General features: G+C 37.5%; 10 protein-coding genes, 1 long non-coding RNA gene and 1 pseudogene across 12 annotated transcripts; 10 read left to right on the top strand and 2 right to left on the bottom strand.

Annotated features, from left to right (window-relative positions):
- The first annotated feature begins 2319 nt into the window (after positions 1-2319).
- LOC145234481 (atlastin-3-like) lies at positions 2320-6450 on the top strand. Its single transcript, XM_080099207.1, has 11 exons — positions 2320-2437; positions 2812-3005; positions 3084-3218; positions 4073-4228; positions 4292-4351; positions 4738-4963; positions 5191-5303; positions 5365-5433; positions 5513-5707; positions 5975-6184; positions 6361-6450. The coding sequence occupies exons 1-11, from the start codon at positions 2320-2322 to the stop codon at positions 6448-6450; spliced, it is 1566 nt and encodes a 521-aa protein (XP_079955333.1).
- Positions 6451-33898: 27448 nt separating this feature from the next.
- LOC145234482 (fatty acyl-CoA hydrolase precursor, medium chain-like) lies at positions 33899-39424 on the top strand. Its single transcript, XM_080099208.1, has 9 exons — positions 33899-34056; positions 34800-34995; positions 35427-35623; positions 36156-36319; positions 36978-37138; positions 37488-37724; positions 38084-38240; positions 38451-38697; positions 39259-39424. The coding sequence occupies exons 1-9, from the start codon at positions 33899-33901 to the stop codon at positions 39422-39424; spliced, it is 1683 nt and encodes a 560-aa protein (XP_079955334.1).
- A 7382-nt stretch (positions 39425-46806) lies between these two features.
- Positions 46807-48494, top strand: LOC145232994 (uncharacterized; annotated as a pseudogene).
- A 3981-nt stretch (positions 48495-52475) lies between these two features.
- On the top strand, positions 52476-56518 carry LOC145234483 (liver carboxylesterase-like). The gene is made up of 9 exons (XM_080099209.1): positions 52476-52633; positions 52909-53104; positions 53220-53416; positions 53573-53736; positions 54121-54281; positions 54636-54875; positions 55315-55471; positions 55933-56179; positions 56356-56518. The coding sequence occupies exons 1-9, from the start codon at positions 52476-52478 to the stop codon at positions 56516-56518; spliced, it is 1683 nt and encodes a 560-aa protein (XP_079955335.1).
- A 2336-nt stretch (positions 56519-58854) lies between these two features.
- Positions 58855-61768, top strand: LOC145234484 (carboxylesterase 1D-like). The gene is made up of 7 exons (XM_080099210.1): positions 58855-59012; positions 59402-59600; positions 59705-59901; positions 60204-60358; positions 60653-60813; positions 61207-61446; positions 61623-61768. The coding sequence occupies exons 1-6, from the start codon at positions 58855-58857 to the stop codon at positions 61405-61407; spliced, it is 1071 nt and encodes a 356-aa protein (XP_079955336.1). The 3' UTR covers positions 61408-61446; positions 61623-61768.
- A 4150-nt stretch (positions 61769-65918) lies between these two features.
- Positions 65919-68303, top strand: LOC145234485 (beta,beta-carotene 15,15'-dioxygenase-like). The gene is made up of 6 exons (XM_080099212.1): positions 65919-65995; positions 66301-66401; positions 66809-66980; positions 67250-67346; positions 67650-67808; positions 68226-68303. The coding sequence occupies exons 1-6, from the start codon at positions 65919-65921 to the stop codon at positions 68301-68303; spliced, it is 684 nt and encodes a 227-aa protein (XP_079955338.1).
- Positions 68304-79485: 11182 nt separating this feature from the next.
- On the bottom strand, positions 79486-92864 carry LOC145232013 (uncharacterized). Its single transcript, XR_013860808.1, has 4 exons — positions 92799-92864; positions 90617-90802; positions 87857-87965; positions 79486-79545 (listed from the first exon to the last, which is right to left on the bottom strand). It is a non-coding gene; the product is annotated as an uncharacterized LOC145232013 (long non-coding RNA).
- On the top strand, positions 82349-86204 carry LOC145232010 (carboxylesterase 4A-like). Its single transcript, XM_080096494.1, has 9 exons — positions 82349-82633; positions 82918-83113; positions 83230-83426; positions 83724-83887; positions 84137-84297; positions 84727-84966; positions 85109-85265; positions 85558-85804; positions 85962-86204. The coding sequence occupies exons 1-9, from the start codon at positions 82473-82475 to the stop codon at positions 86119-86121; spliced, it is 1683 nt and encodes a 560-aa protein (XP_079952620.1). The 5' UTR covers positions 82349-82472; the 3' UTR covers positions 86122-86204.
- On the top strand, positions 87000-93345 carry LOC145232012 (carotenoid-cleaving dioxygenase, mitochondrial-like). 2 transcript variants are annotated; one of them, XM_080096497.1, is made up of 12 exons: positions 87000-87184; positions 87848-87959; positions 88215-88361; positions 88584-88780; positions 89108-89276; positions 89558-89693; positions 90058-90227; positions 90558-90658; positions 91072-91228; positions 91759-91855; positions 92148-92306; positions 92783-93345. In XM_080096497.1, the coding sequence occupies exons 1-12, from the start codon at positions 87094-87096 to the stop codon at positions 92837-92839; spliced, it is 1593 nt and encodes a 530-aa protein (XP_079952623.1). In that variant the 5' UTR covers positions 87000-87093; the 3' UTR covers positions 92840-93345. The 2 variants fall into 2 exon arrangements, with proteins under 2 accessions (XP_079952623.1, XP_079952625.1); XM_080096499.1 differs by lacking the exon at positions 87000-87184 and adding an exon at positions 87703-87768.
- A 3372-nt stretch (positions 93346-96717) lies between these two features.
- On the top strand, positions 96718-97188 carry LOC145234486 (uncharacterized). The gene has a single exon (XM_080099213.1). The coding sequence runs from the start codon at positions 96718-96720 to the stop codon at positions 97186-97188; it is 471 nt and encodes a 156-aa protein (XP_079955339.1).
- A 3810-nt stretch (positions 97189-100998) lies between these two features.
- Positions 100999-103054, top strand: LOC145234102 (caspase-3-like). The gene is made up of 4 exons (XM_080098879.1): positions 100999-101175; positions 101515-101701; positions 101969-102049; positions 102702-103054. The coding sequence occupies exons 1-4, from the start codon at positions 101083-101085 to the stop codon at positions 102860-102862; spliced, it is 522 nt and encodes a 173-aa protein (XP_079955005.1). The 5' UTR covers positions 100999-101082; the 3' UTR covers positions 102863-103054.
- A 3181-nt stretch (positions 103055-106235) lies between these two features.
- LOC145234487 (DBH-like monooxygenase protein 1 homolog) lies at positions 106236-112546 on the bottom strand. Its single transcript, XM_080099214.1, has 15 exons — positions 112316-112546; positions 112104-112214; positions 111827-111979; positions 111321-111414; positions 111075-111256; positions 110767-110835; positions 109882-109983; positions 109547-109649; positions 108915-109084; positions 108763-108857; positions 108360-108516; positions 107825-107955; positions 107510-107615; positions 106689-106781; positions 106236-106472 (listed from the first exon to the last, which is right to left on the bottom strand). Exons 1-15 carry the CDS (start codon positions 112472-112474, stop codon positions 106236-106238), a joined length of 1962 nt encoding a protein of 653 aa, XP_079955340.1. The 5' UTR covers positions 112475-112546.
- Between the last annotated feature and the right edge of the window lie 5128 nt (positions 112547-117674).

Raw genomic sequence — 117674 nt, forward strand, 5'->3', positions numbered from 1 at the left:
AAGGAGCGTGAAGCCTGGCGGTTTGAACGGAAATTTTTTTGCGTTTGTTTATCCGCCTTCTTGAGCGTCAAAAATATCGCGAAACGAATTTGTGGCAAATCGAAATCAAAAACTTTAAACTAGTTCCTCTTGGGGCCAGTAGGCAATACTGCCACGTTTTGCCAAAAAAAAAAAAACAGCATAGAAAAAGCAAATTTTAATTTTAATGCAAGATTGTAAATGTAAAAGGTGATAAAAGTGATTTGCAGCGATATCAGTCATGTAAATATCCGTATGTTGCATTGGGTGGTTACGCAAATATTGCTTATCTGAGGACTTAAATTAAAAAGCGACTGACATCTATACGTTTTCAAAATGTACGCTCAAAGCTAGCTTGGTTAGAAAGTTGTGGCAAAAAGGTGTGTCACAGCAACAATCAGTTACAGCAAGTCTTGCAACAATTCAACATCACAACGTCACATGGTCTCGTTCACCTTTCAAGGTTAAAAGCGTGAAGCTTGACATTCCGAGCGTTTTGGGTTTGTCTCTTCGCATAACTGAACCCCAAACGCCTCGCGGCATTGTTGTGCTCCAAGACCTCTTATTCCAGTTCGTTCTTAATGCTGGTCTGTAGGCATTGCTGCGCTGACTTGAACGGCAACGCAATTTCAACTGTTTTTTTAAAGGTCTTGATAGCAAAGCAAAGTCTAAATTTGCTGCACAATTTGAACATAACTGCACAAATATAGCGTAAATAGCATGAGTCGTGTACATATAGGATAAATATAATGCTTTGTCGTTTGAGTTTTAAAATTATTGGTTGGAATGCGAAAAAAATGGATGTACAATTTATGGCAGAACATGTGACCTACAAAACTTTGTGCAGTTGTAATAAGTTTAATTGGGCAGTTTCACAGATAGTGTTTGCAGTTCTAAACAGTAAGGGGATGTAGTCGATTAGCACCAAAATTCTTTGTATTATGGTGTGCACCATTAAACTACTTGTTTACAATTTCTGAAACAAAACGTTGGAGGGTGGGAGCTGTGAAATATGATATGTTTTTTTTTTATCGTTTATCACTGCTGTAAACAGATTGGCAACTAATGATTATTCGAAGCCAAACATCGGCTTTCCTACAGTGTACGTAATCGGGTTGTTATTGGAAAGGTGGCATGTTATCGCTAGCCTGCCAATCAAGTTTTTTATTTATTTAATGTGAAGTCTTTTAAATTGCTACAATATCTTTGATTCCATAAACGCATGTAATTAATTAGATACTGATCAAGCAGTATAGTCAGCCCGTTGTGCGGACCAGACAATCAAACCACTGTCGTTCGCTAAAGTTAATGACTGCATGATGGTGTGTTTACTGACGAGAAACGACTTGAGAAAAAACCTGACGCACAAAGATTCATGTAAGAGTGTGTGCACTAACTGGTTTAAATGAACGCTTCAGGTTTGTACCAGTAATGATTTTTGGGTTACCTCAGCTGAATACGAGGCTATAGGTTTGAGCGTCATCGAGAGAGTATATCCTTTCATTAAAACATTACATTGTTTAAAAACATTTGTTTCTTCTTTCTAAAAGCTCCAGCTAAGATTTTTTCTGGGTGTCTGTAGGCAATACTTCGTTGTTCAATTCCCCAACATTTACGTTTTACGAAAACCAGCATAGCATGGCAAAATTTTGACTGCAAAATTGTAAGCTTAATGGTGATAGAAGTGCACACAGTCGTGTAAAAATTCATAACATGAGTGTAAAAAACATAATTTGCCTTGGGTCGCTAAGCAATGTTTTTATCTGAAAAAATAGACTTGTGTTGTATCGGTTAACGGTTTTGTGTTGTATCAGTTAACAAAATGTTAATAATTGTGTAAATTGTATCGGCTATCAACAACGTATGTTTGTCGACATGGCGGGTCCCGTTAACCACAAGTCAAGAGCGTTTGGCACGCCCAGCGCACAAACAAAACATTAAACATCTTTTGATCCAGAACAGGTAGAACGTTAAAAATCACTCCTGTACTTATTTGGGCATGTAGAGATCAAAAAAGCAAAAATATTTTTTCGGGAACAAAACTCTAAAAATCGGGATTAAATTTGGGTTCGAAATGTCCCGATTTTGGCAAGCAATTGAGGTTTGTTTTGTGGCAGACACGTACTTTTCAAATTTGAATAGCGGATTTTCCAACAGTATTTTTAGTTGGTGGAAAATGTTTGCTGGTCGGCCAAATAGATATTTTGGACATTTTTTAGAAATGTAAAGTCGTTATAGAGGAACGTTTTTTGTTTTTCCCATAAATCGTTACTAATCGGACACTGATCGACAAGTTTAACGATGCTGATGGATGATTTGTCCCAACAATTAGAGGACCGATTGCTGCTACCAGAAAATGAGTTGCCACTACAAGATGTTCAGTTGGAAATACATGAAAATCAGTCACCAGAACCAGAAGGTCAGTAACATCATTAACATGGAGTTTTACAGCTGATGCCATATTTAGTTCTACACCGATACCTAAAACCAAATACTAAATGGAAGCCAAAACTCATACTTGGTATGTTTTAATTTTGTTTTACTCGATACGTTTTTGTCAAATCGCGGTATGCCCAGTAACCCCAAAAGTAGGTCTGACTTTTAAAAAGCACATACAGCCGTGGTGCAAGGCGTCTTGTCTGTCGCGGGGTTAGAACCCAGGGCAGCAACCTTTTTTATATATTTATCAAGTCATTCATGACATTGCATAATATATGCTGCAAAAGTCGGCTTTGAATTGTCGGCGGCTTTAAGTTAAGCCCTTGACGTAAAGAGTACATAAATCTTTTTCAGCTGTGCAGATTACTGAAGTGAATGCTGAAAACAAGATTGTGATCATTCGCACTGCGATCGACAGGTTGTTTGGAAAACCAGAAGTAAAAAATGCTCCGATTTGCGTTTACTCTATCGCTGGCCCATTAAGATTTGGAAAGTCTCTTTTCATGTCACTAATGATGCGGTATTTAGATCACAAAACACAAAATAAGGTTTGCAAACTACTCACACAAACAGCTCTGTCATTTTCCTTTACTGACATATACTTATGTCGTTTTTACGTGTTGTAGGAGGGTGATTGGAGAGACGACAAAGAATCAGTTCTTAACAAAGGATTCGAGTGGAAAGGTGGATCAGACGGGCATACCCAGGGTATTTACATTTGGAGCCAACCTTTCTGGTTGGAGACAAGATCACACGGAAAAGTAAGTTTATACTTTTGTTTAGAGCAAGGTTGTAAGCAGACATGAAATCAAAGACCGCGCCGAAAGTACAAGCCCGAAAGTCGGCCCGAAGCCAAAATTTTAAAAGCCGAAATTAGGCCCTGAAAAAAGTTTACTCAATGTAAAACAACGGCACACGTGTGGCCTGGTAAAGTTAAGACCTTTTTTATATTAATTTCATCAAAAATTCTGGCTAACGTACATATTTTACAGCGCGAAAAGCGTTGGTGTAACGTACCGCGGTTTGCCCCTCAAAGAATAAACAAGCTAAACAAGATGACCAAATGAATAAACTGACCGCCTTGTGTTCACGAAGTTTTAATATGTAATCATGTCTCGGCCAATTGTGTTTCCCTTAAGCAAGAAACTTGAAAGACATTGCTTGAATCCAAAGGACCATTGAGGAGCGATCTGAATTGACATCGCTAATTTTCAAAATTTACTACTAAAAGATAAATAGGCAGCATGGTGGCGAAATTATTGTCAGCATAACCCAGTTAGGTGTTGCCCACATACCGGGATAAAATAAAACAAAAAGTAACAGCAAACATATATTCCTGTAAAATCATGTTCGTATCAACTCGGCCGTTAAACAGGTTGTAAAAAGTAAATTGAAACCTATTGTTTCTACTCATACTCTTCTAACGGCAGATGAAAAGACACTAAAATTTTGTATTGGAGCATTTGCAATCACTACTACAAAATCCACATCCAAACAAAAAACGTGTCGATCGCGGCATCTCGGTCGGTTTAGTGCTAATATAAAACAAATCAAAGGAAAGAATTGTTCTACTAGGACTTAGCTGTGTTTATGCACGGAGTTTTTGTATTTCAAGGTGGCAATTTTTCTCATGGACACCCAGGGCTTGTTTGACAAACGAACTTCTGTGCTTTGTGATTTGCTGCTGTTCACTTTAAGCACTTACCTATGCTCCTATCAAATGTACAACCTGAAGCAACAGTTAAATACAAATGACCTGGAAAGGTTACAGGTATAACACCAATTTCGCACACTGTATTTCCTTTCATGGCTTTGTAACCTTTTTGTGTTTCAGTTGTTTACGCAGTTTTACAGGAAGCTCTGTGGTACAAACGATGGATGGAAATTACGCCAGGTAAAAGTAAAAAATCTGTTTGGTCGTGTTTTGTCTACCTTGCTCACTTTACCCACGTTTGTTCAAACCGGTCTCTCCGGGACTCGCGCTACACAGACTTAATGGTGATTCTCTACTATTTAGCTTACATGTACACCATACACGGCCGGGAACGGTGCTTGTGATTCGACTTTCAACAGGCTTACCACTGAGCCTGTATCGCGAGCCTCGAAAAGACTCCTGTCGTGGGTTCGAATCCAGCCACAGGCTAGATTTTTCTAGCCTTCGCTACGCCTTGCCATATGGGAGTACTTGGGATATCGAGTTGATATGCATGAATACTTGAGGAATGATCTTAGAATGAACACTTTTATGATGTATCATATATTTTTTGTTTTATTTTTTAGTCACTGTTGTTTCTCTTGCGAGACTGGCAGGACATGAATTTTACGTTTGGCCAAGAAGGAGGAAAAAACTTTTTACATCACAATAAAGAGAATTCGCGGGACGAGTACAAAGCAATATATGTTGAGATTAAAAACACATTTGAGACAGCTGGGTGTGCTCTTATACCTCATCCTGGATTTGAAATAGCAGAACGTGAACCAAATGCCGACCCAGCTAAACTTGGTGGTAAGTTGTAAGGTAGTTTTTGAAGGGACATCGTTACGAGCAAATAAACAGTGTAATCAAACTTAGCAGAAACAATCTATTGTTCTTTGTATACTGTACATTAAAATTATGTGATTTAAATATCAAAACTTCCGTAAAGCCTGATTTAGACAATATTTTCTAAGATTTTCGCCAAGAATTCTTGAAAGTATGTAATGAAACATTTCTGACCATGTTTGAAAATCCAGTTGTCAAAAAAATGAACGAGCAACCATTGACTGGAAGTGACATTGCCAATTTGGCTTACACCATTTCCAATTTAATTAAACGAAAAAAATTTGGGATCGACGTAATGTTGGCGGTACGTTACATTGCAAAGAAAAAAATAATTATATAAGTACTAACTTTATGATATTTCACAGGCTAGCGCATCAATCAATTTGCAAAAAATAATTAGTAAATGTGAAAAGATTTTCTTCGAATCCATTAAGGTAAAGTGTGAAATAATACTGTTATCTGAGGTATGAAATAATATAATTCAAGATGATATTTTGAACCAATGTCCAAAAGCAAGCAATAAAAAGATATCAAACGGAAGAAGAGTTGGCACAAACTCACCAAATAGCTGTGGAGAATGCGATGAAAGTTTTTGATGAAGAACGAAAGATTGGAAACCCGGTTGACATAAAACAATTCCGAAATGGTCTTCTTGGTTCCCTGACTGGGCGTCTATTTATGTTTCAGTGTTACAATGAACTGCGGGTGGTAAGTTTTATAACATTTCATTAAAACACACGCTAATATTATATCTTACAAAAAGTTTTTTTGCAAAGGTTGATTTGAAAGAAGAAAGCTATGAATTATTTCAGAAGTGCGTCAAATTCATCACTGGGGTAAAAAAGCTATTTCTTACAACAATAGTATTGAGATTGGTTTGCCTACTATAAAATCATGCTGTAACTCGCTATAATTTATTCTTTTACACTTGGCTAATATCTTTCTTCCACATATTTAAAAGATCGTGCTGTTTAGTTTTATGTAGCCGACAAAGAAGTTTTGAATGATGAGAAACTCACGCAAATCATCGATGAAAAGAAGATTGAAACTCTTGCAATGTTCAAACGACCAACATTACCTCCAGAGAGTTTAGAAGTTGAAATATGGAAAAAGTACAAAAAACAATTGAAAAAGACAATTGACGTGAAAATTCGAATGCAACGAGTAAACAACAATTTAAATGAGGTTGGTTATATAATATGCAAGTAGCTTTAGCGTAAAATTCGGTTAGATATTGCTTCAACAAGCTAACACGAGAAAGTTAGAAGCATTCAACCTACAAACATCTTCAGCTCCTTAGCATCGCGTAGCATAGAATTTTAGGCGTACAATACTAACCAGTCATGCACATTCTTCACTAGATAAAACTTGGCATTCTTCTTCGCAACAAAATGATCAAAGGCATTGACGATTTCATGATGGAAGTGGAAAAGGTGAACTTTAAGTTTTAACTAATTTCTAAGTTTGTCGAAAATAGACAAAGTCTGGACCCATGCTGGTATATAAGCTATTGCTGCCAGACATAATATCAAGTATGTAGAGCTCTTCTGGCCATGCTGGTTTATTATTATATAAAAACGAAGAACATGTAGACACTTGGCGGCGGTGGGTAAAATAAGAACAATAGTGATGCCGACGCTGCAGCTTTGCACCATTGAAGTAAATCTCGTTAACACGTCAAAAATTTTTTACCCAATTTGTTTCGAATAACGAAAAGGGACAACTTTGAAACCATAGGCCTATAGGCCTAATGGTCGTTATTGTGTATTGTGATTGGTACAAAAACTTATATTTTGGTTTCGAACAGAAAGGAATGAAGGCCAGAAACATGCAAATATTCATTGACAATGCAGCGAAAAGAGCTGAAAGGCAATTCCATGTGGAAGATTTTCAAGTTGAATCAACATCGCCAATAGTTGAAACAAATTTAATGAAATTCAAAACCTATATTGAGGAAGTGAAAAATATATACACCGAGAGATTTTCCATAACCAATGTATGTTATTCGATCCAACAACTATGTGCTTTACTTTCTTACATGTCAAGAAAAATTATTATGTTTAGGCCATTGCGTCAGGAGACGTTGCACCGTTAACTTTTGCAAAAGTACAGGAAATAATCGCTTCACATGTGAGTATTTCGTTTTTGTCGAAAAAAGTTTAGGATACTCAAACTTTGCTAGTAGTTAGTGATTACACGACTTTGCAGGTTGAAGTTGATGGGGAAGACATGCCACAAAACTTCATTGACCAAGTTTTGGATCAAATCCCTCAAATCATGCAAGGGAGTTTATATACTACTGTTCACGACATGTGCAAAAACGAATGGGATCTTCGTTATTTCAGAAAAAAACGTGATAGGGTAGGTTAATTGCAAAACTATTTCTTTGGTTAAGCCTAACAGTGTTAAACGCAACTATATGTTAAGAATTGTGTTTGCAGGATTACTGAGATATTTTGTTTGAAGGAAAATAAACGAAAAGACGTTATGGAGGCACAGGTTTTGGCAATTGATGGTATTCTCAAAAACAAAACTAGTCTTTCGAAAGGGAAAGAACTTGTGGAAAACGGAAGACGTTTGTTTATGGAAAAGATGCAGTTAAGTTCGGCAGACAACTCGTTCATTGTGCAAAGGGAAGAGTCGATGAAACAAATGTTAGAAGCTATCCTGGAAATCGTAGAAGTTGAACATGGCTTATACAAGGTAGTTTCCTAATTTAGCATGTATTTAACTATCTCCACAAACGTTGCTGTGCCAAGTTGTTTTATGCTTTCCATTGGTTTATTACGCAGCAAATTTGCGTTGTTAAGATCTATTTAATGTCATGTGTTTTCGTGGGACAACGTCACACTTTACTCTTACGTACCAATATCTACATTTTAGACTATAATTCGCGAAAACGGGGAACACTTTTTGAAGTGGTCGGCTTGGAAATATTGCAAGGAAATGGACGAGGTTTGAAAAAACGTTCTGAAAAAGAATTTAATTTTGTACCGCAACAACAAACAGGCAAAACCGCCTAAACCTTTTGAACATTATTACGACAGGCAACAGATGACCTCGAAGGCGGTTTTCTCAAGCACTTAGCACAATTGTATAGAACTACCAAATCTGATGTATTTTAAGTTTTTCACATTTTTTATCAGTGTCAATAATGATAATAAATAACGTTATTTAATCTTTAATTTTTTCCCTTTACATAAAAGTAACACCTAACATTCTTCTTATTTGTAGCACTTGCATGCCGTAGGAGCAAACAGGGATTTCATGACAAAAATAAGCTTGAAGGTAAAGTCAGAGTTTGCAGACAATTGCCCCAATATCGAGCGAAACGACGAAATACATGAAAAGTGTATTGATTCTTTCGGCATTGCCATTGATGCACAAATGGTCGATTGGGAGAAAATTAACCAGTTTCACCAGGAGGTTTTTCCGAGAATGACTGGATGGGGTGAATTTTTGTGCCATGTCTCACATTTTGTGAGTTACAATATCATAGATAGGATTCCCAAATGGGCACGAAAACCCGCACAAGTAATTTCGTTCTTTTTTCTGACGCAACAAAAATATGCATAGCCCTCTAATCCTTGACAACCGCCGTTTTTCGGCTGATGTAACTGTTCTAAGTAAGCTAAACTATACGGTTGCTAAAAACAAAGCTTGATGTGCAATTATGCATACGGTAGAATAAAGATGATTGCAAAGGGCACTTTGAAATTTACAAGGTAATTTTTTGACTTCTTTTGTTTACGTGCACGAATCAAAGTATGTTTTATAGCAGTGGTTCTTAACCTTTTTGGTGTGGTTTCCCACTAAAGTCAATCACCAACTTCGAATTTCCCCCTCTGTTATTTTTATAATGATGTTTCGTGCCCTACGTTACCAAAAAAAATATTCTTTAAATGAAATAATTTTGTGAAGCGATTTGGTCTGGAACCCAAAGATTTATACTGCAATCTTATTTAGTTCAAATAGTGCTTCTGTGAGAGATTAAAGTTTTTGGAATATTGAAGAGTTTCCTCTCCTTGCAATAGTCATTTATTGCATGACAATCAACAACGGAAAGGCCTTTATTCGCGCACAATAGCAAAGTCATTGATTCTTTCAGAAATGTCTGTGATGTAACAAACGGCCTTGGATTTTTATGCGTCTTGTAAATCTAGGTTAAAAATTAATCTAACATGTTGTTGCGGAAAATTTTTAGGAAAGTAACTTTCAACAAATAATTCAAAGCCGGGTTCGACCCTCGGGCCCGAGTTTGGTTACCTGACTTACATAATTTCCCTCTAAAAACATCAAATTTCCCACAGTGGGAAATTTCCCACCGGTTAAGAACCACTGTTTTATAGTGTAATTTTTTAGTTCACCCATCGACTGGTGCCAAGTTGTGTGTAATCTGTGTAATCACCGCTCCTTTTGTTGAGTAAATGCCTTTACTTTTAAAATATTGCTGACCGTTGGCTTTCCTCGTAGTAACAACATTTATTTTTCTTGTTTAAATTCCCCCGCCTCACTTTAGTGTATTCCGCGCTTGTGCTGTAGCTCGCTGTATATCGTATGTAGGTATTAATAAGTGTGCATAATTCTGTAACTTACTTTAAATATAATCTTTGTCATGAACATGTAGTGGCGTTATTTTTTTACATCAGGTTTTAAGTAAAGTCACGTCAGGAAATCCCTAAAAAACAGAACGCAACGTACGGTCTTATGTCGCATGTGGCTCTTTTGATTAATTTGTGAGGCTGGAAACACTATTTCGTTACCAGCATTAAAAAATGATCGGGTGTAATGACTAATATTCTGTCTGTTTCATTAGGATATTTTAGCACCAAATTTTGTCATGTGGTTCCGCGACAGTGCGACACTTTTAAGATTTTTCAAATATTTGGCTCTCATAGCATGAAAGGTTGCCGACCCCCTGTGATAGAAACATAAAATGTCTTGTGATTCCCTGCAATAAGAGGATCAATTGCAACAATCAAAGGGTTAGTTACAATATACAGATTTAGCAGCAAAAAGTAGACACATTGCGGCGCCTAAGGCGTGCTGCACATGACTATTAGTTTGGTAGAAAATTGAAATTATTTCGTTTGATGAAAAAAAAACGCAGGAATACAATAGTACTAAAACAGTCACTCTGTCGGAGATAGCTGCGCAGCGTTGGGAGGTTGGGACTGTATAAAGTGTAAAATAGTGAAGAGCTTAACTTGTGGATGGAAGTGCTGACACCGTGATTAGTAGGCGTTATGTGGTGGTGACCATCCGAAATGAGGGTGAAAATCGAGACAGGGATACGTTGGTGAAACAAACAGTGAACCCTAAACTAACCGCACCTGTTAGGGAAAAATAGGTAAGGTTTACCATATCCTTCATAATATTAGCTATTTACAACAAAAATATGTTTACAGCTGTGAAGATTACACGGTTAAACGACGAAAACAAAATTGTTATCGACTGTGAGGCCATATGATAGGATTGTTTGCGAATTCAGAATTAAAGCATGTCCCAATCTGCATTTATTCTATCGCGGGCCAACTGAGATTAGGAAAGTCTTTTTTCTGCTCCCTAATGGCACTGTTCCTAGAACACAAATCCAGAAATAAGGTTTGTAAATTGCCGTGATGCTAAAGGTTAAAATGAAATGTGCAAAATTCCAATCTCTCTTTTTGTTTTGTTTGTCGCACTTGTTGTAGGGTGGAAGTTGGCAAGACAACAAAGAATGGGTTCGTAACAACAGGTTTCAATGGAAAGGAGGAACAGCCGGAGTTACTCAGAAAATGTACATATGGAACGAACCTTTTAGTTCTAGTCAAATCATTACAAGTTAACTACAGTTTATATATTTTTGCCGTAACCCTTTACGAAGACTCACAATAAACTTTTGTGTAAAAAGTTCTGAGACTTGTATAACCAAGTTGTTTCCGAACCTTCGCCGTTTTGGCAGCGATGCCCAAAAGTGTCGTCAACCTTGCGCACAGGCACAACAGAGAAACGACGCCGGTCATTTTTAACAGCACACAATTTCATTGTTTCCTTTTCTCCTATTGACAGGTTGCAGTTTTCCTCATGGATACGCAAAGCTTGTTCGACTAACAAAATTTTCAGCTTGGCGATACGCACCTCTTTACGCTCAGCGCTTTTTTTGGGACCTACCAAATATACAACTTGGGAAAGATCATAAACACAAACGATTGCAGGTAGATAAGAAACGAAATAAAAGCAACATAACCGCAGCGCAAGGTCTACTCCAATTAGCAGCGGCTTGATGTCTATTTATACTGTACTTCTGACGTGATGTGTACAGTGTAAATCGTATAAAGCTAGTTGTACGAAATCTAAAAATACACTTTGGCATTTATCAACGTGTTAGCTTCGGGTCCTTTTAAAAAACAAAGATTTAAGTTTCAAAGGTCACATTTTTAGGAAATGTGACCCGTTTTACGTAATTTTATCATCGTGCTTTGAATTTGGATACATGTTTGAAATATGACGTGTGATAAGGAAAAAGTAACTTCAAGACGAATCTGAATTATCTTGGACCTGACAATTACGAGTGAACCAAAACAAGTTTTGGAGGCCACCTTGCCGTTGTCATATGATTTCAACACATTGTCGTAGTGCTAAAGTAGTACTAAAACAAGGATTGTCAAACATTTGAATACAAGGGCGTAAGTTTACAAATGTGGAAACGTGGCTTGCCCGAAAATGGTAGTGGCGTTACCCCTGTATTTTCGCTGCAAGAGCCCATCGTAGAAATTACATAAATTTTACAAGTTTTGTAGTGAAGCAGCTTGAATATACGCCAGTCGCTCAAGTACAAACTTATCCGAAACCCACTGATTTATTTTTTTAGGACACAGTACGCTTTTTGTACTAGTACCGTAAAATATTTTTTGTACTAGTACGAAAAATATACCGTACATGCAGTACGTTTCAGTTTTTGGCATTGTGTGCGGTATGGTGGCTCGGTAAGCTCTTTCCAACGCCGTATATGGTACAGTCAACATAATACGTACCGTTACATAATGTTCTCCTTGGACTCGGTGGTCAACTTGGGCAAAAAGATTTACTCAACGAAACAATGGGTCAATGCCACATGGAGGTGTTGATAATGCGTCACTCTGACGCTTAGATGAAGGTGAACATGTTTTTGTGTTGTCAAAGAGCAAGGTCCAAATATAATTAGGACGTATGTATTTCCACACTTGAAAGAATTATTTGAGACAAACTCTTCTGGAATCAAACTCTTTTCAAAAAAATTTCTTTTGCACATAATGCATGTTTTTTGTGAAACTATATGGCAGTCGTTGTGGAATCAGAGTTGTAAACGGGCCTGGAGCCCGAACTCGGCCCGAACCCTTAAATAAAAGCCCGAAATCGAATCGTTTTTGGAAAGCCCGTTTGGGTCCGAACGTTTAATTGACAGGCGTGGTGTGTGGAAAAAGCAGGTGTGTGGAACCTGCGGCCCGCTTGCCTTTTTCATGAGGCACCCTTCACAATTTTGTCAAAGTACAGTATACAACAGAGCATAAAAAACAATAAAAGGTTTATGTACAAATATTTTCTTGAACAAAACTTCGACATTTCTGGTAATCCCCCTATTGAACATTATGACGACAAACTTATAAAATTTGCCACACTTTCAACCACTTGCTTTATTTGTGACGTAACAGTCACTCGATTGCCTCTCCTTGCAGTAACAAATCATTTGTCATGTGGTGTTAGTTAGAAATTGGTTTTAGAGCTATTAGCGTGGATCCATATCGTTATTTAAAATATATCCTTGGTAAAAAGACAGATCGGTATAACGGAGCTAGGGTTTTCCAGAAAAAAGGACAAATCTTTATTTTTAGTCGAAATAAGTGATAAACCTGCATGTCTAGCAGAAAAAAATCTGGATCGATGAAATATAAAACCTCTTGTGTGATTTGGGTATTTTTACACGGAATTTGAAAATAAAAAATAAACTTGTCCCGCCCAAAAATGTTGTGCAATTAATGCGGCCCGCGGTAAGTAGGTTCCCCACCCCAGCATTAAAACCTGAGAAAATACCACGACAACCAACACAATAGACAATTGGTCTTAAAAAAGGCGTTTTAGGGCTGTTTGACATTAGGTCAGGTCCAGCAACTGGGTAATAAGCTAGTTAAGTTTATTTAAAAAATGCTGACACAGAGTGTTGAGTCAAGTCCCTATCAAATCCGTTTTCTTAGAAAAAAACAAATAAGCCCGGCCCGGCCCGGCCCGAAACGCCCAGTCCGACTTACAACTCTGTGTAAAATTTCTTTGAACGACTTGTTGCAGCATTACTTGTCTGCCTGTTACGTAATCCAACATGGTGCGATTTGCTAAACATGGTGTTATAACAACAGAGAGAAACAATCATATCCGTCATGTCTCAAATAGCAGGCGAACGGAAGAAGGATGTGATATGGGTCGGTTTGCTCGGATGGGACAGGAAACGTTTGGGCTTGCGCTGTTAGAAAAAACAAACCATGCATTTAAAAGCACTGACGCATTCTTTCCAGCTGTCGCAGTTTTTAAAATAACAAACGACAGGTAAAAGAACAAATGTAGCACGTACAACTCACAAAAATAATTTATAGTCACACAAAAGGTATTACACAAGTAGGAAAATCGTAAAATAAGGTTTTAAGAGAATCGTAAAACGTTATTAGGTGCTGGAGTGGTCGTGTACTTAAAGCGCAAACTGCGTACGTGGTCATATCACACATATAATGCAGCAAACGCAACTGGGATTGATGTAAGGGATATGTCGGCAGATCTTTAATTATACTGAGTGACCTGTTTTTGAACCTGTTTTTAAACCTGCTGAAGATTTATGACATTTGTATCAGGATGAATCCGCTGACAATAGGTGAAGGTAAACAATGCATTAATAATGGTCAGCCAAAACTTTATTGCGTCTGCTTAAGAAAACAGCCATTTGCTCTCATTGAACGAGTTTTTTTTAACGAACAAACTGCTCTTTAATAAAACTTTTACCCGGAATCAAGTTTACAAGAAACACACACATGCGCAAATGCACTAATTACGATATTATTAATGTCAGATGCCTAAAGGTGCATATAGTCTTTTACAGTTTTGCAAGATTAAAATATGGTATACAACTACGAAGCATGTTTTGCAGCGCTGTAGATTGTTAAGATCCAAGATGACAAGATTACAATTGACAAACATGCGATCGACGAACTATTTGACAACGAACAAGTTAATAGAAATCCAATCTGCATTTACTCAATTGTTGGTTTAACAAGAAGAGGAAAATCCTTTTTCATGTCACTAATGCTCCGGTTTTTGGAATGCAAGGCTAAAGATAAGGTTTGTAACATCAATCACTATAAAAGATTCCACACAGAACCGTGCTTGACAATGTTTTTTGTGCATTTTCTCAATCTGAAAATCCAAAAATAGTTAGTGCCATGTCTGACACGAACTAGTTTACACAATTTTTAGGCATAAGATTCGACATTAAAATGTTTTGCACATTTTTTTCAACGAGCCATGTCTGACACAAACTAGTTTTTTTATTTTCAGGCACATAAATGGAGGGAAACAGAAACGCCTGAACTAAACAAATTCCAGTGGGATCAAGGATCGAAAGGACACACCAAAGGCATTTTTATTTGGAGCAAACCGTTTTGGATGAAGCAAAAAGAGGATGACAATAAGGTTTGAGAAGGTTATACAGGATATCAAACTTCTCAATTTGTCAATTCACACAGGTTGCAGTTTTCCTTATGGATACTCAGGGTTTATCTGACAAGCAAAGTTGTGAATCTGTTGATTTGCAACTTTTTACTTTGAGCACTTATCTGAGTTCGTACCAAATTTACAACTTGGATAAAGTCATTGACACCGAAGACCTAAAAAAGCTTGATGTAAGTTTATGTAAGTTATAAGGTTGTATTTTGTTGGCAAACAAGTTATACGTGTTTTGAAAAGTTCTAGCCATAAAACTTATATTTTTCATTTTTGTCTTGCTTATCTAGACATTCTGTAAATTTTACGAAAAAATTACATCCAAAGACAATTGGAAGCCATATCAGGTAAAGAAAACCTATGCCTTTTACGTTAGTTAGCTCCAACCGCTTAGCCTACCGTTTGGTCCAGTCACTTCTCTTCCTGATGCGAAATTGGCAGGATATGGATTACAACTTTGGGACAGATGATGGGAGAAAATACCTGAAAGAAATGGAGTTGTCAACAGAGTCCAAGCAGCTATGGAACTACATCGATCGTTCTTTCTTGTCAATCGAATGCGCTCTATTACCTCATCCTGGTAAAAACGTTACCCAACGCAAATCAAAAGCTCCAGCCCTAACTCTAAGTGGTACGTAAATAATTCCCCTAATTGATCATTCGATTTTAAATAATAAATAGCACAAAAAGCAATTTACCATTGAAACAAAAATAACACGAGGGGCATATACTACTAACATTGGCAGAATCCGAAACTCTTAGTGGTAATATTTTGAAACAGTTGAAAGATGTACATTAAAAAACACTGATTAATAAACTAATGAGTTGTTAAGACCCTTTAAATTGTTAAAGTCGGAAGAGTAACAAAGTTTATATTCTCAAAAAAGATTTTAATTTCAGTCAGGAAAGATGTTTTACTAAACATTATAAAAACATGTTTCTTTCTTTTCCAAAAATTCTAATTTGCTTTAAGCCAGATGTTGATGATGATTTTCTGAAGACTTGCAATGAAGTGTTTCACAAATGTTTTTCCAAACCAGTTGTAAAAACATGGAATGGTCAAACCCTACATGGGTTAGATATTGTCAACCTTGCTCACACTATTTCGATCCTAATGGAAACATATACTTTTAACGAGAATGTCATGTACAAGGTATACCACATTTTTGGGTGGGAAAATTCCGATGGTTGTCGTTCTTTTCTGTTTCAGGCTTGTAAAAGGACCGACCTTCAACAAATAATGATTCGCTGTGAGGATGATTTTTTTCTCTCCATTAATGTGAGCAGAGTGTAGGCCAAGTATCGTTTGAAACATTTAATAACAAATTCCTTTGTCAGACGGAACTTCAACATCAGTTCCGATTCAAAGGAGCTCTCAAAGTAATCCACGAAAAATGTGTTGAAAGTACATTGAAAATGTTTGTAAATGAAAAAAGGTTTGGAGATCTGGATGACGTCCAAACACAATATAAAATACTCGGGGATTTTTTGAACAATGCTTACTTTATGTTTGAATGCTTCAACGATTACTTAGAGGTAAACTTTTTTGATTAATGAACTGTTATAAATATGTGTTTGTTCGGCAAACTCAAAACAAATTTATTCAACAGACTGGAGAAATGGAACTGTACAGAAATTTGTCGGAGGAATGTGTGGAACATTTTGAAAACTTCATAAAGGTAAAAAACAATTGTTGATCCGGCATTGATTATTACAATTTACAACATATGTAATAAAATTCAGCTAAAAACTTAAACTTAATAAAATGGAAAACATAACTTCGGTGCTATTTAATATTAACTTACTAATTTCTTTTTATCATATAATTTAGAGCATGTTTGGTCCTGCATCTAGTACAAATTTGCAAGATCAAATTCACATCATGCATTGGTGCAAACAAGACACTGTAAACATGTTCGAAAGCAAATCTCGGAAAGATCCACTTGATCTGAGTATAAGAGACAAATTTAAAACAAGGCTTGTCATCTTGCTCACTAAATCAGTTGAAGTATACGAGTTAAGGAATGAAGTAAAGAAGGTTGGTGGAATAAATCCAACATTAAACTAAGATAAACCCAGATTTACAATTGCACTAAAATAGAACCTAAACAAGATTTTAAATGACCATATCTGCTGTTCATCTTGAATACGAATTTTGTAGGTAAAAGATCAAATTCTTGACCGAATAAAATTCAACGAAGTGATTGTTGCCGAGAATTTGAAAGAGGTAAAACTCTAATTTATGTTCCATGTTTATGTTGTTTTAAAAATGTTATTGTTATATTTAAGGGTGCCATTAAACAGCTACAAGCACTTGTGTCGGTTGTTGATGCTCTTAGTGAGGAGAACAAACAGGAAGACCCTTTCTTGCATGAAGTAAGAATTGTTTCAATCAAAGATTAACAAAGAAACAATAAGTCACTGTAGAACATAGTGACATGGCATTTTGCTGCAATAAATTTACATCTGCATAACCTTTACACTGCAATTTTGCAGTTCAAACGAATGCCTAACGATTTAAAAATTTACAACTGGACAATTAGACCACCGATTATACATTCCTCATAATCGCCAAAGCTTTCTAAAACGCAATATGCCTAATGAAAACTTAAAGTTGGTTTACCGAAAGCAAAAAAGATCCATAATACCTATACAGTTTTTCGACATCAAACCCCTAATAACTTACGTCTTTTTAATCTATAACAGTCACAATTTATAACCAGTTTAATGTTTTTGTCATTAACAAAAATTGAATTTACTCACAAACTCATTTATGACATACAATATATATATATATATATATATATATATATATACAGGAAAAAAACATTAAACACTTGAACTTCTGCACATCACTGCTGATCAATGTTGACTGTACCAATGACGCCTTCGTCCGAAGCAAAAAAAGAGAATTGGACACACTGGTGAACCAGTTCAGGGACATTTCGAAAGAAATTTTACAAATAAGAATGGTAACATTGGAAATAAGATATAAATTTGGACAACAATACAGCAAAAATGAATAACTCTAACCAAATGCAATTGATTGCAGCTATAAACGACAATCAAGTTATTGCGAATTGCCTTTTTCTCGCTACATTGCTTTTATTGTAATTGTTTGTGTGTTTAGGACGACCAACGGGATCAAGTAACAAAAATTCAAAAGGCAACACAGTGGGAATTGTGTACAGAAATAAACAAAGTAGGTAATATGTTTGGACTCTTGTCAAAGTAGCATATTTATGTTTTTATTGCTTTACAGTTTTTGCGTGGCAAACGAGCAAACGACTTACGATTAAAACAAATAACATCTGAAGGAATTGTTCAGTTTCAAAAGGAATTTTCAAAAATGAAACTTTCTGCCTTGACCATGGAAGAATCTATGTCACGTTTCAAACTTGAACTTGAAGTTCTAGAGTTAAACTGGAGAAAAGTCATCCGTTTTCACAATGAGATCTACTCCAAAGAGGTGACTGACTTGAATGAGTTTCTGAGAAAGGTTTTCAAAACGATAACATATCCCTTTACCACCTGGTTGTCGCTAAGACAAATTTCTCCCATGCCTGAGAGTTGGCGTGAATTTTCATGTTGAGTTTATGCATATTTAATTAGTTTACCAACATATGCTTGCGTCATTTGCTTTGTGACCACTCAAATGTTGTTTAAAGTGTTTGAGACATTGTGAAAGTGAAACATCTGTACAGTTTTGTTTTGTCAGCAATACACTTCCGGTGTGGTATGTTTAAAACTAACTTGTGATTTTCTTGTTTCAATGTTATTGATACAGCTTTCAATTATTTCTTGTATTTGTTAGATCTCAATAAATGCAAAATTTTATTGACTCTGTGAAGTATGGGTTTAGGTAGACAAAAAAGGCTAGTGTTCCCGGGGATCGTTGCTAAACCAAGCACCTTTGAGACGTCGCGAAGACGCAACCCAACTCACACAAATGCCTATGGTAGACTTCTACGAGTGTTTTTTTGTTTTTTCCTAAAACAAAAACACGAAATGGTAAAATGGTTTATGGTGACGTAAGTCATAATCACAATTTTCAAGGGTTTGCTGCACAGCAAAAAATGTTGCTGTGACGTTGTAAAGTAGATGCATGACATTCTGACAGTAAAACTTCATGTATGTGTTTGTAAAGAGGTCGAGTTGTGAACCTCTGAAGGGATCATGAAGTAAAAAGGTTTCGAATCACTGAAAAAGACTTTTCCTGGATATTGAATAACAGAACGTGGAGTGGAAAACTTTCAAACTGTAATACGAATGCTAGCAGAATGGTAATTTGTTATCACCATCGTTGGCTGCATGTGTTATACATTTTTAATTGTTTAGCTTACATACCTTAACTTTGAACGTATGCCATTCACGACAAGAACCCTTGTGTCAAACGTGGTAGAAGATTCGCTGTCCATTTAGAACATGGTTTAACGCACGTCGTGTCTGCATTACGCACGTCGTTTATGCATTATTAACATGCCCAAGCAAACAAAGTATTTGATAGGTTTGCCTGTGGTAGGAGTTCTGTGTGTGTTCGGCACAAAACTACGTGCAAAGTCACATTCCACACAGAATAACAAATCGATGGAGCTAATACAACTTTTATTTATCCAAGGTTAATTCAGCAGATTTTTGTTTATACTGGATATTGTACTGAATTTTTTAAAACCTGCAGCAGTTTTATGACATTCGTATGATGATGAATCAACCAGCAGAAGGTAAAGGTAAGACATTTAGAAAGTTTAAGAATTTTTTTTAACAAATTCAACTCCTTTTTCAGGGTTGATCATACTCAAAAAGCAAGTGTAAACTGACCCACCAAATTCGGATAATTTATGTTTAAAATAGATTCATATTGTCACATAGTGATGCAGTTATCCACATAATGATCCTAAATATGACAACGTTCTTTTAGCGCTGCAGATTACTTTGGTCCACGACGACAAGATTATAATCAACAAGCAAGCGATAGACGAACTATTTGACAACGAACAAGTTAAAAGAAATCCAATCTGCATTTACTCAATTGCTGGTGCAACAAGAAGAGGAAAATCCTTCTTCATGTCACTAATGCTCCATTTCTTGGAATACTATGCTAAAGATAAGGTTTGTAACATCAGCCACTATAAAAGGTTTGACACAGAAAGGCATAAGATTCGACATTAAAATGTTTTGCACATTTTTTTCAACGAGCCATGTCTGACACAAACTAGTTTCTTGATTTTCGGGCACATAAATGGAGGGAAACAGAAACGCCTGAACTAATAAAAGGATTCCAGTGGGATCAACGATCGAAAGGACACACCAAAGGCATTTTTATTTGGAGCAAACCGTTTTGGATGAAGCAAAAAGAGGATGACAAGAAGGTTTGAAAAGGTTATACAGGATATCAAACTTCTCAATTTGTCATTTCACACAGGTTGCAGTTTTCGTTATGGATACTCAGGGTTTATTTGACAAGCAAAGTTGTGAATCTGTTGATTTGCAACTTTTTACTTTGAGCACTTATCTGAGTTCATGTCAAATTTACAACTTAGATAAGGTCATTGATACCGCAGACCTGAAAAAGCTTGATGTAAGTCTATGTATAAGGTTTTATTTTGTGAGCATACAAGTTTGATATGTTTTGAAAAAAAACTGATATTTTGCATTTTTGTCTTGCTTATCTAGACATTCTGTAAATTTTACGAAAAAATTAAATCCAAAGACAATTTGAAGCCATATCAGGTAAAGAAAACCTATGCTTTTTACGTTAGTAAGCTCCAACCGCTTAGCCTACTGTTTGGTCTAGTCACTTCTCTTCCTGATGCGAAATTGGCAGGATATGGATTACAACTTTGGGACAGATGATGGGAGAAAATACCTGAAAGAAATGGAGTTGTCAACAGAGTCCCAGCAGCTATGGAACGACATCAATCGTTCTTTCTTATCAATTGAATGCGCTCTATTGCCTCATCCTGGTAAAAACGTTACCCAACGCAAATTAGATGCTCCACCGCTAACTCTTAGAGGTACGTAAATAGTTCCTCTAATTTGCCATTCGACTATAAATAATAAATAGCACTAAAATCAAATTACCAGTGCAACACAAAACAATATGATTATACTACTAACATCAGCAGAATCCGTTAAAAAACAATTGTGTTAATATATTTATTACATTTTGTGTTAATACTTGTGTTCATCATTTAATACGTTACGTTTTTGTATTTGAACACAGTACATCGTAAAGGATAATCACAACATTATATTTAGTTTTGCTGGTAGTTTTTAACGTTTATGTGGCAAAATGATTACCATATAATTAGTAATGGCTAAAACATCACTAATAGTTGCGTTCCTAAAGTTATTTGTTTAAAATAAGAAAGGCGACAAACGCAAAACTTTGCCACACAATAGTATTATTAAAAACTGAAATAAGGTACCTGCAGGTAACAAGGCCCCTTAAAAAACTATTGCGCATAACTAAAAAAAAATTCAATAGTTTCCGCCCTACTTTGGCATGATGGTTGTAGCGGTCAATTTTAATCATCCATCAGACTTTGAAGGCGTTTGCAAGATTAGTTTTTGTATGATGACAGTTTAAAAAAAATAAAAACTTGGGCCTTAATACATACCTATGCTGTTAATTAGGCCCAACATTTTTATGTATTTTTTAAAGTCAATCAGACTACTTTATGCTTTGCGTCGGCCCAAATCAATTTTAACCAAGGAACGTTATTAACTTTAAGACATATAACTGTTAGTGTGAAGGTACTAACAACAACAAATAAACAACCACTTGACAGTCGATCACCAATAAAGCGAAATGAAAGATCACATTCCAAAAATTTAAAAAAAGACTTATTATTGGAACTTTCATCTCACTGATAAAGCAAATAAGCATTTTTTTGCATATCAGTCGCCTTTGCTATAAAAAACACCATAGAAAATGACAAAAATTTGTTGGGCCTTATTGCCAGCAATGACTGACAAACAAAACCCTAATAAAATTCATTTGAGGTAATTCTTTTTTTCAGATTGGATAACGCTCCAATTGAGCTAAAATGACCCCTTTCTGATATATCTTAATAAGATTTCATTTCGACAACAAAACCTTTTTATTTTTGTAACAAAATGTTTTTAAAAAATAATAAAAAGCTGTAAAAAAACACTTTTGAATTTGGATTGGTCGTAGAAACTAATACACAGAACTTACAAGTCCAAAACTTTCCAAATCATTGTAAGTTTGAATAAATCTAAAAATTGTATCAAACCGGAAACATTTTTTACATTTTATACCAAAAAACGGAAACATTTTATACCAAAAAATATGAGTAGTGGGCCTTATTACCTTCCGAGCCTATATACCGTCAGGTACCTTACAGTTCGTGTGAAATGATCAACAATCAAACATTTCATGTTGCAGATATCGACGACGATTTCCTGGAAAGTTGTAATGATGTGTTCAAAAAAATGTTTGTCAAACCACTGCCTAAAACTTTGAATGATAAATCAATTGTTGGATTAGATTTTGCAAACTTGGCTTACACAATCTCACACCTAATGGAAACTGATCAGTTTGATGAAAATGTGATGTACCAGGTAGAAAAACTGGTAAAATGTTGCGGGATTGTAAAAACTGGCTCGTGTATTTTGTTATTTTAGGCTTGTGCAAAAACTCACCTTCAAGACATCACAATTCGCTGCGAGGATGTATTCTTCGATTGGATTAAAGTGAGTATACAATAGTCATTGACGTATGCATTTTAGCAAACACAGACTTGATTCTTACAGTCAAAACTTAAAGTTCAATGTCGAACTCCAAATGAGGCCAAGGCTGTATATTGCACAGCTGTAGACGACGCAATGGGGTTTTATGCAAACGAAAAAATGGTTGGAGACCCAAGTAGCATTCGGGAACATAAAAACAAACTAAAAAGTTCCTTAAAAGACCGTTATTTCATGTTTGACTGCCATAACGATTACTTAAAGGTAACTCACGTTTATGAAAAAAATGTCGTTGGTCTACATATATACTGTTTACACAGGCTGGAGTAACTGAACTGTATAGAAATCTGTTAAATGAATGTGTCACGAATTTTGAGAACCGCACAGAGGTAACGGTTTTTGTTTATTTAATTCATCTTTAATTATACTTGGGGTAATTAATTTCTTTCGACAAAATGATAAAGCCGACGATTGTTCAATCTGTGGGTGCAGTTCTTGAGAATCAACTCGACATTATTGTAAGTCACAAAAATGAGGCCTTGAAAACATTTGTCGAGACATCCGAGAAAGATCCACTTGATTCTGAAATAAGAGAGAGCTTTCACAAAGAACTCAAAGACATGCTTGACAACAAAATTGAAGTGTACAAGCTTCAAAACAATTTGAGGAAGGTAAATATTTTATTATTCTTACGTCTGCGTGAGATACATTTAGTTGACCAAACGGAACTACGTTTTAAAATTAGGTTTACATGTAAAATAAAATACTTAAATCACCAATTGGAACCGGCAATCTTTTTGTGTAAGCATTCAAAAGTCAATATAAAATAGATTCAGCTGCTAATTCCTAATACGACGCAGATAAAAAATGAAATTCTTGACCCAGTAAACGACAATGGAGCTTCTGGTCTTTTTCCTGCAGATGATTTGGAAAAGGTAAAAAAAAACTTATTGGCAAATTAGATTGTTATGTGTTTCTTACCGTTACTTCGCCACATTGACCGTTTTGAGTATTTGGCGAATAATTCATGATGAACACATGAGTTGTGAGTCAAACTGTTAGTCTAATTAAAGTGATTACAGATCAACTTGAAGTGTTTTTAATGCAGGAAACAGCAAAAAGTAACGAGAAGGAAGCACTCGTGAAGGTTATTGATGATGTTAGCAAAAAGAACAAGCACAAAGACCCCTTCCTGCATGAGGTGCATGTGCTTAAAAACCCTTTCAACTTGTTTAGTTTATCCAAACTGAGTGGTCAATGCTACCACTAAGTTTATGTCTGCATTTGGCAAACCCTTTAAATTACACGACAAGATATCTATTTCGACCTACCACAGCCTTTTTCAAAAAGTAAATACGCCAATATCGCAGATAAAGAAACAACGCTGAAGGCCAACAATTAAAGGCGCGCCTGTGCACCAAATGAACTTTCTTTGCGACATAAAAACCTTGGGCATTTCGTTAGGTTAATGTAAGCAAAAAAAGTCAACAAAACGAATACATATGGATGTCCTGCGTGGCGTCTGTTATTTTACAAATTACAGCACAATATAAATAACGCTTGTTGGGGCAGGTTCGAAAATAAATGCTGTAATAAATCGACAGGCTTACAATACACCACATCTTGTTTCACAAGACGAAAACATTCAACGTTTAAACGTCTGCATATCAGTGCTTAATAAATTGACCTTTACCAATGACGGGCACGTGCAACAGTCAAAGGATTTGGAAATGGAGTTAAAAAAAATTAAAGAAATTTCGGTGAAAAACATGCAAATTGTAAAGGCAAGTAAAAAAGAAATAAAACTGTTATGGGTTAGCAAGGCGCCTTGAAAGTAAATTTTAGACTATTTGTGCGCGGATACGAACCGTTATGAGACTGCAAAGGAAAACTATTTTTTGTCTTCACTAATTGAATTTCCGTAACTATTTAATACTACTGGAAATGGAAATGGGCTTGTTTGTTATAACGTCGGTATTAATGATTGCTGATGCAGAACAATGGCAAAAAGTGATGAAAATTCAAAGCTGTCTGTTATGGGAAGTTTGCAAAGAAATAAATCAAGTAGGTAGTTTGTTTTATTTGTTGCCAAAGTAACACACTTAGGTTTTCTTGTTGCGTTGTAGCTTTTACGTGCCAAACAGGCAAACAAACTACATTTTAACAAAATCAAAACCGAAGGAATGGATCAGTTTAAAAGGGAAATTGCAAACATTAAACTTCCTACCTGGACCGTGCAAGAAAAACTATCATCTTTTGAAAAGGCACTAAAAGATCAATTGCATGACTGGAAGAAGGTCAACGAATACCATATGGAGGTCTTTCCCAGAGAGGCAACAAATTGGGATGAGTTTTGTAGAAAATTTGTTAAAGCGATAAAATATCCCTTCACAACATGGTTGTCGCAAAGGAAAATTTCTCCTACACCTGACAGTTGGCGCAAATATGTGCCAAATCCTTGTAATTATAGTATACAGGCATTGTAAACAGAAGTTCTTTGTAAGGAAGTATAATGGTTTGGGACAATCCTAACTTTGCCTGGGGTATCAATTTGTCTGTAAAGCCTCTTGTTATAATATGACCATACTTGTCATTTACTTTAGCTTTTGTTATTACATGTAAATGTTAGATTAATCAGTATGCAACAATCGTTTCTTGTACAAATTTAAACAAATAAATTCATAAAAGAAGTTTAGAATGCCCTAAAATGCGAAGCAAAATCTCTAAAGAAATTTACAGATATCAAATACGTGCAATTTCCGCTTTTATCACAATTATTATAAAAAACATTTTTATTTATCTGTGTCCCTTTAAACTTTTACTAATACTTATTCATTCAGAAGCAAATCTCTCGATAATTGGTTCAACAAACATCATTTATTTGAGAACTTATAGACGAAAAAGATACTTGTAAAAACTGGTAGCCTATATTTTAGTTTCGCCGATAAAAAACGAAATGTAATAAAACTTTGGCTTCAAATCGTAACCAATATTAACAAAAATCTAAACTTATATTTTGGCGTCCCTACTTGGAAATCAACACGATGAACCCTAAATTGAGTTTTTAACAGTACACGGGCGCACATATCATATAATATTTTGCAGTGTAAATTAACAATTAAAAGGTCAAAGAACCGAATTTACGGGCACGTTTATCGTAAGAGAGTAATACCGCAGAGTTAAATATCATAAATATGGTCATGTGTTCCCTTCGGCTCACAACAAACATGTTGCAGATGTTAATAATTTTCTTTTGCAGGTAATGCTTATTGTGTAACACAGGCAGTTATTGTGGTTTTGCTGGTTTAACGGCTTGCTTTGCGAAATTGCTCGTTGTGCAGACTTGCAAAAGACGGATGCTATGTTCCCGACTGTCGAACTACGACTTTTCGCGAGAATAGGCTTTTTGCACACACTTGCCGTTACATGCTTTCAAAAAGCTATACTGCATGCAGCCTCCAGGCCTAAGATTAATGTCATACAACATTGGTTATTTTTTGATAAGAATGTGAAAATTTTAGGAATTAATCAATCAGTTGGACGTATTGTTTTCGCTTAATTGTTACCAGAAGATTGGGGATACGACAGACATGTCGCCCTTTGTTACAAATCGTGTGTCGACATTAGTATTTAATCGCACATGCGATAATAAGGACAAAAATTACAACCAAACAATGGCAAATTTATTGAAGATGGGCCAAATTACCAGGTGTTTCGTTTGGTCAAACACTTTAGTTCATATTGATGATTTTAAAGTCTACGTTTCTTAGCATATATCCTTATCACTAGGTAACGTAAAGAATTTTTGCAAGTAAACCTAATATCGTCTTTAGTGATTGGTAAAGAGACAACCATAAACAAGTTGTGCTTTGTTTTGGGTACCGCCCTGGCTCGGCACACCCTACAGCACAAACCATGCTGCAAACAACCACAAAACGCTTAAAATGGCTTGCTGTCTGACTTTTCGGCGTTACCCTACTATCAGGGCAACTTCGGACAACAAGAAATGTTTTGTTTAAGCATCCGCCCTTTTCGGCAAAAGATTGTCCTTTACAACAAACTAAAATTTATAGATATGCAACGCAGTTTCAAAAAAATAGGGGAATATTTTTAAAAAATATCTGAATTATCTGTCTCCTATATTTTATTTTTCACAGGAGCACCGCAGCCAGTGTCAAACCGATTTGAGTTTATTTTTTACTGTAGGCTAACTGTAAAGGCTACTTTGTTTCTCAACATAAAAAAGCGACGTGACATAAAGTTTATGTGGAATGGCTCAGCGAAGACCGGGTCTACGAGCGATCGGCGGTTGTTCGGCAAACGACCAATAAAGCTAATGGGGCAAACCAAACATTGCCCGGGACTAAGTGCATGCAAACAAAAAATCATGGCAAACCAGATTTTATTCTACCTTGTGTCGTTAACAACATACTAAAACTCTTTTATTGCTTGAAACGGTCTGGTACAAATTTGCACGGGAACTAGAAAAAGCTTACTCGTAATTGGCGTTAGAAAACATACCAATCTACAATGCTCCAACCCCAATAAGAAAAGAAGGCAATTATTTGAGTACAATCGTGACATTATCTCGCCTATGATGTAACAAGCTTTCCTTAAACTATCCTATATGAGGCAATCATTATTAATTAGGTGAAATTAGGTTATTAATTATTAATTAATTCCTGCATATTGTCCCAATTAAATTGAGTTTTGACTGTTTACTGAAACTTTCGTGTTGCTACCTAGGTGAATCTAAGCGCTTATCTCTACTCAAGACGCAACATTTACACAAAATAAAAATTTTATAAAGTAGGCAATTTTGAGCCAGAACTGCAGAAACGGGGCGATTTCACCAAAAATGTTAAAGATCCTTATTTAAAGATCCTTTAGACCAGGGGTCACCTAACTTTTTTCACTGCGGGCCGGATGAGTGATAACAATGATTCGCGCGGGCCGTATAGCTTATGCCCTACGCAACGAGGCAATTTTTATAGGGGCGCCAAGTTATGGTCTTTCTACAATCCTATTCAAAAACTGATCTTGCGACTGTTAAAATGTATTAGTAGTCTCATCTTACTAGCAATGCTTGTATATTACGCCACAAGTGACAAAAGAAGGCAATTGTTTGCGCACAATTAACACTTGTAGTCTTGTCTATGACGTAACAAACTGGCTTTGGGTCAACCCTGGGCGTTAAAATCCTATGAAACACGGTAATATTAATTTTGAATATCCCCACAGAAAAACTTTTGTAAGGAGTAGATTAACTTCCAATGTTACAAAGTTAATAATACAATTTGACAACCTAAAAAATGTGGTCGCGGGACGCATGAAATGAACTCGCGGGCCGGGTCCGGCCCGCGGGCCGTAGTTTGGTGACCCCTGCTTTAGACCAAACAACAGTTCGACCGAAATTTATAAACAAAATATTTCGAAAATTAAAAAGTGCAAAATTAAGCAACTGGCAAGTAAAAAGCAAATAAGTTTGAAGCAGATTATTTTTCACAATGTGTAACCACGTTTCGTTGCGGTGTTTTGAAGCCGATAACCAATGCCCTGGTTGCTAATTCGACGGTATTGAGGCATGAGATTATTCATAATCTGACAGTAGGCTAGCCATCAAGCGGCCAAAGTTAGACGAATCAAGTGCCTAAGTCCAGTACAACGTGTAAAGTAATAACCGTCCTACTCCGATCTGCCTTTATTTTAGCAGCTGGCTGCAAAATGACATATGTTAAAAAAAATTAGGTGTATTTTCACTTTATTTTACTTGTGCAGAGAGATTTGGATTATTCTTCAAAAAGTATACGGCTTTCAATTTGCAGATAACACGTAATGTCATAGACAATTTAAGTGAATTTTGGATATTTTGTGTTCGGGGCAAAAGTGTCAGCGATTAAATACATCATAAACGGGCAACAGAGTCCCCGATAAGGAAAGAATTCTTATATTTTTAAGGTCATTTAAAGAGGATGTGTTACAGTCGTCGAGTTTTGTGCAGTTTCAGTTTCAAAAACAATAATTGGTTAAAAAAATGGTGTCGGCCCAAAAATAGGATCCCGCTCACAACGGCAGTTCTAAAATATAATTGCCACTTTTGCTAAACGGTAAAAATTTTAGATATAAAGCTAACATCTGTGTAAATTGGAATAATCTAAAGCACTCTTTCTTGACCAAACGTGTAGCCTATAACAAACCAGCATTAGACAAAAACGAACATTGTGGGGTTTTAAGGGCTGAAAATGGGTGAAACCCAATATAAGTTACAAAATTTTTTAGAATACCATACATTCGACCAACCAACAAAGCATAAAACTACTATCTGATGTACTTTAGTCAGTACAGCCGTTTTAAAAAATACGTTTTAGAGGCCTGTGGGCAAGGATGGCAGGAAGGTACGGTACGCATGGAATTTCCCGTACCATGTACCTCGTTTCGTAGAGCGTACCGTACCAAATGTTAAAGATCAAAACGTACCGACCTACCGTACTGTACTTGAGGTACGGTACGCAAAATCGTACTGTACCTTCAAATAAACCAATCGGGATTAGGTGGGATACATTTTATGACATGCACTTAAAGAGAGGTGTCTAAACTTTAAAGAAGCTGCCCAACTACAACCAGCTTATTCGAAATAAAAGGTTAATGTGGTTTCTACGATGGGCTCGTGCAGCGACAGTGTGTAATTTTCAACAGCATGTTTCTTAAAATCATTGCTGCTAAAGAGACAACAACACTAGATATCTTTATTTACTAACTTGAGAATCAATTACAAATGCTGAGTTAATCTCTGTTCTTGTCATGTGCGCGTTTTAATAATGGGCCTGCAGTTCGTGTAACCTTCTTTTGCATAGCGGTCAGCCCGTAAGCACAAAATATTAGGCAGTGACGTCATACAATTGTTTGAGCACTATAAACAATATAAATTCAAGTTTTGGACAACTTTGATGTTATCTGCAAATGGTAACGATTCAAAAATGACCGTTTAATCAACATTTATTACGCGTACCAGTACGGTGGTACAGTAAGCTTTTGGCACGGTGGTACGCTCTAGTGAAGGACCGTACCACGTACCTCAGCTTTCTTTGCCTATCGTAGCTACGTACCACACTTTTTGATGAAATTTGCAGCGTACCGTACCGTACCACAGTACTGTACCGTACTGTCATCCTTGCCTGTGGGAAACCGCTCGGTCATTTGGGATCAAAGTTCAGGAGAATCAAATTCGGATTAAATCATTTTTGACCAAACAAGCGTTACAAGCCAGCGTTAGACAGAAAAATCAAAAACAATATGTGCCCCTTTCAGGGAAAGAGACCCATAACAACAGCTGTTCTATGTCGCCGCAAGCGGAAAAAATATATGTAATATTTAAATTAATGAAACTTAATTGCATGAATTTTTATAACCGGAGGGGCAAGAAGATCAAATTGCACCGCAAAATGAATATTTATTGCATATGTTGAATTTTGTGACACAGTTCAAGCAAAAGGTTAGCGTTTAAACTTAGGCCAGACCTGAACAAGGTGCATGCAATTAAAATCTCTGGGGCCACTGATAAGAAACATCTCCAATACACCTACACTAGAGTCGGTGGTGATTATTATTATGAATCCCCTTGAAGGGGACACGATTTTATTTTTGTTTGTTTTCTTTCCTGAACTTTTATCATTAAATGTATGTTTGTTAAATTTAGATAAAATTTACTCAGCTGGTGGATGTAGTCATTTAGACGTTTATTCGATAGCCCTAACAACAGCCAACCACTTTTCCCCACCAGTCACTGAAAATCGGTGATGTTTTAAACCAGGGGAACCTTAGTACTGCGGGCCGCATGAATTGCACAACATTTTCGGGCGGGCCACATATTTTTTTATTTTCAAATTCCGTGTAAAAATGCCCTAAGCACAAGTGTTTTATATTTCATCGCTCCGGATTTTTTATATTTCATCGCTCCAGATTTTTTTCTTTGCTGTTACTTATTTGCAACAAACATGGAATTCAGGTTTATCACTTAATTCGACTAACATTTTTCCATTCTTCTGGAATACCCTAGCTCCGTTATACCGAATACATTTTATAGCTTTAAAATCAATTTAAAACTAACACCACATGGCAAATACTGCAAGGAGAGGTCGAGTGACTGTTACGTCACAAATAGAATCGAGTGACTGTTACGTCACAAATAGAATCGAGTGACTGTTACGTCACAAATACAGCAAGTGGTTGAATGTGTGGCAATTTTTGTACGTTTGGCGTCAAACGTGGAAGTGTCGAAGTCATTTCAAGTAAATATTTGTACATAAACATTTTATTGTTTTTTTTTATGTTAAGTTTTATGCTGTACTTTAACAAAATGTTGACGCGGGCCACTTTAAAAAGGCAAGCGGGCCGCATGCGGCCCGCGGGCCGCAGGTTCCCCACCCCTGTTTTAAACAATGTCCGAATTTGAATGAAGTTTGTAGAATGTCTTACCAAGATAATGTTAATGCATTAACTTTGGTACACAAGACTTAGAGTGGTTTAACTTGATCATTGAAGTAACATAAACATTTAGTCATCCACATAGATCGACAACAAATGGTTATCAGCAGGAACATATGGCACATGCAAAACCAGAACACATTTTCATTTAAGAAATTTTACTATGGTGCAATTTGTTAAAATGTCACTCACTTACGTGCAAGATATTATCCCATACATTATCATATCGGATGGTATTTTCCGGTGGTACGGTACACAACTAGAAGGATGGCTTAGCACACATTGCCATTGAACATACACTATGGTCTATTTCAAAGCATATGCAATTTTTGTATAGTTATTTTGTTATGGGTCCCATAACAGCTAACATATGCATCACTTTTGTTTGTTTCTGCAAACCGAAACTCGATGGGTCCTCCACACTTGCAAAGTTGAAAAAAATGCATTTTATGAGATAACTGTAACAAGTTTTGGTCGTATGAGTTTAAACACGCCAATGAAAAATTCTGCATAACTTGTCATGTTAAGCTGTCCGAATCACTTTCAATTTGGCAATTGTTGGTAAAAATTTACCCATTTAAGGGGTTAGTGGGGTAAACGGTAGGGCTAAATGGTAAAACGTCAACAACAATCAACAACTCAGAGTGACAAATGCTACAAACTGTTCAAATTTTATTCAATTCGGACATTGTCTAAAAATTCACCCATTTTAGGGGGATAACCAATCTGGCTGAACTGAAGGGCAAATCTTACAAGCGACACCTAAAAATGACATACTACTTTAACTGTCAAATTTTATCCAATTTGGTCAATGTTTACAAGTTACATACATTTTTGGGAGGTTAATGGGGGGTAAAAACAGGGCTTACAGGGTAAAACAAAACAATGGACACTAATGAGGGTCCACAAGCGAACTGATCAAATCCCATAACACAATGACCCAAAGTCTTGTAAAATTTTAGCCCAATTAGACAATGTTTAAAATTTTAACCACTTGAGATGCTTAATTAAATAGCACCTGCTAATTCTTCTGATGCCACAAGGCTTTTAAAACCCCATGTACATCACCAAGCAATCCCAGTTGATGACAAACAGTAACATATGTTCTGTGGTCTTTATTACACCGTTCTGCAACAGAAACCTTTTGTTTGTGGCGTGCAGCAACATATAAAAATGTTTTACACTTTGGGGGCTGGTAGGGTAAATACTGGGGTAATCAAGACAAAGGAAGTAGATGGCACATTTACATAACTATATCTACCATCTGTGAAAGTCCAAATCCCTCAAATACGAAAGTCATTCATTTAATCCGTTTTGTCAATTTGAGATTTTTCATTAGACCCTGAAGCGTTAATGCGGACTATCCATATTCAATGTATTGAGGCCGATGCCCAAGCGTTCCACTGATTGTTGGCATTACCCACGCTGGAGTTCCGCAAAAAAATAAACATGAACATTATATTGAAAAACAACTGCATGGTGTGCTTATAAGTTAACTTCAAGTTAAGAGAATGTTAGTATGGCTGGATTTAGTTGAGATAAAAGTGTAATGACAATGCAATATAAGCGTGAAATGTTACATAGCCAAGCTCGTACCTGAGCATAACAAAGCCGAATCAGGTCGGTCTTTCAAAAATCAATTCATATGGGAAGGCACAGTCTAGTCTGCATTGGGATTTGTACACACGACCGCACTCTAGTCTATACCAAATGAGCTTTATAGGCCCGGTGGTAAGCCTGTCGAAAGTCGAATCAGAGGCAACGTTGCCTGCCTTGTATGCTGTCAACTTTGTAGTAGGCGATCGCCAGTTCGACCTGCACTTAGCTCCGATGAACAGATACTTTTGATTGTATGGATCAGTCATAATGCTGGATGTTTTAGTCTACGCCTTGCCATGTGCTAAAATGCTTGGAAGGCCCTATACGTTAGAACAACTTGAATAGGCCTGGCTTACAATAATACACGATTTTACGGATATTTTTGTTCTTTAGCCACTCAATATCTTTTTAACCATACTCAAAATGTTAATAGAAAATTGTTCTCACAACTCAATCTTGCACGGTGTAGCAAGCTATGATGTTTTTTGTAGTAGAAATAGGTAGAAATAGTCAACATTTTTTTGTAGTAGAAATAGTCAAAGCCAAATAATATGGTAAACAAAAACTGAAACAACTACTGAACGTAGTTACAACTGGGGACAAAACAAAGAAGCAAGTACAAAAATGCGAGCTGTGTTTAGAAGTTTTAAAATGTTCCCATGTGGCAACCAGATAAACCATACTTTTTAAGTTTGCAGAAACTAGATTGTGTAAAAAATATTGACAGAACAATGTTTAATAACAACGGTAAATATAGCCAACGAATTTCCTCAGCTCAATCCAGTCTACATTTTACGAAGAAAATGGTTTTTACCAAAGCGAGTAGCAAGAAACTTTGCAACCAGTTTTCAAATGCCTTTGCACGCATTAATGCCTTGTCTGTGTATTACACCGCAGTCGGTATGCTGAAACTGATATTCAGCGTTTTAATAGGCAGCCTTTTGAGTCAATAAAGTGGTTTGCTGAGACATTAAACTCAAATGGTACCGTGTAATTTAACTCAAGTGATCCCGGTTGCTAGTTAGAATCTTGGCCAAACAAATATGTGCAAAGATAGGATAGATTGTTCAAGACCTTGCATGGAATCTAGGTCGTTTATAGATGTTTAGGTAAAGTAACAGTTAAGCTTTGATCTTAAATCAATTTGATGCAATAAAAAAAATAGCTTTTTATGATCTAACGTGTAGTTGACAAGTTGTGGTTTATGTGGTAGTCTAATTTCGGTAATAGGTCTCTTTTTTTTAAACTTCAATAGAATGATAAATTTGAGCTAGGTTAAAAAATAGGTTTAAAATGTTTATACATTAGTTTATTGCATGTACATATCGTGATTATTTTATCAGGGTTTGTAATTATCGAACTGCAAACCTCAAAATAACAATGTCAGATTGTCCGATTGTGTCGACATCACTTGGAAAAGTTAGTGGATTTGCATTGGCCAAAGCGAAATGTCCAGAAGCTCAACAAGTTTATGGATACTTGGGAATCCCGTTTGCTAAACCACCAGTTGGCGATCTCAGGTTTAAACCACCGCAAAGGTATTTTTTGCGTTGTTTTTGATTCTGCACTTGAATTGTTATGTAAGAGGAACGCGCAAAGGTCGTTATATGGCAAGTGCAAGGGCTGCTAACCAAACTTGCAACAAAATTAGTGAAAATGTTACAGTTAATAAGGTATTTTAACTTCCATTTGTTTTGAAATCAGCATGTATGACCCTCAAGAACAAACGAAAGTGTCTGTCGCCAAACGCTTTAATTCTGTGAATTTATGCATGCCTGCCAATAGGCAATCGGAGATCTCCAATACCATTTGTCTTTTTCGAACGCTAAACCGCCCCGTCTAAATCAAGTTATTGTTCTTTTAACATCGTTGCTTTGCACATGAAATTTCTTCGGATTGGTGTAATGAAACAGTCTACATATCAAATATACTTAGCATTGCAGCGACCTAATTATGTAACCTTATGCAATAAATCGCAAGTGCACGCTTGCATTCAGAAACAATGAGCTTTATGTATTTGAGCACCTCGGGCGTTTCAAAGGATTACTAAAGTTTGTTGATCAAAAATATTTCGGGATAAATTTAGCATTGCGTATCGCGTTTATTACTGCAACAAGACAAACGACTAATTTATAACGTGTAATCTCTCTTGCCCTGTGGGTTTGTACTTTTATTTCCTTATACCACGAAACGCCTTTACATAACCTAGGTTGACTTTTTCGTTGCATATAAACATACGTTTTGTGATTATTACAGTCTGTATTAAACATATGCTTTGCAGTGCTGAAGCTTGGGAAGGAACAAGAGACGGAACAATATATCCTCCGGGGCCGATGCAAAGTCCTAACTTTGTGGAAATGTTTGAGAAATACGTCGCCAATTATCGACTAGCAGATGAAAATCCGCGATTTTTTGACGAAGATTGCCTTTATCTGAACGTTTTTACTCCAAACCCGAACAAAGATGCAAAACTACCAGTAAGAACAACAACAATTCCCCTTGGTTACCTTACAGTTACTTTAACACACTAATCCGCACGCACAAATTAATCTTTTATCACTAAAATGTTTCTAACCATGTCGAATTACACCCCGGGGGTATAGTACTTCAGGCATAAGATTGAAACCACAACATTACGACTAAAACCACAACACTACGTTTGACTTCATACCAAACCAAAATAAGGTCTTTGTGCCTAAGATTCTAGACCTCGATATGCTCAGTGTGGTTTGAGAAATACGCAGATACGCTTATGGGATATTTGGCAAACAAAAACAACCAAGAAAATGTGAATACCCACAGACGATTCTTAAAAAAAGTATGTAAAGGATTATGTAAAGGATTTGCCTCAGAAAATTTCATTTTATTCACATGATTTCCCTTTTTTCCATTGCGCCCTGGTTTTTAGGTTCTGTTCTGGATCTACGGTGGAGGATTTTCTGTGGGTAGCAGTGTCGGATATCATGGCCAGACCCTTTGTGGTTTGCAAGACGTTGTTCTAGTGGTCTCTCAACACAGACTTAATGCTTTTGGATTCATAAGTTTTGGAAAGGAGAGTTCATGCCCAGGGAATATGGGTTTGCTTGATCAAAAAATGGCAATGGAGTGAGTAGAGTTAATCAGCTGATGCTCCCAGGCAGTTTTTTTTAACAAGCCCGACCTTTCGACGTCCCATAGGAGTGAGCATAGTGTAACAATAAAAACCTATTTTGTTGGAAAACGTTAATATATACACGCTTAATAAGAAAAAAGTATGAAGCAAGGGTTTGGACACATACAAAACTCGGCACTACGTTGAAACAGGAAAACTTACATATACCACAGAAACCACATGTATGTGACACAACAGAAACAAATCTGTACCTAAACTTCCAATCGTTTCTACTCAGTACTCACATTGCGCCAAACTCTCTTTCTTGTGAGCCCCAGTCACTTAACGCCTTGTAATGACGGTGTAGCTGCAGCGCATTTTGCTCTCTTCCACCAATTGTGCCCCTCCCCCCTCTTTTATGCGCCCCATAACGTTTCAACGTTGCCCAGCTATTTCCGGCTTGGTGATGGTTTTAGTAAAATTGTGTCGCTTTGTTGTCTTTTACCAAGCGAGATAAACTCAACTACACTCAATGACATTTTCCAGGTGGACAAGAGACAACATTCTTGCATTCGGGGGCGACCCAAATAACATCACCATATTTGGTGAAAGTGCTGGAGCAATGTCAGTCAGCAGTCACGTGTTATCTCCGTTGTCACGTGGTTTGTTTCATCGCGCTATTAGTCATAGCGGAGCTGCCAACTGGAATTGTAAGTTGTGAGAATGTGTAAGTTGTGTAAACGCTTTTTTCGGTTGGGTTTTGTTCGACAACAATCTGTTTAGCACTGTTTTCACATTCTCGGCGAAATCTATTCTAGGCAAAAACTTTTGTAACTATAACTACAGTTTACGTGTTAGTGTGCCAAGGGAGTTTGTAATTGGGCATATGAAAACCTATGCGGTGTAAATTGGCACTGTTTGCACATATCACATTCCTCGCATTGGTCCCAAGTGTACAAGAGCTTGTGTGTATGTTCATACACATGAAAGTAGACTAGTGTATGGCCAAAGCGTGCACATTTAATCTTGCCCACAGAGCTTGTTTGTATGGCCAACCACAGGAAAGCTTCGCATCAACTGTACGTTGTAGCTTCGCATCAACTGTACGTCTACAGTTGGTACGTCTAAAGCTTATATGTACACCCAGACATAAAATAATTGCGACACGCTAAACGCACAAACACGATTTAAGCAACATTGCAAGCTTTTGTGCAAATCACGCACGATATAAGTATTTTTACTCGTTTTTTACTCGATGGTAAAAAAGGCTAAATTTATAATAAGATTGCTTTAAAGTTTATGATAAAACATTACGTTTCAAAATGTTGTTTTTTATCTTTGCACATGTTTTTTTACATTCTTTCCAAGTGGCAACCAAGGAGAATACCGAAATCAGCAATTGTTACTTATTTGATGAACTTGGAATCAAAGATAAAGACCCGGAAATCATCCTTGCCAAGTTAAGGTCACTTTCAGCCAAAAAGCTCATCGAAGCTCAAGAACAATCGGTGAAACATTACGAAACTGAGGTAAAATTTAATTTTTTATGATAACAACGTACACTAGAAGAACAACACACGACACATTAAGCCGTGTACGACTGCAGTTTAACGACACATCTCGTATGTTGTTTAAACACACTACCCCACAGAACACGCATGTTAAGTGTTGTAAAGAGCTACAAAGCACAATACGCCAAATATCATGTTGTTTGTGTTGCATAGTGCAGAACGGAACAGTGCATAATACCTAGAAAAGAAGCACATTGTCAAAGAAACACCTATACCGTCAACCAATTGGCCACATAAGTCTTTCAGTTAGTTTGTCATACGGAACAGTCACACGTACATCTGCTTCACCTTAATATTTTGTTTTCAGATAGAGAAACTGGTTGACTTCACACCAGTCGTTGATGGGAAATTCTTTCCCAAGCATCCAAGAGATTTAATAGCCGACGGAGACTTTGCACCAATTCCTTACATTATCGGGTGCAACAATTCCGAGGGAAGTGGTTGTCTGGCCGCTAGGAATCCTCCAGATTATACTCATGGCTTGGACGAGAAAACGGGATTACAAATTACCAAAGCAAGCCTAAGAGTAGCAGACATTATCCCGGTGAGTTGGATAATGTTTACATTCTGTTAAGTTGTCGATTTTATTTTACAAATTTCACAACCGACTAAACACATGCTTGGAGTGGCACAAAGCTGCAATGTCTTTAAAATCTTTCTCAAAAACATAAGCTTGAGATACACTTTTGGCTGTTTTTAAAGGCATAACTGCTAAATGAAAATTTATATTAAAAATTTGCCACTTTTTATCAGAGGGCAACTTGTTTTTTGTTAAAAAAGGACTTGTCCTCCAAAAGTAGAACATTGTAGGCAAATGTCCATCATGAAAACACACCTAGTCATAAACCACCCAGTCTTTAAACAACACGTCATAACATCATGTAACTGTTTATGTTTCTATAGCCCAATAAACTGGATGAGGGGGTCGCATTGATTAAAGATGAATTTATGAAATTATTTTCTGCTGACGACAAATACAAGTGGAGCAAACTTCCTTCAGATGTTAGTGCAGATCTCACATTCCTTGTACCAAGTGTGGAACAAGCCTTGGCCCATTCAGGTTGCGTTAACTTTTAAGCTGTGCAAATTTTACACAATATTTATCATTGTGGTCCAAACCATAGCCGGTTAAATTACTACGTTAATAAATTTGACTTATATTTATCGTTGCCCCGCCATTTTTTAATTGTTTTAAACAAAGCATCTATGAACGGTTTACGGTCATCCTATATATACTACACCAACTTACATGGCGAAAAATTGTACACAGACGCTGGTCACCCCACCTACATGTATTACATGACTCAGCAACTACGAATGCACCATAATGAAGCATTCAGCAGGGATATGACGAAGAAGCCTGAATTTTGTGAAGCTGATCATATTGATGACGAAGTATTTACTTTTGGTGTTCCGTTTGGCAACGGACCGGTGGCAAAAGAGATGAAGTTCACTGAAGACGAGAAAAACCTCTCCAAGCAGTGGATGTCGTTTATTTGCAACTTTGCAAAAACAGGGTATGTTTTTCTATACAGGGCTTGTAATGTGCGATAAGTTTCAGGGGAAAAAGTTTTACTTTACTAAGTTTTACTTTACTTCGAAATCTCTTTGATTGCACGATTTATAAAGAAGATCTTTTATAAATTCTGTTATGGTGCTCCATAACAAATGAATCACATTAACAATCTATGAGGAAAAATGTCGTGTTTTGTTAAATAACAGAGCACAAAGTAAAATTAAAACAATCTTTAAAAAGGCATTTAGCTAGCGTTTAAAAACGTCAGTTTATTGCAATATAATGGTACATTTTTACTGCACATTTTTTGTTTTGAATGTTGCGTTTGACAGGGGTCCTTCGGTCACGAAAAAACTTTGCTTTAGTTCAACAGTCGTAACTAGGGGCAATAATATATTTCTGCCACACGTAAATTTTGCAGGCAAAACTTTAAAAAAAAATAATTACCCAAAATTGTGAAATAGTTGCCAAACACAAACATTGTAAAACTTTTGGGATCTTTTGGTGGACATGCGCAATGCAAGTTTATATTTGTCAATCAATCACACTTCGTCAATTGCAGAAACCCAAATGGAACCAGAACAGATGCAGAATGGCCAAAATACAACAGCGACGACAAGCGACATCTAGTGTTTAAAATGCCGTTCGAGGAGGACAACAATTTAATCGGAGATAGATACAAGTTCTGGAAAAAACTTGTCACAAAACTAAACACCGAACAGCGTTAATAGCCCGTTCCGAAGCGTCAAACGCCTCCTAATTACAGACATGTGCTTGTGCTGTTGTGATGCACCAACAACCCAATAAAATTACCCAATAGTATATGAGTGACCATCTGCCATGCTTCCAGAAGCGTTGTTTTCAGAAAGCTTTCGACGGGTTTAATTTTTTACTTGCCTCATGTTTTTAAGCGCCACCGGCCAAATAAAGAAACAAAGAGTTGAAACATAGACTTATACAACTTGTCCTAAAAGTTACCATCCCACAAAAACGGAGCACAAAATCAGTTCATCAAATAGTTATTCATGCAATGACAGAACATATGCAAAAATATGACAGTGAAAACGTATGTTTCAAGTTACACTTAAACAAGGATGAATTCAGTCTTGTGCTTAAGACTCTTTGCGTGCTGATTCCAGTTTGAATGAAAGGTCAACTATTTTAGCAAAGCAATATCTCCAAATACAAACCATTTACACACCACCATCTGCGCTACCATACAACACACATGGCAATAATCCGATTACATACATGGTTATACAACATTTCTAATATTACCAGTACACCATTATACAAACACATGACTTCAACATAAGACTTAGCAAACCGCTAGTCTAGGTTTCAGTCTCAATACAACCAACCCCAAAATATTGTTCTGCACCTGAGCAAACTTTAGTTCTTGACAATAGCATTAAAAAGAAAGTAGATCTCGCTCAACTAGTTCACTTGGTGCCTGGACAAGAAATAATTTGGTTAGAGTTGAACTTACGACATCTCACTAAACCAATGTTGGCCGAAATTCGTAAACGGACAAGTCTTGACCATATTGAGGCACATCCTGCCGATGCTGCTTCGTGAGGTGTTTCCGAGCGCAAGCTTATCCGCTCCCCATGGCTGACTGGTCCAAAGTTTCTTTGGCAGACAGAAGATCGATGGCCCACCCAGCCGGAGATGAAGACTCAGCTTCCTCCAGAGTTCCAGGCAGCTGGGAGGAATAAGGATTGTCGTGAACGTTTCTGCACAGTCAGGGCCAACTGATCGTTTGCTGAATCGATATTCATCTCTTCATAACCCAATCAAAAATTATCCCCGTTTATATAAAAGTCTTGTATAACTTACGTGCGGCATATCTACGATATGGCCTTTCTGACATTGCCATGGATATGCCATATTTGTTTTGTCTGGTAAAAGTCTGGTGAAGGGAATATAATCCTGAGGTAGATATACCACGTCTAATACATAGGTAATCATGTTTGACTTATAATTTATTCTTATAACGGCAAGGAGCATTTTGAATGGACTTTGCACATTCTTTATTTTAATTTAACAGGATTAAAACAATTTTGCAGTGTTTAACGATAAAATAGTCCAATCGGAAATTTGGATTTAACAAAATTTGATGAAAATTATAATTTTGTTTGAATTGTTCCGAGGTTTGATATAAATTATTGCAGGATAAATTCGTTGTATTTTGTTTTGCATTTTTTGTGATGTTGTGAGCATTGTGTGATTTTCGCATAGCTGTGGATTTGAATTCCAATGTACCGGATTTAGCATATTGCGCAATTGTTTGTCGTCGCACCTCGCACGTTGCGCTCACGTGACTCTGTGACTGCTGTTCTTTGTATCTGAAGTAATCGCTTTCAGGCTCAATATTTTGTTTCAAATCAAAACGAAAACGAGTTTGAATTGTTTTACTGGAACTGTTGAAAATCTCAAAAGTGAGTAAACCCTTTTGTAGAAGTAAAATGACAAATGTGATGCTAAAACGGTAAATACTTTGGGGAAGAATCATTGTCATTCATGAGAGAAGTTGCCTTGTCTTATTCTGTTGTTATTAAGAGAAATACCATGTCTGACTTCCTAGTGATTGTTTTTGTGTGGTTTTTGACATAGCTATTGCAGATTTTAACATTTAATTTGTTGTACACTAGTATGCAAAAGTAGAACTTTTGGGTCTAGTGTACAATTGTACGTACATAGGTTAATGACGTCACAAAATCATGAAATTACGTCACAACATAGTTTAGGTCATATGATGACGTCATGCAAAATTTTGCGTATGTGTGACGTCATTAACCCTGTTTTTGACAGCACTAAAAAAATTGACGTCACTCATGCGCCCCCTTGCAAACCACTGTGGTAAAAAGGGGGAAATAAAATGGAAAACACATTTAAGGTACAGTAACAAATTGAACTTTTATACATTACTGCTCACATCTGAGCGTTTTTGAAAGCAAAAAAATACTTAAAATACCCAAAAATGCTGCACTATAAATACGAAAATGTGAAAATACAAAAAAATTTATCAAACGAAGACATGTTCATTAGGATGATGATGACTCAATCGTTTTTTTTTCTCAAATGCCTCACGGAAAATGTGTCAACAGAGAAAGCTACAACACAGAGTTGCAAATGGGCCTGAAACTGGAGCCCGACCCGAAAGTAGAAGCACGAAACTCGGCCGAACCCGAATCGTTTTGGGGAAGCCCGTTTAGGCCGGAAAGTTTTATTGACAAGCGTATATATTAAAGCAGGGGTGTCCAACACGTGGCACGCGTGCCAAAATTGGCACGCAAAGCATTTGAAAATGGCACGCAAGTTTTGGACATCTAGATGGTAAACATTAAAATTTGTCACGCAATTAATAGTTTTATATTGATTCTTTTTGGCCTTTGTTCTAACTTCAGTAAAGATGATCAGTATCAAGGTTACACAAATCCACTAAATAAATTGGTCGTTTTTAGACTTGATCCATCTACTTTTAGGCGCTTGAAATTCCAACTCTGGATAATTCCGGGCCTTTATGCTGTCGTATTATATTCCATGTTATGGATTCTGCGCTTTAAGCGACATGGTTAAACATGGTGATATAAAAGGTTTCTGGAGTATAATAAACAAGTTTACTCATTACTCGCGTTTGACAACATATTTTTTTCTACCGTCAAGACGTTTAAGACATGGTTTGAAAAAAGTAGGCCTACCAAACGTTGGCACGCGAGTATATTTTGAAACCTAGATTGTCACGGCGGTGCTTTCGAGTTGGACACCCCTGTATTAAAGCTTCAGAAAAGACGAAGACAACCAAAAGACCAAAATACAATTGGTCTTAAACATAGGGTTTTAGGGCTCTATGACATTAGGTCAGGACCAGCAGCTGGCTACTTCGCTCGCTAAGCATATTGAAAAAAATGCCGATACAAGTGCAAAGTCAGGCCCGAATCAAGCCCGTTTTTCATGAAACCCAAACAAGACCCGAACCCGGCCTGTGAAGTCAGACCCGACTTACAACCAATACCACTAGTTTTATAAGAAAGTTTTTTTTAAAAAGTTACCTTTTTGATCACTTTTTCTTGAAACAAAGTTGGAAAAGGCAGTAAAACCAGAGTAGGTCACCAAGAAATCTTGTAAACAATTAAAGTTGATTACTGAGGTAATTTTCACAAAGCAGCTAATTTGTTTGTGGCATATCGGCCTTTTAAAGAAACCAGTTGTTCCCTAAGCTAGCATCGAACGCAAAATCAGCCATCTTTGAAGGTTTATTTATAAAAGAAAGCAATATTTAGAAGATCTATTAATTCATGCAGGCCATTTCATCGTCAAATTGTGCTACAGTGTAACTCATAGCGTTAGGAGAAAAACTATGTGTCGTCCCAACTGCGTTTTGTTTTTTATCACTTAAATTGCTTGTTGCAAAAAATAATTACGTAGCAAAACATGAAAGATAGACAGGAAGCAAGAAAAAAGGAGGCAGCACCTTGTGGATACCGATAGAAAAGAATGTTCTGTACATTGTCTTCTTCACATATCGAGTTAGGTGCATTACGAGTATGATGTGCGGTAAATCAGATTCAAATGTTTCCAACAATTTCAATGACCAAATGAATTCTCAACGACCATACAATGTCTTTTTAACTGCATTGCTAATCAATTATTAAAATGAACTGTGATGTTTGTGACACTCCAAACAAAATTATGTTATGTAGCATGTTACTTACACAAAACACGATAAATTTTCAAACCCAATCCAAGATGTGTTGGCGTCATCTTAAGATCGCACTCGTCTGCTGTTTTTGGAATCCCTTACCATACAGGATCACAGCCCCGAACTTGTCGCGTGACCGTTTTTATCGCTGTTTACTGCACGTTTTTACCAGTCATTCCCGCTTGTTTTCGCATGTGATTTGAAAATTTGCCGTTTGCCAAAACCAACAAAAAATTGTGGGGCTGCTCAAAAATACGTAAGCCCAAAGCGTGCGCACTCTACACAAGGCCGACATGCCTCAACTAAATTGTCTGCTGAGAGAAAAGTAATCAAGCGATCGACTTGAAATTGCTCATCAGCCTTCTTGAGGCTTGTATCTATTTTTTACCGTCTTTGCCGACTTCGAATTCCAAAAAAGGACTTTGTGACGTCACAATTACCATTTTTAAAAAAGGTCCTTTGGGAGAGGGGGCACTGTGCAGCGCCCTCCGGTGACATATCTACCGGGGGTGCATCAATCGACGGTAGGGGCCCTAAGGTTTCTTGCGATGGCTCCCGCTTGTAGCTAGCTCGTCGCAAAGCCGAGATGTAGGCTCTCAAAGATGACCGTTTTTACGTACGATTCTACACTTGGTAACAAACGGGTACGTACGACTCTACACAAGGCCGACATGCCTCAACTAAATTGTCTGCTGAGAGAAAAGTAATCAAGCGATCGACTTGAAATTGCTCATCAGCCTTCTTGAGGCTTGTATCTATTTTTTACCGTCTTTGCCGACTTCGAATTCCAAAAAAGGACTTTGTGACGTCACAATTACCATTTTTAAAAAAGGTCCTTTGGGAGAGGGGGCACTGTGCAGCGCCCTCCGGTGACATATCTACCGGGGGTGCATCAATCGACGGTAGGGGCCCTAAGGTTTCTTGCGATGGCTCCCGCTTGTAGCTAGCTCGTCGCAAAGCCGAGATGTAGGCTCTCAAAGATGACCGTTTTTACGTACGATTCTACACTTGGTAACAAACGGGTACGTACGACTCTACACAAGGCCGACATGCCTCAACTAAATTGTCTGCTGAGAGAAAAGTAATCAAGCGATCGACTTGAAATTGCTCATCAGCCTTCTTGAGGCTTGTATCTATTTTTTACCGTCTTTGCCGACTTCGAATTCCAAAAAAGGACTTTGTGACGTCACAATTACCATTTTTAAAAAAGGTCCTTTGGGAGAGGGGGCACTGTGCAGCGCCCTCCGGTGACATATCTACCGGGGGTGCATCAATCGACGGTAGGGGCCCTAAGGTTTCTTGCGATGGCTCCCGCTTGTAGCTAGCTCGTCGCAAAGCCGAGATGTAGGCTCTCAAAGATGACCGTTTTTACGTACGATTCTACACTTGGTAACAAACGGGTACGTACGACTCTACACAAGGCCGACATGCCTCAACTAAATTGTCTGCTGAGAGAAAAGTAATCAAGCGATCGACTTGAAATTGCTCATCAGCCTTCTTGAGGCTTGTATCTATTTTTTACCGTCTTTGCCGACTTCGAATTCCAAAAAAGGACTTTGTGACGTCACAATTACCATTTTTAAAAAAGGTCCTTTGGGAGAGGGGGCACTGTGCAGCGCCCTCCGGTGACATATCTACCGGGGGTGCATCAATCGACGGTAGGGGCCCTAAGGTTTCTTGCGATGGCTCCCGCTTGTAGCTAGCTCGTCGCAAAGCCGAGATGTAGGCTCTCAAAGATGACCGTTTTTACGTACGATTCTACACTTGGTAACAAACGGGTACGTACGACTCTACACAAGGCCGACATGCCTCAACTAAATTGTCTGCTGAGAGAAAAGTAATCAAGCGATCGACTTGAAATTGCTCATCAGCCTTCTTGAGGCTTGTATCTATTTTTTACCGTCTTTGCCGACTTCGAATTCCAAAAAAGGACTTTGTGACGTCACAATTACCATTTTTAAAAAAGGTCCTTTGGGAGAGGGGGCACTGTGCAGCGCCCTCCGGTGACATATCTACCGGGGGTGCATCAATCGACGGTAGGGGCCCTAAGGTTTCTTGCGATGGCTCCCGCTTGTAGCTAGCTCGTCGCAAAGCCGAGATGTAGGCTCTCAAAGATGACCGTTTTTACGTACGATTCTACACTTGGTAACAAACGGGTACGTACGACTCTACACAAGGCCGACATGCCTCAACTAAATTGTCTGCTGAGAGAAAAGTAATCAAGCGATCGACTTGAAATTGCTCATCAGCCTTCTTGAGGCTTGTATCTATTTTTTACCGTCTTTGCCGACTTCGAATTCCAAAAAAGGACTTTGTGACGTCACAATTACCATTTTTAAAAAAGGTCCTTTGGGAGAGGGGGCACTGTGCAGCGCCCTCCGGTGACATATCTACCGGGGGTGCATCAATCGACGGTAGGGGCCCTAAGGTTTCTTGCGATGGCTCCCGCTTGTAGCTAGCTCGTCGCAAAGCCGAGATGTAGGCTCTCAAAGATGACCGTTTTTACGTACGATTCTACACTTGGTAACAAACGGGTACGTACGACTCTACACAAGGCCGACATGCCTCAACTAAATTGTCTGCTGAGAGAAAAGTAATCAAGCGATCGACTTGAAATTGCTCATCAGCCTTCTTGAGGCTTCTATCTATTTTTTACCGTCTTTGCCGACTTCGAATTCCAAAAAATGACTTTGTGACGTCACAATTACCATTTTTAAAAAAGGTCCTTTGGGAGAGGGGGCACTGTGCAGCGCCCTCCGGTGACATATCTACCGGGGGTGCATCAATCGACGGTAGGGGCCCTAAGGTTTCTTGCGATGGCTCCCGCTTGTAGCTAGCTCGTCGCAAAGCCGAGATGTAGGCTCTCAAACATTCCCTCATAAGAATTGCTTTTCCTAATGCTGTGTTTTGGGAATCCCCTTTTGTGTTAATACATTAAAAAAGGAACCCAAAATCGTCATAATTTCTCGCGCCATAGAAACATTATGATTCGTATCTATTTTTTGTTGTTTTTTGGTCAATATTGTTGATTGTAATGTTAATTATTGTGAGCATTTGTGGAATTAAGTATTATTTTACACTAATTTCAACTTATAATGTTGTTTTTTATCAATTTAGTCTAATGCTAGCTCTCTTGTTGGTTTATCAACACTAATTTGTAATTTGGTGTTGTACCTAACTTTTGTTCGGTAGTTTATTTCGACCTTATTGCAACAGTGGTTGGCAAGGCTTCGCATCAGTGACGTCAATTTTTTTGATGTTGTTCAAAACAGGGTTAATGACGTCATAGATACGCAAAATTTTGCATGACGTCATCATATGACCTAAACTATGTGGTGACGTAATTTCATGATTTTGTGACGTCATTAACCTATGTACGTACGATTGTACACTAGACCCGAACTTTTTTACAAACAAATTCTTATAAAATTCTAATTGGTGTATTGATTACCATGTATTGCCCATTTTCAACATACCAAAAAAGTGCTTTGTTTTACTACATAGAGATGACTTGGTAGCTATAGTATTGTTTCATATGACATAATGATTTTTGGTGTTTTGCAGGCAAGTGGTTCAACTATGAAGAAATTTGTGTGCTTAAAGTTTAGTAGCGGCTCAACAGACATAGTGCCACGCAGATGGATGGTTGGGTATTCTCAGTGTAAATGGCCGCCTGACTTAAATGCAGATATTAAAGCTTTAGCCAAAATTGAAGTTGAACCTGAGGAGGACTGGAAAGAACACAGTTGTGTGATTCTTTGTGAATCTAGTATGTAGTAATATGGTTTTTACAAAAACACCCATATTTAAACGAAAAATGTATCTTATTTTTTAAGATAGCTATCAAAAATGTGAGGAAAAGAGTTATACTACTGCAATCTTAAGTGAGACATCAGCATATGAGGATTATACACCACCTCCACTTGTGAGAACAGACAGTCGAAGTATTTACAAACAAGCAGCAGCTCAAAATGATAATTGCATCAGAAAGCATAAAAGGTTTTTGGACATTAAAGGCTTTACATAGTTTGCTGCAGTTAAAACTGTTTTCTTTGTGTTATCAGGAAAAGTCCTCAAAAAGGTTTTCTCCAATCCAAGCATAAAAAATATCAAAGTGATGATTTAGTGTATGAGATCCGAAGTGGCTATGCTTTCATAGGAAAACAACTTCATGTTTTAAATGAAAAACTTGATCGACTTTGGTATTGGAATGTTACAATGAGCAGTAACTCTAGCACTTCAACTAAACTTTGGAAAATGGAACCTGCCTGTACAGAGAAAGAGCTGGAGGAAAATTTAAAGCAATCTCTGGTACAGTATTACTGTTTGAAGTTAATTGTCATGCAGACTATAGAAAATGATTAACCTTGTTATAAACAGAATCCAAAGTTGTTGGCACAGCAAGTGGAGGTGAAGTGTCTTAGAGCAACCTTTCGCAACTTTTTGAAAGTATTCGTGGCCAAAAACTTAGCTATGCAATTTTCTTGGTCTGGAATGGGAAGAAGCCGTCAACAAGTGAAACGAGCGTTTAAAAGCCACCAACTCTACACAATTTTTCAAGGTAAATTTGTCTGATCGAGGAGTTTCTTGTTCTGAATACTTTTAAAATGTAATTGCATTGTTATTGAGTTCCAAGATAGTTTTATCATTTGCAGTTGAAAGTGTTGATTGGTGTTTTTAAGTAGTACAAGATATACTGAGTATTAACAAGTTTTCAGATATTTTAGTTACTACTTAATGTATAAATCTATTTGAAATGGCATGTTAATTTCCAGGTTTTGTTTGAACCATTTTTTAGTGTAAAAATTTCAATATATTGTGCTTTTAATGCAATAAATGTTGCTCTTTTAATTGATTTTATGATGTCTCTTTGAAAAACATTACTTTTTAGATGTTCTACACAACACTTGTTGCCATCAAGGTGCCAACAAAAAGGAAATAGCCAACGCAATAAAACGAGTGTTCAACAGAGTGGCTGATTGGGATGGCGGGAGGCAGCAACGCATGAAATCTACAGAACAAGCCTGAAGGAACACCTAATGGTCGTTTCATTGTGCTTATTCGTTTGAATAAAAGAGAATTTTATACAATAACGTGGTATTTATTTATAAGGTTAACTCAGATTATGTACTTTTCAAGTAATTTCTTACATAAATTAAGTGTGGCATTGCGAAGTGCCTTGTTAGAACAAGCTAGGTTCTTACATACAAAGTAGTACAAGGGCCATAACTGGCCGTTGTTGCATTTGAAACATATATGCCGAACATATACGTCAGGGCTATGCATGGGTTTAGCATATGGCCCAAGTCTTTTGACGAGGGAAAACGAACATAAGTTGCAGAAGGGCCCTACATAAATTTTTGCTTGGGAACTTGAAGACAACAGTCGCATGGCTGCTGTTTTAATTCTTTCCTGCACTCAAAATTTCTGTGCCGATTGGCAAGCTGAGCGTGGATGAGTTAGAGATAATAAAATACTTCGCTCCTGTTATCGACGTTTTGTGTAGTGAAGGACGATCGGATAGGGAGCTGCACACTCTAATTCGCGGACGAAGCTCAGCCCCCGGGTTTTCAATGGTCTACTGCGAATTGGGGGGACATTTGAAAAAGCATGCATTGCCTTTGACGCAAAAACCCGATAACTGCCAAGAATGATTATTCAGAACCATCATCGCGAAGTTGGCCATTGTGGAACTGCTTATGCCTGGACGTCACTGCGCGAGTGCTTCTGGATTATTAAGGGAGGTGCCGCTGTAAGGAAGGAGCTCTACAATTGTATGTTGTGTCGCAAGAGAACCGTACGACCTGGACAACACCGACGTCGATGGGAGATTGGACGCGGCCTGCACGCGTTTCCGGACAAAAACGGTATTGTCCGCCAAATCGACCAGAAAACGCAATCCGGTTCTACTTACAGACGGCCGATTGCAAAATTTTGCTTGCTCTGCAAGGCAAGTACCCAATAGTACATCCGGTGCATTCAGGCTACGCAGTCGTCGAACTGGCCCTGAATTGCGGTGCACAAGATCCTGGTGCTGAAGAAATATCATGGACGCTTTGCTGTTTGCTGCATTGCACATGCCGCACTCTGAAATACGCCAGGCTGGAGCTTTGCTCACCAACAGCGTTGTTTTAGCATTCGTGTGTGTTTTCGTTGTTTCGTGATTCGATATTTTCTTGTTTTGTTTGTAAATGTGTTTGAAGTGTAAGAACACATTAATGGGGAGAATGTAACATCGTAAATAACTTAACCGTATACCGACGTCACATCCCATGTCGTGTGATTGCACCACAATCGCCTATGACGTAACAATATCCTTGTACTTTCTTTTTTTCTGCTGTGCTTTTGGCCTATTGGAATTATGTTTAGTTTGGCATACGTGTAGTTCAGCGGTTCCCAACTTTCTGTTGCCGTGACCACTTGATAACATTTGCCAATTTGCAGTTACCTCAAGGATAAAATTAGTAGGCCGTGTATTAAAATCGACTGTATTTTTTTTCTCAACAATGAAGTGGTCCATGAGCTTATTTCATTGGGGACTAGTGGCCCATGGCTTAAAACAGGTTGGGAACCACTGGTGTATGTCGTTAGTTGCTGGCTTGAATTTGCAAACTTTAGATAAAGGAATCCAAGTGACTAAATATATGTTGTTTGTCAATAATAGATCGTAATACTAAATTTATAACCATGATGAAAAGGAATAACGTTGCCTTTGCAAGGTGAGCTCGATTTTGCATTAAAGTTGCCCAATTTGCCGTACATTTGAAATAAACGTTTTTATACGTGTAGAATGCTTTCTGATGATGTCAAGCTATGTATCTGCGATACCCCGGTCCAAAACTCTGGTAAGCTTTATTTCTGTAGGCATAAAATTATTTTTTGTTACTTATTTTGCAGTGTATGTTTTCATAATAGAAAACCGTGTTGGCGTGAGCCACATGATTGACTTGATTGCAACTATACTGCGTGCACTCAAAAAAAGTTCACGCGTTTCCAGAAATAGGACTTCTTGGGCAACGCCAGCGCGGTACCAGGGGCGCAAATTTCTGACCTTCTAAGGGCCAATTTCCGTTTCCTATAAAATGTGATAAAGTTGCAAGTTGCACGCTGTATGGATTGCCAACAGAAAGCAGGATGTCATGTTCTAGGCTTGTCGATGTTAAACAAACTAGAACTAAGCATTTCAAAAATGGATGATTGGTGTATATTGTATCGTAACTCTTGCAACTTTTATCCGCATGTATTCACTTGGGGTGCAAAAAAGAAACCTATGACGCAAGAAGCTGGGGAGAGGTATATTAACGCATCGCCTTCGCTACGTCACCCCAGATGTTTTATGTTCAGGTTTGGTATTAGTTGTATTAAGACTGAAGCATAGACTAACAGTTTGCTACGCCTTTATTAAAGCCCTGTGTTTGTATAATCTTAGATGTGTTGTTAATATTAAAAATTGTTTTCATATTATGTATGTGATCAGACAGTCTGCCATTTTTGCCCTGTGTGTTATATCGTAACTCATTTAATAAAATTAGATGGTGGTGTGTAAATGGTTGTATTTAGAGGTATTGTCCTGCTAAAATAGTTTTGTTACGTTTTTATTTTGGCACAATCCCATAACGTCGTAACGCATTTCTAAGTTGTTTCGCTGTAACAAATTGTCGACGAGGCATGACCCTACACGGCTAAGAAGCAGGTAGTTGGAGTTGAGCGGTGGTTGTGTCGCGACTGTATATCTGCACTGCTTGCCCCTATCAACGTTTTTAATGCAAGTTAATTTGGGTACTGACAGCTAGTTATTGCAGCAGAACCGAAAAAAGGCGTTACAACTTTAATACAAACTGAAATTAGTACATAAAGATCCATAAGCGTAACAATTCACGTTTGACGAAGTATAATTTGAAATCTTGACTTTATCTTTGTTGATATAAAATTGCATTTTCTTATTTATGAAATTGTATTTTCATATTTATGAAATTGTATTTTCTTATATTTTCTTACTATGTTGTTGTGTATCATTAACGTTCCAACCACTGTAAGCATTATCGTTGTGGGGTTCCAACATGTAAAGGGGGGTTCCAGCGTCGACAGACATTTCTAACTGCTGCAATTTTTTTTTGCAAACCATCTTTTGCTTTACGACGTGATGACGAAATGCATTTGTGTATGAAAACGCCAACTTCACTGAATCTTTTTTGCCATTGAAAGTAGCCCGACCCATCGCACCAGAATTGAAAATAGTTTCTTTAGACCACATTTTATATTTGCTAAAAGAAATAAACGTTTCATGGTGAAAATAACGGCCCAAATAGACATAAAAAGCGACATTCTTTGTAGTTCAAACATTTCTCATGCCATGTCGCCTTTGACGTCTATTTGGGCCGTTATTTTCACCATGAGACTTATGAACAGATTCGTATACAGTGTTCCAAATAAACGTTTCCTTATTAAAAGAGAAAACGCACGAAAAAAACGTCAGTGTGTCGAAATCTTTAAAAGTAGAGAACTTCTGCTTTACATGGGTTTGGTTTCAAACTGCAGTTAAGCAGGCAATCGAGGTTTTGTTAAACACGCGATAAAATACAAAACCTCGGGACGGTGAAGATAGTCTGGTTCGGAGGTCTAATGGGTTTACGTGCTGGTTTGAATTAATGCTATTTTCCTCTTTTTAAATCAGACTTAGACGATATGGGTTAAGGTTGGAACGCCAGTTAATTTTGTTCAGTGATTTATAACATAATTTCGATATGTAATCCTTTATACAAAACACACGCAAGTTTTACCATTAAATGAATGGATTTTTTTATTGCAGCAGTTAGTGTTAATGTATGAGTAGTGTTTCCAACATAAATAAACGCTTTTACACCTTCGTTGTGTTGCGTAAAAAGTGTTATTGCAAGTGTTGGCATTTACGGCAATACAAAGAGCCTCTGCTGAGCTGCAAAACTGACTGCTTTGAAAAACAAAACAGTACGGCTAGAACATGTAGAACATTGTCGTGTTTTGTGGTAAATTAAGTTTACTTATTGTTGTTTGCAGTTTTTATGTTTGTAACGCGGTGAATTTAAAACGGAATTATGTCAGATTGTCCAGTTGTGTCAACGCCACTTGGGAAAGTGAGTGGATTTGCATTGGCCAAAGCGAAATGTCCAGATGCTCAACAAGTTTACGGATACTTGGGAATCCCGTTTGCTAAACCACCAGTTGGCGATCTAAGGTTTAAACCTCCGCAAAGGTAACATTCTTTGGAATTTGTACACAATCTGATTAGGGCTGCTAGACGAAATTACAAAGACAAGTTTTTTTCGGTTATAGGCTTGTCCTTCATGATTTATTGTGTATTTAAAAAGAATATTGTTTTTAGATAATTGAGTATTGTGTTAATTCTGTATTGAAAAAAATGGTTTCTGAACATTTTACGTAACTTCACTTGTCTAAAATGACAAATCTGCATAGTGTTAATTTTAAACAATCTTGTTCTCGTTTCCAATCACGTCTATTACTTACAAGTGCTGAGCCATGGAAGGGAACAAGAGATGGAACAAAATATCCACCTGGCCCGATGCAAAGTACAAGATACGTAGAAATATTTGCGAAATACGTCGCTAATTACCGAGTAGCAGATGAAAATCCGCGAAATTTCGAGGAAGATTGTCTTTACTTGAACGTTTTCACTCCAAAACCGAGCAACGAGACAAAACTGCCAGTAAGTATTTTAGGCTTTCTAATAATAAGAAACTGCAAACCGCGGTGCCAAAAGCCGGTCTGAATTTATCAAACCGAGAAAACATAAAAAGTCTAAAAGCAGTAAATCATCGCAGGTATTAATTTGGTTTTACGGCGGTGGATTTTCTGCTGGTAGCAGTGTTGGATATCATGGCCAGACCATATGTGGTTTGCAAGACGTCGTTCTGGTGGTTCCTCAATACAGACTGAATGCTTTTGGATTCATAAGCTTTGGAAAGGAGAGTTCATGCCCAGGGAATATGGGTTTGCTTGATCAAAAAATGGCAATGGAGTAAGTGAAATATCTGCTAATATTGTGTTTCGGGTAATTTTTATAAATCTGGCATGAAAAAACATTTTATGCGTCGTAGTCCTGGTGCCACTATTTAAGAGGGCTAATCAGAAAATATGAAGCGAACGCAACTAAACAGGACTTCGACATTTACAGATGGACAAGGGACAACATTCTCGCATTCGGGGGAGACCCCAATAACGTCACTCTATTTGGGCGAGGTGCTGGTGGGATTTCAGTCAGCAGTCACGTGTTATCGCCTATGTCACGTGGTTTGTTTCATCGCGCCATCAGTTGCAGTGGAGTCGCCAATTGCCAATGTAAGTACGATTGTTGTTTTTTTAACACGAGTCTGCAAAGCTTTTTTTGTGCTACGGACCAGTTAAAGTCATGCATTACCTGTCTTTGATCAAATTATGAGCGTTTTTGAATTGAACAATCACTGAGACAATTTTTAAAGAAACGCAGTTTTGGTAACGTTTCTCCAAAACCCAACACGAACGGCCTGCTTTCTTCAGAACAAACGCAAAGAGATTTTGACAAAATTTACATCGATTCTTTTCCCCATGACATGCATGAGCAGCGTTTAATATCTTGGCATATAGTGAAATAACTTAAGTTTTATTGATGGCACAAAAGCGACAGATCGTGGTTGACTGAATGTAGCAGGTTTAAACATCCACTTAAGTATTTTCACTTTACAGTGGTAACAAAAGAGAACAATGACGTAAGCACCGGGTTCTTGCTCAAGGAACTAGGAATCGAGGACAAAGATCCGGAAGTAATTCTTGCAAAATTAAGAACTCTGTCGGCTAAAGAACTTATGGAAGCTCAAGAAAAGTCCGCCGACTATCATGAAAACCCGGTAAGTAGAAATGTCATTTGGTGAATAGAAAAATTTGCAATAGTTTAAAGGGGACTTGTTGCGAGCACCGGTCAAACAGTGAGATTGGATCATAAAGCTTTGTTTTATTGAGTTGCATGTTAAACAGACGAAAGCGACCCTTTGAAACGTTGGTACACAAAATTGACACATGTGTCTTTCTTGAAGGCAACTATTTATTAATAATATTTTGCATAGTGAAAGAAAACAAAGCTGAAAATTCCGCTGCATCTGGCGTAGAGAAAACACATACACATAGCTCATCAAAGTCGCGCTGAAGTAAAATCGTTGCTGCTAAGGTCGACATAGTGGCTAGAAACTGCTTTGTTTATTCAGCTGCAGAAACTTGACGACTTTGTATCAGTTGTTGATGGGAAATTTCTTCCAAAGCATCCGAGAGATTTAGTAACCGATGGTTATTTTGCACCAGTTCCATTTATTATCGGGTGCAATAACACCGAGTTTTGCGGTGTTTTGGCCGATCGGTTTCCTGAAGGATTTGTCACTGGTGAACTGAGCGAGCAGCAAGCCATGGAATTGACAAGAAACGCGTGGCAAGTGGCAGATAACATCCCAGTAAGTTAATTTTTTATTTGGAACTTGTAGTTTTGGATGTTGTAATTGAGGTAGCACTTATTTGCAAACTCTAAACCAGTGGTTCTCAACCTTTTTGGCTTTGCGGACCTTTTTTGATACTGTAAGCTAGTTGCGGACCCATTGAAGGTTTAGGTGTTTTTGTACCTTTTATTATTAACAAGCAACCAACACATGGTACTTAAATGGCAACCACGTTCGGTCCAGTACCAAAATTTCAATCAGATTGTTTGGGTTGGGACATCAACAAGATAGACCCCTAGGAATCCTGCGGACCCCCACTTGAGAACCACGTATCTAAACCGAATGTATGTGGGTTCGATGACAGAACACATACATGCAGAGTTTAAGCAATTTGAAGAATTGTATTTTAAGTTTTACTACACAAAAAATCAAATAGTTTTTGTATTTCTTTTCTTAGCCGAATAAATTGGATGAAGGTGTCGCATTGGTTAAGCAAGAAATGATGAAGTATATTTCGCCGGATGACAAATACAAATGGAGCAAACTTCCTACTAACGTGATGTTAGATACAATCTTTTTATTGCCTGGTGTGGAACAAGCAATGGCTCATTCAGGTAAAACCTCTTTTAAATCAGAAAATATGCTAAATATTTTTTTAATCAGAAAATATGCTAAATAAGGTACCTTTGTAGTCTATTTAGACTAGCACTTCCCTGTGGTTTCCGAATAGTTAAAGGATTTGCAAAACATCATTACCAAATTTGTGATATAAATGGCTTAATGTTTTCCATGAACTTGAAGACAGTCCACCTAATTTACAAAACGCCATCACACATTTTACAAATCAAGTCTATAGAGTTCTTCTGGCAAATGTATTTTTATTCCGACGTTTCGACGTCCTATACAGGTCGTCTTCATCAGGTTAAATAACACTGAATGCGACTAGAACAGTGCACGATAAATTTTACAAATATTGTGCATTAGGTGACAATATTCTCAAGTTGTCTGTTTAGTGTCCTAATAACTATTGCTTTGTCGATTAAATAAGATAACTGTGACATTCACATGCACACAGACGCTGGTAATCCAACCTACATGTACACCCTGAACCAGCAATTACGAATTCACCATGACAACGCATTTAGCAAGGATATGACAAAGAAGCCTGAATTCTGTGAAGCTGATCATATAGTTGACGAAGTATTTACTTTTGGTGTTCCGTTTGGCAACGGACCGGTGGCGAAAGAGATGAAGTTCACTGAAGACGAGAAAAATCTCTCCAAGCAGTGGATGTCGTTTATTTGCAACTTTGCCAAAACAGGGTAAGCAAACTAAGAAATTTCAAATGCACAATTTCAATACAACCATTTTTTTAACCTTAAATGCTTTACTAGTGGGCAATTTTTTTTTTAAAAACTTGCGCTTGTTTCATCAAACCTGTATGTTTATCACAAGGGTTTAGGTTCGTTTTGGTAATTTTTTTTTTATCTTACTGCAGGAACCCCAACAAACCATTGAGTCTGACAAATTGGCCAAGTTTTAAAAGCAATGACCAGCGTCACCTGGTGGTAAAGATACGGCTTGAGCAGGGCGTAGATTTGATGGGTGAACGATTCAAGTTCTGGCAAAATCTACGCGCAAAGATGGCAACCACTTCATAATAAAATATTACAAAGTCCGAACACGATTTGTCAATACAGTTGGACTTGGTTACTGCACAATTTAACTTCCTCGCAAGGTTTGAGCTAGCGAGTCAAAAACGAACTATTTTGGTAAACAACTATTGCAAACTTTGCACAAATTATGTCGCAATCGCTACAATTTTTTATCGGTGTAGTTTGATTTGGGGAATTACCAGGTTGCGGTTGACTGGTTTTGTCAATATCGCAAAGTAAGGATCGACCAACATGAACAACTGGACTAGGGTTACCATATCTGCTTAAGCACAATTGCGAACGATTTGAATAAATATCTTAGGCGACACCAAACAAGTGTTATATCGCATGTTCTAACATGTTATCAACCCAAACAGTCCATTTCTGACAGTGTTATTTACTAACGAAGAAACAAAGTGCAGTTTTGTTTCTTCATAAGTTACAAAACAGAAAGTTTCACAGAATCCGGTCCTTTTAACAGTGTTAATAAAAAAAAGGCAAAAAAATAGCCTTAATTTCACCAACAAGCCCATAATTCATGTTGATAAGTTGTTTTGCATAAATGTAGGTAGATTATGCATCACGAACAGCACAGACAACAGTTAAACGTAAATCTTTTGGTAGCTTAGGAAACGAATTGTGAACTACTGTGGGATAGGCTAAAAGACGCTAAATTTCCGGACGTTAAAAGTGTTTTTGAAAATTAATTTAAGACACGGATTTTACGCCAAAGTTTCGGACAATTTCGGGAAATTCCAGACGTCTGGTACCCGTAAACTAGGACCTTGGTTTTACTTTTACTTCATAAGCAAATTCCTCATTTCCGATGTCTAAAAGTGTATTTAATTTGTGACGCCAGTTTAGACTTCAGACAGATATAGTAGTCTTAATAGGCCAACTAGAAACGTTACACACATCATGTTGTTTGCATCATTACGTTCCACCCACTGTGAGCATTATCATTGAGGGGTTCCAGCATACAAAGATATTAACAAAAAAATTGGTGTCGACAGACATTTCTAACGGTTGCATTTTTTGTAAATCATCTAGAAAGGAATCGAGGTTTTGTCAAACACGCCATAAAATATAAAACCTTGGGACGGCGAACATGAAGAAAGTCTGGCCCGGAGGTCTAATAGGTTCACGGAGGTCTAATAGGTTCCCGAAGGTCCAATAGGTTCACGGAGGTCTAATAGGTTTACGGAGGTCTAATAGGTTCACGAAGGTCTAATAGGTTTAATGCTATGTTCCTCTTTTTACATCAGGCATATGTAGCGATTACGTCATAATTTGTGCAAACCTTGCAATAGTTATTTACCAAATTAGCTGGTTTTACTTGCTAAAATGCTCGAGTTGATAATATTCCCTGTTACAGTTAAAGTAGGAGGTTGTTCGACCTTGCTATCTGGTGTTTACCCGCTTTAATCGTATGTTTTGGTATTGTGCGGTAAATTTGGCGCTGTTTAGTGTGTGAGAAAATGTGCAAGCGCCAACGGCAGAAGCATAGTTGTACAGTTTAATGTCACGTGTTATGAATTTATAAAACGTACCGCTGATGTAATGGCTCATAGCAGTTTTAGTCCTACCGCAGTTAACTCTTTGGCTTACTGTTCAATTATTTGCATTGAAGTAATAAACAAACGAACTGAAGTGCAAGACACGTGTGTGGAGTTCCCAGGACTCGGTCCTGACAAGCCCAGGAGCTTGGGAGATTAAGGACGGTGGTATACCTCTTTAATTTGTAGTGACACGGTTATACCTTTGAGACTCATCAACGAACATTAACATAAACATTCGATCACTACACATAGACGATGTAAAGACGCCAGTTAAATTTTTGTAGTGGTTTGTGACATAATTTTGATATGTACTCCTCTATACAAAACACACGATGCAAGTAAGTTTAACCACTACATGAATGCAAGTTGTTGTGCCTAATATGCTTGCGGGCAAGTCAAGTTGAATATATATTAGGTGTTTCAAAATGAGAGCTTGTCAAAATGGTAAGTTTTTCACGAAGAAAATAGACACTCAAACGGTTTTTGATTGTAGGATTTGGAATTAATATATGATAAGTGTTTCCAACAAAAATAAACGCTTTCACACCTTCGTTGTGTTGCGTAAAATAATTCACAGGGAGAGTAATCGACACACGATTAAAAGTGGTATTGCATGTGTTGGCGTTTAGGGCAAAGCAAAGAGCCTCCGCTAAACTGCAAAACTGACTACTTTGAAAAACAAAACAATATGGCTGAAGTAGAGCATTCTCGTATTTTGTGGTAAATTTATTATTATCGTTTGCAGCTTTTATGTTTGTAGCGCTGTGAATCTTAAACGAAATGATGTCAGATTGTCCAATTGTGTCGACACCACTGGGGAAAGTGAGTGGATTTGCATTGGCCAAAGCGAAGTGTCCAGAAGCTCAACAAGTTTACGGATACTTGGGAATCCCGTTTGCTAAACCCCCCGTTGGCAATCTAAGGTTTAAACCACCGCAAAGGTATGTTTATATTTGTTTTTGATTCTGCACTTGAATTGTTATGTAAGACGAGCCCGCAAAGGTAACATTCCATGGAATTTGTACACAATTTGATATCAATTTGATATTTGATATCAAATATCCTAATATTAGGATTGCTAGACGAAATTACGAAGGCACATTTTTGGGGTGTTGAGCTCAGTCATGTACTGTATATTTCCAAGGCTTGTCCTAAATGATTTATTGAATAAAAAAAATATAGTTTTTGGTCGCTGAGTATTGTGTTTGATTCTTCATCAAAAATTGTTTTCTTGACATATTAACTTCATTTGGCCAAATGACAAATCTGCAATCTGTGTTAATTTTAAACATTCTTGTTCTTGTTTCCAATCACGCCTTTCACTTTAAAGTGCCGATGCATGGAAGGGAACAAGAAATGGAAAAAAAAAATATCCACCTGGCCCGATGCAAAGTACAAGAACCGTAGAAATAATTGCGAAATACGTCGCTAATTATCGAGTAGCAGATGAAAATCCGCGCTATGTTGACGAAGATTGTCTTTACTTGAACGTTTTCACTCCAAAACTGAGCAACAAGGCAAACCTACCAGTAAGTATTTTTGGGATTTAAACTAAAAATTGTCATGCCAAAGTTTGGTTACATTAATCAAAGTCTGAAAACCTACAAAGTCCAACTGCAATAAATCATCGCAGGTGATGATTTGGTTTTACGACGGTGGGTTTTCTGCTGGCAGCAGTGTCGGGTATCATGGCCAGACCATATGTGGTTTGCAAAACGTCGTTCTGGTGGTTCCTCAATACAGACTGAATGCTTTTGGATTCATAAGCTTTGGAAAGAACAGTTCATGCCCAGGAAATATGGGTTTGCTTGATCTAAAAATGGCAATGGAGTAAGTGAAATATCTGCTAATATTATGTTTCGGGTATTGTCATAAGGAGGTTCATTTGTGTTCACACCAAAGCAACCGTAGTTAAGTTGTATGCTGAATAGAAAAAAGTTTTTTACTCGGGTTGCATTAGTTTCGTTCGTGTGGTTCACATACATTTATTTATCTTATTACATAAAGAAATACCGTACGAGAAAAGTACGAAATTTGGCTTTTGATGCTTCATTGCCTATGCTCTAATAGTTAAACGGACCAATCAGAAAATATGAAGCGAACGGAACAAAACACGACATTAACATTTACAGGTGGACCAGGGACAACATTCTCGCATTCGGGGGAGACCCCAATAACGTCACTCTATTCGGGCGAGGGATTTCGGTCAGCAGTCACGTGATATCTCCCATGTCACGTGGTTTGTTTCATCGCGCCATCAGTTGCAGTGGAGTCGCCAATTGCAACTGTAAATATGATTGTTTTTTAAACCAGAGTTCAGCAAACTTTTTTTTTGCTCTGGACCAGTTTAAGTCATGCATTACTACATACCAGTCATTAATCAAATTATGAACGTTTAGTGCATGGGATTCTATTGAACAATCACAGTGACGATTTTTTAAGAAACGCAATTTTAGTAACGTTTCGCCAACACGAACGGCGTGCGTTCTGCACAACAAACCAGTTTTTTGACAGATTTACATCGATTCTTTTTCCCATTTCCTGTATGAGCAGCTTTAAGTAAGTGTTTTTCACCTCATAGTGGTAACAAAAGAAAACAATGATGTAAGCACCGGGTTCTTGCTCACGGAACTTGGAATCGTGGACAAAGATCCCGAAGTAATTCTTGCAAAATTAAGATCTATGTCGGCTAAAAAACTTATGGAAGCTCAAGAAAAATCCGCCGACTATCAAGAAAACCCGGTAAGATACCTGGTTGGTTTGTTAAGTACAAATGTCAATTAGATTAGACAGAAGACAGAATTGCAGTAGTTTAAAGGGATTTGAGATTGGATTATAAAGCTTTGTTTGATTGAGCTGCATTTTAAACAGACGAAAGCGACCTTTTGAAACGTTAGTACACAAAATAGGCGGGTGTATTTCTTGAAAGCAACAATTTATTAATAATGTTTCATTAATTATGCATGGTGAAGGAAAACAAAGCCTCATTTGGATTACATTCTGTAACAAGCCGGAAATATATCCTAGTCTAGCGTAGCGTAAACACATACACATTGCTCATCAAGGTCGCGCTGCAGCTATATCATTACTGCTGAGGTTAACATAGTGGCCATGGACCGCTTTGTTTATTTTCAGCTGCAGAAACTTGACGACTTTGTAACAGTTGTTGATGGGAAATTTCTTCCCAAGCATCCGAGAGATTTGATAACCGATGGTGATTTCGCACCAGTTCCATTTATTATCGGGTGCAACAATACTGAATTTTGCGGGGTTTTGGCCGACCGGTTTCCCGAAGGATTTGTTACTGGTGAATTGAGCGAGAAACAAGCAATATAGTTAATAAAGAACGTGTGGCAAGTGGCTAATAACATTCCAGTAAGTTAAATTCGTATTTGGAACTTGTAGTTATTGATGTTGTAGTTAAGGTAGGACTTAATTGCAGACTCCAAACCAAATTTGTGTGCATTTGATAACAGAAAATATACAAGCAGTAATTATCTTTTAGGCTGCACTACACAGAATATCAAATAGTTTTTTCTTTCTCTTTTAAGTCGAGTAAAATGGATGAAGGTGTCGCATTGGTTAAGAAGGAAGATGAAGTGTATTTCTCCGGGTGACAGATACAAATGGAGAAAACTTTCAACTAATGTTATGTTAGATACAATCTTTTTATTGCCTGGTGTGGAACAAGCACTTGCTCATTCAGGTAAAACCTCCTTAAAATGACGAAATATGCTAAATAGTGGTACTTTTTAGTCTATTTATACTTGCACTTCCCTGGGGTTTCCGAATAATTAAGAGATTTGCTATATTGAAAACTTAATGTTTTACAAGAACTTGAAGATAGTCCACCTAATTCACACAACGTCACCACACATGTCAAAATAGTTCGGCATTTGGTGACAATATTTCCACGTTGCTTGTTTAGTGTCCTAGTAACTTTTGCTTTGTCGATAAAACAAGACTTAACTTTGACATTCACATGAACACAGACGCTGGTAATCCAACCTACATGTACTACATGACTCAGCAACTACGAATTCACCATGACGAAGCATTTAGCAAGGATATGACAAAGAAACCGGAATTTTGTGAAGCTGATCATCTTGATGACGAAGTATTTACTTTTGGTGTTCCGTTTGGCAACGGACCGGTGGCGAAAGAGATGAAGTTTACTGAAGACGAAAAAAATCTCTCAAAGCAGTGGATTTCGCTTATTTGCAACTTCGCCAAAACTGGGTGAGCAAGTTAAGAAATTTTAATGCAACAATTTGAGTACAAGCATATTTTACCTTAAGTGCTTTACTAGTAGGTAATTTTTATGACAACTTGCGCTTGTTATTTCAACAATTTGTATGTCTATCAAGGATTTAGGTTTGTTTGTTTGATTAATTTTTGTTATCCAACTGCAGGAACCCCAACACACCAATGAGCCTGACAAATTGGCCTGGTTTTAATAACAACAACCAGCGGCACCTGGTGATCAGAATGCCGCTTGAGGAGGGCGTAGATTTGATGGGTGCAAGATTCGAGTTCTGGCAGAAGCTACGCGCAAAGATGACAACCACTCAATAATAATCTTAACTGTCATAATATATGATAATTTGATATATGATATATATGTAATAATTTGAAACAATTTTTCTGTAACAATATATTCACGAACGAATCGCATTATGGCTATCGGTTGAGCAGTTTCTTTCAGAAATGTTATTTACATAAGAGGCGTATGGCTGTGTTTGAAAGCTGCAGATATGTCACACTTTCTCTATTTAAAAATTATTTATGAAAAGGCAAGTCGCAGTCATTAAAACAATATGTTTTAAAAACGAACGTCCTCTGGCAACGTTTTTCCAAAAACCGTAATTATACTTTTTGTCGGTGTAGTTTCATTTGGGGGATTACCAGGTTGTGGATGACTGATTATGTCAATATCGCAAAGTAAGAATCGACCAACATGAACAACTAGCCCAGGGTTACCATATCTGCTTAAGCAAAGTTCAGAACAGTTTCAAGAAATATCTTAGGAGACCAAACATGTGTTATATCCCATGTTGTTACATGTTACCAACCCAAACAGTTCTATTTTTGACAAAGTGTTATTTACTAACGCAGAGACAAAAGTGCAGTTTTGTTTCTTAATAAGTTACAAAACAGAAAGTTTCACAGAAACCGGTCCTTTTAACAGAGTATTAATAGCTTTCTCGAAGAAAAAATAGCCTGTATTTCACCAACAAGCCTATAATTCATGTTGGTAGGTTGTTTTGCATAAATGTAGGTAGATTATGCATCAAAAACAGTACAGACAACAGTCTACGCTTAGGAAACGAATTGTGAGAACTACTGTGGGTTAGGCTACAAGACGTTAAATATCCGAAAGTTTTTTTTTTAATTAATTCCGGACACAGATTTAACTCCGAAGTTTCGTACATGTTCGGGAAATTCCGGACGTCAGACAAGTGTATATTCCAGAATCATCTAAGTCATTTTTATCAACACATGCTTTGCCAATCAGATCCAAAATGACATAAAGTGATTAATTTCACACGTGTTCAGTAAAAGGTCGTAACAACTGACTTCACATACTTTCAGTCAACAGCTTCCTTTAATTATTGAACATTTGTACCATTGAACATTTGTACCATAGAATACGCAACACCTGCGGTCAAGTAATAGTTACAAATTGCGTTACTTGTTGATCAAGCCACTTTTAGACAAATTCAACCATAACCAAAACCGTGTTCTTAATCATCAAGGCATCTACGTTACAAATTTTAAATGTAAATTCAAATAAACAAAACTTTAAACTGAACAAGGTCTTTTGTGTTACGGACAAACTGCCTACATACACAAGTCGAAATGTACACTGGCAAAATATCTTAAATATGACATTTACCAGAGTAAACAGCAGATGAGACAAGTTCCAAGCAGCAATACGGGAAGTGTTTTACAATCTATTCACAACAAACTTGCCGAACGCTTGACTAACCAAGCGTAGCGAGACACAGGTATTGAAAATGAATAACAAATTAAATGGGAAATACAAGAGTTACCCCACGTTTATACGACAATTAACTTCTACAGTTTCGCTTTAACACCGAACTACATAGTCATACACGACCAACCGACCCGAGTGGATGTGATTGCGTTACAATGGAACCGGGCACTATGGCAACCGACGAGTGGTTCAACAATTAACGACACAAAACGCCAATCAGTGGTAAGTTTCAAAGAAAAAATGATTCAGGCCAGTACAACGAATTTCAATGTAAGTTTTTAGAACTGTGAATTTTGCTGAAGTTGAGCTTAACGTTTACGAACTTTCAAAACAAATATAGCAAACAATTTAATTTCATGTACCTAATCGGTATTACGACAACATGTTTTCATAGATTACTGCGCGGTTATCGCAATATCTTGTTTTGAAACATGCGATAACGGCACATGCTCGAGTTAATATATAAGCTATTGTTGCCAGTCATAATTTTAAGTTTGTAGAGCAGAATAAAATTACATTTGCCAGAAGAGCTCTACAAACTTGATGCTTGAGTTAAATTGCCTACTTTAATGCAAAATATAAGTTGTTGTCAAACATATACGTCTTAAGCCCCCATCCTAAAGCCAAACAAAAATACCGAAGCCACAAACTCTAAACCAGTGATTCTAAACCTTTTTACAACGGCCGAACCCCTACGATATTCTTCACCCTTTGGTCGAACCCCAAAGTTACATCCGGTTTTTAACCCATTTTATTTGGTGGGTCATAATTAGTTTTTGTTCAAACTTAGTGGCAACTGTTAGTGTTTGTCATTTTGTTAAATTCTGACATAATAATACAAGCAACTTGTTTCATGACTGCTTTAAATCCGGCAATTTTGGCTTTTACCAAAATAAGCATTGTATTTTTAGCATCTGTACACAAACATGAAAAAGATGAAGTAATAAGTTTTTGCTGCCAACAAAATTTCGTTGCTTTTCTGCTTACGAACAACGCGAACAATGCTCTTTGTTACGTCAAAAAAAGAAAATAAAACCTTAGCGCAGGGGTCCCCAACCAATTTGCTAGGACGGCCGCATCGCAGATTCCCCAACGGCCGCCATTTACCTGCTTATTTTTGTTTCAAAATTCTGGGTTTATGTCATGTATTTACCATCTAATAGCGCCCAAACAGCCCAGATAAATTTCTAGTTTAGTGCACAGATTGAGTTGCAACACCCCTGACTCAGTTTAACCTTCCAGTGTTGCCATTTGTAGCGACTATAGACCCTAAAGTTTGACAAAAACGAGTATTTGTGTTGTACTTTAAAAAGACCTTCTTCGAACCTCTGATTCGGCGTTGCCGAACCCCTGGGTTTCGATCGAACCCCGGTTAAGAACCACTGCTCTAAACATACTCTATGAACCAATGTGCGTTAACGGTGTTTTGTCTTTAAAACAATGTATACACTGTATACTGTATGAACTGTATGAACCAATGTGCGTTAACGGTCTACTGTATACTGTATAAACCGTATACTGTATGAATCAAGGTGCGCTAAATGTGTTTTGTCTTTGAAACAATGTACAAAGCATTTTCATGTCATTACTACGACTAAGTGGACCCCAAGCGAACTTAAAACAGTCGACCGAGACGAAACTCACATAACTGGAAAACAAGCTTGTAACATCTAAAACTATCCCATTATTACGATCGACCTAATAACAATTGGTAGTAAATCAGCTTTACACTTTTTATAGTCGTATTTTGTTCCAGTTTCTAGTTATTGACAAGGAAACTGGAAAACAAGTACCGATTAAATTTAAATCAGAAGGCCGGTTTTGCCATCATTTCATCAATGGATTCGAGATGACAAATGGAGGACAACGATATCTTGTGGTCGACATGTGTTGCCATAAGGAAATTATTTTGTTGGAAGGACCACTGTAAGCAGGTTTTTATATTACCTAATTATAGTTGTCTCACTGTGTGTTGAAAAAACAAAACTTTAAGAAAATTACGTTGGTGATGACAGTAACGATTTTTAAAGCGACTGCAATATGATATATTTATTGCATTCAACTTCTATGGCAGTGTTTTTATTTCGTTTCATTATACTTTTTGTCTATTGTTTTAAAAGTAGTGTTGGTTGACCAGAATTTTAGGTTCAACTAGCTTAAAGCTCTGTGCTGTCTAAATACGTGTCATGTTGTTAAAATTAAACATCGGTATAAACCTTGATACTTTACAGCGTTTTAGACAACGCCCGAAAAGGAATAACGACCAACAAAATAAATCCAACCTTCTTACGCTTTGTCATGCCACTGGACATATCCGAATCCACAGAGACAGGTAATGTTGTAGACAGGGACTGAGTTGAATGTCGGGCCGGAATTTTCCAGTATCTAAATGGTTCAAATTCTCTGTCACATTTTGCGATGTTAAGCTTTTTTGCTGCTGTATAGAGCCATACACCTCATCGACCGTCGTTAAGGCCTGTAGGTTAAAAATAGTATAATTATGAGGATTTTAATATTAAGACTGAATTTCGGTATTAGGGTTTGAGGTTGGTTTGAGGGGGCTTTTTTCGGGTTCAAACCTAAAACCCAAACCGTAAAAAGTACAGTGAGGGTGTTTTAAAACTATCACACTTTTATGGTTTAATGCCACCAATCAATTGATCAAAAAGTATAGTTGATTCCATATGCTTACACAAATAGTTTAATTAATGCAATGTAGACTTGTTTCCATTATTTAAGGCCTTAATATTACAGAACAGAATCTAGTGAACATTGGTGGCTGGGAGGCAACTGCTGTAATGCAAAATGATGGCTCAGTCTTTCTCACACCTGAATGTTTGTTGAAGAAAGAGTTTAGCGGCACTTTGGAGATGCCCCGCATTAACTACAAGTACAATGGAAGGAAACACAGGTAGGAAGAGCCCAACAGCAAAGGCAAAAGTTTTTAATTTAGTCTTATATGCTTTAATTTACAAGTAAGAACTAAACGATGAACAAATATATCTGTTGCAGTAATTTGTTTAATTGCATCAAATTCATGATGCCATAGCCTATACCAGTGGTTCCCAACCTTTATTGACAAAAGACAGGACTCATCTGTACAGAGTTTATAGATTGACCAAAATCTTTTTCAACGACAACCTTTTTTGTCTAAAAATGGTGTCATATTTTGTTGTATAGGTATTTCTATGCAATGTCAGTGTTCACACCACATTGTGATGATCACCTAATGAAATGCGACAACATAACAAAAACAGGAATCACTTGGTTTGAAGAGGTGAGAGTTTCAGATTTACCAAGTATAACAAACAAATTATTGCAACATGTATATTATCATGTATATTATTAACAATGCTTTAAGGTGCTGAACAGCATAATCTATGGCTTACAAAACCAGATTGTTATTTTACAAACAAAGTTATGCATTTGTCTATTTCAGGCTTTAAGTGTGAAACACTGATTTACAAAAGTTACAATAGTAAAGTTTTTCTTGCAAAATAATGGTATTTACAACAACTATTCAAACAGATTAAAAGTTGCGAAATGGTATGGATAAAATTATTTTTGTTTGTGTATGAAGGGCTGCACTCCATCAGAGCCAGTATTTGTGGAGAGACCAGGAGCAACAGAGGAAGATGATGGAATAATACTTTCAACTGTTATAAATAAGGATCCAAACAAATCAGTGTATTTGTTAATTCTCGATGCAAAGACATTTAAGGAACTTGCAAGAGCAGAGGTACTTGTGTTCTACCAAAACCACTTTGAATTAAACCAACTTACCCTGAACTACTATGTCTCAAAAAAGTTCACCACACCACCCCAAATACAGGTACATACTAAAAAATACCTTATGAAGGTTTCTGAAACCGAATTTGGGGTTGTAGCGTATCTTTAAATTACACGCGACTCGCGACAGTACTTGCGATGTTGGATTGTGTGCACGCTTCATTCTATTCAGTCTCTCGCAATAAACGGACGTAAAACAAGCGTGCCTACAAATGGTGACCCCGCACGTGAGCTATTGAGTTGTTTTTGCTGGATTTGTAAGCTAGCTATAAATCAACTCACAGTCATGACAGAAAGCAATGTGACATCGGTTGCAGTCAAAATTCCACCCTTTTGGCCGCAAGATCCAGAGCTATGGTTTTTTCAGGTGGAAGCACAATTTACCGTCAGAGGAGTAACCCAGTCACTGACAAAGTTTAATCATATTGTTTCTGCTGTCACATGAACAACTAAATAATGCTTTGTTGCGAAGAGTGGGTGTCACAGCACCAAAGGCTGCAAGAATTTCTTCGACCTGATGATCTAGGGCAGGGGTCGGCAACCTTTTTTGCACTGCGGACCGCTTTTGAAATGAAAATTTTACCGCGGACCGGTCATAAAAAAACTACAAATATTTAGCAATAAAAACGCTTAAATTAGTTTATCATCCCCGAAATACATGGGCAAAATGTCCATAGCATTTGACCTGAAAAATTATACGGCCCGGTAAAGAACTCGTCGCGGACCGGTACCGGGCCGCGGACCGGCGGTTGCCGACCACTGATCTAGGGGACCGAAAACCTTCACAAATGCTACGGGACATGGAACAACTACTGGGTGACGTGGAAGTTAAACAGATTCTTCGTGAGGTATTTCTACAACGGCTTCCAGCAAACCTACGAATTGTTCTTGCTGCACTAGATTTGGATATAACTGAGCTTGCCGAAAAAGCCGACAGCATGGTTGATCTAGTTGACCCACAGCCTCTTTTAGCAGAAGTAGACCAACTACAATAAGATGTTGCACTGCTGAAACTCTACATAGCATTTACAAACAGGCGAAAATCGCAAAGAAGCACGTTTCCCACGTTGTGTTGGTACCACAGACGCTGGGGGGGGGGGATAATGCCAGGAAATGTGTTTCACCTTGTAGCCGCAAGGGAAACGTGGAGACCAGCCACTAATGGCGGCTGGTGACGCTGGTCCTTATCGCCGCCTTCTGCATGTAACTGACCAAGCAACTGGTCGGACATCTTTGGTTGATTCTGGTGCCGCAGTAAGTGTTATTCCTGCAAACCGGATAGATCGCAATACTTGCCAACGAAACCTAAAGCTTGTTGCAGCAAACGGAAGTACCATTGCAACATTTGGCACCAGAAAAATTAACCTTAATTTAGGCTTGGGTGAAATCTTTTCATGGAATTTTATCATCGCTGAGGTCACGTAGCCGATTCTTGGCGCCGATTTCTTTCGACATTTTGGTTTACTTATTGATCTCAGTCGAAATAGATTACTAAATGCCAAAACATTTGACAGCGTCAAAACTGGCATTTCTAACACTGCCGCGCTTGGCTTGTTTGTCGCAACCAACAACAGAAATGAATTTAAAGCTATTTTTATGGAATTCCCAGCTTTGCAAAGTGCGGTATACAATGATGCTTCCCTGAAACACAATGTCAAGCACTACATTGTTACCAATGATCCTCCTGCTTTTGCCAAAGCTCGTCGGATATCTCCAGACAAGCTAAAATGTGCTAAAACAGAGTTTCAAAACTTGTTGGATTTAGGGATTGTTCGCCGTTCATCAAGTACATGGGCCTCTCCACTGCACATGGTGCTCAAAAAGTCTGGCCAATGGAGGCCATGTGGCGATTACCGCAAGCTTAACAAAAGCACTATTCCTGATCGCTACCCAATTCCTTTAATACAAGATTCTTCAGCTAATCTACATGGTGCGACAATTTTTAGCTGGATTGACCTTGTCAGAGCGTATTCCGGTTGCTAATTTCCAAAACCGCATTAATCACCCCTTTTGGATTATTCGAGTACACACGATTGCCCTTTGGTCTCTGCAATGCTGCTCAGAAATTCCAGCGATTTATGGATGAGGTGTGCAGAGGTTTAGATTTTGTTTTTGTCTATCTCGATGACATTTTGGTTTTCAGCCCTTCGGCGTCTGTTCACCGTAGACATTTGCGTTTGCTCTTCAAACGGCTTCAAATCTATGGGATTGTTGTGAATCCTGACAAATGTGAATTCGGATGCACAACAATAGCCTTTTTGGGACATCAAATCACCACCCAAGGCATTTCTCCACTCATAAACAGGGTTGAAGCCATCCAAAAATTTCCTCAACTAACGTCCAAGAAAAGTCTAAGAGAATACTTGGGACTAGTAAATTTCTACCATCGTTTTGTCCCTGGTGCCGCAAGAATTTTGCATTCCATGCACCAGGCACTTACAGGCACAGAGATTTTTTTAAATGGACAGAGCATTGCACAACTGCATTCAAGGCATCAAAACAAGCCCTGGCAAAATCACTGATGCTTGTTCACCCTAAGGCTGACGCACCAACACGAATCACAACAGATGCTTCAGGCACTGCGGTTGGCGCTTCACTGGAACAACGCCACAACCGGGAATGGAAACCAATAGGTTTTTCAAGAAAACTTAAACCCGCAGAAACACGGTACAGTACATTTGATCGCGAGTTCTTGCTATTTATTTATCTATTCGCCCCTTTTGTTATTTTGTTGAAGGCAGGGTGTTTGCTATTTTTACTGATCACAAGTCCTTAATTCATGTGTTCCAACGAAACTCTACTGCATTGTCACCTCGACAAGTTCGCCATTTGTGCTTCATTTCAGAGTTTACTACCGATATACAGCACATAAAGGGTAAAAGTAATTTTGCTGCTGACGCATTGTCGAGAGCCAGCATTAATGCTACAACATCATCTGCAATTAATTTCGCTCAAATGGCACTTGCACAACAAAATAATGAAGAAATTATTGCATATCGCACCTCGGTCACGTCACTTAATTTGTGTGATGTACCTTTGTTTGGAACAGACTTAACAATTCTTTGTGATATTTCTAAAGGCTACTCCCGTCCTATTGTACCCTATGGGTATCGTCGCCAAACCTACGAGGCGATTCATAATTTGTCACATCCAGGCATACGTGCAAGCTGTAAACTGGTCTCAGACCGTTTTGTATGGCATGGTTTGAACAAAGATGTTGGTAACTGGGCACGAACCTGTCTACAATGTCAAAAAGCTAAAATCCAACAACATACAGCTGCTGCTTACAGTTTATTTTCACTGCCGACCAGAAGGTTTGCTGATATACATGTGGACATTGTCGGACCTCTTCCCGTTTCTCGGGGATGCGCCTACTTATTCACGTGCATCTACAGGTTCACTAGATGGCCAGAAGCTTTCCCCATGACAGACGCAACAGCGCAGTCTTGCGCAAGAGCTCTACTCTCTTGGGTCTCACGTTTCGGAACCCCTCAAACCATCACTTCAGAAAGAGGTCGTCAGTTCGAGTCAACACTTTGGGCCAACCTTAATATGTTCTTGGGTGCCCATCGACAACGAGCAACCTCCTACCATGCCCAGTATAACGGCATTGTGGAACGAATGCATCGTCAGTTAAAAGCCGCTTTAAAAGCACGCTTAACAACCACCGATTGGATGGACCATCTTCCACCTGTACTGGCGGAATGAGATCTGCTGTTAAGGAAGATATTGGATGTTCAACCGCCGAATTGGTGTATGGTGGTACACTACAGGTGCCCGGGGAGTTTTTAACGTCGTCAACTGAACCACAAGATCCAACGTCGTTTCTCTCAAAACTACGAGAAGCAATGAGGGATTTGCTACCGACCCCGACAACCTGGCATCGACATTCTCATAACAGAGTGCCCAGCTTATTACGCAATTGCAGTTTTGTTTTTGTTCGAAACGAGGCGCACCGTACAACCTTACAATGTCCCTATGACGGTCCATCTAAAGTTATTCAAAAGCATGCTAAATACTTTTGTCTTGAAATTAATGGCCGACAAGACACTGTGTGAATTGACCGTTTAAAACCCGCCCATATTGAACCAAGTTTTATGTCGCAAGAATTTACCAATCGTGTTGTACTTGTTTCCCCTTCTATCGTATCTTCCCATCCAACAGTGACGCGCTCTGGTCGTGTTATTAATTTACCTTTGCGTTATCGTGTATGACTTGAACACTGGTGGGGGGTATTGTAGCGTATCTTTAAATTACAGGCGACACGCGACTCGCGACAGTACTTGCGATGTTGGATTGTGTGCACGCTTCATTCTATTCAGTGTCTCGCAATAAACAGACGTAAAACAAGCGTGCCTACAGGGTAAAGTTATTAGTAAATGCTTGTTGCAAAAAAACAATTTATGTCAAATTTTTACAATATGCACAAAAGAGCTACAAAGGATTATCTTTAGGTTTTTGGCCCAAAGTACCTTGATACTATGGGTGGAGTAATTCCACATGGTATAATATTGCATAATCCAACATGGTGTGAAATCGCAAATGCCAACATACTGTAATGGCAACACAGACAATAACTCATTTCTGTCAAGTTTCATATTACACGCTGAACGTTTTGCCAACAGACAAGGCAGGATGTCATGTGCTTTTGCACATGGCTCGGTTCACTCGGATGAGGGCGAACGTTTAGGCTGCAGTAGTTAATTATAACTTACAAAAACCACATGCATTATCAAAACGGATAACTAACACAATCTTTCTCGCAGCTGTCGTGGCCCGATGCAGTGTTTCTCGCAGCTGTTGTGTATGCGCAGTTTATTCTCTTTTTAGTGTGTTTGAAAGAAACCTACCACGCAAACCAGCGAGAGGATATGAACGCCTCGCCCTGGCTGTGTGGTGGCAGATATTCTACGTTTAAGGTTAAGACTGGTTGTCTTGAGAATGAAGCATAGACTAACAATTGACTAAGCGTTGTTAAAGCCCTGTGTTTGTATAATCTTAGATGTGTTGTTAATACTTTGGACTGTTGTCACATTATGTATGTAATCAGATAATCTGCCATTTTTGCCCTGTGTGTTATATCGTATTTTATGCATTAAGATTAGATGTTGGTGTGCATAAGGTTGTATGCATTTAGAGGTATTGTCCTGCTATATAGTTTAACTCGTATTTAAACTGAAATTAGCACACAAAGATACATATAGGGTTACAGTGAATTCACGCTTGACTGAGTATAAATTAAAAGACTTAATCTTTGTTAATATAAAATCATATTTTAGTTTGTGACGCTAGTTTAGACTTGAGATCTTAATAGGCTAAATAGAAATGTTACACTATGCTCAACTAAACAAAAAAGAAACCACAAATAGAATGGGTATTTCTCATTATTTATCTACCTTGTGCACCATACAAAACATTCATGCAACTTGGCAAACATATTTGTGTGTCGCAGGACTAATGAGAAACACAACAGCCTTAGCAGACAAGAAAGCAACAAAATAAACAACAATTAAAATAAAATTACTTTTTCGTTAGGTGGAGACCAACTTACCGATTTCATTCATGGGATTTTTGAAGAGAAGCAACATTGATACCGACTGGAAGCTTTTCCTAATCTATAATCATCCGGAACAAAAACAAACATACTTTGCTACATTAAGATTGTTTGCTTTTCCTGTTTTATTGGAGACTCAATCTTCATCTGTATCTTATCATTAGTCATGGAAATATTACTGGTCATTGCATCCAACTCTTGATTTCTTTCAGCACAAGCCAGTTTTAGCACACCATCGGTTTTGTTTTAGTTCAGTGCTCCGCAACCGGTGTGCCGCGGCACACGGGTGTGCCGCAAGATGATGCTGGGTGTGCCGCCGCAAAACCGTAACTTTTTGTTTAACATTTGTTTTTGTGTATTTTATCATTATAGTAAAAGATACAGTTCACACCACAAAATTAAAGCTACACTACTCACTACACATTCATGTTTTATTACGTCATAATATACTTTATATTGGCTTAATGCTGCGGTCTCAAAACACGCGGCACGGTGTGACCCAAAGACGGTTTTTGTGCGGCCCGTGAACTAACTTCAAATTTGGGTGGTTACCTTAGGTGGAATACCTTGTCAGACCACCGATTTTAGGAAATAATCATTCTTTATTAGTAATGGCTAGAAATAAATGGGAAGTTTTAATCGTATGATGAAAATAGGCTGGTCCCTCCTGTTGAAAATCGGCAATTCCAATTGTTGCAGCATATTTTTTAATTTTTCCGTCATTGTTTCACACATAGTGGTTTATTGCACTTTTTTTTTAGTTTGCTACACTCTATATCTGTTTCTTATTTATTGCATTACAAATGTTTTATGTACATGATATGGCACAAACGCACGACATTTTTAAATGCATAACGTCTTTGCTCATATTACTTTTACCAAATCGTTCCAATATTACGGCCCTTTACTAATGTTTTTGTCCCTCAAAAAGTTTAAGACCGCTGCCTTAATGCTTCTTTTAGTCTTTCGAAAAATTTCAAATCGCATTTTTGGTTTGGGTGTGCCGCCAAACATTTAAAGCTTGTATGGTGCGACGTGAGTGAAAAAAGGTTGCGGAGCACTGTTTTAGTTGACATTAACTGCTACAAAGACTAGTAGCGAAAAATCCAACAACAAAACAATATGCTTTGCAATGATGTTTAGGTTCATAGGTTTGATTGCTTTACTTTGGAAAATTGAGTTTTGATTAGTAAACCAAAGGAATTTAATTGTGACAGACAAAAAATAACAAAACGCACCTACTTTGTAAGGCACATGATATTACAACAAAAAATATAACTTCTAATTTGTGTTCAATATTACAACGCTATGGAAGGAGAACGATCAACGGATAAAGTTTATGATGTAATGAAATACACCAAGTTGGAAAAGTCTGCATATTTAACACAACAAAGTCCAAGTATGGTGAGTAAAAACGACTATCGATAGCGTACCAATCTTAAGTGATGTATGACATATCAGTAAAAAAATACACGGAAAGACTTAGATCTGAAGAAGATGCCAAAGCGTTGAAAGAGGTATTCGAGAAAATGAGTTTTGAAGTACCACCTCCTTACAACAACAAAACTTGTTCAGAATTTAATGAGGTATTAAATTTGGAACCGAAACACATTAAAAAATAATGGAACTACTAAAACCTAGATTGTATTTATCGTGGCAATACGCGCACGATAAATCGAAAAATAGGCCTCAAAATATCCGTAAGTTACAAGAACGGTATTTCCATTTTGTTGTTTTAGATCAGGGGCGTGCAACTGTTTATCGCAGTGGGCCACAACTTACACTTAAAATAATGCTGTGGGCCAGACAATAAAGCAACACATACATTTTTAAACAGCTTATTTAATAGCAAAGCGCACACAATCAAGTTACTCTTTGAGTACTTTTTAATCAATAGGATATCTGCTAACCTATTCGTTGAATAAATGTCAATATTTTTACTGCACCTATAAATCATGTTACTGAATTATTGCTAGAAAGGCAGTTCTGTCATAATGCACACTATGATGCAACAATGGGAATATTTCGTAACAGTGTATAAAACCTTATCACGGTGTGACGTTGTACAAAGTCAAATATACTAGTGATTGTGTACAAATAGCAACATTCCATGCTCTAACAGTAAAAAGTATACATAACTAATAGAGTACTTTGTAGTCTGCGCGGGCCACGAAAATAGGTGCCGCGGGCCGGACACTGGCCCGCGGGCCGTATGTTGCACACCCCTGTTTTAGATCCTTGATACGATTGCTGGTACAGATTTCGGTAATTACGCCAGTTTGTTTGTGTTCTTTCTTACCCACGGAAACGATCATGGCATCATGACGACGGACGTCCAATTTGCCAGAGAGGAATTTCTACAAAAAGTTTCGCTCAGAAAATGTTTCGAAATTGGGAGAAAAACCTAAAATATTTGTCTTTCAGGTAATTTTTTTTCAAAACAGTTTTTTGAGTGTAGTGGGTCACAAAGTCGATTGTAAGAAAAAAATTTACCCCTTGACCCCTGAAATAATGCGCCTGATTTACATTTGTGTGATACATTCCTCATTTCACATTTATCTATGACAGCTGAGTATGTTGGCTTCATCAGCAGGCATAGCGCGGGAGTCATAGGGAAGTGAAGTGGTTTTAAAATTGGACGGACGGGAAGTGATAGACGCCGAGACCGAAGTTTCACAGGAGCAACAAGACGTTGAAACTTGGGAGGAAGGAGTTAAAATGATCCTACCGGGTGGATATGACTTTCTGGTTTGCAACGCAGCCAACAAAGGTTGTTCAAATACATTGGGGATTAAACTATATTTATACTTAGTTCAGATCTTTATAACCAGTCGTTTAGGGTTTGTAAGTTACCGAAGCGAGAAGACTGGCTCCCGTTATATTCAAACTTTGGTTGAAGTGTTGGAAACGTGTCGTATAGGTACGTTCATTGTAATATTGTTGTATTCAACGATAGTAAAAACAACGTTGGTTGGCCTCTTCGTAAAGGGAAGACTGACAAAACAGATAAAGACTTCGTTCGCTTGCGTTCATGGGTTTCCAGAAAAGTGGCATTGGGAGGAAATAACACCATGAAGAAGCAAATGCTAGCATTTAATTCCACTTTGACCAAGTTGTTATATCTTCCCCGCAACGAAAACCCACAGAGCCGAATTGAAACTAAGAAGGAATTCACGACAACTCAGTATTCCATGGTTGAAACCAAAAAAGACAACTCGGGGCAAATCACTCAAACATCACTAACTTACAATAAAAAGGTAGTAGCTTTATATAATAACACACTGTTAATGAAAATATCAAACGTATCATAGAATAAAGAGATATAACAGCGTAAAACAATAAATAAAAACAGATCATTGTGACAATGCGCCACTGTATTACATTTAACAATAAGATGGAAGTGGTGAGCCCCAAAATCGGGCTCCCAAAAACTGACTTTCTTTACAGCCATTTGGTGAAGAATTGTGTGATATTCTTTCATACTTTTCGTTACAATTCATTCCACACGGTAAATTTAGGAAAATCTTCTGTGTGGAATTTGGTGACTTTCTTCCAGTTTAATATTCGTATACTTTTTTGTGTTACTGTATGTATCGTTTTTGGTAATTGTTTTTGCAGTTTATTACTAAAACCGCATGTAAAACTCAATTACTAACAATGTATCCAGAAACTTCTTCTTAAGGTCGAATTGTAATAAGCGATTTACTTATAACAACAATCGTGTGATGGCTCGGGGAGGTGCGCAGGAGTCCAAAACGTAGTATTTGAAAGCGTGAAAACTAGTGTTGTACCAAAGCTTCGGAGTTTTGAATATACTTGTCCAAATTAGCAGAAATCAGCATACTTTTTTCAAATGTCTCAATGCATTTTAAAGCAGGCATTATCTGCTCACGTTAAACTTTTTGCAAGATGTCTGCATATTGCGTTTGTAGTTTTCTTCTATGGAAACAACTTTGCTGGGCAAGTTATTCTCAGAGAGATAATAAAGTAATCGCCCGCAAAGCGTGCTTATCATGGCGGAAACGAGTTTTTTTGTAAGCATTGTAAAGTTGTATGTCCATGTATGTAACGCACAATTTTTTAAAACCGTCCGACTTCGTAAGCAACGTATCTTACACTTTATTAACTAACTAAATTGATTACAAAAATTAGGGCAAAGTGTGCTTATTCGTTTATCACCCGTAAAGCAATATAATATGGCTTTACTAAATTTTTAACTTTGTATTTAAGGGTGAAACAATATTTGAGTAATTTTTAAAAAGACAAGTCAACACGCCTCTGAGCGCCACGCGATGTGACCGGCCAGCCGCGCACACTTCTAATTGGTACCTTCACGGTTTGTTGACATACACAAACTGGAAGTGAGAAAAGAAGAAAGTGTAACGTAAAAATATAGATTGTACGGTCTGCGTTTGCGAGGCTTTGTGTTCCCGAGGTAACTGTTTGCTTATTAAAGTGAAATTTCAACCAAAATGTTCAGGCGGAATATCAGGCCAGGGCCGAATCCAGGCCATTTTAAAAAGTGTACGAAACTTAAGAAGTAGAAAATCAAAATCAAAACAAAGCAACTTACGAACGAAGCATCGTGGTAACCAAGCGTATTCGGAAACGCTTGTTAAAATCTTAACCTTCAATGTTTATAACAATGCCAAGTTGTTATTTACAACAAACCTTACCTAAAAAACAGTAATAGTTCAGCAAAACATTGTAACAGCTGACTCCACATTGTTTTATCCAAAAACCGCCTTTAAATATTCAGCATTTGTGCAATAGAATACGTAACACTTACGGTCAAGTAACAGTTAACACATGCGTTACCTGTTGATCAAGCCACGTTTGGATACATTTCCACGAATGTAAGACCTTCAGCCATAACCCAAATCGTGTTCTTAATCATCCACACATCTACCTTACAACATTTAAAGGCAGCAAGGAAAAGAACCGAAGTCAAATCAAATGAACAAAATTTCAAAATAAAAAAGGTCTTTTGTTTGATGGACAAAATGCCTAAAAATACCAAAGATAAAAAAATACCGATAAAAAATCTTAAATATGACATTTACTAGAGTAAATAGCAGATGAGACAAGTTCCAAGCAGTAATGCGAGAAGTGCTTTACAATCTATTTCCAATAAACTTGCCGAACGCTTGACTAACCACGCGTAGCGAGACAAAGCGACAATGCAAAACCACAGAATAGGAGATTCAATCACTTGCCTTGTGCAGTTTTGTGTAGCGGTATTCGCAGCGTCAATAGGCATTGAAAATGAATAGCAAGTTAAATGGGAAAGACAAGAGTTACCCCACGTTTATACGACCAGCTACCGAAAAGATTGCCACGCAATGTACAGTAAAAGGTTGGTAATATGTAAGTAAGGATGGTTTAAGTGTTGTCAGCAGAACTAGCGCAAATGCTGTGTCTGTGGCAAATGCCGCGTAATGTATAAACAAAAGTGTATGTTTACAGAACGCAACAGGGCAATAATAATCTCTGATTTGCAAACAGATACTTTGCCTGCCAGTTTACTAGTATCTGTAATCAGAAAGCTGACAGATTTTTTGTGTAGAATGCCGCTTTAGTACATCATATTAAACAGACCCAAGCAATGTTACAGTTAGTTTGATATGGGGCAAATTGGAATTTGAACTCGTGAATCACTTGGCGTGTCATAAACAATCCCTAACTTAACACGCAATATGTACTGTGTACGTTTTATTATTTGGGCGCCATATTACGTCACCGCTTGTCACACGACTTATTATTATTTTTCCCCGAAACGCTTGAACCGTAAAAAGTCGTGCAAGTGAGCAAGATTAATTTGCCGTCCAACAAGACAAAACAGTTTTTGTTTGGTATGCATACAACCAAAATGACTCACGTTATCAAACACCAGAAAAATGATACAATTTCGTATTGGAGGTAAAGTAGGCCTTTTCAAGAATAAAACTGACCATCCAGTGTTATCAATGAAAAAATAATAATATCATAAATTATTGTTTAAAGGATAATTATAAATTTAAATACCTCACTGGCTTGAAGGCGAAGTGCTGAGAAACGGTCCAGGAGAGTTTGAAGTTGGGTCTGACAAATTTAATCATCTTTTTGACGGCCATGCGTTCGTGCACAAGTGAGTCTATTAAACAAAATGAATTAACAGAATACGAATATAAAATCATGTATTGGGGGGATGCAAACAAATTTGTGGCATGTTCAACGTTCAATTTGACAAAAGGTCATGTCAAATATCGTACATGTATTTTGACCTCAAGACAGTCTTTTCAGGCATTGTTGATTTGATACAAAATCCTTTGTTAAGCGAGTGACAAACAATTGCGAATGCCCAGGACAATTACTCCAATATATCAACTATCATATAAAGTGGTCTGTGTGTTGGTCATGTTGTGCATTAAACAAATCAAAAAAATTAAAGCTTCCTAAAGTTGAGATCTTTTTCTTTCGTATGTTAATGCATATTCTGAGTGAATTGTCCAATTTTGTGCAGATTTACTATCAGTGGCGGTCGTGTGACGTACACAGGGAGTTTTATCGAGTCAAACCAATACAAGACAAACAAAGAACACAACCGTATTTTGTGTGGAGGATTTGGCACCGCTTCGTATACAGATCCATGCAAAAATATTTTCTCGAGGTAGATAGGCTATATATTCCCGCCGGTTTGTGCAGGTGGCAAAAGACAAGCTTAATTGTATGGTTTATCTCGTTAATTAACTAGTTAAATGTAGCCAACCGTGTAAATTATAGCTACGCTGAAAGTTTGTTTCAAGCCAAAGTATAACTGTTAACAGATAGGCCATAATGTTTACAATGGCTGGTGACATAAAAGGGCAGTCTTGCAACATCATTTAACGCCATTGTTAATACTTCCAATAAACGTTGAAACACTGTTCAGTCATACACGAATATGTTTGTCAGTTTAATAGTGAAAAGAACGGCCCAAATAGACGTTAAAAGCGACATACTTCATTATTCAAACGTTCCGCTCACTGATGATGGCATGAGCATTTGCCGAAACGTTTGATTAAAAAGAATGTAATTTGACGATATCATTTTGCTTTAATAATACACTCACGATAAAATCGCATTATGGCTTTCAGTTGAGCAATTCCTTTCTAAAATGTTTTTGTATACGAAGAGGCGGTTGTCTTTTTCTTAAAAGCTTCACATATGTAAAATCCCCAGCTGAAGAATATTTATAAACAAGGCGTAGTCATCAAAACAGTATGTTCAAAAACCAACGTCCTCTGACAACGTTTATCAAAAACTAAATTGTACTTTTTGTCGGCGTAGTTTCATTTGGGGGATTATCGGGTTGTGAATGACTGATTATGACAATATCGCAAAATAAGGCACGCCGAAGTGAAATAAAACAAAAAATAGTAACAGAAAACACAACAAAACCGGCCAATAGGGCAAAATACAAAGTCTGTTTAGTTTTGTCTGGACCAAGTTTCTCAGTGAGAGTCAACCATGCACTTAGAAGAGAGATTCCAATAGCATTGCTAACCAGGCAAGCATAGACCAGATTGGAAAGTTTTGTTTTTGGGCGGAGGATTTTTTTTTCGTCATAATCAATGCCCGGATTTATCCGCGGAATGGCGATTTTTTCTGCGAGGACTAATTGACTTTTGATTGACAGGTGGATTTAACGATTGATGCAACTTGTATATAACGCCTGCAAGACAATCCGACAAAAAGTATTTCCAAATAAACACAACGAATCTTTACCAGTTTTGCTTCATTTCGCACGCAACTGATCTGCTAAACGCTACACTTTTCATTTTCTTAACGATTCAATAAATTTGTGCTTACATTTCTTTCTTCTTGGTTGATTTATGAATGCCAAATTGCTTTAAATTGTCAGTAACTACTTGTCAGGCAAAAAACGTTGTTTTATGTAACTTGTTTTATGTAAGCCAAGCCGACGATCGATAAGTGTAAGAGTGAATTCACGCTTGACTAAGTATAAATTGAAAGACTTAATCTTTGTTAATATAAAATTGTATTTTAATTCGTGACGCACGTTTTGGACTTTTGTAACAGAATTTGTAGTCTTAATAGGCTTACTAGAAACGTTACATCCACCATGTTGGTTGCATCATTAACGTTCCACCCACTGTGAGAATTATCGTTGAGGGGTTCCAGCATGTAAATCCGTCCGGATTGGTTTCAAACTACAGGTAAGCAAGCAATCAATCGACGTGAAACATGCCATAAAATACAAAAACCTCGGGACGGCGAACATGCAGATAGTCTGGCCCGGAGGTCTAATGGGTTCACGTGATCAAGGTTTTGTCAAATACGCCTTAAAATACAAAAAAAAACTCGGGACGGCGAACATGCAGATAGTCTGGCCCGGAGGTCTAATGGGTTCACGTGATCGAAGTTTTGTCCAATACGCCATAAAATACAAAAACCTCGGGACGGCGAACATGCAGATAGTCTTTCCCGGAGGTCTAATGGGTTCACTTGATAAAGGTTTTGTCAAACACGCCATAAAATACAAAAACCTCCGGATGGAGTACATGAAGATAGTCTGGCCCAAAGGTCTAATAGGTTCACGCGCTGTTTTAATTAATGTTATGTTCCTCTTTTTACATCAGACATAGACGATGTGGGGACTCCAGTTACCTTTTTTAGTGGTTTATAACATAGTTTCGGTATGTACACCTCTATACAAAACATACGATGTAAGCAAGTTTTACCACGAAATGAATGGAAGTTTTTGTGCCTAACATGCTTGCGGGCAAGTCAAGTTGAATATATATTAGGTTTTTAAAATGAGAGCTTGTCAAACTAAAAGCCGGTGGTAAGATTTCAGGGAGAAAACAGACACTTAAAACTGTTTCTGATTGCAGCAGTTAGTATTAATATAAGATTAGTGTTTCCAACAAAAATAAACGCTTTCACACCTTCATTGTGTTGCGTAGAATAACTCACAGGGAGAGTAATTGACACAAGATTAAAAGTGGTATTATTTGTGGTAAATTACTTATTGTCGTTTGCAGCTTTTATGTTTGTAGCGCTGTGAATCTTAAAAGAATGATGTCAGATTGTCCAGTTGTGTCGACAAAACTTGGGAAAGTGAGTGGATTTGCATTGGCCAAAGCGAAGTGTCCAGAAGCTCAACAAGTTTATGGGTACCTGGCAATCCCGTTTGCTAAACCACCCGTTGGCAATCTAAGGTTTAAGCCACCGCAAAGGTAACAATCTTTGGAATTTGTTCACAATTTGATTAGGATTGCTAGACGAAATTACGAAGGCACATAGTTTTGCTTGAGTTCAGTCATCTACTGTATATTTCCAAGGCTTGTCCTATATGATTTATTGTATAATAAATATAGTTTTTAGGTCACTGAGTATTGTGTTTAACTCTGCATCAAAAATTGTTTTCTTGAATTTAACTTCATTTGGCCTGCAGATCTGCAATTTGTGTTAATTTTGAACATTCTTGTTCTTGTTTCCAATCACGTTATTCACTTCAAAGTGCCGATGCATGGAAGGGAACAAGAGATGGAACAAAATATCCACCTGGTCCGATGCAAAGTACAAGATACGTAGAAATATTTGCGAAATACGTCGCTAATTATCGAGTAGCAGATGAAAATCCGCGATATTTCGACGAAGATTGTCTTTACTTGAACCTTTTTACTCCAAAAACGAGCAACAAGGCAAAACTGCCAGTAAGTGTTTGGGCTTCAACTTAGAAAATGCAAAGCTGTTATGCCAAAATTGGGTTAAATAAATGAAAGTCTGAAAACATAAAAAGTCTAACTCTAAATGAAATAAATCATCGCAGGTGCTGATTTGGTTTTACGGAGGGGGGTTTTCTGCTGGCAGCAGTGTTGGATATCATGGTCAGACCATATGTGGTTTGCAAGACGTCGTTCTGGTGGTTCCTCAATACCGACTAAATGCTTTTGGATTCATAAGCTTTGGAAAGAACAGTTCATGTCCAGGAAATATGGGTTTGCTTGATCAAAAAATGGCAATGGAGTAAGTGAAATATCTGCTAATATTATGTTTCGGGTATTGTCATAAGGAGGTTCAATTGTGTTCACGGCAAAGCAACCGTAGTTAAGTTGTATGCTTAATATAATAAATCATACTTTTTGACTCGGTTTGCATTAGTTTCGTATGTGTGGTTCACATACATTTGTTTATCTTATCATTTAAAAGAAATACCAAGCACGAAATCTAGCCTTTGATGCTTCATAGTTATGCTCTAATAGTTAAAAGGACTAATCAAAAAATATGAAGCGAACGGACAGAACACGACATTAACATTTCCAGATGGACCAGGGACAACATTCTCGCATTCGGGGGAGACCCCAATAACGTCACTCTATTTGGGCGAGGTTCTGGTGGGATTTCGGTCAGCAGTCACGTGTTATCTCCTATGTCACGTGGTTTATTTCATCGCGCTATCAGTTGCAGTGGAGTCGCCAATTGCAACTGTAAGTACGATTGTGACGTTTTAGTAACGTTTCGCCAACAGAAGCGGCGTGCTTTCTTCAGAACAAACGCAAAAAGTTTTTTGACCAAATTTATATCGATTCTTTTTCCCATGACCTGCATGAGCAGCGTTTAGTATCTTGGCATATTGTTAAATAACTGATGTTTTATTGATGGCACAAAAGCGACAGGTCGTGGTTGAGTGTATCCAGCGGATTTAAACATCCGCTTAAATATTTTTCACCTTGCAGTGGTAACAAAGGAGAACAATGACGTAAGCACCGGGTTCTTGCTCAAGGAACTTGGAATCATGGACAGAGATCCCGAAATAATCCTTGCAAAATTAAGATCTCTGTCGGCTAAAGCACTGATGGAAGCTCAAGAAATATCCGCCGAATATCATGAAAATCCGGTCAGTTAACTGGTTTGCTAAGTACAAATGTCAATTGGTCAATAGACAAATTTGCAATAGCTTAAAGGTCCCTGTTGCGGGGACCTGCCATGGAGGTGAGATTGGATTATAAAGCTTAGGGTTTTAAACTGCATTTACTCAGACGAAAGCGACCTTTTGAAACGGTGGGACACAAAATTATATATATATTTATAAATTATAAACGCTTTTAGGCGTGTGCATTTCCTTGAAGCAACAATTTATTAATGATGTTTTGCATGTTGAAGAAAAACACAGCCTCATTTGGACTACATTATTTAACAAGCCGGAAATATAGCTGCGTCTGGCGTAGCGTAAAAATATACACATTACTCATCAAGGTCGCGCTGCAGCTAAATCGTTACTGCTTAGGTTGGCACAGTGGCCATAAACCGCTTTGTTTATTTTCAGCTGCAGAAACTTGACGACTTCGTAACAGTAGTTGATGGGAAATTTCTTTCTAAGCATCCGAGAGATTTAATAACGGATGGTAATTTCGCACCAGTCCCATTTATTATCGGGTGCAATAATACTGAGTTTTGTGGGGTTTTGGCTGATCGGTTTCCCAAAGGATTTGTTACTGGTGAAATAGGCGAGAAACAAGCCATGGATTTAACAAAGATCGCGTGGCAAGTGGCAGATAACATCCCAGTAAGTTAAATTTGTAATTTTTGTTGTTGTATAGTTCAGGTAGCATTTAATTGCGGACTAAATCTAAATCAAATATGGAAAAAAGGTGTCTTTTTGGCGGTACAACACAGAAAATCAAATAGTTTTTTCTTTCGTTTCTTAGTCGAATAAACTGGATGAAGGTGTCGGATTGGTTAAGAAGGAAATGATGAGGTATATTTCTCCTGATGACAGATACAAATGGAGCAAACTTCCTACTAACGTGATGTTAGATACACTCATTTTATTGCCAGGTGTGGAACAAGCAATCGCTCATTCAGGTAAAAAATCTCGAAATATGCTAAATACTGGTACCTTTTTAGTCTATTTGTACCAGCACCACCCTGTGGTTTCCAAATAGTTAAGGAATTTGCAAAACATCATTACCAAATTTGCAATATAAATTACTTAATGTTCTCCATGAACTTGAAGACAGTCAACCTAATTTGCAAAATGCCACCAAACATGTCAAAAAAGTTCTGCATTAGGTGACAACATTTTCATGTCTTCTGTTTAGTGTGCTAATAACTCTTGCTTTGTCGATGAAATAAGACTTAATTCACATGAACACAGATGCTGGTAATCCAACCTACATGTACTACATGACTCAACAACTACGAATGCACCATAACAGAGCATTTAGCAAGGATATGACAAAGAAGCCAGAATTTTGTGAAGCTGATCATATTGATGACGAAGTATTTACTTTTGGTGTTCCGTTTGGCAACGGACCGGTGGCGAAAGAAATGAAGTTCACTGAAGACGAGAAAAATCTCTCCAAGCAGTGGATGTCGTTTATTTGCAACTTCGCCAAAACTGGGTGAGCAAATTACGAAATTTGAATGCAACCGCTTTTTTTATCTTAAATGCGTTACCAGTGGGTAATTTAACAACTTGCGCTGGCTGTTTCACCAACTTGTATGTCTATTAGAAGTATTTAGGTTTGTTTTGTTAAAATTTGTTTTATCCAACTGCAGGAACCCCAACACACCAATGAGCCTGACAAATTGGACAAGTTTTAAAAGAGATGACCAGCGTCACCTGGTGGTAAAGATGCCGCTTGAGGAGGGCGTAGATTTGATGGGTGAAAGATTCGAGTTCTGGCAGAACCTACGCGCAAAGATGGCAACCACTTAATAATAATCTTCATGACACAATGTGTGATAATTTGACGATTTAATTTTGCTATAATAATATATTCCTTAATAAAACCTTAATTACATTTTTGTCGGTGTAGTTTCATTTGAGGGATTACCGGGTTGTGGATGACTGCTTATGAATATCGCAAAGTAAGGCACGCCGAAGTGAAATAAAAGAAAAAAACATAAAACACAACAAAAGCAACAAAATCGCAATATAGGGGAAAATATGAAGTCTGTTTAGTTTCGCCTAGACCAGGTTTCTCAACAACATTCAACCATGCACTTAGATGAGAGATTCCAAAAGCTTTGCTACCCAGACAAGTATAAATTCCCAAATCATCTAAAATCACTTTCTTTAAACCATAGCTTTGCCAATCAGATCCAACGTGACTCGCGGATTGTGAAGTTGTTAGTTTCACATGTGGCGTATTAGTCCCTAATTCAGTGAAACATCATAACAGCTGACATAACATCGTTTCATTTGAAACCGCCTTCAAAAATTCAAAATGTTTACCATAGACTAAACAATAGTTACGGTCAAGTAATAGTTACAAATCGCGTTACCAGTTGATCAAGTCATTTTTAGATAGATTTTTACGATAAGACTTTTACTTATAATCTACATTACAACCTTTAAACGCAACAAGGAAAAGAAGTCAAATAAAAAGAATAAAACTTTGAAAGCTAAAAAACCTTTGTGTTGTGGACAAAGTGCCTAAAGACACCCAAGTCGAAATGTACACAGGTAAGAAAATCTTAAATATGACATTTACCAGAGTAAATAGCAGATGAGACAAGTTCCAAGCAGGAAGTGTTTTACAATCTATTCACAACAAACGTGCCGAACGCTTGACTAACCAAGCGTAGCGAGACAAAACGACAAAGCAAAACCACAGAATAGGAGAATCAATTACGTGCCTTGTCCTGTTCTGTTTAGCGGTATTCGCAGCGTCAATAGGCATTGAAAATGAACAGCAAGTTAAGTGGGAAAGACAAGAGTTACCCCACGTTTATACGACCAGCTACCGAAAAGATTGCCGCGCAATGTACAGCAAAAGGTTGGTAATATGTAAGTAAGGATGGTTTAAGTGTTGTCAGCAGAACTAGCGCAAATGCTCTATCTGTGGTGAATGCCGAATAGTGTACAAACAAAACTGTACGTTTGCAAAACGCAATCGAGCAATAATCACCTCTGACTTGCAAATACATACTTTGCATGTCATTTTATTTATATCTGTAACCAGAAAGCTGGCAGATTCTTTTGTGTAGAATGTCGCTTTAGTACATCATATTAAACAGACCCAAGCAACGTTACAGTTAGTTTAATATGAGGCAGATTGGAATTTGAACTCGTAAATCACTTGGCGTGTAATAAACAATCCCTAACTTAACATGCAATATGTGCTGTATACGTTTTATTATTAGGACGCCATATGACGTCACTGCTTGTTATACAACTTCTTATTTTTCCCCGAAACGCTTGAAGCGTAAAAAGTCGTGCAAGTGAGCAACATTAAATTACCGTCCAACAAGACAAAACAGTTGTCCGGTAAACGGAAACCACGACTTTGTTTGGTATGCATACAACCAAAATGACTCACGTTATCAAACACCATAAAAATGATACAATATCGTATTGGAGGTAAAGTAGGCCTTTTCAAGAATAAAATATACCATCCAGTGTTATAATTGAAAAAAAATTTATAAATTATTGTTTAAAGGACAAATACCTCACTGGCTTGAAGGCGAAGTGCTGAGAAACGGTCCAGGAGAGTTTGAAGTTGGGTCTGACAAATTTAATCATCTTTTTGACGGCCATGCGTTCGTGCACAAGTGAGTCTATTAAACAAAATGAATTAACAGAATACGAATATAAACGTAAAGACCCATGTATTGCGGGTACGCAAATAAATTTGTGGCATGTTCAACTTTCAACGTGACTGGTTAGTACGGAAGGTCAAGTCAAATTTCGTCCAAAGTGATCTGTGTGTTGGTCACGTTGTGTATTAAAAAAAATCAGTTTCTAATTAGAAATTCAAAGCTTGCTAAAGTTGCATATTTTGAGTGAATGGTTCAATTTTTGTTCAGATTTACTATCAGTGGCGGTCGTGTGACGTACACAGGCAGGTTTATCGAGTCAAACCAATACAAGACAAACAAAGAACACAACCGTATTTTGTGTGGAGGATTTGGCACCGCTTCGTATACAGATCCATGCAAAAATATTTTCTCAAGGTAAATAGACTATATATTCCCGCTGGTTTGTGCGGTTGGCCATTGACAAGCTTAATTGAAAGCTTTACTTATGGTATGAGTTATGACTCAACTAGTGAATTTAACCAATTGTGTGAATTATAACTATACAGAGAAAGTGTGTTTCAAGCCAAATTAGAATTACAACGTTACACCATTCAATGTATTTTTTATTATTTTCACTGAACTTTGGTTTGTTTTTAGATTTTTCACGGTACTGACAACGAGACCATACACAGACAACTGCAATGTGAACGTTGCAAGTATGGCAAACGCACATTATACCATCACTGATGGAGGAGACGTGGTCAGGTTCGACGCAGAGAAATTGGAAACGAAAAACTCCATTGCTTTAACGGATATTTTAAACGTACATTTTAGCACCGCTCATCCGCATTACGGTAAGTTTTGCTGTTTTTTGGAAGCGAACAGATAGCTTACGGTCTAATAAAAAACACCAAACGTCACATGAGTATGAAAAGACGGCAACTCTTAAACCCAGCGCTTCCGATATGCAGTACTTATCAATCAACCAGTTACTAGTTGATAAAAAAAATGCTCACGTTTAATGCATTAAACGGTCGAAGATGTTTTTACAACTCCGTCAGGTAGGTTTACCAATGTAACATTACGATCGAATCCCGAATCAAACCTTAAAAACGAAAACTAACGCCGATCACACAATTCGAATTACAATCTAGTATACTTGTCTCAATAAATGTTTCCAGACACCAATGGTGATTACTACAATCTGGGTCTAACCTTCGGCCGCAACGCTTTTTACAACGTGGTGAGGGTACCAGCAAGTAGTTTCAACAAACAAGATCCAATGCAGGACCTGGAGATTCACGCGAAAATTGAGGTGGATACCCCACTACAACCGACCTATTTCCACAGGTGACAATAAACACTGTTAATAAGCATTGTTTACTTAAGGAGGTAGTTTATTAAACAACTAGTAACGTTAGTGATGGCGACATCACAGGAACGAGTGTTCTAAAACAACGATGTAATGGATATCTTGTCCCTCAATTTCAGTAATAACGCTCAAAAATGACGATGGGGTTATATCTATTTGTCGAAATCCATGTCATCACAAATATCAATTAGGACTCGAAACTGTTAATTATAGTTTTAAACCTATTTTACACTAGTTCCTAAACAATTCAATTGCACAGTTTCGCTTTGACACCCAACTACATAATAATACACGACCAACCGACGCGATTTGATGTGCTTTCGACACAATGGAACCGGGCTCTATGGCAACCGACAACTGGTTCAATAATAAACGATACAAAACGCCAATCAGTGGTAAGTTCCAAAGAAAAATTATAGATAACTGCGCGGTTATCTAACATATTATACTGTTTTTAAACATGCCGTAACGGCACATGCTCCAATAAATTGCTAACAGCATGTCCCTCATTTTGTTAATAATGTTAAAACGTGTCGACATTTATATTCTAATCCATGGCATCACAAAAATCACCAAGAATTCGAAACTGTTTTTAAAGGTTTAAACTGATAAGTACCGAATCTCGATTAATGTGAAAAATAAATGGGTAAAGCTAAATCTATCCCATTGTTACGATCGACCTTATAACGATCGGTCGCAAACACGCTTTAAGCATGCAATTGGTATGTTATAACTTGTTATAGTCCTTTTCTGTTTCAGTTTCTAGTTATCGACAAGGAAACTGGAGAACAGGTACCGATTAAATTTAAATCAGAAGGTCGATTTTGCTATCATTTCATCAACGGATTCGAAATGGCAAATGAAGGACAACGATATCTTGCGGTCGACATGTGTTGCCACAAGGAAGTTGTTTTGTTGGAAGGACCACTGTAAGCAGGTTTTAAGTTGACAAAAACGATTTTTGAAGCGTCTGCAATATGACGAATTTATTGCATACAACCTCTGGCAGTTTTGTTTCTAATTTAGTTTTAGATATATGATTTAGTTATTTTTTCGTCTATGTGGGGTTGTACAACGGACCAGTATTTGAGTTTGAACCAGTTTAAACTGCGTGTTGTCTGAACTCGTCTCATTATGTAAGCATAAAATATTGGTATTAAAGTGTTGCTTATATTAGAGTCTGATTAAGTTACGAACAATTTTTTTCCGATTCTGCTTAAATTTTCACAACTAACAGATTGGTCTTTGACACTTTGTAGCGTTTTAGACAATGCCCGAATGGGAATAACGACCAACAAATCAAATCCAACGTTCTTACGCTTCGTCATGCCACTAGATGTATCCGATTCCACGGGGAAAGGTAATGTTAAAAACTGGTCCAGAGTTGAACGTCGGGCCGGGTTTTTCCGGTTCGGAATGAATCTGAATCATCTGTCATATTTTGTGCTGTTAACTTTCTTCGTTGTTGTGTTTAGCCATACACTTCCTAGATCCTCGTTACGGCCTGTGTGTCAAAAATTGTTAGCATTTAACTTTAAGGCCAAATTTAGGTTAAAAAAAATAGGTTCAGGCTTGGGGTTCAATCCTACAACCCAAACCCCGCTTGCGACTTAAAAAAAGTAAAGTAAAGGTGTTTTAAACACTTACAGTCTTTTTTGGTTTATTGCCACCAAACAGTTGGTAAAAAAAACAGTTGAACCATAAGGTAATAAAAATGGCTTGATTGATGCAGCGTTGTTTTGTTTCCATTATTTTAGGCTTTAAACATTACAGGTCAAAATCTAGTGAACATTGATGGATGTCAAGCAACTGCTGTAATGCAAAATGATGGCTCAGTATTTCTCACACCTGAAAGTTTGTTGAAGAAAGAATTTAGTGGCACTCTGGAGCTGCCCCGTATCAACTACAAGTACAATGGAAGGAAATACAGGTAGGAAGAGCCCAACAGCACAAGAATTTTTTTTAAATTTCGCTTCATATTCTCATAGGCAAGTAGGAACTGAATGATGAACAAATATATCTGTTGCAGTAATTTGTTTAATTGCATAGAATTCATGAAACCATAGCCTATACCAGCGGTTCCCAAATCCTCACAGTTTAAAACATTTTCATTCCTCCGCAATCGGCTGCATAGTACGCGGTAAAAACAAAGATCAGTCAAAAATGGATCTTTTATTAACTTCACAGGTCATATTTCCAGAGATAAACTGTCTATTTACAAACCACATGTATATATTAAAGTAAATTCCTCTCTGGTTGGGGGTGGGACCACTGGCCTATGCCTTGTTAAGAAAGTGGTACACTGAATAACATAATTCAGGTAATCGAATAAAAAGCCTGATAACTGGTTAGAAAATAAACAGGACTCATCTGTACAGAGTATATAGATTGACCAAATAGAACATCTTTTCCAACAACAACCTTTTTGGTCAAGAAATGGTGCCATGTTTTGTTGTGTAGGTATTTCTATGCAATGTCAGTGTTCACACCACATTGTGAAGATCACCTGATGAAATGTGACAACATAACTAAAACAGGAATCACTTGGTTTGAAGAGGTAAAAGTTTCAGTTTACCAAGTATAACAAATTATTGCAACACATATATTAGCGTGACAGTCAAAAAATAATTTAGTGTGCTAAGTGGGATAATTTATGGCTTACAAAACCAGATTCTATTTTACCAACAAACGAAATCCCTTAGTAGTTTTAAGTGTGAAAAACTTATTTAAAAAAGGTACTATAGTAAAGCTTATCCTGCAAAATTCATTCATTCTAGACAACTATTTCAAATAGATTAAAAGTTGTAAATGCAAGCTATGGGTGAAATTATTTTTGCTTGTGTATGAAGGGCTGCACTCCATCAGAGCCAGTATTTGTGGAGAGGCCAGGAGCAACTGAAGAAGATGATGGAATTATACTTTCAACAGTTATAAACAAGGATCCAAACAAATCAGTGTTTTTGTTAATTCTCGATGCAAAGACATTTAAGGAACTTGCAAGAGCAGAGGTACTTGCATTCTACCCAAACCACTTTGAATTTCCCACCATAGCTTAACTACTATATAAGTCTCAACATTTTAAGTCAACCACTAGAAACATGGATGTAATAGAAAGTACCTTAAGAAGGTTTCTGAAGCCAAATTTTGGGTAAAGTTTTAAATAAACAGCTTGTCACAAAACAACAATTTATGTCAACTTTTTACAATATGTACATAAGAGCTACAAAGGATTATCTAGATCCAAAATAGCCTTATACTATGCTCAACTAAACCAAAAAATACCACAAATAGAATGGACATTTTTAAATTTTATCCACTATGTGCATGAAACAAAACATTGATGCGACTTGGCAAACATTTTTGTGTGCTGCAGGTTTGGTATTCTCAGACAAAATATTAAAAGACTAATGAGGAATATAAAGGCCTTAGCAGACAAAAAGCAACAAAAATAAACAACAATTAGAACAAAATTATTTTTTGTCAGGTGGAGACCAACTTACCTATTTCATTTCATGGTATTTTTGAAGAGAAGAAACAATGATACTGACTGGAAGCTTTTCACAATCTATAATTATCCTGAACAAAAACAAACATACTTTGCTACAATGAGATTATTTGCTTTTTCTGTTTTATTGGAGACTGAATCTTCATCTGTATCCTACCATTAGCCACGGAAACATCACTGGTAATTGTATATTCAAGATAATTGCAAAAAAGTTGTTACTGCCAATCTAAATTAACAGCACATCCTTAATTTTGTTTGCTATTTTATATTTTGGGGCCTTTTGCAAGTGTTATTTTTTTGCAAAACACACAAATGTTTGTTCACCAAGACTTTTTTATGATTAGGACTGTAAATGTAGAGTTATATCCGTTTTATTGGGTAGATTGTAATTATATGAGTAAGTTGGTACATATAGTACCTGATTTACATGATGCACAAGTTATTCTAAAAATGTTTTTGAAGAAATACTTCCGTCTACTTGTTTAATACATGACCGTTTGTTTTCAAAATTGCAACATGTAAATAAAAGTCAACACCACATATATGTATTTCATAGTCAGCTTTCATTACTATTTACTTGCTGGACTACCTTTATAGGCTGAGCAACAATTAAACATTGCACCAGAAAAGTATAGTGCAATTTTGACAACGATCGCAAATTTTTGATGTTAATACCAATTCAGAACAAATTTAATGCAATTAACAAAACATGTTTTTATTTGTGCAAAGATAAACAAAAACATTAAATTTCATTTTAATGTTTATTTTCACACTGCCTTTTTGGTTCTGGCATATATTTTTCTTGAATACAGTTAATAGTTGATGAAACTGCAGCAACTAACCTTTTTCAAGTAAATATTGCGATCGTAGCCCGGCCACGGCACATATCCATGGCTCATTGCGTTTTGAACGTTGAGCCGACACCAGTTTGCTTTAAACTACTGTGGGACCATTGGCATTTCCTCTGTTGTTTATGCCCCAGTTGACCAACCTACGCCCCCAGGGCAAACAGCGGAAAAAAGGCTCCAGCAAACACACAAAACATCGCATATCTCCAGTTCTAGTACAGGTAGAAAGGTGAAATTTCACACCTGCACTAAGTCGAACATGCAGAATTTAAAAATGCAAAAAAAAAATTTTTGCCACAAAATTAAAAAAATTTTGGGCCGAAATATCCCGATTTTGGTAACTTAAACTAAAACGGGAAAAATAAAATATTGCTCATTTTTTTTGGAAAAGCTTTACGTTTCTGAAAATCTAAGTGATATGCGCCAAACTTCGGGGCGGCTGGTTAAAAAAATGCAATTTATTTGAAAAATTTTAGGACGTAAAAAGGTGGCAGTTTAGGTTTGGCGCTCAAATTTTGGGGTCAAATCTCAACAGATTTGAATGAAACTTGCAGGAAATGCGGATTTTTAGCGCGTCATTGTTTGCTGGCGAGCGGGACGGCGGCAATATGCGCGAGTTATGAACTTCAAGTGAATATTAGGAGCAGTGGCCCCGAAGTTAAAATAACGATTTAGGGCTTTTTGAAAACGGCATGCTCTGCAGAAAAAGAATATGTCAGTGGCATTTTTCCCGTTTGAACACAATAGCTACCGAGGACAGTAGCATGTTGCGCTAATGCCGATTTTTTAGCATCTTTCTTGGCTACATCCCTTTCATGTTCTTTACGGCGCGTATTCAGAGATCTTCCCGTTTCGCCAATGTAAATCTCCTTGCACTGTTGACATGGGATCGCGTACACCACACCCCTTGCCGCGTTAGATGCTAAAAAATCGGCATTAGCGCAACATGCTACTGTCCTCGGTCACACCATAAACTTCTCTGCTGCCCAGGTGTTAGCGAGAGAAACCGATTTTCACAAGCGAGGTTTCCTGGAGTCGTGGAACATACATTCTCACACCAACACGATGAACGTTAAAACGGACGTTCTAATGCCGATAACTTATCGGTCGCTTTTGCACCATTGAGCCAGGTGTTATCACACGACCATTGGTGCGCATTGCGTTTTTTCTACCGCCTTTTTTGTGTGTGTTTCCCCGCCCTTTTCGCTTTATAATAACTTGTGTTTGCAATGTATGTCATTACCCTGATGAAGGTGTTTCGTATGGGACATCGAAACGTTGGCACAGTAGAATAAAAAACTGCCGGAAGAGCTGAAAATTTTGTTGATACGTTAATGGAGAGTGTACTTAAAAAACTTCTTTGGAAAATTTGCCTTGTATACATTGACGACATTGTTACGTTTTCAGAGGATTTTTCCAGTGGCCTAAACAATCTGCGTGCTGTATTTTCTTGTCTACGGGATGCCGGATTAAAGTTGAAACCTCAAAAGTGCCGTTTATTTTCTCGTCAGGCATCATTCCTGGGTCACATCGTGTCTGAAGCTGGAGTACAATGTGATCCAGTTAAGCTTAAAGCGGTGCGGCATTGGAGTGTCCCCAGTAACATTACTGAGGTGAGAAGCTTTTTAGGGTTTGCTTCTTACTACCGACGTTTTTTTCGCAACTTTGCAGGCATCGCTGAACCCCTAACCAGTCTCATTAGAAAAAACTCGAAGTTTTTGTGGAGCACAGAGTGTCAACAAGCATTTGATAAAATAAGGAAATGTTTAACTTCTGCACCTGTTCTGTCCTATCCCATGCCAGATCGGTAATTTATCCTTGACACAGATGCTAGTGCAACCGGTCTTGGGGCTGTATTGTCCCAATCAGATGGACACTGTGAATATGTTGTTTCGTATGCAAGCCGTGCCCTAAGCAAATCGGAACGTCACTATTGCGCAACGTTTCGGGAACTATTGGCAGTAGTTCATTTTGTTCATTATTTTCGCCATTATTTGTGGGGAAGGCCATTTGTGTTGCAAACTGATCATGCATCGTTGCAATGGCTTCTCAATTTCAAGGAGCCTGAAGGAATGCTTGCCTGGTGGCTTTCGGTGCTGGGGACGTACGACTTTTCAGTTGTGCACAGGGCTGGTAAACAACATTTAAATGCGGATGGATTATCTCGACAGCGTTGTCGCCAAGAGCAGTGTCCTGATTGCATGCTACTAGAAGGAAATACGCCGAATCAAGTCACTGCAGCGGTTGGAAATACGGTCCATGCTGAATCGAATTGGCTTTCTCAATGGAATACTCAGGATATTCTCTTTTGTCAAGACGGGGAACTGAGCGCCGTGGCAAGGTTTAAGGGAATTAGTCAGCATGCTCCATCGCAATCCCAGTTTTTAGAAAGCGGAGGGCATCAAGCTTACCTCAATCAGTGGGATCTGTTGGAAATAGAAGACGGAATTTTGTGTCGAGTATGGGAGCCTGACAATGAAGAAGACGAAGAACAAAAACTAATTGTGGCGCCCATAATGTTGCGCAAAGAAATATTTCATCACTTGTACGAATTAAGAACTGCTGGTCATCTTGGCATTAAACGAACTATAGCACAAATTCGAAGGAGGTTTTATTGGCCTGGTCTGCGACGAGATGTAACTCAATGGTGCAAATGGTGTCTAATTTGCGCACGCAGAAAACCTACGCATGGCCGTCATCGAGGACTGCTAAAACAATCCATAGCAACTTATCCGATGGAGAGGATTGGCATAGATTTTATGGGTCCTCTTCCAATGACTGAGTTGGGAAACCAGTATATTTTAGTAGTCTCAGACTATTTTACTAAATGGACTGAATGTTACGCGTTGCCGGATCAACAGGCTTTGACGACAGCACATACTCTTGTCTCGGAGTTTTTCTGCCGCTTTGGAATACCTCGCTACCCATTCGGACCAGGGCAAAGATTTCGAGTCGAGGTTATTTCAGGAAATATGCACATGTTTGGCAATAAAAAAGACAAGAAATTCGCCTTATCACCCCCAGTCATCTGGCTTAGTTGAGCGGTTTAACCGAACTCTTTTACAAATGCTGTCTTCATTCGTAAACTGCAACAGAAATGATTGGGATGACCACTTGCCTTATGTTTTAATGGCTTACCGTTCCTCCGAACATGAATCCTCTAAATTTTCGCCAAACTATTTAATGCTTGGACGAGAAGTTGACCTACCGGTGGATATCATGTATAGTAAACCACAACAAGCTGAAACTCCTTGTGCAACTCAGTATGCGGAAAGCCTTAGGCATCGCCTAAAAAACGCTTATGCCTCAGTCCGCACACATCTCAGGACGGCAGCTACAAGGCAAAAGCGAAACTATGACAAAAGCGCTTTGTCACAGGAGTTTGAAGTAGGACAGTGGGTGTGGTACTACTACCAGCCAATGGGAAGGAAAAAATTGGGCTACGGCTGGCTGGGGCCGTGGCTGGTTCTTGCCAAGATATCGCCGTTACTATACCGCAAGAGAAGAAGACAATTATGGGCGTGTGGTGCATGTTGACCATTTACGACCATTTTCAACTGAAACCGCACCAACCAATTGGCTCGAGACGTCCAACAACGCAGATGTGGAGATCGGCAACTCAATGTAACGTGATGATTTTGATGAGGCAAATCATTCATTGGCCAACGCTGAACAATCCCGATTTGGCCGCACGCGTCGCGCGCCGAGCTATTTAAACGCGTATGAATGGTGATTTATGTTGTGTTTTATATGTACTATTTATTGTGTGTGGATAAAACGTGCTTTGTGGATGGGGGTAGTGTAACGATAAAATGTTTTATGTGTACGTTTTCCTTTATATGGGCGCTACCTTAAGTGGGCAGCAGCTCGTGACGGTGGTGGATTCTCTGGTCATTCTATGATTGGTGTTGGCGAGTGGTGTACGTTATTTGTGGTGGAATAAAATGCAGAAACAATTCTACAATGGTTTGCAGGCAAAACTGTAACGATTTGGTATATTTAATATTGTTTAATGTGTGCTTTCGGACCAAGCCGTGATCATGCAAGGCGAAAGCCTTAATACTTACAAAAATCAGGTAGGCGACAAGTTGGTCATTTTGATATCCACCGGTACCATATTTTGTTTATGGTCAAAACGCAAAAAAATTAAAACTTGCTAGAGACAAAAAAGTTGCACTTGTTTGTTGTTTCGAGCAAACATTTTGTTTGCACATCATTAAGAGAACTTGAAATGCAATGATACAGATTTTATTGTGTACTTACTATCAGCCATGTGGACTTGGAAATGAGTTGGTGTGTGCAACTCCATTATGTACGCATGAAAACGTCGTGTCATAAACCATCTTGACATCTAAACCGCAATGTATTTGTTACTATTTATTAGGATTGTGACTCTTATGCCAAAACGATTAATGTTAAAAAACAGAGAAGCGTGTGTTTTGAATCGATACAAGGCATCTGTTTGATTTAGCTTGAGCTTAGTCTATCGTTAATTGACAGGCTAATATATTTGCGCGCGTCATATCCGATAACATTAGCAATGCTCGCTATGATTAGATATATTATTTTACCTTGCAGATCACTTATGCAAGGTTTGTAGAGATAAAGACAGCAGTATTTTTGCGTTGACAAAATAACATCATACGATTTGGAAGTGTAAGTGGCACAAAACTGGCATCTGAATCCGAAAATACAAAACTAACTAGACTAGAAACTTGAGTTTACAAGCCTGAAATGACGACAATTAAATGGCCAAGTGTGTAGTTATGCCATAATATTCAAAATGGCTATGTTGTTGAAGCCATTTCAAAGTAATTTAATACTTTTTGTGCATTTTTTTACAAAAGCACAGAAGTACGTACGGCAACCAAACGGTTTCAATCGGGCAACAGCCACCTCTTTTTTAATGTGTCAAGGATGATTATTTTAATGTCTTTATGTTAAACACATTGTGTGTCCAAAGTAAATCAGTGTGTACAGGGTTAATAGGGGAACTGCAAATTGTGAAATGTTGGTTTTGACGCGATAAACCTAAACGAATGTGAAAACTGTCTTATCAAACTACAGGTAATATGAATCAGTCAAACGCACGTTTTTTTGTTTATCTGATAAAACAGGCTACATATAAAGGGTTTCTGCTACGTGGTAACCGTGTGTTTAGTTTTGTAAACAATGCACTGGTAATTTCAAAAGGAAAGTAACCCTTGTGTCTACAATTAAGACCGACTAGAGCTGTTTCAGTGGACTAAAAGTAGGCTGTTATTGTACAGGAGTTTAAACAGAGGACTAACACTACCTTGCTATAAAGCTACACCCACACAAACAGAGCAAAGGTTTTGAGATTAGAAGCAATACTTCGTTTACGTTAATATGTAACTTGAAACGAATGTACATACCTTGAAACAAACGCTTCGCCGTACATCACAAACAAAACGACCGTGAACAAAACCCTTCACATGAAAGAAGCGCGATCGGTTTTGTTCAGTTGTGTTGTCTGTGTTTCGTGAAGTGCAATCGGTTCATTAAGGCTCAGGAGCCTCACTTTTAACAGTAACTTGTCACCGAAAGTCAGTTGAAATACTCAGTCAGTTTTGTGTCAAAACATAGTCAGGCGTATATACGGAAAAGCAATTTTTACAGGTGACCAATATTAACCTAAAATGACTTGCAAACCGGAACGATATCTATTTAATGAACCGTTTGGAATGTTTTATGTCTTTAATAACGTGGAGTTCGGTAAGTAAGAATAATTGTTTTAAATTACTGGAAAATTGTTGATGCAGTTAACAAATTTCAGGTACATTTAGATCGCATGGTGCATTTGGTTGTCCTATAGCAGGGGTGCACAACCTGCGGCCCCGGTAATGAATTTATGCGGCCTTGAACATGTGTGTTAAAATACTCGCACTGGCGGCCGTAAATTGAATAAAACTCTGTTGCTAGACGTTCAGCTTTAAAAAACTAGATTGAATGGATTTTGATGGGATGGAAACAAATATTATACCGACCCAGTATCCATGTGAACTAGACGTGTTGTTTGCCTATTTTGTACAAACAATTAAATGAACAAGTCAACAAACAACGAAACAATGAAGAAAGAGACGTAAGACAGTTAAGACTGATTGTCAAATCGTTTGGCTAAATCTGAGGTTCTCACACTTTTTTAAAACTTTTTTCTAAACGGTCCGTTTCCATTATTTCGTAAGCTAGCGGTCCTTAAGGACAAAAACCAAAAAAACATTATAACTTAACAAAAACATTACGATTGTGTGCAAACAATTGCACTTTTGTTAGTTTTCATGCAATGAAGGCTATTGTTTAGCACAGTAGTTCTCAAATTGTGCGTCGCGACGCCCTGGCGTGTCGTTTCAATTTTCCAAGGGCGTCGCAGAATAGTTCCGTTTCGTGGCTTTTTGTTGTTGTATCAATAAACACATCTCCAATAATAATTTTTCTCATTAACTTTTATTTGCTGGTGCGTCGCAGAAAACTTTCCCAGAGGCGTCGCAACAAAAAAAGTTTGAGAACCACTGGTTTAGCAATAGAGACTGTCGATTCTCAATTCTACTTTGATTTGAACTGATTCAGTGTCACAAACTAACGCCAAATAAGACTATAGAACTGCCTTTTCGCGGTATCCCCAAAATTTCCTTACGGACCCCTGAAGGATCGCGGACCCCATCAGTTTGAGAACCGCTGGGCTAAATCAATGAATCAAGTCAAAATCTATTTGGGCTTTTAGGCACCAGTATATGAGACATTACAGATAAATTCTATATCTTCACAACTCTTTAAAATCATTAGTATACAACATGGGGAAACTTTGGTATGGCGGCCGTTGGTAAAACAAGAACCCGTGATGCGGCCGTCATGGCGAAAAGGTTGTGCATCCCTGCCCTATAGTGCTATAAAGTAAACGTAAGAATATAGGTAAATCTTGTTGTAACTGCAAACATTGTTATTGACAGTTACTCTCATAAAGATGAAAACTGTGGGGTAGAACATCAAATGATTTACTGAAAACGTTAAGCATGAAGTAAAGCCTACATGATTTGAAATCACATTCATACACATTTTTGCAGACAATCACAAATTGCCAAAACGCGATGGTTCCGATCTCGATGCAAATAGTCTTAACGACGTGGTTAACAAATATAACTTTATAACCCAGCAACCGTTCGAAAATTTCACTGCAGGGATGTTTTTTCAGGTAAAACTTTGTCCAAGTTGGTTATTACCACGTTAAGGAGTTTACTTGGCCTTGTTTACAGAAAATTAGCAACAAATTCATGTAGAATTTGTAAATCATCGAAATCGTTTTATCTTTTTGACATTTGGCAGAAATTGGATGACATTCGCAAAGAAGATTACTCGAAGATAAGTTGTCTGGCCATCGCATTTCTCTCCCATGGATCCGAAGGACAGATTGAAATGAAAGATTATGGAGTCAATGTTGACGACATTGTTCAAAGTCTAAGTGAAATTAAGGGTTTGCAAGGAAAACCTAAGATACTGATATTTCAGGTAGTTTTGTAAGTGCGCACTGAAATTAAAGAAATGGAAATTCTGACATGTGGTTTTCGGTGTGTCCAACTTATTTACATAACCACATACGACTTTTACCAGTATTACTTTAAACGCATTTTTAGTAATGCCCAAATGCTTACATTTACTTGTATAGATATTTTACTTGTTAAATATGATTAGTGCGTAACAACTGACTCATATTAGAAGAAACGGGCATTTTAAATAAGTTACATTAAAAACAGAAAAGAAATATTGGGGTAAACAAACTATCTATCCAATGGCTTCTTGAAATATTCAGTTTGCGTAGAAAAAATAAATTAACTATCCGCGTTTAAGGCATGTCGGGGAACTGCTATTGCAAAAGCAGGGATAGTGCAAACGAGTGACTGTTCGGATCAGCTAGAAGCAGACGGACCGGTATCAGAAAGCGGAAACGAGGGCGAGTACGCGGATGTCGGCGTCACATTGCTTTCTGGTCTTCCTATTGGAGCGGATTTCATTATGTGCAATTCTACAACTAAGAGTGAGTATATAAATAAAAGGGAAGGGGTGTGACCAAATTGATCTCATATGCCAGTGGTTCTAAAACTTCTCCAACATTTTTTCATAACAGTCCCTTTGCTATTATCGCGAAAACTCGCTATCCATAGAACTTAGTGTATGTATGAACGAAAAGCTATAATGAAAGCTTAAGTTGGCCAATAATAGTTGATTTTCCTACTTCCCAGAGCAAGACACAAAATTTAAAATGTGCTTACCCTGGACATTTTTGTTACCTAATTATTTTCAGATCACGTGTCATTCCGAAACCCAATCAAAGGCTCCAGATATATTCGAAAGTTTTGCAACGTTCTTCGTCGCTATGTCGATGGTAAATAACAAGTGTGAGTGTGAAAATCTATGTAACTTTCAGAGAGTAATTTAGAGGCCCGATTTCCTTTTTTATGTAAGCATTTAGGCACAAACGTTTAAAATGTTAACTATAGCAGTATCAAAACAATTTGTGTTTAAAATCCTTAAGATGCTGCAAAGAAAGTTGCTCTAATAACTTCACTAAGAATAGATTTTTTTCGTCATATATATTACACCACTTACACATAACTAAACAATCTTTTGCAAAAATAAAAGCATTGTCCTTAGGTACAAAATTCACGGTTTTAAAAATTCTTCTCTTTGAGAATGACACAAGCTGATGTCAAAACGTCATGTTTTACACTGATATACTGGCTTGTTTGTTTCTTGTTAAAAGCATTGTCCCGCAAAACAAAAACATTATTTCGTGTATTAATTACATCAGGGGTCGGCAACCTTTTTCGCACTGCGGACCGTTTTGAAACTAAAATTTTATCGCGGACCGGTCTTTGAAAAATACAAATATTTAGCAATAAAAACGCTTAAATTAGTTTACCACCCTTGGAATACATGGGCAAAGCATTTAACCTGAAAAGTTATACGGCCCGTAACGACTTCTCGCGGACCGGCGGTTGCCGACCACTGAATTACATCATGACCCCCGTTTTCAGAACCAGAAGAACTCGACTTCCTGCAACTTTTAACAAAAATTTCGATGGAGGTTGCCATGACAAACCAAATGGACAAGAGAAGGCAAATTTCTTCTTTCACTTCAACTTTAACCAAGTCGTTGTATTTGCCACGAAAACAAGCTATAACACCAACACAGTAATTACCCACTCACTACAAATGAGGAATTGACCAGCAAAAAACAACAACAAAAAACTCTCAAGTTAAAAAGCCTTGTCTGTTTTGTAAATAGTATTGTGGTAGGCTACTGTATATTAATACCGTTTGCCCAATCTCAGTTCCCTATATCACAAAATAATTTTGAATTGAAACTATATCATAATAAATATTATAGACCGTCTAAATCTGGCTATATCATTAATAGAAAAGAGTAAATTAAACATTAGTGTCATAATGTATTTTGTACATAGGCCTATGATCAAAGTCGCACCAAGAGTTATTAAATTAAGGCAATGTTAGCGAACCTAGCGGATGTTATTTTGGCCAAATTAAACGTAGCACGAAGGCATAATTCAAACAAAAGGCAAGGAACTCTACGAAACACATGACATATTAAAGAACTATTTTTTAAAGCATACAAAGGTGCAAATACGTGTCGTTTAATTTAATTCATTGCTGTCGTATTTTTTTCGAACCCAGGACGGTCCCGGGAACGAATCCCGATCAGGGTTTTTCATGTCTGTATATGGGTCAGGCGCGCCGGACCATTCGGCCAAGTTCCTGCCCCATTGCTGCCGTAATGTTTGGCACGGTACTAGTTTTAGTTTTAGCGCAAGCGAGCGGTCAAAATATTTTTAACAAGTGTCACAATAAACACAAAATACATGACAAAACCGGTAGGGCAGTAAATGGTCCGGCGCGCCTATCTCACATACAAGTATAAAAACCTGATCGGGATTCGTCCCCGGGACCATCCTGGGTTCTAACCTCGCGAAAAAAAAATGACTACATAGGGCACAGGGCATTAGTTAATGATAAAATCGTGCGATCACGGAAATCTTTTACGTTCAATAGCATCAACGTTTGATTTGGTGGGGTTTTCTTCAAAGGTTTCACTATATTAAGAGGTTCCACCAGCCAGATGGGTAATATAATAACAAATGAGTCAATTAGGATGTAGTTAGTTCTAAGTTCCGTAGTCGAAACTAAAACTTCGTTCAACTGAGCCGTGCTTTTTTGAAATTGTATTGCCAGGTAGATACACATTTAATTTAAACTTACCGAATATCAGACCCACTAAATGTGTGCCCGACATCTTTGTTGACGGGTCATTTTGCGGTGTAAAAACACAAAAATGTTGTTTCAATAAACTTGTTTGCATGTAACAAACTGGTTGAAATTGGGTTTGGTAACAAAAAAAATAAAAATCTGTTGAATATCAAATCCTCAGAGTTAAAGTAGCTTGCAAAAACAATTTTTCATGACACACTAATGTTGTGGCACAATAGAATGTATAGTATTTTAAACAAACAGTGCTTTTTCTTTAGAACTTTAAGTTGACTGGTTTAACATCAGATTGCCCAAAAAAGGTTACAAAATGGTAAAAAAAGCTTGTTATGTTGTGCATGTACCACATACGTGTGTTGTTTTTTGAGAATTGTATTAGATATCACCAACATACAACGCCTGTTTGTCGTCAGGACAACTATCAGTTACAGCAATCAATGCGATTTGAGTCCTGTGGCGTTTGAACCATAGAACGGTTCAGGATTACAGAAGACAACAAAAAAGTCGCATGACAAGATTTAAAAAATGAAAAGTTTTGTTCAATGCATGTGAATTCAAAGTAGGCTATAGTTCTTGTCGTACAAATGACACAAATTAATCAACAATAAACTGCTATCAGGTTTTAAACCAGGTGTGCAAAGAGTCATATACTATGTTTCCATGTCGCGTTTGGGCCTAGCCCAAAATTTTTGTCCATGTTTTGAATTTAGCGACAAAAATTGGTCGTGTTTCCATATCGCTAACGCAGTCAAGCGTCACGTGTTACAACGATCTATTGCCTGCCTCGCGGGGCTCAAGGCTAAAACGCAGCATGGTAAACTAGCCTTGGAATGTAATTAAAACTACAAAACTGCGCTACAAATTAACTTCTACATCTAAAGCTGACTTGAATAAAGTAGGATATGAAAAAAATACGGTTATAGAATCTTTGTTCCAAAACAATAATTAAACACGTGGTCTCTGTAATCCAGTACCCCAAGGTCCTTAATTTACATCCCAGGCATTAGTCATGATCATCGGCCAGTCCAACCATCGAGTCGAATTTTCAGCATTTTGTGCTTCGTGTTATCTTGTGTAAGCAATGGATGAAACTTAAATGGGAAGGCAAAAAATAATACTCTTTCACGTTCTACAGCGACAAGAAACGCTGAGTGAATTATGTTGGAAAAATTATGATACGTCTTTAACTACATTTTACACACAATAGATTACAAAACAAATCACCTTGTTATCATAGACCCAAAACATCCAACGTACAGTCGACCATATAAACGCTAATGGAAATGGTCAATGTCCAATGATCAATAACAAATTGCCAGAGAGCTTGTAATACATCGCAATGCAGACGTTTTAGCAATCGCTGTTGTCATCCAATTCGTGACATAAAGCGACAATCAATCATTTATTTCCAAGAACCGAAACCAAAAATGAAGTTTAACAGCACGTTGTAAATCTTTTGCTTGCTTAGGGCTTTTTATTGTCGCGTAAAGTCGTTCTTGGCCTTTCACTTTGATAAGTGTGTTTTAACAAGCATTCGTTTGTCAAATGTTTTTGTCCTGTGTCGAAGGCGAATGTTTTCAAACGCCATAACAAAATGGTTTTGGTATTTCTACTTTGGCAGGCGGCAGTTTTTCAATATTAAGTGAAAACAACTTGTAAATCGCCAGTTATTGTGTTCGACCAAGATTTCATTATTTTCATATCTTGTGTTTGATTGCATTAAATAGAGCGTAATTATCACTAATGAAACTAACCAAAATAACCTAAAGACGCAATGAAAAGCAAACCCAACCTATGTGCGTGATAATCTGCACTTTTTAAAGTTGCTTGTTAGTTTCATATTTTAAAACACATGAGTAACAATTTGGACGATTTTGCTGTCACAAAAAAATAGGAGCGAATTTCAAAGAATAGAAAACGTAATTGAAAATGGTAGATTTATTCTTTTAATAGTTTCCTTTTTATCATTTTATATTGTGATTTATTTGTTTATTTCCTGTTTAGGACTGACGATGTCATATTTGGGCGAAATCGATTTCCGAAGTGTTTTGCAAGAAGAAATATGCAGACTGATTTAAGTGTGTGCTGAATTTGTCAGCTAATTATTGGTACATTTTATAATGTCGTTCTTGGAACGAAATTTGGACAACAATTCTTTGCAAACAAGATCGGCAAGTTACATGCTTCTTGGAGAAATATTTCAAAAAAACATGTGGTGCCTGTGCACCATACTCAAACTAAAACGTCTTTATTTCAATTATGTCACTTCATGTTTTTACATGTTTATATTAGTAATGTGTAAAGTAATGATGGAAAACAAAAACCGAAACCCAAATCAGCCAACTACAACTGGAAAACCCGCTGACGCCACAAGTGGTGGTAACAGGTGCATCGGTTGATCCAGCTAAGGCCGGACATTGGTTGGTCACACCAGTAAGCGGAAATCCGCTGGATGGCACTGTGCAGTTCAGTCGCTCAATTACGTAAGGGCTTGTGATTTCTATAGGCTTGTATAACTTCGGAAGCTGAAAATTAATTGTATAAAACATTTACAAAAGAAGTTTTACAATATTTTTTGTTTGGTAAAATTTCTGAACATGCTTTTTTGCAGGACTGAAATACTAAAAGTATTAGTAGAAAAAAAAGCTTTTTACAGTTCAAATCAGCGTTTGACATCCGATGAATGTTGGAACACCAGTGGTGCTCACCTTTTAACATATTGTAGCTATTACGTTGTTTACCTCAAAGTATCCAGACCCATAACACAATGCAGAAGATGCAATTGACGCCATATGCTTCTCAAAATTCTTCACTTCCCCTTTGTTCCAACTCATCTGCCCAAACGACAAGTTGATAGACTTTCGTATGTTTAACCTAGGACGCTCGCTGTCTAACCTAGGACGCTTGCTCATTGATTTATTTCTGTTTTAAAAGTCTAAAAAGCTTAACTTTGCGAAAGATTTTAGTACACTATAAACATGTTGTGCAAAATTAACTAGAGCGGGGCTTTCCAAACTGGGGGCCGCGGAAAGCTATACCAATTTTATACGAAGTAGTCCATATTATACTATTCTACGTTTTAGCCGTTAAATTCGAAATGCAGTTGCTCCAAGCGGTACAATTTCGCAAAACATTATTTATGACTGCGCTGAAGATTTAACGAAACTAAATAGGGTAATGACGTCAACTTTGCCTCTGCGGACAAAAGGGATGTCACTGAAAACACTAACTGGCCACACTGAAAAAATGTTTGCTTTTTTGTTCTGTTTTCAGAAGGAAGTAAAGTAGTACACTCCGAGTACCGGTCGCCATCTTTTAGTTTTCACTTGAATTAGGCGTTTTATTAAATACAACAAACGTAGATTTCACACTGTTTATCATACTAACCTAGGATCGCGTTGGTAAAAAGTGGTGGCGCACATAGACTTGGCCACACATAATACAGATCTGCTTCGCAAGTTTAGTACATTGTTTAAATTCTCAAATTGACTAAAAATGAAAAAAATTACATATATATCCGTTTTTCAAATATTTTACGTTTTCTATTGTATGGTAAACCTACTGCGTTTAAGATTTCCAATGCTGTCTTGTTCGCGTATTTCTCCGGCTTCCAAACTATTACGTTGTTCAAGTTTGCATCGAATTGAAAAAACCCGATTTGAAGATCACTAAATAAAACAAAATTGGATTGAAGTTGAAAATAAACTATAAATTACCACTACTTAGTTTTAAGACCTGCAATATGAACTTGCTTGTAAAAATCTGGACATGTAAAGAAAACCGTTTTTGTTTTATTTTATTGTAATGATACATTATAGTTTAGGAAACAACACAGTGCTAGTTGTATGTTTGTGAGACTCAAACCAAAAAGTTCAACCTGTGAGACTCAAATCCAAAATAAGTCATTAAAGATGAAAATTCTGGTGAAGTCATGCAATATTCTATTGCCAGTTTCGAGTAATAATAAACAAATCCAAGGCACATTTCTTCCTTAGTGGCCAGCCCTCCCTGAAACAAAAAGCCAAACGTATGCTTTTTCAGTTTACAAAACTAGTCAAGATAAAAAATTTAAACATGGCAAGCTGGTTGTGGGTAAAGTTTGACCTTTAACACAAGTTTAGAAATTTGCAAACATGTTTGGGTAGTTTTGTCGGCCTTTGGTTTTAAGACAAAGGTTTTAACCTGACGGATACTTATATCTCAATTGGTAAACTTTGGGCTAATATTAACAAAAAGAACTGTCTATAGGTATATGTAAGATTTAGTGGCCTACGGGTCAACAATTCTCTATGTATAAGATATATGAAAGATTACATAGTATGTTAAAACGTCGCGGAGTATTGCCAAGAGATAAACCGGTTTTATATGCTGCTGTAAATTTAACCCTACCCTGAAAAACAACCTTATTATACCATCGTTATTCCTGATCTTCCAACAGAATCGTAATTGCAAACCATTCGCATGGTGTCGCCTTTCATGATCGTCCGCTCCTCAGGCAGAACTCTCGTTTCTTGGTAGTTAAAGTCGTAAGATAGGTCACTTGCAATCGGTTCAAGCTCTGTCCCATTTCTGTAAAAAGATCTTGATCTAAATCTAACGCCCATGGTTAATGTAATATAGATTATAGTGTGTTGTTTAAAATTTTGAAGTATTTCCCTTCTCTGTAACAAGTAGAAAAGTTTAGGATAATAGACAAAAATACTGCACAACATTAGTGCCTTAGTCCTTGAACATTACTACCTTAATCTCCGAAACAATACATTGGCTGCATAAGCGCGCAACATGGTACAGTTTTGTTTAGTCATTGGCACATACCGTATATGTTTTAAAGTAAGTTGTCTTCCAAGAAGATGACTGTGTAACACCACAGCAAACACTTTGATTGATGTCAAACCGCTTTGTTCCAAACTCTGGAATTGGCAGCATAAATAAAAGATATAAACACCTGAGGGCCAATTATAACTTACATCTCGCAAACAATCAGAAGTACAGTCTCCAGCGCTATTGATTGACTTAGCATTCGGTGGTATGACTTGCTGAAATCCTGAGAGAGAAATTCCAACCTCTAACATACCAGTGTCATATGGGCGAAGGTCGGGAGTGTATGTTATCCTAAACCCGGTCGAGTCCACGATATCTACAAAATACTTAAATCAAGTGACCATCGATTTTTAAATCACTGTGTAAAAGTTCATTCATGTTTATGTTGTTCACAACATCTAGTGTCTGGTAAAATATTAGAGGAAATTAATTAGGTTTGATCACCAGTGGCTGAAATTTTCTTTCAAACACGCAATCCTTGAGTTGCAACATTACACAACTTGTTTACTAACTGTCAAACAGTTGTGTTTACCCACAATGCGCCAATCTCACTTTCTTGTGCGCCCCAATCACGTAACCATATGATAAGATGCCGCTGCAGCGCGTTTAGTCATTATCCACCAATAGTGCGCTTCAATATTTTGTGCTCGATAACGTTTTAACGTTGCGCAGTTATTTCCGTTGGTGTTTGATTTTGAGCTATTGTGTTGCCACGTGTTTTTTGCACCAAGCGAAATTAACTCAACTCAACACCTGTCTTTGTAACCGACAGCTTTACCTGCTTTTCGAAGTGGATTGTCGTAATGAATTTCCAATGTAAGATATTTGAAGGAATCTGGAGTTCCTATTGGGTAACCGGCATGGGTGGGGTAGTAAAACGTCTGGAAATAAAGTTCAAATCAAACACCCGTTTAAAAACATAGTGATTTGTTGTAGAAGATCACGTAATGAAGTTTTGGTCAAAAATTCAAGAAAAAACTTTTTATTTTAGTATGCAATGTTAAGTTCCAAAGAAACGTGGGTCCTTTTTACACCGTAAAACAAATGGTAAAAACCCATGTGTCAAAAAAACATTTTAGAAAGAGGCTCATGCACTTGAGTTTAGGAACTTACCGATCCTCCGATTCCCCACGCATGAATCATATGCACGCAACTGTTAAAATCAGGAGGCATGTTGTTGTAGCATTCAGTGTTAACTCCAACAGATGAATCGTTCTGAAAATGTAAGTTTTTAAACTATTTGTTGTCGATTTTCTGGTTTAAGAAATAAGCAGGGTTAATGACAAAAGGAAAATAATACTGATGAACACTTGATAAGAAAATAAAATAGGCAAATTTGAGAACCCTGACCTGATACTCAGCCTTATTTCACCATTTCTTGGCTAATTCGGGTTTGGGCGAGGTTTCGGACGTGTACTTGATTAAATAAGCGCCGTGGATTATATTGTATTTTTTTAATGTTGATGTCTAATTTGATGTTTGTTCTAGGTATTCTAATTAAAATTATTTATTTAGTTAATAATTTTCTCTGTGATGTCTCTATTCAAATATTTTACGAAAACGTCAACTTCTGCATCAACAAGCGAGCAGTCTTAATCGAACTCTCGCCGACAGTGTGTAAAACTTTGGCAGCTCCGCTCGGATTAATTGACATGATGATATGAATAATGATTTTTCTTGTCGCTTTTAACCTCAGTTTACCTTTTAAGTGAAAAAAGGTTACCTAATCCTGTCTTACTTAATAAATAGCTCGGTTACTTTGTAACAAAGCTGACGAAAGAGAAAGAATTTTAGCAGACAACAGTTCATATAACCGTTTTTTACGTTTTCGTGATTTTTCACACCCCCTCTGTTCTAACTTTCACTAAACGTGACCTTTGAAAAACTAAATGACTTCAATTTCCAATTTTCAAGCAATTCGTTTTACTCAAATCCATTTTTCTCTATCTAAGATTTAAGATGATATGCATGTGAAACACACCTAATTTGTATCCTTACCACATTTTCTAAGCAGTGATAGATAACCATGTGATGAACCTCAAGCTCATTGTCAACTAAAGCCTCAATCTGTAAAAAAATGCCATGTGAACTTGGCTTTACAAAATTGTTGCACAACCATTTTGCACAGGGGTTGTTAAACTTTTGCGGTTGTGCCCCACTTGACACGATATATTTAATCTCACAAATTCCCCGAAATAAGTTTTAGCATGATGTGTTTAATTTGAGCAAAAAATTATAAATTTTGTTTGGAGTCAATGAGTAACCAAGCCGTTGGTATCTAATTTGAACAACAACCTTTTATGTACCTTGACCATGTGGTGTTTTGTGGTTAAATGTGGTATCTTGAACAACCTGCAGCTGTAATAACTTTCTACTGCAGGCAATTGAAACTTATCGTTACGAATGTCGAAGTGAAAGTGTCGTTCACCCTCTGGATATCTTGACTGTTTGAAGTTGGGTTGATCCAACAGGTATAGGCTTTTTACACCTGTCAGCAACAAGCCGGGCAAACAAAGTATGGTAATAGATAGCTGGTTGTAGAGTTTTGTTACCTCTCCGTTCTGGTGTATGATAATCAGGTCCACTTAAGTCATGTCCTAAAGGATCTTTTAATCCCCAAGCGTATATCACTCGAATTGTGTTCGTCTGAAAAAAACAAGCACGCAATGAATAAGGTGTTGCTAAAGCGAATAAAAAAGTACTGTTAATTGTATTTCTTCTTGAAACATTTTTTAAACATGTTTTTGAAGTGGTGAAACATTTTTTGACAGAATCGTGATTTATCATTTCGTTAAAAGAAAGCAATCACGAATAGCAAGAAGTATGACATCAGCAAATTCTTCAGAAATGAGAGTCACGCTTTGAAGTCTGCAAAACCTGATTTATTTTCGGATCAACAAATATAATTTATGGAAAATATCTTTTTCATGAACTGTCACATACGTTTTATCAATAATCGTGACGTATTGTAACCAAGATAAAGGTTAGCCAAATTGGTGAAACCATCAAGAACAACACGTCAAACATACATTAACGTTCAAATCCGTTTCAAACTCACTGTGATTTCCAGATCTTGGTCGTCGCAGGCAGCAAGCTGTCTTCTGAACTTGAGCACAGTCCAGCCTTCGCATTCGCTTCCACCCAGCAACTCGACATTCTGTTCTGTATCCAGAGGCGGGTAAGTATTACCAGTTGTAACACCGTGTCTGTCCTGAAATCAGTAATTCAAATGTTCAATGCAACCTTTTCACCTTTTTTCCCTAAAGCATAAAGATGCAACAAGTTCTTGTGGATGCCGTTTTTGTCTTGAAGTATTTATTAACAGTGATATTTACCGTAATTGTTCCTTCACCGTTCTTCACCCATCCCACATTCATGTCCGCACCCATCATTGACCCACTAGGGGAAAATCCTATTCCAACCCATCCGTTTGTATTTCCATGCACCTGTGTGGGCATAACGTTTAAATGAAACCTCTTACCAACGGCGACAAGTTATCAGAAATGTACTTAAACTTCTTGTGACCATCAATGTCTGAAAACTTTACCTCAAATGTGATGTGAGTTTGGTTAAACTTCCAGTACAAGTGAATTTTTCCGTTCGGTTCCAACTGGGCGTTGTGCGTAAAAGTCTCGCTCGGCCCCTGCTGTGATGCTGATATTGAGTTGAGCGAAAACAAAAGCAACAGGCACACTATTGAACTCATCGTGTAAAGCTAAAAAGTAACTGACAACTTTTGTACAATGCCACTGTTTAGTTACAATGCAGTCAAAAGCATTGTGGTCAAACTACAAACAATTACAACTTCCTTCATTGAAAGTTGACAACGTTCTGTGCCTCAAAATACAAATTCGAATTGATTTTTCCAAACTGGAACACCTTTTCAGCAAAGGCAATTCTACACTTGACTGGTAACTAATGTAAACTATTCAACACAAAATGACTATTTTTGAAGGCTGCAATAGTTACGACTTTATGACCGTTAATGTTGTTGAAAATAGTTTCTCCTAACATTGTTAATGTACAAAACTAATTTAAGACCCCTTTCAAAAAACTATAAATGCGTATCTCAAAGCTGATCTTCAAGTAATAGAATGGGCCAGTTTCTTTTCGGAATTTCACTTTACGATCACTAAACCGTATAGTTCTACATTACATCTTCCCTAATAATGCAAATTCATTGTCTGTTTTCAACAAAACTTATTATTTTGCTTATCGCCGCTTTAAGGCATGCTTTCGCAGCAATGAACTGCCGGAAATGGACTTTAACGTTTTCATGTATGACGTAACTAGATGGCGCAGAAAAACATGACATGATCTTTTCAATTTGGTTTCAGCCTTGATTGCAACATTGTCATAAGGAATAAGGGCAAATCTGAAACAACTAGATTACTGCAAAATAAGTAAAACTGTAACTGTACATACAATATAAAAATTATACAATATACATTATACCTGTAAATGTTTTTTCCGAAACTTGAAAAGGGTTAAACCAGTAATTCTCAACGGGGGCTATAGCGCGCAGGTAACACTAAACAAAACGACAAGTTTTTTTTGTTATATCTCTCCAGCGACCAGTAAAAGTAAATTTGACTAAGTATTGACTGTGTCAGGTACTTTGTTTTGCTACGTGGTTTCAAAGATGATACAACACACTGCTTTTTGTACAAACCACATGCGTTAATTGTCGGTCAATATTTGCAGGTAGTAATTGAGTTGTACTTAGCAGAATCGAGTCAGAACCCATTTATACGGTGTTTTTTAATTATTATTAGGTCCATTTTCTTGTTTAAGAGGTCCCTTCAAAAGAGTTGTAGAGTCCCTTCTACATAGCATATCAGGCAAGCCGACGCTAAGAGAAATAAACAGCAACTAATTGAAAACTCTTTTGAATGAGCGTGTTCCCACTTATCGAGAATTTTAAAAACATTCACTTTTATTCTTTGGGACCAAACTTTCTTAAGTCACCAGTGAACAAATCACACGTTTAATTGTGATGTCAACAAACCCGTTTGTGACTTGCCTCTTAAACTATTGTGTAATAAGCAACTAATCAATTCATACTGTAGTTTTGCAGTGTCTGACGCTCGGCTTAGATACTGCAACCGAGCACCGCGCATCAAATCGCATCTTGCTCGGTACCGAGTACCCGGGCACGGTGTGTGGCCGTCACAATGCATTGAACGTGCTCGACCGAACACCGAACGTTAATGTAAGATGCTCGGTGCTCGATCAAACAAAACAATTGCAGTTTTGGCCCATCATCGGGTACCAAGTTAAAAGCAATGAGCACTGTCTGCAGTGGTATCGTGTTAATTAACCATTAGCATGTTATAATTTTAAGTGCTAAAATATAGCTTAAACATTCGGCTCTCAATTATCGCATTAATAGTGTACGTGAAATAAAATAGTTTTGATTTTTGTCAGTTTTGAGTGGGCGTTTATAAATTATGTTGGCCTAAAAGGGGCGGTACAGGGAAAAAAAGTTAAAACACACGTGGTTAAACAATATAAAAAGATTGATGCCTTGTGCACCATCAGCAACTTACTTATCATTTATTGGCGTGATGATTTCAGAAATTCTACTGTCTTTTGTCATTTTGCAGTGATTGGCGACCAACCTTACTTTCTGCAATAGTTTTACGAAAACGTTTTGCATGTATTTGAAAATTACCCGATTTATTCAATGCGTTTAGAAAAAGGAACTTTTTTATCAAATTGTGCACTGGATGAAATTCTTTGTCAATAATATGAGAAGTCAAAACAAGAGCTTTTGAACCCTGTCATAAAATGTCCACATAATGTGTAAAAATGTTTGTGTTATGATGCTTTTGTGTACATTTTTTAAGCAGGTGACTGTGTTCCAATTTGCTGTAATGTGATCAGAAAGCAAGTCCCAAATCAAGTGCTGTCGCATAATAGTAATGTGTACAAAAAGTTGATTGTGTAGTTTCAGGGAACATCCTATGCCCGCGGGCACCCAGTCGCCCCTTGGATCCTTATTATTCGCCCGTGGAACTTCCAAAACTGCAAGTTGCCCCTGCAGTTTGCCAAAAAAATGCTGCATCTCATGTAGATTCTATTTATTTATTTACCAGGCACGGATAATCTGTTCTTGATAATTATCAGTTTTAAATATGTTATAAAAACGTTGTTTTTGTACTCTTCCATAGATTTTGTAACATATTTATGCTTTTGTCTTGAACTAGTAGCCCTCATGCCATTTTGTGCTCGGCTTTGAAAAGGTTTGTGACCGGTGGTATAGCTAAATCAATATGCACCACTAAAGCCACCACTAAAGAAAAATCCAAACAAAAAACAAACAACTCTTTGGGGCGTTTGCAAAATGTACAAAAATTAAAAATACAAAGCGCATTAGTGTTGTGATGTTGTGCACAGAACCAGTTTTGCCGTTTGGCGACAACGAGCGGTGAACATATTTCATTTACTTTTGACACGTGGTACCATTATAACAAATTACACGCGTCATAACGTGGCCAGTCTGTGTGCAAGCTTTAGTGGTGTGCTAAACAAAACTACATAACGTTTGCGAGATTTAATAATTAATCCAAAGGCCTATATCTGGAAAGCAACTGGGCTATACCAGCCTTTGCCGCCAACTTCTTGTCAACAGCTGCAGGGATGAGACTTAACAGATCAAAACATTGTAGCTTCTCTGCAGCAAACATAATCCTGTTATTAATATCGCTACGTATAGTTGTAATACTCAATTTTAACAAAACATCTGGTTTCTGCAATTGATCCAGTGGCTTGAAGTCACAACTACCCACCTCAGGAAAATTAAATAGTACTTTTATTTAGGTTTTAAACAAACACAAACCAAATATACAGTATAAAATATATAAATATACAGTGCAAATGAATATACAGTATAAAATCGTTCTTCCAGACACTGTTAGATGGAGGTTTGATTCGAACTACTAGGATTGGGTTGTTAAGAAAGCAACATCTGAACGTAATTTAAGGCCAAGTTTAGGTAACAATTTTAAATTTAGGGCAAATATATGTGATTGAGTTTTACATGCGCAACAGGCGTTTGTCGCATCGTTAATAAATTACCATATACCTGTTTCAGAGTTGTAAGTCGGGCCGGGTTCGGGCTTTGGTTTCTTTAAAAAGAAAGGGCCTGATTCGGGTCTGACTTTACACTCCGTGTCAGTATTTTTTTGTTAAATTTAACTAGATAAGTAGCTAGTTGCTGGACCTGTCCTAATTTTAAACAGCCCTAAAACGCCTTGTTCAATACCAATTGTTTATTGTGTTTGTTGTCTTGGTCTTTCGTTAGGCTTTAATGTATGGACCTGTCAATCACATTTTCGGGCCGTAATGGACTTCTCAAATATAAATCGGGTACGGGTCAGATTTCGGGCTTGTACTTTCAGGTCCAGGCCGGGTTTGGGCTCCAGTTTCAGGTCCGTTTACAACTGTGACCCGTTTGTCGACAAAGCGAGTATTATAAAACGCAATCAAAACGATAGGAGTCTTGCGTAATTTCAACCTTTTAGCCTAGGAGGGTTTAGTAGTACGGATGGTAACAAAAAGTCTCAAGTTGAATTTTCTTTTTTTTTAATTGGACCAATCTATCATAAATTATTTAGTCGTGAAGTTAAAATCAATACTAAATCTGCACAATACATTAATAAGATTTAGGAAAAGTTTTTTTTTTTACATAAGTAAACAGACAATACCTTGTAGGCACATTTGAATTAGATTTGACTAAGATGGTACAGAGTAGACAATTTGTATTTCCTAGCTTGACAGAAACAACACCTACGCATAACATTCTAATTTGGTGAGTTTGTCACAAGGACAGTGTCACAGTTTCTAATAGAATGCTTAAAAAGGGACAAGATCCATTAAATGATGAGAAACACTGGTCTAGTGTATTACATGTTTCGTGGAAAAGCGTTTTTCAGGTGTGTGACGTGTTCTGTAGTGCAGTTAGCGGTCGATGTTTATGGGTTTTTTTATCCATTACCTGCCAGTTTTCGTTCGGGTTGTGTGTTGTTGTGCTTCCACTGTAGAGTCGTTGATGGTACGGTGTAGGGTTTCTTAAAATTGGCACTCTGGCTTACCTCGGGATTCCGGGACAAAAACAACGTCTATCCCGGGATTTTTCTAACATAAAACAATACACAAACTGTGTACTGAAGGAAAAACATTTTTTTTAAATCGTAAAAGTTGACGCGATTTTACTTACGGCGTAGTTAAAATTACTTTGCGGTACCTTATTATGCAGAAAAGGCGTGTTTTGCGCTTCAAAATTGTTTTAGTGAATAGTTGGGAATTTTTTGTAATAATCGGTAAATCGAATAGATGCGACAAATCGAATATTCGGTACATCACTGTTTCAAACCAATCGATGTGAAGAACTTCAGAACGTCTGTAACTGCAAAACTTTGATGGAAAAACACAACTTTTTCAAGTACCAGACTACGATTGGTAAAAAGATGTAGTTTGTGCCACTCCCGGGATTTACTCTTGTCTCGGATTTTTTTTACAGTGAAACTGACTGGGATTTAGTGAAAGCAACTCTAGTACAGTGTATAGATGTGCGTAAAACCTCTTGACCATTTTGTTTTATCCGTGGTGACATACGTTTCGTAAACATACCGAAGCTGAAGGGAGTATGTGAAAAACGCTTAATGTTTTATACGTTTTATTCTGAAATTGGCGAGACCTGCTAAAATGGGCAAGCCCGCTGGTTCACTGATTCATTTGCAGAAAATATAGATCAAACGTTTCATCCACCGAGTTAAATCATGAACAAACTTTTTACTCAACTGGTTTGACAAATACTTGTTAAAAGAACTTGTCATTTTACTGACGTTAAAACAGGTAAAACGGTAAAATTGCACATCTGAACAAAGTAGATCTCAATTTTC

The sequence above is a fragment of the Phallusia mammillata genome, chromosome 6 (genome assembly GCF_965637545.1).
Source record: "Phallusia mammillata chromosome 6, kaPhaMamm4.hap1.1, whole genome shotgun sequence".
Classification (NCBI taxonomy): Eukaryota; Metazoa; Chordata; class Ascidiacea; order Phlebobranchia; family Ascidiidae; genus Phallusia; species Phallusia mammillata.

Excerpts from the sequence above, each read along its gene's own strand:
- LOC145234481 (XM_080099207.1), top strand. The coding sequence starts at position 2,320 with ATGCTGATGGATGATTTGTCCCAACAATTAGAGGACCGATTGCTGCTA. Across the intron at positions 2,438-2,811 it reads TCAGTCACCAGAACCAGAAG|CTGTGCAGATTACTGAAGTG; the intron begins GTCAGTAACATC and ends AATCTTTTTCAG. Across the intron at positions 5,304-5,364 it reads GGATCGACGTAATGTTGGCG|GCTAGCGCATCAATCAATTT; the intron begins GTACGTTACATT and ends GATATTTCACAG.
- LOC145234482 (XM_080099208.1), top strand. The coding sequence starts at position 33,899 with ATGTCAGATTGTCCGATTGTGTCGACATCACTTGGAAAAGTTAGTGGA. Across the intron at positions 37,139-37,487 it reads TGAAACATTACGAAACTGAG|ATAGAGAAACTGGTTGACTT; the intron begins GTAAAATTTAAT and ends TTTTGTTTTCAG. Across the intron at positions 37,725-38,083 it reads GAGTAGCAGACATTATCCCG|CCCAATAAACTGGATGAGGG; the intron begins GTGAGTTGGATA and ends ATGTTTCTATAG.
- LOC145234483 (XM_080099209.1), top strand. The coding sequence starts at position 52,476 with ATGTCAGATTGTCCAGTTGTGTCAACGCCACTTGGGAAAGTGAGTGGA. Across the intron at positions 53,417-53,572 it reads GATCAAAAAATGGCAATGGA|ATGGACAAGGGACAACATTC; the intron begins GTAAGTGAAATA and ends CGACATTTACAG. Across the intron at positions 54,282-54,635 it reads CCGACTATCATGAAAACCCG|CTGCAGAAACTTGACGACTT; the intron begins GTAAGTAGAAAT and ends TTGTTTATTCAG.
- LOC145234484 (XM_080099210.1), top strand. The coding sequence starts at position 58,855 with ATGTCAGATTGTCCAATTGTGTCGACACCACTGGGGAAAGTGAGTGGA. Across the intron at positions 59,601-59,704 it reads GCAACAAGGCAAACCTACCA|GTGATGATTTGGTTTTACGA; the intron begins GTAAGTATTTTT and ends AAATCATCGCAG. Across the intron at positions 60,814-61,206 it reads CCGACTATCAAGAAAACCCG|CTGCAGAAACTTGACGACTT; the intron begins GTAAGATACCTG and ends GTTTATTTTCAG.
- LOC145234485 (XM_080099212.1), top strand. The coding sequence starts at position 65,919 with ATGACAAATGGAGGACAACGATATCTTGTGGTCGACATGTGTTGCCAT. Across the intron at positions 66,402-66,808 it reads ATCCGAATCCACAGAGACAG|GCCTTAATATTACAGAACAG; the intron begins GTAATGTTGTAG and ends CCATTATTTAAG. Across the intron at positions 67,809-68,225 it reads AGGAACTTGCAAGAGCAGAG|GTGGAAGCACAATTTACCGT; the intron begins GTACTTGTGTTC and ends TGGTTTTTTCAG.
- LOC145232010 (XM_080096494.1), top strand. The coding sequence starts at position 82,473 with ATGATGTCAGATTGTCCAGTTGTGTCGACAAAACTTGGGAAAGTGAGT. Across the intron at positions 84,967-85,108 it reads AAGTGGCAGATAACATCCCA|TCGAATAAACTGGATGAAGG; the intron begins GTAAGTTAAATT and ends TTCGTTTCTTAG. Across the intron at positions 85,266-85,557 it reads ACAAGCAATCGCTCATTCAG|ATGCTGGTAATCCAACCTAC; the intron begins GTAAAAAATCTC and ends ACATGAACACAG.
- LOC145232012 (XM_080096497.1), top strand. The coding sequence starts at position 87,094 with ATGAACAGCAAGTTAAGTGGGAAAGACAAGAGTTACCCCACGTTTATA. Across the intron at positions 89,277-89,557 it reads CAACCGACCTATTTCCACAG|TTTCGCTTTGACACCCAACT; the intron begins GTGACAATAAAC and ends TCAATTGCACAG. Across the intron at positions 91,229-91,758 it reads TACAATGGAAGGAAATACAG|GTATTTCTATGCAATGTCAG; the intron begins GTAGGAAGAGCC and ends TTTGTTGTGTAG.
- LOC145234486 (XM_080099213.1), top strand. The coding sequence starts at position 96,718 with ATGCTGTCTTCATTCGTAAACTGCAACAGAAATGATTGGGATGACCAC.
- LOC145234102 (XM_080098879.1), top strand. The coding sequence starts at position 101,083 with ATGAAAGATTATGGAGTCAATGTTGACGACATTGTTCAAAGTCTAAGT. Across the intron at positions 101,176-101,514 it reads CTAAGATACTGATATTTCAG|GCATGTCGGGGAACTGCTAT; the intron begins GTAGTTTTGTAA and ends TCCGCGTTTAAG. Across the intron at positions 102,050-102,701 it reads TCTTCGTCGCTATGTCGATG|AACCAGAAGAACTCGACTTC; the intron begins GTAAATAACAAG and ends CCCCGTTTTCAG.
- LOC145234487 (XM_080099214.1), bottom strand. The coding sequence starts at position 112,474 with ATGAGTTCAATAGTGTGCCTGTTGCTTTTGTTTTCGCTCAACTCAATA. Across the intron at positions 111,980-112,103 it reads ACGGTGAAGGAACAATTACG|GACAGACACGGTGTTACAAC; the intron begins GTAAATATCACT and ends TACTGATTTCAG. Across the intron at positions 109,650-109,881 it reads CGTGGGGAATCGGAGGATCG|ACGTTTTACTACCCCACCCA; the intron begins GTAAGTTCCTAA and ends CTTTATTTCCAG.